The sequence below is a fragment of the Calypte anna genome, chromosome Z (assembly GCF_003957555.1).
Source record: "Calypte anna isolate BGI_N300 chromosome Z, bCalAnn1_v1.p, whole genome shotgun sequence".
In the NCBI taxonomy this organism is placed as follows: Eukaryota; Metazoa; Chordata; class Aves; order Apodiformes; family Trochilidae; genus Calypte; species Calypte anna.
The window spans coordinates 22,891,358-23,013,253 of record NC_044274.1 but is presented as its reverse complement, the minus strand read 5'-3'; the positions used below and the strand labels follow the sequence as shown (position 1 = coordinate 23,013,253).

At 38.5% G+C, this 121,896-nt stretch overlaps 2 protein-coding genes across 3 annotated transcripts in view; one reads left to right on the top strand and one right to left on the bottom strand.

Moving 5' to 3' along the window:
• Nucleotides 1–706: 706 nt before the first annotated feature.
• On the bottom strand, nt 707–96,012 carry MEGF10 (multiple EGF like domains 10). Its single transcript, XM_030467215.1, has 25 exons — nt 95,931–96,012; nt 73,365–73,495; nt 69,742–69,843; nt 68,329–68,429; nt 61,356–61,448; nt 47,005–47,251; nt 46,273–46,393; nt 44,291–44,427; nt 40,611–40,823; nt 34,938–35,112; nt 33,956–34,076; nt 31,245–31,408; nt 28,019–28,121; nt 18,764–18,910; nt 16,203–16,337; nt 15,726–15,854; nt 12,774–12,902; nt 11,015–11,143; nt 8,427–8,555; nt 7,753–7,989; nt 6,453–6,580; nt 6,179–6,302; nt 4,245–4,289; nt 2,454–2,660; nt 707–1,088 (listed from the first exon to the last, which is right to left on the bottom strand). Exons 2-25 carry the CDS (start codon nt 73,478–73,480, stop codon nt 928–930), a joined length of 3,393 nt encoding a protein of 1,130 aa, XP_030323075.1. The 5' UTR covers nt 73,481–73,495; nt 95,931–96,012; the 3' UTR covers nt 707–927.
• A 17,424-nt stretch (nt 96,013–113,436) lies between these two features.
• Nucleotides 113,437–121,896, top strand: part of CZH5orf63 (chromosome Z C5orf63 homolog) — a 10,015-nt gene continuing 1,555 nt past the window's right edge. The window contains exons 1-3 of one of the 2 annotated variants that reach the window (XM_030467927.1): nt 113,437–113,570; nt 117,037–117,151; nt 121,303–121,359. In XM_030467927.1, the coding sequence (XP_030323787.1) occupies nt 117,038–117,151; nt 121,303–121,359 (171 nt within the window). In that variant the 5' untranslated portion in view covers nt 113,437–113,570; nt 117,037. Of the gene's footprint in view, nt 113,571–113,852; nt 113,978–117,036; nt 117,152–121,302; nt 121,360–121,896 lie in introns of those variants that run through there. The other variant, XM_030467928.1, reaches the window with a different exon arrangement.

Below are 121,896 nucleotides of genomic sequence, written 5' to 3'. Positions count from 1 at the left end.
TTTTTATTCTATATTACAGTCATTATTACTACCTGATTATAAAATGTAAACCTTTCCTTGCAGTTAAGATTTACAGCAGTCATCGCCTTTGTCCACTCCTTATACATAATCAGTCCATGGTGACAAAAATAAACTGATTTCATTTATATACTTTATGAAATTGATATGTTATGGATTATTAATTGTGAATGACAGAAATAGTGGTAGGAACTGCAACATACGCAGCTGAATCATAGCAAAAGATTTGTTGAAGATCGGTGCTGGGACTGGAGTACCAAGAGATCTTGACACATCAAATAAAATTGATGTATCCAATGCTTTTATCTCCAAAATTATTCAAGGAAGATATGTCCGCCACCATTAGTGGGCAATAAAGCCTGATGATGGATTTCCTAAACAATTGCAGTATTTTGCTTACTTATCCCCATCAGATCTTGTTTCTTAATATTTTGTCTAAAAATCAGAATACAAGGTAAAATTTGGCAAGGCAGTTTTCCTTCTATGTATCTAGTGAATCAGACCACCTGTATTGGTGGTATTTGGTGAATTGCACTGTCCTGGGAGTACTTCTAGTCTGAAACATGACAAACATGGAGTCTATATTTAAAGTTGCTGAAATGGTATGTCATCAAAACTGATCTGCAAGCTACTATTTTTAAGCCAGTATATTAGAGTATAAATGTATTGTATACATGTTTCTATAAAATTTGCTGCCATGAAAAAATGAATGATCAGGATCCCCAGAGTGTGGCATTTGTCCATCTGTCACTTGCATACACAATACAAACCTCATGTAGAGATTCTGCAGTCCAGCAATTCTCTGCTGGACAGATTAGAAGCCAAATATAAAGGTAAACTAGAGGAAGGAGCACAACAATGCCACTTTGCCCCTTTGGAGTCCCACTGTGCACACATCAGCTTTTGGTGTCATTCACTGCTGACCTCCTTTGTAGAGGTTGTGGGGCTATCTCGAACTGGTAGCAGGTCATAATGACATGGAATATGGCTGTTTTTTGGAAGATCATAAGGATCCTGGCTGAAACGTCCACTGCTGCTGAATGCTCCCTGGACAACACTCACTGTAGGTTCTGTGATAAAAGAAAGCACATACATCCAACACCAGAAGCAGCAAACTGAAGGAAAAAATTGTTATCTCATTATGAATGCATTTGTAAAATGTACAAGTTTGTGTTACAAAACATCCTCTCTTTTCTGCCTCTAATATGAAGATTTATCATCATGCTAAGTCCTGAAATGCATCTGTAGAAATAAATATTGATGTTAAGCTGTTTTTGCTTTATACTATTAAACCTGTGGGCTTGCAGCAGCTCCCTGCCAAGAGTTTATCCACTGACAGAAGCAAGTGGTCTAACATCAGCTCTTTGTGTGAAGAAAAAAGAAAAAAGAAAAAGAGAAAGAAAAAGAGAAAGAGAAAGAGAAAGAGAAAGAAAAAGAGAAAGAGAAAGAAAAGAGAAAGAAAAAGAGAAAGAAAAAGAGAAAGAAAAGAGAAAGAAAAGAGAAAGAAAAGAAAAGAAAAAGAGAAAGAAAAAGAAAAAGAAAAAGAGAAAAAGAGAAAGAAAAAGAGAAAGAAAAAGAGAAAGAGAAAGAGAAAGAAAAAGAAAAAGAAAAGAAAAGAAAAAGAAAAAGAAAAAGAAAAAGAAAAAGAAAAAGAAAAAGAAAAAGAAAAAGAGAAAGAGAAAGAAAGAAAAAGAGAAAGAGAAAGAAAGAAAAAGAAAAAGAAAAGAAAAAGAAAAAGAAGAAAAAAGCCTACATTTTGTGTGTTGAATAAAGACTATAAAAATCCTTAGACAAACAATGATATTGATGGATTTCTGAGGAATCTCTAATTTGGGAGAGAAAAGGAAAATGGTATCCTATGGTATGACATACACTTTCCTCTAGTCCAGAGACCATTAGGATGACTACCATTACACATGACCCCAAAGTTTTCTGTAACCACAGTAAACTACAGTAATGTAGCAACTCAAGTAATGCAGTAGCCACATAGCACCAATATCAGTCAAATATATGTGGCTTAGTGAAGCTGCTGTTTTCTCTGATCAAGAGGAGGAAACAGATCTTTTTTACCCTTCAATACACTTGTTCCACCTGTGCTAAGTATTTAGCAGCATAATCTAGGGTTAAACGGTTTTGCAATCAAAGGCTAAACTTACTTTATGCTGGTTCTTAGAAAAAGGTTTGCAAGCCAGGGAAACTCAGAAATACCTCTAGATTACAGAACTGACCTGTAAGTATTTTGAACTCTTTTCTTGTAAATTAGACCACTTATCTCAAAAGAATGAGATTGTTGATACAGCTTTTGAGAAGAAATGGGAGGTGAACCCATCAAAATTTTTTCAGTAGTTTTTCAAATATTTTGAGTAAGCTGATTCAAAGAAAAGTCCTGTCTTTGTTCTTAACTTTGAACATCCAGAAGCAGATTTTGTACTCACCAACTTCATAAACGTTCTTATTGGCTGAAGCAGAGCTGGCAATCTCTGCATATGGGGAGTCCCTGCGTGCTGGTGACTTCATTTCAACATATCCGCATTCTGAATTTTTTGGTACAAGAGCTGGTGGGTCTTTTATGGTAGCATATGGGTTCTCAGAACTACTTAAAGAGCAATTACTTAAATTGTATTCTGAGTTCTTCATTAGATCTGCAAAAAGAAAAACATACTACTTTCTCAAGCATCCTGTATACTAGAGGTATTGCTACTAAAGAGACCAATCTTTAACTTTTGAGTTCTAAAAAGTCACTCATAAATAGAAATTTAAATGGAAACTAGTCATAACACTTTAAAGTTGTTATACAGCAGTTAATGAAAACACCTGCTATGTTCTTTTCTGGGCCTGATCTTGCCACCAGGAAATTTCTGTTGCACAGTCTGAGCACCTTCAATTCTGGTTAAAATAGCAGCTAGCATTAAAAACGGATACTGTATAGAATCAGTTTTTAATAGGCACTTCAGAATAGTTTTTGCTTTTCCAAGTGTTGAACCCAGTATACCATTAAAATAAGTGATCTAAGACTGCTCCCAATAGCAATGTCTGGTGAGATGATAATGCGACTTCTTGGGATGGCCTGTCCAGTGCAAAGTTCGAGAATGGAGCCACTCTTAAAAGTTACCAGCTCCTTGAAAGCTTATGTAAGGTGCACATAGGAAAACTGAAAAGAAAATACCAAGTGGCTTGTGATTTCAAGATTTAAAAGGAGGACAGATAACTGAAGTTTAAGAGAAGATAGATTGTCTTATGCTGGGAAGAGGTTTTGTGTTCTCTGTATAATTTTTTTCTCTGTGTTATTTTGTGATATGCTGTGTTATTTATGTTTTAGAGCTGAGACACTCTCAGCTTCTTCCTAACTCTGAGTATCAAGCATGAGAATGATGTTGGTGAACCTGTGAGAGGGCAGATGCTCATAATTGTGTCAATTCTTTAAGATATTTTGAATTGTCTTCCCTTAATCCTATAAAACCAGACATGTATGGTCTAATAAATCACTCACTTTGTTCAGATCATTTGTCCTGTATTATAGATAATGTGGAAAAAAAAGCTGTTTTTGTCTAGGTATTTAACTCATTATTCATATGGACTTAGCTACACTTTTTTCATTGTTTGGATATCTAAACACACTAGTCATCCTTGACATACCTTAATCATATCACAAAAATCAGTGGTCACACAGCAGTATGGTCGAGTATAAAGTCTTATAAAAAAAAATGGATAATTTAAAAGATAAAAATATCATCAGACTCTGAATTTCTGAAGCTTTTCATCACTCTCTATGCATGTTAATTTTGACATCCTTTCCAAAGTCCTGCAGGTGTGTAGTCATGCAGTTCTACATTTAACAAGCCAGTTATAAGACGAATTTGCTCTCTTTTAAAACTTTTCATCAGAAGCAGGGTTTTGGGGGTTTTTTTAGGTTTTGGTGTTGTTGTGGTTTTTGTTTTAAACCCTTCCCTCAGAAAAAAGAAACAATCAAACTTCATGCATTGATTCAGCATCTAAGATTAGGTTAGCCCAAAATTATTTTATAATTATCTTCACATATAATTATCATATATATAATATATGATAATATATATATACCATATATATGATATATATATATCATATATATCATATATCATATCATATATTCATTTATAATTATCTTCATAAAGAAACTAAAGATAATTTAGAAGAGTAAATCAAATATCTATGTCATTTCATCTAAGCACATCAGAAAATAACCTCACCTTTCAGGGACTTTCCCAAATATCCCCTATCAAGTCCAAAAGCACCTAAGAAAATTATATTTTAAAAAAAAAAAAAAGTCTTTTTAAAAATGAAGAAAAGTAATTAGATAACAGTTTCTAAACCTTTAAAACTTACTTCGGGAGTAATTTCTACCTTAGCGATATAATTCTCTTATAAGCACTGTGAAACTGCATGGCATAGGATTACAGAAGCATTGTTTGCTTGTATACACTTAAACAAGAGCTTTCTGAACACTAAGATCATAGTGGACCATTAAACTATCTAGTTTGACCTCACATACATCATAGGCCATTATATTTCCCCTTGTTACTCTTGATTGAGCCTAAAACTCTTTGATTAAAGCAATGGCATCCCATCTTGACATGAAAATCTCAGTGTATGGAAAGTTCACTCCAGTTCCTGGTACTTTTCTTCCCAAGTTCATCATTCCCATTTTGTTGCCCAAGGTCCCTCTGTTCCAGTCCCAAGACCGACAGAAATGGTCTAAAACACTTAGTGCCTAAGTCTATAGCTTTGCAATCATCTGTTAGTAACAGATTTCTCTCAAAATAAATCCCAATATAAACAAGCAATGCCTGACAACTGTCTTCAGAGACATGAAACTTAACTAGATACTAATCCACCTAAACAGCTTTGATTGGTATCATGGAGTACTAATTTTTAAATGCTTTTAAATTTTTAAATTTTTAAATTTTTAAATTTTTTATATGCTAGAAGCCTTATAAAAGCCTAAAATAATTTTGTCTATACAATATGTCTATAAACAATTCACAGTTTTCAAGAATGAAATTATATTTTGAGGAGACCTAAACCAATTAATTTTATTCTTTGCCTGTCTTTATTTATTAGATCCCACACCAACTATTCTGTTGTTTTTACAAAGATTAACACTCAGGTCATCATCTTAGATTTACTTCAGTAATCCCATGTGACAGTATCAGCTCTCATCCAGTCTTCTAGAATCACTCTTGCTTAAGATATACTGCTGTGGGTTAACCTCAGACAGTATCTCTTAGAAGTCTTACGTGTTAGTACAAATGCTCTAGGAAAGTGTAAATTTGACCACTGAACATTATGACTGAAACCCTTTAAAAAAAAAAAATTAAAAAAAATCAGCGCCTGAGCTGTGGTTAGAAGAAGATTGGGGATGAGCTTGGGAAAAAAGAGAGCTGCTTTCTGTTGTTCTGTTTTCTAGAATATGATAGTGATATGTGCCAGAAATTAAGGTAATTAAATTATCTAAATTATACTGACACTGGAATCCCCCTAATAGGCTTTAACTGGTCAGAGCTACAGTCAGTGCAATCCAGCCTTTTTGGAATGCATGAGACTGAGAAGGGATGAACAGAGAGCAAGGGAGGGCATAAGGCAGGATACAAGAATTCTCACCACTTCTGAAGAATTTTTCTAGTTACAAACAATGCTTGGTGTTTTAGCAAACAGGAGGCTTAGCTGGCAAGATGTTCCTAGAATTTTTATCTGAAGCAGCTCACATGATGAGAAAAAAGCATTTATTCCATTTTGTGGGCATTTTAAAAAAGGCTATATATGATCTCTCAATAATAAGAACACGTAATTTTCCCAAGCATACCCTTATTGTACAATACCCACTGTTTTATGTAACTAATTAGTATGTAAATATTTTTATAAAAAAGGTATGAGATATTTTACATATTGTCAGGTCAGCACTGGGCATCAGTCTTATTCACCACTCCTTACCAGAAGTCACTTTTTTATCTCTCAGGGTAGAGATCTGCCTTAAAGGGAGGTGAAACCCCTAATCCTGAACTTCACACACCATCTGACAAGCCTGGCATTATCCTGAGTGGAGAACCAGGAAAACATCCCTGCTTACGAGTAGATCCCAAACACACTGAGTAACGTTCAGATTCGTCTTTTTTTTCTTTCTTACCAAGCTCATTGAGGTAGCCACCATGTTTCCAGTCTGCAGGCAGAGTTCCTGTATAGTCCAAGACAGTGCGTCGCTTTCCAGGTTCCACATTTTTAAGATTCACAAATAGATGATTGGTTTTTGCCTATTTCAAAGAAAGATAGGTAATAAAAACTGACAGAAAGTTGCTGAATTTCCAGATGATAAGAAAAGCAAAAATAAGAAATATTAGGGAACAGAGGAAAATAAATCAGTGGCTTTTTTACACAGAAGTACCCAGACTTTTATGCTTTACCTTTGCCAGACTCAGTCTGTCCATGTTGTTGACATGAGGTGGGGTAGTGCATTGGGTTAGAGTATGATAACTAGGGTTAGAGAAGTAGTGACTGTTAGCATTTCCACCATTACTATGAGGAATGGTTTCTGAAAAGAAGAGAGAAAGAAAGAAAATGAACAAATAAAAATAACATGGCATCTCTTTCTTAGTAGATGTTTTTGACAGTGCTACACTGATTTCAGAATCTGACTTACAAGTTTCTAAATCTAAAAACCTTGCTTTTAACTTAAAGAATTGAGAGATACAGACTAGCTGGTCATATCCACACTTCCACCAAGGAACACTTACAAGTTACTTACTAACTTCTCGTTCTGCTGTGATCTTTCTTTTTCCTCTATACTCATAGCATTGTCCTAATTATAAACACTTTTACCGTCAAGTCCACAGCACTGTTTTATGGTACTTCAAGGCATCACCTCCTTTGTTGACACGTCTTGAATCTGATAACTCTTTCTGCTGCCTTACACTGCTGCCTTTCCTAACAGCTGTGTACAAAAGACAACTTTGTCTGCCTGTCTACTAGAATCTGTGCAATTCTACAGCTGTAGCAGGTTTCTGTATTCAAGCTGTTGATATTGAATTTCAAGTCTCTGTAGAAAAAGTACTTTTTTGAACTTTCTAATTCTGTTTAGAAATAGGCACAGAGGAACAGAAGTGTCCATACTTCCACTGTTTTAATGCGAAAAACATTAGAGGCTGCAAAAGGTTGCAGCAAGCAACCTTGGTAAAGCTTGGTAAAGCAAGGTGTATATTCACTTATTTCTCACAATTAATACAATTTACCAGGGTAAGCCACCTTCATAGTATCAAAAGCAGAGATTAAAAGGCTATGATGAACAGCTAACTAAGAAGCTACAGATCCTTCTGAACTTGGGTGAGCTGTCTCTGATAGCTGGAAGGTATGCACACAAATCTACCACTGATACCCCTGGTTTTCTGAGCCAGTTCACTAGCACCACTGTCACTGGGGTCTCAGGAGCTGCTCTTCTAAGAAAGGATTGTTGAGAGCAGTATGTCCTCTTCCTAAAGAGGAAAACCTTCCTCTACTTCCCTTTCCAGGAACGCTTCCATCACAGAACTGTAGACACGCTTTTAGAAATCAAATGTGTTCCTGATCACAGCAGCCCCCACTAACGCAAAAAGGTGAAATGTGCACATTCAAGTCCTGTTAGGGGCAGATCTGCAACCCTTCAGAGTTCAGCTAAAAAAGCCCATAGTCAAAAGATGGTGAAACAAATCTGTTCTAAATGTCACTTACCTGAAATGGTGTAATCTGCACTGATGACTCTCATTGCTGGGGTATAGGTCACTGCAGGCATGTTCGTTTCTTTGCCTTTCTGCTTTTGTCTGTAAATTATGAAGAGCACTAGCAGGAAAAGAACAACCAGGACAAGAATGATGATGCCTGCTATAGCCCCTATGTGGTAAGAATCAGCAAGGATGGCAGAACTGGTACGACTTAAACTGTTCAAGTTTCCCACTATAATTACACCAGCTGAAATAAAAGAAGAAATTAAAATATGTAGCATTAATTCAGAGGCTCATGCATTAGGAACAGAAAACAGTATTTCACTCCTAAACATGCCTGCTAATTTAAATGTATTTAATAACATCAAATAGAATTATGTCAGAAACCAATGTGAAGACAATCCTAGCCATAAGGAAAAGCATTTGCCTTTTTTACAGAAAGAGATATTTTCATGGAATTGCACAAAACCCTTGCTTTTCTCCAATCAAATATCATGGATGCATCTAATACTTAAAAAATCTACAGAACATACATAATTTAACATATTATTTAATAGAATGGACTATTTAAACACACATACCTTATCAGATAAATTTAATGAATGCTAAAGAGATGGCATTTCATACATTGACCTAATTTGTACATAAAACAATCACAATAATTTTATTGCCTCTAGGCTTTACCTTGATCACACCTGGCACCTTTCCAGCCTGGACTGCAGTAACATGTTCCTGTAATGTGGTCACAGGTTGAGTTGTTCAGACAGTCACATATCTGCCGGCACCCATACCCATAGGTACCTTGAGGACATTCTGTACAAAGTAAGCACAAATGAAAACCAGACAGTACTTTTAAAATAATGGTATTACAGATTACAGAACCGCACATGCTACCATTTGTTAATTCCCCCATCCAGTTTTGTGAACGGCCAGCAGATGGCAATGTGTTATTAGTTATAGACCTCTATGGAAAGGACTTTCTTAAGAGGCCATCTCCGTGTTTATGTGTGTGTATGTCTACGTGCAGGAAAAGAGAATGCAAAGGAGAGGAAAATTGTATTCAGAAGTGGTTTTCCTTTACATAAAAGGCAGTGAGGACATGGACAAAATGTGAACAAAATGCCAGTTCTCAGACATAAATTCAGGTCTTCAAGGTTACACAGATTCCGCTGGTTGAAAAATCACATAATCATGTAAGTGGTGCCAGACATCTGGCTAGTGTCATAACATATGACATGTGCCAAAAGAGCAAGAGATAAGAGCTGTGAGTCTAACAAACACCACATATTTATTAAAAAATGAAACTGGTCTTACAGTGGTTATAGCATACTTTGATAGTGTAATGTATACATTGAGAAACTATCTACAAGGGAATAAAAAAAAGCTAAATTATGAAGAATAAGCTCATGGGAAGAGCACTACATGATTTTTATTTTTTTTTTCCTCCCAAAATGATTTGAACACAGTACTTAATTATTGATCAAAGTGTCACATACATCATACAATTAAGATGGTTGAGAACTACCCTCCACTGATAAAAATTATTTATTTATAAAACTACCTCTATTACTATGTGGCTTAGTGGATTATTGTAGGTCTTGTGGTTTGAGGAACTGGGATATTTCTTCACTTTCTGAAACTTAATTTTCTGGAATCACTCAGGATTTTTATAACTATATTAATTTGGTTTTGTCTTTTAAAAATAATCTAACTCATCTTTTATCTATTACTAATTTAGAAGCCTTTACAAGATAATGTAACCCAGTAGCTATCAAATAAACATTCTTGCACTCTTGATAAATTCAGACCGAAGTGGAGTTTCTTGTTTATGTACCTTCTCCTTCTCTTGGTTACATTCAACAAAACAAGATTGTAACTACTGAAGTCAGTGACTGGGGAACAATGAGCACACCATGTTTTGGCATTTTGAAATCTGAACTGGAATGAGAAGTAATTTTTTTAAACTGATGTTCAATTTCATAAATTACAAAACATTCAGTTTAATATATTAAAATCATTACTATCAAGTTATAGAATAAAATACCAAATATGTGAAACTTAATAAATGTGGATTTCCAAGTGTATTAAAATTTTCTTGATATCATGACATCAAGAGATGATCTTAAGAAATTTATCTTTTCCTAAAGTTTCTCTTTTGAAATGAAACACTGAAATAACTAGAGTAGAATACAAAAATTTAAATAACTAGGAGTTATATGTTGCAAACTATTATTTAACTGAAATTAACATAGTCCCCTAAACATTCCGATTTTATTGCAACTGCATTTTTCTTAGGAAAACAAACCACACTTCAAACTTTTTAATGGTTCTACCATAGATGTTGATTAGTATTAAAAATATAACGCCCATAGTATCTAGGGCTAGTCCCATTGCTGAGGGAATAAAGTGTGTCTATAGGGATGGTAAACTCCCCTCTCTTCTGTCACAGTACTTCCAGGTGTGGTACATTCCATCATAGCCCTTCAGATTCAGATGCAGCTAATTCACACCAGGCTGTAAGTAATATATAGTATCTTTTACAACAAAAGCAAAGCTCTGTGCATGGCGCTGATGCCAAAGACAACTTTGCTATAGTAGGTTGAATGAATTGCTTTGCACTGCAGCATAATGCATGAAGTGTGGTAGCATCACTCTGCAACATTAGCAAAAGCTGGACTAGCAGTCTGAGCCTGATCATTCTTTTAATATTGTAGAGCATTACACAACCATTGATGTTAGTGGTGTTATTCTTGATTTTCCTGGGCAAAGAACATACGAAAACAAAATGCCATCTATTACACTTTTAATCCAACTGTATTGTAATACCACATTGCAAAGATTAATTTTATCCTCTAGGATTGATGTGATTCTTCTTTAGTTTTTAACTATTAGTTTTCATTGTGGTTTATACTGATGACACTTATTTGGATTCATTTGTTACTTTTACACGAGAGAGTTATTGGAGTATTTTTAGCATTCAGTTCAAAGCAACTACAGTGAAGTACAATTGCCTCCTAAATGTAGCTACAACTGAAAGAAACAGGCATCACAATAATAATCAGTCTTAATAACTAATTCTGAGAGCTTCTACCTGTTTGAAAAAAGCCAGGGTTTAATTTTTTTTTCTTGGAAACCCTCCTGAAGCTCCCTCCCAACCAAAATTCCCACTGAAGCTGTATCACAACCCTGGCCAAACACAGAGAGTTTCAATATTCAAGTGCTCAAGGTTCAATATTTGCTACCAGGCAGGAACAATTCCTAGCCCTACTCACTCTGCTCGCAGTGCTTCCCCATGAACCCGGTGCGGCAAGTGCACTGCCCACTGATGTGGTCACAGTCAGCTCCGTTCTGACACTGGCATACCAATGCACAGTCCTTCCCATAAAATCCTAGGGGGCATCCTGCAAGACATGGAGAGGGAAGAGAAAAGGAGTGAAGCAACCACACTAGAAAACAACTGCAAATGTTCTGGTTAAGTGTGGTGTCGAGGAGTCATTTAGGAAGCCCCACTATTTGAAGTGGCATTCTGTAAATGCAGTAGAATGAGAGCTACCCTAATTTAAGTGTACTACAATACAAATTAGTCAAAAAGTACATAAAAATTATGTTTGGAAATTGTACAGATGGCAGATGCTCAGAAGAAGGCACCAGGAAGGCTCCTCAGGGAAACAGGTTTAAGAAGTATTTGAAGGAGGAGACTGAGGACAGTTTGTGAACATGAGCTGGGGGGCTGTTCAGTGATGAATGAACCTTTGAGTATATTTTTGGCACAGTTGATATTGAAGCATAAATATAAAAATAAAAACAGTAACATATGTGTCTCAGCTCCTCACAAAGATACCATTTCAGTATGAAGAAGACACATTACCGCAAAGAGATCATTATTCACCAGCAGGAAGCAAAATAACCATGACAGCTGACAGCTGAAGCAGCATAGTGAATGTCTTCTTGACCTGTGTCCATATGGCCATATAATATATTTGTTACTTCCTGCCACTATGACAGTTGAAAAAGAAGAGCTCTGATTTTATGAAAAATGTGTATTTAAAGACTGAATGCAAAACACCATTAGCATTACTATTTTTCTTCAGTTCAAATATAACATTTGTGTCCATGGACAGTAGGGGTGCCTGGACTGAAGACAAACCAATATGAAGCTGTAAAACAATAAAGGTAAGAAGCCAACTTTATCTGTCTCTAACAAATGTTTTGTTCTCAAACTTTGTATGGACTCTCACCAAGCATGTAACAAGTGTCATATACCCCCACACAGTCACTTCACTGCCTGAATTTTTATATTAATGAAAAGCTCTTGAGAAAATAAAATCAGTATTAATGTATTAATTACATTAAGAAAATCCAAAACCGATTATTACATTACAGTCTAGTGAAGTTAAGTTTCTAAGTCCCAAATAAAATAGCTTCTATACCACTATTTGAATTACAGGTGCTGAGCTAGAGCTGTTGCTGCAGATGCCCCCAGGATGTAGCAAATGTACAGTATAATCACTTTGAAGTGACAACAGGAACTGTGCCTCTGCAGACCACAATCACAGCTAAGCTAGAAGACACTCTCATGGCTTCAGACAGCTCTCTGTTATCTCACAGTCTTGGTTGTTGGGTATGTGCTAGAGTATGTCTTAAGGAGGTTTCAAAGAGGGATGGAATTAGTACTTCCATCCCACCCAGTGGGATGACACCATCCATGCTGTGAACAGCAGCCATTACCACACAGCTGCAGAGGTAGCATCTGAGAGTCAGAGTCATTTCTGCACATACACATGACAGACTCTCCCACAGAGATGCCCAGCTGTAGCCAAAAGTTGTCTTCCTCAGAAAAAAGGCTTAAGAGGAGCATGAACATAGTGGCCACTACTCTGCCAATGATTATAGACGGGCCACCCCTACAGCCACGGAGGGAGACATGTTGCACCTTCTGGAATAAAAAAAGTTCAGCAGAATGGGAAGAAATAGAAATCCATTAATGAAGTGCAAAAATACAGAAGAAAAAATCTGTCATCAATCACTTACTTTGTGTACAGTAAAGGCCAGTCCAACCTGGGGTACATTTGCACTCCCCATCATAGGCACTGCAGTAAGCTCCATTATGGCAGTTGCACGTGTGGATGCAGTTGGGTCCCCAGTGGGAAGGTGGGCAAGCTAAAACAACCCAGAGCAATTAATTAATTTCAAATGACAAAAGATACTCATGAACAGAGTTGCTTACATTCATACAGGAGAACTGCTTCTTTTGGGGTATCTGGTTTTTCTTTTTAAACACATTTTTTTGGCTGCTCCATTCTGAGCATTTAGCCATGGATTTTTATTTTGTACATTGACTAAGGCATCGTTTAATTCTAGATAAAAAGAGGTGGAAAACATTAAATAGTATGAAAGAAACCAGTGATACATACTTGATTCTCAGTAAGTAGGACAGTCATAACAGCTTTCTCATAGAGAAAGTCATGTGATGACATGCAGAAAGTCATGTAAATTTCTTTCTTAATTTATTTCTTTGCCTGAAAACTGTTTGATTGAGACCAGTCAAGGGGATATGCTTTTAAGCCTCAACAGTGAAGGAGAAATAAGAGAGAAGGTTGAAACACAGCTTACGGCCTATAGCTTTAAATCCAATATTAAGCTTACTTGTATTTCCATGGTTAGAGTCTATACAAGTGCTTAAATTTGATGTATATATTCAGGATTGTACCTTAACCAAGTTAACTCAGTTGCTTCTGTGCATCCATTAATTTATATAATACTTCAAAAAAATAAGTAATTATCTAGAGATTTTTTTCCACTTACAATTAATCATATCAACACATTATGAGACAGAATTCTGTTGACTACTTTGAAAATGTCTTGGTGAATAAATTTCATAATATATGCTGCTATTAGAACAGTGATTTGGTTCCAAAATGTTAATTACTATTCAGAGAGAGCAAAAGATAATTTTTTCATATCAGAATATCACTAAGTGCAGAGAGTAATCTAAGAATAGCCCCTTTCTGTTTAATTACCATCTTTGGGCTTCTTTTTTTTTTTTTTTAATAGTAAATAGGTGCATAATTTAATGATAGTTGTATGGAAGTACAACATGAGTATTTCGTAGGAGAAGAAAGATAGGAAGCCTTAGCTTTATTCCCTTCTAAGTTTAAAAATGAAGGTAACTCCTTATTGTTTTGTACTGATTTGGTTGTCAGGGACCTGTCTGAGAGCAGTAAGACCTCCTGAATCCTTTTAAATGTATACATAAGGATGCATCTATGTGTGGGCTGTATTTTTGAAAAGTATTTTCTTTCTTCAAATTTCAATTCACTAATAAATATACTGCACTGTATTGGAAAAAAAAGCATTGAGTTTTGTTTTTTCCACTTTATTTTGCATTATAATGAGTTTATTAGTTTTTTGTTTGAAATCAGTGGTCAACAAAGATAGAATGTAAATCACATGCAGATGAGAGCTCATAAGTTTCAAAAAGGTCACTAGTTCCAAAAGAATTTCATTAAATTATTTTCCATGTGAATAACTGTCCTTTATACAAAGCAAATAAACTTCCTGTTACATGAGCACAGCGTCAATAGACACTTCCATTCATATTGCTGGCACTATTTTCTTGTTGTTGATTCAATGAGAAAGTCCCTCCTCCTCCTTAAAACCCCCATTCTGGTACAATCCTAGCTACCTACTTATTCTACTCTAACACCAGGAACTTTTGTTGTTTCTGGCTTACACAGGAACAGACCAAAGATTTATTTTGGTATCATACTGAGTTTTGCATATTAATCATTTCACAGAATTCACCCAGCAAAGTTTTTTTTCCAAACTGACCAACTGTTACATTGCACGGGTACAGAGCCAGTTAGCCTGGACCTGTCAAATTATAAATGATTCAAACCAATGAAGCATGTTACTAGGAAATGCACCTCTCTGGAAATCCCAGCATAATATCTTCTGAAATTTTACATATTAGTGTCTGGTACTGCTTCTTTTATACATAAAAATAGGTAGACTGTAATTTTAACATGCTTCTGTTTCAGACTCCCTGGATTTTGGTCCTTATGGAGCTGGATATGCTCCTTGTGAGAATTTTGCTTCAGATTTTTTCTCTCCTGTCATTCTTTAACTTGCAGAGACCAAGCAAGGCATCTAGAGGATGACTAATTAGTTAATAAAAGAACTCTCTGAAACATAATAAAACTAGGACCTACTCCTTCTCCTGTTTAAATCAGTAACAAAGTCTTGACCCAGTTCAGCATACCAAGAGGTACAATGACACTAGAAATGTGTATCTGTGAAACTTTCATAAAAGGACAAAAGAGAAAAATACAACCAAAAAGCACTTGAAAACACTCATAGTGAAAAATTCCTAAGCAAAATGTCAGTACCTCTGCTATCCATATGACTGTCCTGAGGGTCTGACTGTGGTGAGACTAAGTAATTACTGGCAAGGAAACAACAGGACAAAAACCCTGTCTGCAATGCAAATCTCATCAAGCCACTGGCTTCTGTCATGCTGGAAGAGAGCTGTAGCATCACCTAGTTCAACATCATACTCAAAGGATCTTTAATAATGATAATTTCACAACCTTTTCCATGCTGGAGACTTCAGAGCCTCTGGACAGTTGCTGTGCTGACACAGTAAGGATTTTTTATTTCTATCTAGAGGAAGTGACCATTGCTGCAACTTGTCTTTCACAATGCACTTCTGCAACAAGTCTGACTCAGCTTCTCTACAACCTTTCTTTTGGCAGTTGAAGACTGAAAATTTATCCCTGCTGCTGTGTGTTCCAGCACACTTATTAGAAAAGTTATTGTTCAAATGTGGTTTTGATAGTGCAAATGAAGTGCAGAAAAGTTTAGGATCGGCTCAATGTATATCTCATTTCTGCCTTAGACATTGCGTCTTTACCAAAAATTGAAAATTTTGAATAGCCTAACGCTGATTGTTTTAAAAATAAAGGAAAAAAAGTTGATACTTACGCTGAGAGCAGTCGCTACCAATCCAGCCAGGGTAACACTGACAAGATCTATCAATAGGATTACAAGTTCCATTATTGGTGCAGGTGCATATTCCAATGCAGTTCTTGCCAAATCTGCCACTGGGACATACTGAGAACAAGTTGTCAGAATTAGAACTCCATAGTAATCAGAATGAGATTGTGTTTTATTTACTCCAAGAAAAAGCAACTAGTATTTCGATCAAGAAACTTACTGCTCAACAGAATGCTAAGTAAGGCATTATAAATTTTAGTAAGCTTATTATGCATGCATATACATTACACAAATAACACAAAAAAGAATACAGTAAATTTCATACTTATGGATCAAACAGCTTAAGAACACTTAAGATTCCTAATATATAAACTGCACATACTGCAACAGAAACTAGTGATAGAATAAAAATTATTACAGCATTTGGCCTCTACATCTCATTAGAGTCTTTAATACAACTGATACCTTCATTACAGAGGGCTCCTGTAAATCCAGGTAAGCAGTCACATAAACCAGTAATATGGTGGCAAGGACCACTGCTGTGCACACACTGAGGGCATGTCTGGCTGCAGCGGTGTCCATAAAACCCAGGGGAACAAACTGGAATCACAAAGAACAAACTGTTGTTGTTTCCTGCACTTTCCCTAGAGCCTCGAACAGTCTGTTTTAGAAATACATAGGAGTGGCAAAGGTGGTTGTTAGAATTCATACAGTTCAATGCTTTATTTCACAAAAGATTAGCTTCTCTTCCTCAAGGATGTTCTACCTAGTAATGACTTAGCAGACATTCTATTGTCAAGCCTCACTGTAGCTGGGTTAAGTTTGAAATGCATATATACTTTAAGTATTATATATACGTGGTTATACATCATATTTCCTCAACAACACAAGTATCTTCTAAGTAGTGTTCAAGGAAAAGTAATTTATTTAAAAAAAAGAGTGTATAGTTTATCTGTGGATGAGTAGCATGATCTTAGACCTTGACTCCTTACATGTTTCCTAACTTGGAACACAAATACCCACTACTTAACTGAGAAAAACAAAAATGTTTTACAGTCATTCTTCCATTTAGGTACTCACTGTACTCATTATGTGGTGCAGGCAGCTATGCATCACCTAACTAGAGAACCTGATATAAAAAATACAGAATAATTAATTTAATTCATATGCTAAGGGCAATAATGGGGGTGGAGGGTAGGGAAAACTGTTGCATAAATTTTCCTTCTTTGTTGCACTAATACTTTTTGGCATTTACTTTCTGATAAATTAGAATATTATTAGAATGTAGTATTTCATCAAGAGAAATACTTGTTGCACAGCAGCAATTAGCACTGATGAAAACTAGCTAGGAATCTTTTCAATATTTTAATTTCATTCAAGATTCAGTCTTTTAATTATATATTTGATACAAGTTATGTGGCCAGATCTCTACAGAGAGATTAACTTCTCCAAGTAAGACAGTGCCAAAAAGTTTTCCTGTTTACTGAAAAGGGCCTTTCTGACTGGGATCCAAATTATTAATATGACCTTTGTCTTCCTGGCCTACAGACCACGCATCAGAAAAGTACTCTGCAAGCTACCGGACTGGAAGTCTCTTGTCCAGGTTATAGGCACAGTTCCAAAATACAAGGAACATTTTTATATGCAGAGTTGCACTTAGTCTTCATCTGGATTATCTGATTAAGTGCAAGGCCTTCAGAGATTAGATAGTGAGAATAATTACTGTACTTAGTTAGAAATGCTGAAGGATTACTAATGCCACGCTAATGTGGGATTTAGTCGTGTCATTGACAATCACATTCTTCAGCTTGAAATCTTGCCATTGTTGGACTGCTAGGGCTTCATCTTCCTCCCATTCTCCATTCTGCCTTCTAGTAACCATTTGTCTTCTGCCTTTTAAGCCTTTTATGGAGGACCTACCAACATACTTGCTAGGCCTCCACCTTCCTTCCACCTGCTTCTTGACTCTGTTTCTGGGAGACCTGCTTTGAAAAGAGGATGACCCTCCAAGTGCAGAGGACTCACATTTCTCTTTGCTGAGCACCTTTCCTTCACAGCTCCAACAACTGACACTGAAGACAGCTAGACTGCTGGCAAACTGTCACACATCTTCTTGAGAGGTTAGATACTTTGCACATCATCTTGTTTTTGCCTCCCTGTTTTTGGTATGGTTTGATCTGCTATCATTTAATTTATATCTCTCTTCTTGTAACATTTCAGTTTTAAAGAGACAAATCTTTCAAGTGCAAATATGACTACTATGATATCCCCTATATTCTGCTGAAACCTGATCCCACTGGCCATTCTTTGCTGCTTCAAGATAAGAGTTAGAAAAAAACCCAAGAATTAAGCATATGATTCCTACCAGAGGCCCTACCATGGTTTTTTTGTCTATAAAAGTATGTATCACAAGATTAATGTCATGGACGGAAAAGACCTCTTAGAGCACTGAGTCTAACCATCAACCCAGAAAAAACCCACAATGCCTTCATGTCCTGAAGTGCCTTATCTACACAGCATTTTAATATCCCCAGGGATGGTCACTCCACCACCTCCCTGGACAGCCCATTCCAGCATCTGGCTACTCTTTCAGTAAACAAATTCTTCCAAGTATCTAGTCTAACCCCTCAGTGGCACAATTTCAGTCTATTTCATCTAATCTTATTATTATTCACTTAGGAGAAGATGCTAACACCCACCTCACTACAATCACTAGTTGTAGAGAGCAAATCACATTTGGAAACGCTTGCCTGTAGAATGAAATGTCCTCCTAAATTTCTTTCTTAGAAAGCCATGTGTCACAGGCAATGAATAAAAATAGTAAGAGGAGCACTACCAGGTGGAAACATTTATTGATTTCAGATAACCCTAATTTGTGTATATTCATACATTTTTACAAAATGTCCAATTAAAGAGTGTTTCATAGCACTTCATGCAAGAATGAACAAAGCAATATAGTATTATATCATATGTATTCCAAACAAAGGAGGGAGAAACAGATTTTAAAGCATTTATTTTGTCCTTACTTCTCTGACAAGTGGTGCCTCTGTATCCTGGTGCACACTCACAGATTCCATCATCCGGAGAGCAGGATGCTCCATTTTTGCAGTAACAAGGCAATGAACAATTTGGACCCCACTGTCCCTCCACACATACGCTGTCACAATGAATGCCTGCAACCATAAACAAAAAAACCTGTCAGCCTTTGTAAAGAACTTTCATGGGTGGTTAGGTTAAATCTTCGGTCCTCAGAGGATTAATTTCTAAAACACAGTTCACAAAACCTCTTTATGAAAATATGACTACAACCCAGAAAATAGAACAAGGTAAATCTCTGCTCCTGCCTCCCTACAGAACATTTCTTGTGTATTCCAAATTTGATGAAATGTGCATCAAGGCTGATCCTGAATTCTGCAAAAGGAGAGCCCTTCTGCAGATTTTTTTTGAAATGTAAGAGCTCCATGGTATGCTGCTTCCAGGCTTCCAGTTCGGGCCCACAGATACTTTAAGATCTACAAAGATGAATGCAAAACTTTCAACTGAATAAAGAATTCCATAATTTTCCAAGACTTTTATACATACAAAAGTTTAAAAACATGTTTTATTTCTCTCACTTTTACCACTGGTATCAATAAAGAGAATCAAAAGTAGAAAGTAACTGACATGCAGCAAAATAGTGGCTTTTGCTTCCTCCAAATGGCTTTTTCAAAACAGCAAAAGCCTATTTTCAAATTTTATGCCAGGAAAATGCATGACAAAAGGTAATGCAGAAAGTTTTCCTTCTGAATGTAAAATTTCTTAAGGTCTGACATAATTTTGTGCAATAATGGGGTGCAGGACACAGAATGATTTCTAACTAGTGGTGAGCTGATTACTGCTAAGCCTCATACCAAATGGAAAAAATATAGTGCAAAAAAAGAGTTTCCAAACGTATCCCATGTGAACATTCCAAAATGCTTAGCTGCAATGGTCTTAAAGAGGCTGGTCAGTCAGTGCTTTGTCTAGCCATTTTTGCATAGAACTGATTATAAAATGCCCACAACCTGAGCCCCTAGCCACAAATCATAATATGAACTACTAATTACAATTACTTAGTTATGGGATATTTTTTCCTGTGCAATGCAGCAACACTAAATATAACTTTCCTGTTTGTTTTTTCCACTATCTGCTCTTAAAAAACATGCTGCATGTTAAATGCCAGCAGGCACCACTGTGGAACTCAGACCGTATTGTGTCTACAGTACTTTGCATTAACAATTAAGTATTATTGTGGAGACTCTACTGAATGAAGCCCTTTGCTAAAGGAAAAGTGGATTGAATCCAACCACAAGACTGTCTTGCTTTGTAAGTATTTCCAGCAAAATATGCCACAGGTTCATTGGTTGCCAGAGTCTTAAAAAAGCAAGACAGTTTTGCATGACACAAGAAAAAATCTTTTTCACTTTGCAATGCAAAATCTACTGCTCATAACAATACTGAAAAATAATTACACCTTCTGCTGATAGAGCAGACTCAGAAGTGATTCCTCAGCCCCCACAGCATATGCCCTTTAGAGCTGCCTACATCCAAATTCTAATTCTCTAGTTAAAGATGAAACTCCTGGCTTTCAAATTCTTTATCTTTAAGACAATCAACAGACCGAATAATCAAAATATGGTTAACACATTGCACCAACAAATGTCAGCAAGGGAGAAAACACTTGGATTTTACCATCCAGATGGTAACCAGAAGCTGACAGTACATGGGCCACCTAAAAGCCCTAATCATACAATGACCATTGTTTAATATTGACCAAAACCGAATTTATTTACAAAAATTGAAAGGCATGTTATATCATTACTTCCTCATTTTTACCTTCATAGGCAATGCCATTCTCCTTTCTTCATCTACACTACAGAGGCAGTGTAGGCTTGCTTCTCAGTCTGGGGCAACTTTTTTCATTAACTTACTATTTGGGGATAAATAGGTAAAAACTACTGATTTGATTCTGAGAGATGCCGAGGCACATGAGCAGGATGAGATCATACCATTTTTTAAATAAACATGACTACTTGTTTTAATTGCATAAGATTCCTCTGCTTGAGGTTACCAAATTTGGGAACTTGAATTTTTAAGTCTGGGAAAGCACAAGCAAACACATGCATTTCAGAAATGAGTCCAGCATTTTGTTCACGTGCTATCTGTCATATCACACATATCTTCACTCAGTGAATCCTGATGGAGAAACGACATTTTTCAGAGTCTTAATGGGTTTCAGTGGTGTTCAGTATACAATGGTCATTAATAACAAGTCAGTGGTTGCCGAGAGTTACCATAGTGCATTATCTGAAATTATGTAGACCAGTAACATACAATAACACCAAGCTCAATTATATCGCATTGATCTGTGCACAGTGGATGCTTTATGACAGCATGGTGTCAAAGGGTGATACTGGGCACAGTGGGTTAGAAAAAGACAATGGGTCCCATGCTGCATAAAGCCACGATACTTAAAAGAGCCGATAACTACCATTAAAAAGGAAGAAATACACAATGGAAAAATTTTCAACTATGAAAACTGAAAAAATCGCATTTCTTTTCCACTTTCAGCCCTTTCAAGGAGGTAGTCCAATGAAGAATGGTATCTTTCTACTTAGTGTATACTAAAAACTATTGAATAATAATGATGACAATATAACATATTGAAAGAGGGATGAATATTGCTTCTGTTTCTCTATAAAAGGAATTTTATTATCTTCACTTCTGATCATTAGCAAAATCAATTTCACTCCTGCGTAGGTCTAGAATGGTAGAAGCAAAGCAGAAATACTAATTCATCTAGTGATTAATTTCATCCCTACTTATAAGAAGTTTTAAATCTCATTCACTTGCTGTTATTTAGATAAAGTTCCCGAGACACTTATAAATGTGAAACTAAGTTTCTCATAGCTGCAAAAAAATGTGTATTTTTGAGAAAAAAATCGTTTACAAATATTAAAAGTATTATGTTACCAAAAAATAGTTTTCAAGACTTTGATGCTTTATATGAAATGTCAGCAAAGAAAGGTATGTCTTTGTAGAAAAGCTAGAAATTAATGAGGAAAAAGAAACATTGTTACTAGAACTTACAAAGCAAGATAAAACTCAGGTTTTACAAAAACGGTATCAGCGGTGTATAGGGCTATGATTACCACAATTTCAAGCAAGTATTAATCTCTTAGACAATAAAATTGCTTTTTATAGGTTTTCATGTTGATTTTTATACTGATAAGGATATCTGTAAGGAAATGTTTTTGCCAGAGCTATGGACAAAGAGCTCTTTGATGGCCTCCACAAGTTGCTAGGCAATAGCTGAATGGTCATGATAAATTTCAGCTAAGCTGCTCTGAAGAAAAACTCATGCATTTAATGCCCAGTGCTTTATGCTGGGGGCCTCACATCTAGATCAGCATCCCCCCAGCATTTGTAACTGCATAAATTCAGTATTCTTTAGGGATACCAATGTTTCCGCCTGTGCTAGCAGAGTGTTTACATACTCCCTATGCTACACTTTTAAGTTGAAACTCGATGCATCCAAGTCAGATCAACAGAGAACTAACCTCTTATCTCTCAAAGGGGGAAAAAATCTACCAATTATTTCTTATGATGAACCCAGGCAAGATTATTATTGGACAAAATGCTATTTTTCAGCTTCTTAGGCTTCCATTAGTCTGATAAAAGGTTCTCTATGCTTTAAAGATAATTATTATTTTGATATAGAACATGTATTTGCTATATAATTTCATTTTCACAACATATAGAACTTTACAGTATAGTCTCTCAGAATTAAAACCTATTTCTATATTGATGTGCTTCTCATATGTCAGAGCATAAACAACAACAGCCTAAACAAGAGAATACTTAGGGAAATATCAATGTCATTAAAGCTAATTTCCATACTTTTCCATCATGGTCTATCATCTCACCCTTCATATCTGAGAGAAACGAACACTAGCTCACTTCTGTCTGCAGAAGCTGAGACTTCTGATAGCTAGAATTCCTCTCCTCCTTCTGTCAAATGATGGATGGGCACCCCAAGAAAGGGGAGAAACAGCACAGAAAAGTGATGAAAAACTTCATGCATGTTATTTACAAGTACCTCATTACTTTAAAGGGAAGAGAAGTACCCTGCTCTACAGCTGAGGATGGCTGGAAGACTAAATAAGAGTGGCTCAAATTAAGGACCCAATGAAAGGACCAAGGATTTTTCTCTAGAAGTTCAAACTGCTGCTTCTTCCCTGTGGCACCAGAAGAGCTTGTGGCTGGTAGAAAGCCAGCTGCAAAAGCTTGACAACAGAACTAGTGCTGTACCAGAGTTTGAAGGAAAACATCAATATTTGCAAATTTTAGTGGAAGAATAACTTTTGAAATATCCTTGGTATCTTTCTGGAGGCCAGGTGTAGACCAAACCTCTTACTGAAGAATTTGTCTCCCTGTGTATGAAAAGTAAATATACCATTTATCATGATACATTGCCCACATATTATTTCATTTTGTGGCACAATGAATATTCCTCATACTGAGACTTTGGGCTCAAGGAGTCCAGGGGAAACTGATCAAGGTGGAAGGAAACCCACATTCTTGCACGGGGTTCTTGGCTTGTGCACCTCAATAAGGCACATTTGGCTTGGTTTTTTGCAGGGAAAAAACCCCACACACAAGCTAAAGAACAGGGTGAGTTCTAGTACATACTTGCTAGGCGACCTCATTATTTGCATCAGTGGAGTGGCTGTCAGATGACAGTCCCTCCCTATTAAAATCCAGCAACAAACGTGCCTCAGAAATAATGTCAGGAGCACATGAAAAGACACTGTACTTCTTCAGAAACGCAGCACGTCTGGTAATGGGCAATCTGACTAGCATCAACAGGTGTCCAGCACAGCAAAAAGTCACCAACACCCTATTTGCTGTTGCATATACATGAACATTATGCACACTGGTAAAATATAGGCTGGAATGACTGCATCTGTCTTTTCCATAAAGCAATGCTATTGTTTTGGTACAGATTGCAGACTAGTGGTATTTCATAATCCCTGGCATTGCATAATCTTCAAATTGATTTTTAATATACCAAATGGTATATCAGCATGACACGACATTTCTCCATAAACAGAGAGGTCCAGGAGAACTGCACCCAAGAAAGCACAATGGTAATGTGTTATGAGTAAGACCCACACTAATGTAACACACTAACAAACACACTAATAAACAAACACCCAAGAAAGCACAATGGTAATGTGTTATGAGTAAGACCCACACTAATGTAACACACTAATAAACAAACAGGAGAAAATCCTATGTCCTTTTTGCAATACTTCAATGTGAAATCTCAGTTTGCAAAAAATATGAATTCTCTGCTCTTTTAGGCAATTTGGAAAAACTGCATTCCGACAGCTGCTTGCAGAACAGATAAGATTAAGGGATGAAATTAACAGTTACTGTGGTGCTTGCTGGATTGTGGTCAGTGAGAAAAGTGCTAGAAGTGGCTCTTTAATGGAAATTAGTGTTTGGTTGAAATTATTAGAAGAGTGAAATATAATTGCCTATTGGCACAGTACATTTTCTGGGTCTTCTACTTTGTTTTAATGGTTCTTAGACTTTTTACTGTCTAGCTATTGCACTCCCTCCAAATATTAAATAATAATAACAACAACAATAACAACAATAACAACAACAAAAACAACAGCAACAGCAGCAACAACAGAAGTTATTTGTAAGACACAGAGGAAATGTTAAGGGATGAGAGCATTTGGGCAGACATCATCCCCTGTGTGGGCAGGTGTTTCTTGTTTGTGCCATTTTGTCATGTGGCTCCTGGAAGGTGATGGAATGGAAAGACTGTCAGAAAAAAAACATCACTCTTAACTCTTGCTTTTCTGAGCAGAATTAAGTTGCTGCATAGGGAGTACATGGTGTAAACCACAGAGAACGTAAGATTTCTAATAGGAAGAATTTAACTGAAAAACACAAACCCTAATTTAAAACTAATTTTAATAATTTCTTGATCTTGTTAACAGCTCCTGACAATGCAATCATCATTAAATGAACTTATGCTTCACTCATAACTAAGACCTTAAGAAGAAAAAGCTAATACATTAAGCATGTTAAAAAACAAAAGGAAAAAACTACTTAAAAACCCTAAGCCATATAGCCTAGGCTGCATCTATAACTTGAGACTAAAGAAATATGTTAGGTAGGACACTTTTTGGTACATGGCAATAGCTCTTGTGCCCACTTCAGTAGTTCAGAGCCCCCTCACTACTGGAGGGAGCATGCATCCTACCAAACCAGTGACTCTCTCACCCCATGCAAGGTGTTTCCTTCTCCCCAGCATTATGGTACAACTATGTCATTCAGAAAGGGAAAAAAACACCCTTCATTCTTCCACCCTTTGTTTATTTCTGCAAAATTATATAAGCTATTTCCTCTGATGAAATTCCCTGGGGAAAGTGTAGACAACTGTTCTATTCACAGGGTTGAGAAAAATGTCATGTTTGAAATTTCTTTTTGGACACTATATATACTTCGGTGGCATCAAAACACTGGGCTTCACAAGTTCATATTATTAAGCTTCTTCAAAGATATTTATTTTTAACACTACTCTCCCAGTGATTTTTATACAACTTAATCCTTTATTTGATTTAGATAAGCATTACACTGACCCAGATCAGTCTCTACCTCTCCTTGTTCTTTTAGGTAGGTAATACCACCAAAATACTACCAATAGCCACCAAAACTAGTAAGTCTGCTTGTTACCATAACAATTCTAGCAGAAAAAAATCTAAGCAAAAATAATTTTTGCATATTAGTGTCTTCCTTTTTTCCCACAAATCCTCCGTCTGCTTCTCAACTGATTATGGATACAAATATGGATACAACCTCTCTTCTTAATCCTACAATCTATGTAGGACTGCAATGTAATGCTGCAGCACAGCTACTTGTGAACCTCTTCCTAAACTCTCTCCTTTTTTAAATTATTCTAAATATAAGTATCTACACAAAGACCAGATTCCTCATGCATATTATTCTGACATGTGAAGTGTGGGAGGAGGATTCTAATAGACACTGAGTATAAAGCAAACTATGCCATTTATATCATATTGTGTCTAGATATCACCAGCATGTTGAAACTAGCCCTTTACACACCCTGCTGTCATGACATCATCTGGGGACAGATACTCAATTTACTCCATAATCATGCACGGAGTCTCTTTCCAATGAAATCTTTTTCCGTTCAAAAGGTGAAAAAAAAAAATCGCCAAAGGCAGAAATATTGTCTCCTTTTCAATACCTGAGTTCAAGCATAGTCCAGGTGTGTGCTGTGCTTGAAGCCTTTGACAAATCCCTGGTTATTTATCATAGAATCATAGAATCATAGAATCAACTGGGTTGGAAGGGACCTCAGAGATTATCAAGTCCAACCCTTGATCCACTACCGTTGCAGTTACCAGACTATGGCACTGAGTGCCACATCCAGTCTCTTTTTAAAAATCTCCAGGGACGGAGAATTCACTACTTCCCTGGGCAGCCCATTCCAATGCCTGTCACACTGTAATGTGTCCTTGTGTCACACTGGCTGCATAATTTCTGTAACTTGTCACAAGAAGCTGCTGGATTTTTAGTATGGCCTACCGACTTTGTTCATTAATAAACTTGTGGTCTCTGATGATTTGTCTCAGTTTCAGGAAACACCTAAGATGTATTTTGAGCAGTACATCTGTAACTTGTGAACAGCTCAAGCTGTCTACACCACAGTTGCTCAAGGTCTGCAGCCATTTACATGTCTTTAATGTGGGTATTCTTCCTATTTCTATTTCTATTCATTCAAGAAATCATATTTTGAGCAGATCCAAATATAAGCTTGATAAAGTATATCCAAATACACAATATTACCTGAAACTACCTGAAAGTAAGAACACTTATCAAAAGCCACTAACGTAACAAAATTAACACAAAGCAGTGTCTCAGAAAATAGTAATGGATGGCATAACATTAGCAGTATTTTTTACAGTTTACTCAAAAAGCTTTTATTATTTCTGCAATCTTGTGGTAGCCATTACCCACAGGCATCTGGGTGGCTAATGGTGAGTCACACTGCATCTTGTGGAAAGAGTAAAAACAACAAACTTTTGTCTCAGTAAGTTAAGTGCTGGCTCTCCAACACTTTCTATTTCATGGTGAAAGGGGAAACAATGGGAAGACCCAGCAGTGAGACAGACCTTCTCAAAGAACTTGGCAGGACCTTAATCAGCCTGAACTTAAGACACAGTGCACTATGTACTTTAAACAGAACACCTGTGATCCATCTACAGAGTTGAAAAAAAACACCAAGCATATAAATATCAAAGTTGGGGGGAAAAAATTCAGTAAAGATTTTATCTGAGGAATACATCCCACAGCAAAAACATGCTTTGCTCATTTAAGGTGTGTTTTTCATGCCGAATTCTCATTATTACACGGAAGAAATCAATAATCACCCAGGTAACATGAAATCTGTCCCTTGAAACACTACATTATTATAGTGAGACATGAAGTCCAGAACAGTCTAAGAGTGGTAAATTTACTCAATTAATCCTTAATGAAGTTTGAAGAGTTTTCCCACAACTTTGAGCTTAGAAATCTGAGTAAGAACTAAAAATACCCCTAATAAAGGGAACATTTCATGACAGCTTGCTTTTGTGCACAGATCTTCTTCTTCATCATGTTATTAAAGAATCTTGCTTTCCACTAACAAAAGAATGCAACAATAGTGTAAAACACAAATTTTGATGAATAAGTAAATAATATAGTTCTTAAACCCACAAGAAAAAAGCTGGAGAAATGGAGAAAAAAAAATGCAACAATTTTCATACAGAACAAAATATGTTCAGAGAAACTTGGGTTTTTTTTTCAAAATTTCAAGATACTGAAATGGCAGCACAGGTCCTGCAGTTTGCCCTCCTTTTGGTTGCCTAAGCAAGGCTTTCAGAATTCTTGGATATGATGTTTTACATATCAGGCTGCCAGCGCAATCTCGAGTATTTAGAGCTTTTCAGCACTTTCATGCAGAATCATACTGCAGAGGTGCCCAAGTTTCAAGATTTCCCCTTCTCCTCCAAGTTTTTTGCACTCAGCATATTTTCCATTTTCACAGCCGCCACAGAACTGGCACTTTTCTTCTTCCATCTCCACATACTCCTCCTCTGCCCACAAAATCAAAAGGCAAGATCAAGTCCCACCACAGTGGAAACCCCCAGTGTCCTTCATGACCATCTCTTTTGTACCTGACCATCCTGGTAGGCAGCGACAGTAACCCGTGGCTGGATGACAACCATCTGCATGACTGCAGTCACAGCGTTCAGCACAGTCCAGACCATATGTGCCGTCCTATGGCAAAAAAGAAAAACAAAGAATGATAACACGGAGTTACTGGAGAAAAAATTCTGGTCACTCTGCCTCAAAAAGAAGCCACAGATCTTTCCTGAATCTGTAATCTTCTTTTTTAATATAAAACACTTCTGGATTTTGGAACATTTCAGTGTCCTACATTTTCACTCTTTCATTTAAGAGGGCAAGAATTAATTATGTTCTCTTGAGACTTACAGGCCTAGCAACAGTGATACAGAACACAGTAACTTACACTCCAAGAGGCTGCAAGGAAAGCTTTTTTGTACTGTGCCTTTAATTTCCCTTAGAGCTGAGTTTCTGCTCCAGAACCTGAGGCTCCCTTGATGGGAACGTGATTCAGTCTCCTTTCTGCCTCAGAGCTTGAGCTCTCTATGCACTGGTCAACAAAGATGCCGCATAAAGCCACATTTTTTAAAAAAGAGTAAAAAAAATATCATACTAAAATATATCTTTAGTGTGAAGTTTATTGCATAAATAATGCAAACAGTATCACATACCTTTGATTAAGAATTCTTCATAGAATTTTTTATTACTAGAGTATGCACAATGTTGCAAAGAAAAACTCTTTGGCTGTGAGACATTACATAAAATAAATTCATTTTTTGGCTACACGACACGTTTCTTACCAGCAAGAGAATACCCCTCTTGGTGTATTCAGCTGTTCTAAAAAAGCACAGCTGATTTTTATGAAAGTACATCTAAACATATGAATCTGCCTTTTCAGTTTCTCCCACAGAAGGTGGCCTATACATTTTGCTGTAATTGCAAAGTACATCAGTAAGTGGACCTTAAAGGAAAAGTGACAAAACCAAATCACAAAAACATGGAAAAAAAAGTCAGGATAGATTACAGTAATATTTCTGGTCTTGCCCACAACAAACAAAAAAGGAAAAAGTGTCAGGCTTAAAACGAAATATTTTAAATTCAAGGCTAAAAATTGGGCTCAGTCACACTAAAAATCAGAATGCGACCTATACAAAAATCTGCTCTTCTATGATGTTTATGTCTCTATTTCTACTGATTTCCACAGGATTTAGCTATTCAGTTCCCAGTCTTTCAAGTCTCACATACAACTAATTCTTACATTACTTGAGTATAACAAGTAACTTTTTCTCACCACAATTATATATTTTTATATAGACAAAATGAAAGATTAGGCATTTTCTTTGCATATGATCAGATTTAGAAAGCAAATCTTCAAATATGTTCTTGAAAAGTGGTAGTTTTAGTTTGTTATGTGTTTGGACTGAGGTCCAAACTTCAGTCACACCTTGAGTAACAGTCTGGGCATTGGTATTAATTCTCTGTAGTTACTGAAACAAATCAAAGTTCACTGATTTAATAAACTCTCTGCTCAAAAAAGGGAAAAAAAAATCAGACAACACTGGACACATTTGATTTGATTTAATTTTCTGTTTATCCTGCTGAATAGAAATAGGAATTTCTGAATAGGCAGAGTAGAAATTTGAAGAATATAAATGATCATGGACATCATTTGACACAGACAAAGAAAGCAAGACATTGAACGCAGGCATGCTAGATTATCTGATAAAGAAATTATTTTAAGCATTATTTTGCTAAATTCGGAACAGCAAAAGACATGCCATGAACCAATACCTATCTTTTTTTATAAGTCAGCTTTGGAAGAGCTAATGGAGCTTGGGAGATCTCATCATCCTTCAGAATCAAACACTAAGTGATAAACAAAGCTGCTTTAGAAAAAAAGAAAAATTGAAGTCTTCTAATGAAGAGTCATCATTGGAAAAACTGCATAAATGTGCACATATGGGACTCTAATATTATTTTTGCAGAATATTCTAGAATTTGTTTGCCACTTTACTTACTGTATCGGTGTATGCTGTATCTCAACTTAAAGCCAGAAAAAAATCCAAAAAATAACTTCTGAGTAGTCTGAGGGCAGTTCAACAGAACAAATTTTCATTCAAAATAAATGTGATTTCCAGCTTTATGCTGTAGTTCAGCTACTCCTACTGTATTACAGTTCAGAAGAGTTAGTCCAAAGTGACACAAGCTTGAATGTGATATGGGAGGGAATTTACAAGGTTTATGTTCAGTTCAGGTGCCTCCTTTATAATTTTACTAAGCCAACAACCTACGATGCAGACAGTATTCCAAAAGAGAATGGAGTCTCTCCATGGAGATTGACAAGGAGAGCAAAGAGAAGACTATTTAAAAAGTGAAGTTTGTTAAGTGGTTCCTAGAAGATTGAAGTCCATAACTGAAAGAGATGGGAAACCCCATTTTTCAGAAATATTTCACATTATGTATATGAAATCCAGCTTAAAGGAACAGTTACATGACAAACTAAATCACTTTGGGATTTTACCATTTTTACCATTTAAAATTTACCAATTTGAAAATTATACCTTTTAGGGCTTCCCCAAACTATAGATTACAAGGTGGAACAGAACAGATGAGGAGCATGCCTTTGTCAACACAATTCTTTCTGATTTTTCAAGTTATATTCCTAATGTTCAGTTTTTTAATGTTCAGTTTTCAAAGCCCTGGACATAATGGCAGTTGGAGCCCAAACAGGAAGGCAAAGATGTGTCATTGGGCTGGGTAGTAAGTGCCTTCTCAGACTTGAGAAGTCCAAGCAAGATCATTTATACTGTACCACAGATATAATCAAACGTAATATAAATTATGTCTTTTGATGTGGCTTTTTTTTTTTCTGTACATTTTTTCCCTCACCATTTTTACTTAAAATAGTTTAACAGATGCAGTTTGGATAGCATTTCATGCTGATACAGTGAAAATTTTGGTTCTGTGTTTTCCAACATATTTAAAGGAGCCAGTGAAATGTCTGAGGTCCAACTTTACACTGCAAAAGTAGAAAAAGTGTCCACCTCCACATCTTCATTTTGTGTAGTAATTTCTGCATGCTTTGGGGTGCTATACAGCAGAGTTCTTACAGAAGAACTGTTGGTGAATGTCCCTGATCTTGAACCAAGCTGTACATGGGCTACCACGTGCAGTGCTCCTTAGGGACTTACCATCACAGGGTCAAAAGAATGATGGGAGTGTCTGCCTGCTCAGTGTTATTCTACAGTTCAAAAGTCAGTGGAATTATTAAGCTACCTGGCAAGGGAGTTCACATTTTTCTCCTCTCCAGCCTGGGGCACAGGTACAGGTTCCATCCAGAGCATTGCAAGCCCCTCCATTCAGACACTGGCAAGTTAAGTTACATCCAAGTCCCCAGGTACCGCTGGGACAGTTTATTGAGCAGTCTACACCATGCCAACCTGCCAAAAGTAAGAAAGTGACAAATGAATCAGGTCTTCCATCATTCCTCTCCCATGACAGGTTTCTCTCCATTTATCATGTGGCCTCTCTTGGACGTGTGCAACACCAGGGTAGTATTAACTGCAGGCTAGTATCAGCAGTTCCAGCTGAGGGCTTGTCCGGGTTTGAACAGAGGTGCTCAAGGGCACCTTTTAACATCTGTGCACAGCATATATTTGCAGATGGGTGCCAAGATAGAAAAGCAATTGATGGGAGATCTGAAATGAAAACAGAGACACCTTGAAATTTCACTGAGAAGAACTAAACCACACTCAAAGTTTTAAGGCGTAACCAGAAAAAAATTGAGAATCTTTTCCCTAGGCTTAAGCTGCTGCTTTCATAGTTCTTCCACCACTGTTCAATAGAGACATTTCTGCAATATGGTTTTACCAGAAATTTCAAGGACACAGAAGAAGAAAACAAAAAAGTAGTGTGTAAGCCGTATTTTTCCAAGGATACATAGAAGACCTTTCAGATGATTTCTGTACTTCTCTACAAATGCAAAATTAATATAATGAAAAATGGTTCTAAAATGCAGCATTCAGTACTGATTATGCCTGACAGCAATAATTTGTGGACTGTGCAGTGGATAGACAGAAATGTAAATAGGTATTTTTAAATGTGATCATCTATTGGATAAAAGAGAAATGGTATGAACCAGTCATATGTTATCATCAGCAATGATTCAAGCCAAGCTGCCAAGCTTCTAATTTTGTACCTTGTTTACAGTAAGCAAAGGGAAAATTAATTCTGCACTGAGCCTAATCAATAGACTGCGCAAAACACGTGTATTGAAATCAAGCTGCCTTGTGCCCTGGATTGATAACTTTGATTTTAGGGTTCATTTGAGGAAAAAACAAAAAGTCATACACTAGCTAGTAAATTGAAACACTCTCTCTCAATGTTCTTTTCAGGATTCCTAAATTTCCTTAATTTACATGACAAATATCTGGATTTAGTTTAACTTAGTTTTTATTTCCTTTTTCATCATAGGATGACTAAAACTGAATGATGAACAAGAACACAGTACTATGCACAGCTCAAGTGATATTTTTTTCTCCATACAATTTAGCAGTAGCTAAATTGTGCCCTGGATTGATAACTTTGATTTTAGGGTTCATTTGAGGAAAAAACAAAAAGTCATACACTAGCTAGTAAATTGAAACACTCTCTCTCAATGTTCTTTTCAGGATTCCTAAATTTCCTTAATTTACATGACAAATATCTGGATTTAGTTTAACTTAGTTTTTATTTCCTTTTTCATCATAGGATGACTAAAACTGAATGATGAACAAGAACACAGTACTATGCACAGCTCAAGTGATATTTTTTTCTCCATACAATTTAGCAGTAGCTACTTAGCTATTTATCAGAGTTGAATCTACTCTGTGACTCTGGCAAGAGTAGAAGCTGGAAATTCTCCATATTTGCTACGTGACTGATTAAATTTTACCGGTCCCTGATAAATTCAGTAGCTATTTCTCTAGATAACTTTTGACACTTCTCCCTGAGTCTCAACCTTCATGTATTTTCAGAAAAACATCTTTAGACAGGGGGTCTTCAATATGTCACGGGATTTGCATGGGAGTGTTGAACAGCTTGTCCATCTTTTCTCAGCAATCCAGCATCACAGCTGAGGGACACTGAACTTTAAATCCTTCCTCACAGCAGAAGTAAAAAAAGTGATCAGGTGGATCACAAAAGCAGATCTTTAAATGGAGTTTAGGAGCATATTTTCAATTAAACAGAAACACCATGTGGATGTACAGGCCTTTATGTGGAAAAAGATCTACGCAGAACCACCACTGGAGGACATCTTGAAATACTCTTGCTCCAGACAAAGGAATGTGCTGCTGGGGCAGGCACATACTGTTTGCAGTGCAGGTACACTGGCCATCAGAATCACTTCTGGGAGGAGAGGGCCAGGCACAGAGGTCAAGGAGCATGATTCTGGTTGCTTGAATACTGGGAGGCTCAGAAACTTCCTCACAGAAGCAGAGAACAGTAGAGGGCACAAGCTGGGAAGGGATTTAGGCAAGGTTTTTTCAGATAATCACTGCAGAAAAGAGTATTTGAATATCAAAAATTGCGAGCAGATATCAGTATCTGTGCCAGACTGGCAGGAAGAAGTCTGTGCCTCTGTGATGCTGAGAGGGGAGCAGGTGGCAGCCAGAGGTGGTGCTCATCCAGGCTGAGGGGACACAGGGCTAGGTTATTTTGACTAGGAAGGCTAAGGTCAGATAGACAGCAAAACTAGTCCTTGCAGCAGACCATAGCACTGTCACAAGAGAAAAGTGGTGGCCTTCATGAAGGGGTCTCGAGAGAAAACGAATATGAGGTACAGATACATCTAGTTGCTCCCTCACAGAACAGCAGAAGCATAAAGTATCTAGTGATGAGGCCTTCAAGGTGGTCTACGTCTATTCTATTTATTCTTTTCTACTTCTAAAAATTCAATTTCATTTTATGATTATGGCAAAAGAAACTTAATCAGAGGAGATGCTTACCTGCTTTGCATTCACAAGAACCATCTACTGGTGAACAGATGGCTTCATTCTTGCAGTTGCACACAGATGAACAGTTTACTCCGTATGTCCCCGGAAGACAAGGAGTACCACAAGCAGCCCCCTGAATTATAAACAAATATAGTCTAAATTTCCATTTCAGGAGGTTCAGACAATACAACTAATGAATTGATCTTAGATTGGCTCAGGTGCTATGAAAGCCAGAAAACATACAACCCATGACTGTCCTAGGCTGTCATTAAGTCATCCTGATTTTAAGGGAGAGTGAGGTCTACATGCTTTTTAAATCTATAGTGCACATTAGTTTTCTATTAGCTACTGTGAGAGCTCAGGTCACATAGCTAACAGTACTTGTTAAGGTCAACAGACACTAAGTTCAGTAATAAAGAAGCTCTTCATGAAAATAAAACACTGGAAGACAAGTGGTAAATGGATAATAATGTGATATATAACATTTTTATGCATTAATTTTAAATTTAGGTTTTCACAGTTATTATTCCTAGAAGAACAGCCATATTGAAAAATGTTTTCTATGTTAGATTAGCATCCCATGTGCAGCAAACCTGTGTAAAAGCTGCAGAATCATCTGTCCTCATTTATAAAAACACATGCTTTTGCCTAGAGTTTCTCTGGATGGAGCACAAGAAGTTAGTACAACAATATAATTACTGAAATCTATTTTTCTTCTCTATATATACCTCAGCAGCATTCTGAGGTATATATTCATTCTTAACATTGTCTTATAAAACAATTAACTTTTCTTTCTTAAAATGGCTTCACTTTAGTACTGAGAACAAACCAGAAATTTTTCCTTTTCAGGGTTGTATAACACACCCTAAGGTATATAAATTTCCTTCCCTCTCTTTCACTGTGGTGGAGAAAGGACACTGGCATTTTTAATAATTTGGCACGTAGCTAAAGACAGTGGAGTCAGAAACAGACAGTGAAAGTGAGACCTACTTACCTTAAATCCAGGGGCACAGGTGCATTTTCCAGTCACACTATCGCAGTCAGCACCATTTTGGCAGCTGCAGATCTGCTGACATGACTCACCATGGAATCCTGGGGAACATGTCTCATTGCAGTAGAGTCCAGACCAGCCAGGCTTGCAGGAGCACTCCCCAGACATAGGGTGACAGCTGCCAGGAGGGAATGAAAGGATAAATAATTCAGGACTATATGTGATAGCGATATTTTTTTTCCCAGAGGAAAAAAAGCTATTACAGCTAGGTTGCATAAAGGGTCTTGCATGCTATGCATAGAGGTGGTTTTACTCCCCAAACTATAAAGCAAAGGGGTTTGCATATGTATACATCAAAGCATGTAAAACTAAGTTAAGAAACACAACATCATTACTCATACAACATACAAACATTCTGGAAGGACATGGAAAGAAAAGAAAGGTTATAATTTTTCTATAGCTAGTAGGAAAAAAACCCACCTGAAACACAGGTTTTACTATAAAACAGATATTCATGGTTACAAATATTAAGGTTATAATATCATTAAATTCCCTAAAATGTACTGTTATGTTCCCACTTCAAATATAAGAGGATCATTTTTAATAAAACTGGCCGAACACAGCAGCCTATTGTCTGAGAAATAGGATGCTTTGATAAAACAATATAGCACCCAATAAGCAGCCAGCTATTATAGACAAGCTATAATAATATAGTACCCAATAAGTAGCCAGCACAGTCTACTCTTTACATTGTTGGCTGAAAAGAGGAAAACTGGCATCTATCCAGGAACTGTACAAGATCATTTGCATGGGGCAGAAGCCAGCTATACCATCAGAGCAGTAGCTTTTGGGAGATTATCTCCTCTGTGTTAGCCATACCTGGTGGCAGACCAGCTGTCTCTACCTGGAACAGCAGTTTCATTGAAGGGACAGTCAGACAGCTGTTGCCTCAAAAAAAATGGACATCATCAGCTGTGCAAAGATGTATGTGCTGGAAAAGTGGACACAATGGGGTACTCTGTAGCACTCTGGCAGACAACGCACTTGCTTAACTCTCACCAAAGGAAAGCCTTAATATCCAAATCTGATATACTTACAATGGGAAGACTGTTTAAAGATATTTGCCCACCACTGATTTAAGTGAAGTTCTTTTAAGTGTGCTGGAAAAAAAAAACATGTGTCGTCGTCCAGAAACATTAAACGACCCATGACGAGAGACGGATTTTGCAATATTTGCTGACTCCTTGTGTGGGTGTGTTTTTGAAACTGGTTTTCTGACCATTTGGAAGTTTGGAAAAATATCTCCTGGACTTTTAGGTGCTATAACATATGTAGCAATATTACTTGAAACAGCTGCAATATAACAGGGGAATGCAGTACTACTTTCAATTGATCTTGAACTTTGAGGACTACTCTTACCACAAATGAGCTTCCTATTGCCAGATGCAACCAACTTACAACATACTACTGATCAAGGAAAGTATGAATTATAAGAGCTGAAATGCCATTACGTAGTATCCTGCTTTCTATATATTATTGCAGACACATAAATTTTTGGGTGTCTTGAAAGTAGTAAAATATCTTCAATAGTATTAAGATGTTTTACATAAAGTGGGAGGAAAGGTCTGCAGAAGTAGTTCATTCATGGTGAATGGTCCTGGTTACTTGTTCAGCTATAAGTATACTTGCCATAAAATAAGTTGAAATGGATCTCATATAAAATACATGCAAAATTACATAAACACATGATGCACCAAGATAATAATTTTTCCCCTATTCCTAATTTTGTGTAGAAATCTAGTGATATTTTTAATACATTTCTCATGTATCTTATCAGTGGAAAAATACACAGCATGGAATGTGGAAGATTTTTTGGTTCACAAATGAATAGTCATTAGGAAATTAATTAGAATATATTTACAAGAAAAAAAATGGTTACAATGTCATCTTAAGACACAAATTTAAGACAGAATTTTTTTGGTGGTTTTTTTTCCTTTCAGGAGAAGGGAAGACTACACACATGAATAAGCATCGGGTATGAAGCAGAGGCACTGACATTCTGTGCCCCCCAGTGAGTGTTAACTAAGGTATACTTGCACAGATATTGATTGACACCAAAATTAGTATTCTGTAATTTATAATTAGATGTAGGAAACTGTAACACTTCACAAGCTTTTTGATGGGTTCTCATGCAGTAAGCTTAATTGGCAGTAAGGTTTATATATTAAGATGTGGAAATAAAGATGTTGAGAGATACTGCCAGTACATTTGCTTTTATTTCTGGTCTTTGTTCACACTCTCCTGAAATACAACCCTACTGTGTACAGTAACAAAAAATAATTATAGGTAGTTGATATTATATATTTGAAAGACTTGGGTGAACTTAGTGATTCTCCTGTGGGTTATATAGGCTTTTTTACTATTACAATACCCAACGAAATTCTGTAGCATCCTATGCAATACAAAATTTCCATGAAAAGATCTTCTACATGTACATACAAGCTCATTTTAAAAATACAACAGCTACCCTAACTGTAACTTTAAAAACACACCAAGATTAATGAAATAAGCACAAATGAAACAAAAGAGACACCACTAAAGCTCATGTCCTTCATAAACCCTAATTCCAGCCTGAACTTTACCAAAATAGTTGGTGATACGAAGGATCCCAGCTGATCTTACCAAGGGTGTGAAGCAGTAGACAAAAATGATCAGAAAGAGCTTACCAGAAAAAAACAGACAGGGACATCTCAAATTTAGCTTTGAGATCAGCCTGCAGCCAGTGCATATGTTGTAACACAGGTAGGAAAAACATTTTTTGTAAACCTTGATAAATACACAGCTACAGTCTGCCATTTTTACATTCTTTGAGTGATTAACAGGTGTAACGAAACCCAGTCTAAAAGTGATTTAAGCTAGAATTCTCCTGAACAAAAATTACGTTGATGAAGGCAGACTAAGGTCTTTTTTGTGCATTCCTGCAAACTTTCAGAATGGCAAGTTTCTGTAAGCCTCACAAGCTGTGGATGGATATCGCAGGGACATATGGGTCTGCTTACACCAGCTCCCAGCACTGCTATGATACCACACTGTGGAAGTGGCTTAAGGGGTCTTAGTCTCAGCTAGCTAGTGCTCACTCAAGTTTTTTCTTGACTATCAAGTAAAAAGGGAAAATTCAATTGTGTCACCTAGTCATGAAGAACAGAGGTCTACCTCTGATTTGCCCTGTAGCTCAAATCCTTTCATATATATCAAAAGATGCAATAGAGAAGCATCACTTGTGAAAAAACACTTGACACAAATCGGTTGTTACCTGCCGCTGTCCTCTACGCCCCACAAAAATAAAATCTCTCAAATGCTTCAGCTCTCTATGAAGCATTTAATAAAGACTGCTGATACAACTAGGAACAGGGATGGGCTTGCCTTTCATCCCCAGCAGCTGCCAACAAGAAACACAGCAGTGACATCCATATAGCTTAGCCTACCCAAAATCCCTTTGAGGATATCTGAACAAGTGATCATACCCAGATGAAAAAATGTTTTTATGATATCCAGGCCCTTAGGAGTATTAACAGTATGCTGTTAGGATACAGACCAATACAGAAACACAAAGTGTATTTGAAGAGGAATTGAACCTTCTTTTTAATCCCCTGGGATTACAGGTTGTTAGATTGCTTCTGAGTTGTTTAGTGACATGAAGAAGATTCGGCATCTACAGCCAGCCCAAATAGTACCTGTGGTAGGCAAGTAAGGAGTGAGGCTGACTGATATGAAGTGAGAGAACCAGACACAACTGGCTTCTCAAAATATAGCATGAAGTGTCTGATGGGAGCTTTGTCTATGCCATTTCTGTTATCTGTTGGTCTAATCACTTCTTGATCAGGGAGAAGGAACCTATATATGAAATACACACTTGTGAAGTTATGAAAACCTTTGTTTTCCTCAGAGATCATCATGCCCTTGCAAATATGCTCCCACACCTACAGGGCTGTTGAATGCTTTCTGATGGGGAAAATGTTCAAAAAAAGACCAGCCATATGCTGCTGTTTACATGTGAACATTTGTGATCAAATTTGACCACAAGCTGTCTTCCAGCAATATAAATGAAGGAACAGCTGTGTTGAACGTGAATCAGAAGTAATCCCTGTAATATCAGAAATAGTATGCAGTGTAGTGCACCCCTGTCAAAGAAGGCCGTTAACTACTGTCTGCAGACAAATTTTCAGGAAAGCAGTAAACCATAATTCGTAATACAATAGTATTTGGTCTACTAGCATAATCTGAGAGCCAGATAGGTCAGCATTATGGTGCCATTTATTCTTGGATGCACTGCACAAAGAATGAATTACTTAATCTTATGTCATAAAATCTGTATTTTTTCAAAAGATATTTCGAGTAAATGGGATAAACAGAAGTGCAAGCACATGAATTTTAAAGAATATGGAAGGAGAAAGCAGTTCAGTTTTCTGTCCTATGGTTTATCAACAAAAGTTATGTTTGAACAATTCAGATGATCCACAAAGTAATTTTTCAAAGAGGCCTAAAAGAATAGGTATTCAGATCTATATGCTTGAATGCTTTAACATCACTGCTAAATTCTGACTAATGGCTTTTGGTTTATGTACATGAAAAACTAGTGCATCTTAGATAAAACACACAGCAGCATTCTATATGACAGCCAATAGTTTCTGCAGATTTCTTTCACAGCTATTTTCAACAGCAAAAATTTAGAATATATTCACAAATCTGATCTAAGGCATTGTGATTTGTGATACTATCAGGTGTAAGTGAATGTGTAAGTGAATGCACAATGACCAAAGTATTTTATAAGAGGAACTATGTTTTGTAACAAAAGAAAGCTATCCAGAAATGTTCCATAAATACTTTGGCTTGCCTTGAATGACATCTGACATTCCTCCCTCAATGGAATTTGAAAATTTGTCTCCAAATAGCTAGTTTTCAGATTTTTTATAACAATGTGGTGCAATACTGCAAAATCCTCAATGACACATAAAACTCAGGTCTCATTACCACCTGAACAAGGAAAGACAGTAAAAGGTAAGCCAGCTGGAAAACTATTTTCATTCAATTTCCAGAGATCAGATTTCACCTTCTTTCTAGAATAATATGACAAAAAAAAATGTATTTCTGAAACCTGCATTTGCTATCAGTAAGGCCTTGGGAATTTTGTATTAAAACAGTCACCTACAGCAATTCTTTTATATGTTTAGAGAAAATGCATTCTTTTCCCATTCCTAGCTCGTAAGACTAGACATCCATTCATTTCAATTCAGTTTTTTCTCATCTGCAGTATACCAGAATATGTGAGTGATGTATGATGTATACTGACTTTATACAGTGAACAATATATTGATTTATTCATGTGATAAATACAGACTAAGGTCACACTTTGTCTTTACTTTTATTTCATGGGTCAGAGACCAAATTCAGTGGTGAGTATTAAGATCAAATATAATTATAAGCACTAAAATTCAGAAGGTTTTCTGGGTTGATATTTTCTTGATACAGTTAAACAATACCAAATACTCTTAACATTATATGTTCAGTTTGCATGAAAGTACTAGAAAAATGAGCAGATATTTATTTTCAGATTATATTCTTATTTTTATGTTCTCTATAGAAAAAGAAAACAGGCTAGAGGGTTGCAAAGCCTACCTCCAGGTATTCGGCATGTGACAGGGACACTTTTTATCACACTTGAGACCATAAATTCCCTCAGGGCAAAGCCTTATATCACAGTGCTCTCCGGTGAATCCCAGCTCACAGACACAGGCACCACTAATATGGTAACATTTCCCACCATTCATACACTTGCAGGTCTCAGCACACTGCACTCCATAAGTCCCCACTGGACACTCATCCTGGCATCTGTGAGAAAAACAAATAAAGAAAAAGTAATTTCATTTCCCATAAACTACAACTTTCGGAGACTGAAGGGAAGTGCAGTTTATAAGGCATCTCTTACGCTGGTCTAAAATGACTCATAAGAAGAGTAGGAATTTATAGAACCTCCCATTTAATAGCGCTTGTCTCTGGTTTCTTTTGCTGCTCAGCTAAACAGGATTAAAATACTAGCTCTGCAAATTCCTTTGGAAAACAGCCCTTCTCTCCAACAAAGGAGACAATGTGCATATGCAGACCACTGCACTTCATATTCAGGAATCAAAACAAAACCAAACCCTCTTAAATCAGACCTGAAGTACGAAGGAATAAATTTTCAAGCATTCTGTTTAAAATCAATCATGCATCTGTAAGTTTTTTAAGTGAATTATCTTCTCCCCTTAGCAATATTGTGAACAGCCAGCATAGACCCGCTCCCCTGCAGATACTCAGGACAGAAAGTTCCTAGGCAATCACACTCAACAGTCTCTGATTTTCTAATTGTTTTTCCAAAACACGAGGTTTCCTGAACCTTTCTTTTCAGAATTTCATTCTAAAACCTTATTTTTGTTGCTGTTGACTCTGCCCTGGTAAAATTCATTGGTTGACATGGAAAAATCTTCAGGAACTCAATCCCCTTCTTTTCATCTGAGTTTTCTCATAGTTGAAAGTGAAAATTAGTAAAGATTTGAGTTTAACAACCAAGAGTGGGGAGAGTAGCTATGATCTGGGGCTCCTTAAAGAAAATATTTCCTAATAAAGACACTTCTTCCCCAAACTTTTCAATTTTCATTTGGAGCTTTTAGAAGACAGCTACTTCAGTTAATAGTCTTACTTTTTTTAGGTTCCACATATGAAAGACATTATTTAACCTGAAGATCAGGCTGTATATTTACCTGTCCAGCCTGACTAAACAGACAATTTTAAGTGTCCTGCTTCTAAAACTTGCAACGGATTTACTATTGAGGTTTTGGATAGTAATTTCATTTGGCAATATATTTAAGAAATACAATATGAGTTTGATGGTTTCAGATTTAACTTCTTTGTGTTTAATAAGTGAATTATTAAAATTCAGAATGTCAGTACTACTACAGCATTACTGAACACTCCATTACCAAGTGCACTTAAAATACTTCATTATGTTATGAAAGCAGACCTCTCAGCTGCACAGGCTCACCCCTCAAAGCCAAGGATGACAAAGCTTATGTGTCAGAAAAAAAACCCCATATTTTTTAATATGAGCATACTATTTACTCTGCATTATGTTGACATAGACAAAAAGACAAAACAGCTAAATCCCAAAGCTGTAAGGTGAGAAGACACTGCCATTATCATCCTGATGTGTGCTGTGAACTCAACAGGTTATATTAGGCATGTAACATCTTCTGTAACTTGGCTACCTGTGAGTTTTCCCAAGTTACAGGTTGTACAAAAATGTTGCTTGATAATACAGCACATTATTAATGGTTTTGTCATCTTATAGCCTGTTCATTTCTCCAGTCCTATCAAAGAATTTAAGAATTTCCTTAATTTTTTCTTTTTTCTTATATACTTGTTTTTCTTTTTTTGTTGTTGTTTGGGGTTGTTTGGGGTTTTTGTGGGTTTTTTGTGGCATGGCTACTGGTTTATTACAGGACAATTTCAAAGACATGTGATACATACATGTGATTACTGCAAAATGTAACTGAATTTAGCAGAGATTAGCAGAGACCTCCAACAGAAGTAAAATGGGATATATATTCTCTTTGTGCATCTGCAGTATTTGCCTTACTGTTATCCAGAAGTTTCACAGTATTTGTAACTCTGCCCTGAAGTCAGCCATGAAGTCCCCTTTCCTTCAGAGATGTAGCATAATAACAGAGCTAATAAACCTGTTTAAATTTTTCCTAAATTACACAAATAAAGCTGAGAATCAATTTTTCTCCAAATGATAATTTGGAATCCCATGTAAATTACACAAAATTTAACCTTCTTGTTTTTCTTTTTTAATTACATCTTCATTATCTTTGTAAAGACCCTTTTCCACTTCACGGTGAGGACACTTACCAATCCAAAACTATTAGGTGGAACACTTTAAATGGTAGTTTAAACAAGATTCCCTTATGCTAACTCAGATCACCTAGAAACTACTGCATGGTCTAGGAGTCCTACTTTGTCCTGCTCCATCACCAAGTTCCAGGAGTCACCATCAGCCTGGAATCTGATGAATATTGTTGAAGTTACATACAGAGGTGGAGAATAGCTGAGTCTAAAAGCAGCCCTTTTGGCTGCTACTATGTATCTGCTACATTAGTCAATGCCCATCCATTTTTTGTAATGCTTCCCTGGCTTGCCAAGTCCATTGACATGAAGAACCAGGCCTATATATACCCTTGTTCATACCCATTCTTGCCCTGAAGTATCTTGTAAAACAAAAGAATAGAAAATAGAGCCTGTTTTGCAGAAAAAGAGGTAGCACATATTTTCAAAAGTTATCACAATGCTGCAAGCACTTCAGATCAGTCAGATTTAAATTCCAAGACAAAAATACTGATTGCTTTTAGAAAGCCCAGTGTAGTGAAGTCCACAGACACTAATATGGATATTCCTTTGATTTCCCTGCAAACTTGTTTGTCTCTTTAAATGCTCTACTACCTTCTGCGATGTTTCTTCACAGATGCAAATTAAATTTTGGCATCCAAGTGACTCTTAACTAACTGTTTCTCATCTTCATGAGGTTTGTTTTTTTTTCCCCTTATGTCTGGCACAGCCTCTCCCCATGTCCTGTGAATACTTGCGTGGGAAGTGCATATGGTTATAATACCTACTATTATTGGCAGAGATCCCCTGGACTGACCCCAGTGATTAAGCTGCTGCTGACTTCAGCAAATGAGTTTTGTGCTGTTTAAAACATGCAGAAAACTACTTCTTTCATCACTTTCCATTGCTTTAAAAAATGATGTCGCTATATTATCTTCCCAACCTACCAAAGATGATTTTTAACAGTCAAGTTAGAAAGCAAAGAAGCTCCACTTCTTCATCTGAGCTGAATGCTTTAGAAGACAATTCTCCAGCTTGCTCAGTTTGAAAAGGAACAGAATGTACCTCCTTTGTTATTATTACTGTTCACTATCCACACAACACCAAGAGCCTTCCTCCTCACCCCTTCACCATAGCCCAAACTGCGTCACCCTGTGACCCACTCAACCAAAGACCCACAAGACGCTGCCAGCACGCAGGCCACAGCAGGAAAACCCTGAAACCAGACAGTTCCTGATAGAAGGATAATCACACAGGCACTTCCAATCTTGTGACTCAGCATAAGCTAAGAGGCATAGCAAAAGTGATCTTTCATAAAACCCTTTATCAGCATATCACTGATATTTTCATTCTGCTTTCTACCAGCTTCTGAATTTTCTCTGCCATACCAGCCCCCTTGCAGGGTCAGCAAGCAGGCAAAAGTGAGGTTTCCTTACCGTTCCCCTGTGTAACCCGGGCTGCAGTGGCATTGCCCTATGGCTGAGTCACAGGTCCCTCCGTTGTGGCACTGGCACTCCTGGGAACAGTTTCTCCCATAATGACCCTCAGGACAAGGCTGACCACAGACCATGCCCTGTGTGTGTATAAAAAAAAATAAATAATTTTTTTTTTAAAGTTAGATTTGGTATTACATGTTGAACAGACAAAGAAAAAAGGTCTGTAATGAAGGAAGATCAAGGAGATCTTGTATTACTTGTCTAGTGCTGATCTTGGAAATAACAGTCTTCTCCAGCTTTAAACACAGGGTATGTTTCAGCACTAAAGGAATAATCTTCTAGTATTCCTGTTTTGGAAGCCAAAGCTAATGAAAAAACTATCTCTAAGCAACAGTGAAAACAGGTAGACATTTCAGACTAATTGATGTCAAGCTCTTTCCAATATACTTATCAGGAGTATGTATCAAGACATCTGTAAATGCCCTTTATTTAATAGTGGTGTAGAAATCAGTAATTACTTTATGATAAGTTTTTTTTTTTTCTGATGAAAGGAAAAGCTTTTTTAAATTTCATTGAAAGCAGCATATATTAAAACTTAGGTCGGATGTTTGCCTCCCTTCAACAGCAATTGCACTGCTGTTTAGATTCCTGGAATTAATCACACCTCTGTAGTGGGGGAAGCATCAAATCTCAAGACCTTAAAGAAGCCATTTCAAGAAAAATATATTTACACACATTTCATCAGGAAAAAGACTTGCAGGTATTTCAGCTAATGTAAGACACTGCAGAATTTATACCTGTCTACTTTAAACTTTCTTTACCTGAGAAGCAAAAAAAGGCTATATCAACAAAACTTTGTTTCATAGAACTGAAAACTCTAACAGTAACAAAGAGCTTAAATAACTACTTGGAATGGAAAATCAGTCCAAGGGCTAAATAATTTAATTGCAGTAATTTATTCGTTAATTCTTATAGTAATATAAATTTCACATCACTACTTCACATGCTATCTCAATTCAAGCAGATAAAGGGAGTCAAGAATTTATGCGGACATTTTTGTCTTATGACCAAAAAGTTTGTTCTTCTACCCTAGGTGGAATACAAAATAAAAAAAGGCTGTAATACAAGTTAGGCAGTCAGGTGAGTGCTGCTACTCAAGCACACTGAGTTGATAATTTCTATCTATGTTCTCTAGTTGGTGAAAAGCAGACCTCTGCCACAAGTTAGCTCAATATAATACCACAATTATCATGAAATAAATAGAAGTTCAGTAAATGTGGATTTTTACCCAAAATGGACATTTAAACAGAAAACATTATTATTAAATACTAATGATAAGCATTATCTACAAATTTATTTAAATAAATTATTCGGGCTTTGATCACTTTCCTGCCTTTTGATCACCTTCCAACTTAATATTTTGTCAGCTCAGAGTTGGCAGTCTGGTAGTAGAGGAGGCTACTTGCAACTCCAAGGTCAATTCTTCTTTCTCTGCCCACTGACAAAAATTTATAAAGTCCTAAGTGTCCCAGTTCTGATGTCAGTGCCTTTAGCAGAGTATCTAAAGGTCTGGAGATTATGCCATGCTATACATATGAAAACAGGCAGAAAACCCACTGCTAAAACACAGAATGGTGTCACCTCCCCATAATATCTGTTTTTATCCAGAAATTAATTACTTCCAGGAAAGTTCTAAAGGATATAGCTTCATCACAGTACAACTTACATCTTCTGCTTCCCAGAACCTGATATGGTAAAAAACAGCAGCACCAAAGGTTTTCCAGTAATTGGTGGTTTTGCAAGTATTTTATTCCAGCCCTTTATGCTAAAATACATTTCTCATTACTCCTGGCTACAGACAGACTGCATTTGCTATTGTCCTTTGCCACCCTTTTCTGATGCTGCTCAAAATTTACAAAATAATGGACATTTTAATTTCAGAAATTAAATTTAACTTTGGAAATTTCAGAAAGCATTTTTACCATCCATCCTGGCGGGCAGGCACACTCCCCGGTGACGTGGTGACAGACCCCTCCATTCTGGCACGGGCACCTCTCCTCGCACTGTGGCCCATGCTTGCCAGGGGGACAGAGGTCCTCACAGCTGGGGAGGTGGTGGTGTACAACAGAGACAAGAGTTACTTCTGCACATACCCTATTTCCCAGCCTCCTCTTTCTTTTTAACACAGTTGTTAACCTTTATGGCCAAAAGTATGAAACAGAAAGCAGTCCAACACAAAGGGAAACACACTGAATAATTGTAGAGCACCCGTGCAACGAATCTAAAGAAAAAGACCTGGCAATCAAGGCATTATTGCTTCTTAAAAATATTTATCTCTACACTGATTGCTGCTCATCCATGACAAAACTCAAAGTCTGTTCTGGAATGACAAAACCAAATAACTCCACATTTCAATGTGATTTTCAAACTTGTAGCCAAACTACTTTTAAGGTGGTCCGAAAGAAGCTCCTGCTGCTACATTTTGTGGACTTTCCTTAGCAGTTCAGATCAAGAGGAATTTCTGTCAGGTAGACATCTTAAAGTCTAGCAACATGGTTTGCCCAGCTGATCCTGAGCCACCATCCCTGCTTCTCTGCATTATACAGTAGCCAGACCAACGGCACAGTGTTGAAAGTTAACCTAAACTTAATCAGCCCGTTAGCAATATATAAAACTTACGTCTCTGCCTCATAAATAATATACTTGCTGCTTACAAGGCACCGGTGTATCCAGGAGGACACCTGCACTCTCCAGTCACATGGTCACAGGTGGCTCCGTTTTGGCACTGGCATTTTTGGTGGCAATCATTTCCATATGTCCCTTGATTGCAGCGTTCCTCACAGCGCCAGCCTTTGAAGCCTGATGCACAGTGGCAGGCTCCAGTGATGGGGTTGCACAAGGCTCCGTTTTTGCACTGGCAACGGCTGCTGCAGTGAGGTCCCCAGTGGTCACTGTCACATGCTAAAAGGGTAGAAGGAAAAATTTACAGCGATTTTAAAATAACTCTGGGCAGTTACAGCACTGAAGATAGAGTGAGTCAACTATGAAAAAAAAACCCCACGCAAATAGTTATGTGGTACATCACATCCTCAGTTCTGCTTGGTCCTGAAGGATCTTGGCAGGCAGGCACACAGAACTTAATTTATGCACTCAAATTAATTTCTCATGCATAAAGGCAAACACTTCAAAATGTGAAGCTGTGAAGCTTGTTTAGAGGCAAGTTCTAGCCTCTGCCTCGTAAAACGCTTTCAGTACGACTTTCCACCATTAAATAACAGATGTGGTTGCAGTGAGCTTCAATTTACTCAGAGTAGTCTTGCTAACTTAAAGAATTTTAAAAATATAGCATTAATCCATAAATAGTTTGAATTCCAGAAAGAAGTTGCAAAGCTTTCTCAATACAAGATTATGATTTGTTTTCATATCCAGAAGGTCCTACTCATTTCCAAATTGCAAGTATTTCCTTTTTAATCTCAGAATATACTTGTAGGGCAAAAGAAAACACAGGAAGTGTATCAACAAGCAATATTAATTAACAATTATGTGGTTAAAGTTCATCTAGATGTTACAAATTTGGTTATCCAATGTGTCTTCACAATCATGCAAATGCATCTTTTCTTGACTGTACCAGTACAGCCCATTAAAACCTTAGAAGCAAACCACTCAGGTCAAAATAAAAATATCAAATCAAATGATCAAATCAAAATAAAAGCCTTAATATTAAGGAAGAAATTTTAAGTTAGAAGCATGGCAGTTCTGTAAAAAGACAGAAGATTAAGGTCACCTAGAGTTCAACATGAATGTGTGAATCATACGGTCAAGTGATCTGACTTTATTTTTATGTTCTGTTGATAACAGCAGTACAAGATGAAAGCTTTCCTTGCAGTGACTGGAAGCCTGGGCTCTTCTCTTGGAGACTGACAACTATTGTTCTCCTAGTCTTCTCCCAGGGCAAAAAAGCCAGGGAGAGAACAGGCCCACTTTCCTAGACTAATACAAAGTAATTCAAGAATCCTCCTCAGGGTACAAATTATTCATGTACAGGAGCTGTTCACCGAGGCTACACAAATAAAAAGGGATTAGAGTCTTTTAAAGATCTGCTCCTTAAGATTTTTTTCTTCCAAGACAGGTCACTAGAACATGCATCCATAATAGAGACATTGTGAGTGCCTACTGACAATAAAATACAGAGCAATAGAAAGTATTTTGTGTATTGTAAACACCCAGCTATACTGTCAAACCAACAGAGCAACTGCCTATCTTATTATGGACCCTTCTCTATGAAAATGTGTGGGTTTTGTTCTGGACTGTACTATAACACTCTGGTGTCTACAGTACACAGTACCTCCCAAGTTGCCTCTCCCCATGGTAATTCACATGCATATGTTTGCATGGAACAGAAAGAGGAGTCTTCATTCATAATTAGTCCTCTGATTGTTGTCATAAAACTAGATATTTTGGGATATACCTAAATATATGTATGAGTGGTGATGCATCTGAGACAGTTGCATGTTCTGATCAGACACTCCTACTCCTACTCATGCTCCTACTCCCCCATAATAAAAAACAGCTTCAATTTCTACCATTCATCATGTCTGATTAATAGGGAATTATAGTAAATTTTAAAAATTTTAAAACTTCTCCTGCCATGTCTGATAAATAGAGGAATTCAGACTGACCACCAGGCCATGTCTATTCCATTGCACTCCATAGTCAGGGATGAATGTGGCCTGAACATGCCCTAGATTTAAAGACATGGCAGAGAAGAGAATACTGTTTCTTGGTTGATAGCACAGTCCTGTGTTCTTTTGCCAGTAGCTGGAAAAGGTATATTTGGTGCAGCACTACCACATTCACATAGTTTCTGGAAGATCTAGTGTATTGAGTTTCAAAACCTCACATACCAGAAACCTCTACTACCATGTGTCTGCCATTGCATCCAACACCAAGGCACCAACCAAGACTGTCTTGCTATAAACTGCTTCACTCGCAAAGCAGCAGAGGCCTTGTATTCACTCTGCTCTTTTTACATGCTCATTCACAGTCCACGTCCCTAGGATGAACCCCACTGTCTCTTGGAGATTTACTGACATCCAAGGTGAACATGCACATGCTGCATCGGTGAACTTGAGCCTTCCTTGACTGCTTCACTGAAAGATCAGGTACCGCATGGCACATAATAATTTATTAGTCTCTTGGCATGATCTTCTTATTAAGTTTACAAAAAAGTATTAAAATAAAAGGCATCATAAGGCTGCAAATAAAATTTCCAGTCTCACAACCATTGCCCTGACAATGGCCAGGTGGGTAATGAATACTGACTATACAATCTTTCACTACAGCACAATGGTAAAGTATTACAGAATGATAATGGTGGCCCCACCACAAGACAACTGCACAATATTCCTTTATGCAAGGTCTGTCAACACCCAGCATCCTTCTCTGAGTTTTTGAGAAACTGTGGAGAAATTTGCAGAAGCAATGGAAATAAATAATAATTTTGAATGGTATTGATATATCACATCTTTACCTCTGTGTTTCCTGACTGATAATCAAAAATCTTTCCCACAGGAAATTAAGATGATTTGCCAGAAACTAATGCCCAGTTTACTATCAAAAAAGATAAGGGTTAAGGATGGAAACATTTGCTGTGGTGAGTTTGGTTTATTTTTAATTAGTTTAATTTACCTACTACTACACCAGACTATTTCTGCTGCTTCCTAGTATTCAGATACTAAGAATGCCAGGCTGAAGGTTGCACAGCTGCTGATCTGGTGGACTGGCGTAGTCTTTGAGTTAATTAGTATTGTCAGGTTACACACTGTCAGCTGGAGTTCAATCAGAAAAGCTTCTCTAAGTGTCCTGACTGCACCAAGGTCACAGGCACACATGCCTACGTAAAGGTTACATGCACTCACACTCAAAAGCATCAGCTTCTGACTTCTCAACACATTCAGAGCCATAAGTCATCTGTCTCCACACAGGGTGTATGCAAAAGTGAAGCAAAGTATGGAGACAAAAGCACCATCTTCAAAATGGTTTCAACACAAGGCTGATGCATCTCAGCCTCAATAATTCCTAAAAACAAAATGAATCTTGAAGAAGTGCAAAACTCAGTAATGCAAAATCAGTAAACTGTGGTTAATTTTCTGTATTGATCATACAGAATGGGCTTAATGCAGCTGTTTCATGCAGTGCACATTCTTCGTGCAAGTCGTTCTGCTTTCCCTTTTCATGTATCTTGCATTCACTATCAGGTTTTTCTGTTTTAAACAGAAAAAAAGTTTTTTCTTTTTAAAAGTTGTACTGCTCCCTGTAAGCTTTCACAGTAGACTCAAGAGGTATTTTCTGCCTTCTCCTTATGCTGTAGGGGCATAAAGGAAAAATAAAAATATCAGTGTTTAACAAACACTGTGGTGTTAATGCCACTTCTTGTCATTTTTCTTTGTATACATTCTGTTCATCTGGGAATATCTTTTTTTTTTGTCACCACAGCAAGTGCTGTGCACAGCACACAATGCTACAAATACAGGACAGATAACGTTTTTCCCAAGAAAAAAATGTTTGCCTTGCAGAATAGGCTATGGCCTTATATAAATCCTCATTTAAAATGAGTAAGTGAGGCATGAAACCTTAAGATAATACAAATCTACCACAACAAAGAAGTGCTCTCTGAAACCGAGTGCCAAAGAACGACTTTAGGAATAGAGGAGAAGATCAAGGATTCAAAGGTCAAAATACCTCCAAGAAGAAAATAGTATCTGTGATGAAAATTGCTATAATTTTGGGGCCTTTGTAGCATCTTCAAAGATTTGAAGTTCCTTATTTTCTAGTATAAGAATTTTAATGCGCATTGCTATTATGCTGGGCTAGATGTGTTTTTTAGCTTCTGTGAGTGGCTGGTGATTTGCGAAATGGGATGGAGAAAGCACTCATATTTTAAAGCACAAGGTAAGAATTTCCATAATCAATATGAAGCAGGTGTGAAGAATTTGGTAACTCCTCTAGTGTTCCTTATAAATAAAGATGATTAAACTAAATCTGGTCACACGTTTTTAAGGAGGGTTTTTTGATTGTTGCTTTGGTTTGGGGGTATTTTCATTTATTCTTGACATACCCTTATCACATCCTGTTCTGTACTTTTCTAAAGAATGACCTATAATGAGAAAAAAATAAGGCTATCAAATAAAGTCAAAGATAATTTCAGAAGTAAAATCTCCTGTGAAACTCTAGGTTCAAATTTTTTCAAGTGTGCTATAGCTGCATTTATGACATGATATTTAACCCAGACAATGTTTATTCTTATGCTTTTTTGAAACTCTTATCCTTTTGGCTTTCTTTTTTGTTATTGAGAAGGTGAGAATCAAATCAAAAGTAAGATTTACTGTTCTTGCTAGCATTTTTTCTTAGCTGTCTTATGTAGCACCAAAACAACAGAATGAGATTTCATTTTGGGTTACACATCTTTCTGTTTACACATATTTGCTGTTTCCTTCTGGAAACACACACCATTGTCACCAAAACAAAAAAGATTCTTACCACAGAATTAATTTTGTGTATTTTTATTATTGTAAAACAACTGAACACAAAATTCACTGACACAAAGATCAGAAACAGAGTTAACACTCCCTCACTTATAATGTAATATTGTGAAGTACAGATTTAAAATAAGCAAACTGTGGCAAATACGCAGAATTCCTATCTCTCTGTCTCCTCAAAACACCACCATTTCTTCAGATAGGTTCAAGGAGCCACAGCGTTCAGTAAGTGAAAGGTGATTTTCTTGCTACAGTCTATAAATCAAATTGAAGTTGCCCGTAACTTCAGCATCTTCTTTGACTGACATTCTTCCTCCTTTCTAGGCTGTCACATCAAGGAAAAATCTAAATATTTGTGCCTTCCTTTACACCCGTCCCTTGACTCTCAGACCTCTACAGCCTTGTCCTTACTTCCACAGTACTTTATAGTCCAGCCATTAACTATCATTTCTCATTCAGTATCCAAACATGGACTCCTACATTTAAATCACTCATGACATTAGTCCCTTAGTTGCATTTTCAGACTATTGTCTTCTCTATTTCTCTCTAACTTGCCTGTACCACTTGCACAGGTCTCCATACCTCAAGCCATAACACTTCCATGGTGTGTTTGTTCCTCCATGTCCCTGACTCCTCCTTCCTGAGAAGTCCACTAAAAGTTGTTGCAGTCGCTGTGTCAAAACCAGTAACTGCCACAGTCCAGTCATTTATCAGTGTCTGCTTTCCTCCTCATTTCCTGAGTGCTTTGGGCTTTAATTATCTCCTTTATTCTTCAGTCAGAGTCTCTGAGACAGAGGCAACGTTCTGTTGTGTATTTTTAGTTGCAGGAGGAGTCCACAAAACCCATCAGGGAGAGCCATGAGGTACATCACTAAGGATCAAGAATGACCATCATCTACAAATAAAAGTAGATCAACTATAGCAGGCCATTCAAAAACTATCCTGGTCTTTTGGAGCAGAAACTATCAATAAGAAAACAGTAACATTTCTAGGAGGGCTCATAAGTTACTTGCATTATCAGGGAATAACAAACACAAATATCCAGGCATAGCCAGAGAAAGAAAAATAAGCCAATATTTAGATTTTTTTTATTTACTCGGAGGAGTAGTCCACACAAATTGCCCTAACGTCGTCCATAGTTCAGCATGTGGAAGACTAATTCTTCCCATTGTTCTGGAAATAACAATATACATTAGCAGAACCAATACTTCACCTATCTAACTGGCAGTAAGAATTGGAACAATCTCAGCAGAACTTCACAACAAAACACAGTAGCATTTATGAAAGTGGCATTTAAATTCACAGATAAGAGGCGCCACTTGTCTCAATTCTTTTTCTCATGACCTCATCAAGGAAACACACCCGGGACAAGTCTTCCCTTTCCATCATCAATGGATGCCCATCTAACTTTCAAGGGTTAACAGAAGGGAAATTTAATTCCAATTCATATGTTAGTCTTGTATTTTGAATACCTGAAAATGCTTTTATTGTTTTTCCCAAAGAGAGTGCCATAACAGCATGAAGGCTTGAAAAGATATGGTGTATACAACACTCCAGATTAAAATTTTGTCAGAAAACAGGATTGATGTTCTTTTTGATATGAAAGAAGGTATTTTGCACAACACGACAAAAGTCAATATGTCACACATTACATTATGGTATAACGTAGCTTCAGTCTATGTAACACTAAACTTGAATACAATGATATATGAGGACACAGAAAGTCATAGGCATGCAGATGCTACACTCAGTGACATTAATTTCTAAATTTGTGTTTGGAACAACATTCAGTGACCTCTCAAGAAAAAAAAAGCAAATGTTGTCACTGATCTAAAACCACATAATCCTTATTGAAAAGTTTACAGAGTATTCTTGAAATTACTCCTGCTATTATGAACTGCTTGATTACAGATCTGATACTGATAGTATTCCTTTCCTGCAGGATAGGAACTGGATAATTACTCTCCCAACTGGAATTTAAACAAAATAAAATTCCCACTAATTCTGAAAGCAATAAATACTCAAGTGTGCTCAAAATTCAATGAGATGCATTATGCCACCAGAGTCATCAACCTGCATGTCAGTCTCAATTGAAAATCAGTAAATACGAAACACGGCAAACAGAAATTCCAGATATGAGTAAAAAACTCAGAAAACAAAGCCAGCTATTGTGAAAAGTTGCATAAATATCCCTTAAAAAAAAACAAAAAACCAAAAAGAGAAACAAACAAATCCAAAATTAAAAAAAAACAAAACACAAAACTTCAAAGTAAATATAATAATAATATAATATAATATATATAATATATATAACATAATAATAATAATAAAAAATATGAGATTGTTCCCTATATATTTTATATGCTGTTCTGGTCATCTCAAGATGCTATTAAAATATATGCAAATGCATAACAGAAAATAAATCTTATTTCCCTTACAGGATCCCTCATATTTCTAAAATAGCAATACTTTCCAGTAAAGGACTTATTTTACCTACGCTGCAGATGCAGAAGTGTGTAGTAGTGGTTTTATCAGAACACACTTTCTATTAAATATGGATTTCCTTTTGATTCTTTTGTTTCTATCTGATTTAACTTGTTGCACTATAGGCTTTTTACCCTGGGCATATTTTTCATTCTTACTTTTTGTTTTGTGTATAAGAAAGGATCTTATTCAAAATGCTAAGCTTTAATTTAATTAAGGATTTTCCTTTTTCACTTTGTAAAAGCCTTTTGATCCATGAAGTGCAAGAACAATGAAAGTGTGTTTGTCAGATCCTATAAAATACAGGAAACATATGCCTTTCATACGCCATAAATTTCAGAAGATCCTCTAAAGTGCTTCAGACATCACAGCACAAGCCGAGATAATTGCTAAAGAAAATATACACAGATTATTCTTGGTGTTCATTTTATCTTGCTACTGAGATAAAAACTGCTAAAATATTACAGAAGTTTAAAAATATAAGAATTTGATTGTACTGTATAAAATGAACAGTTGATGATCCTGATTTTGCATGTCTCCATGGGACTATAAATTAGCCCTTTTCCTTTTCTTCATTGACTTGAAGCATGTCTTAATTTGCAAATTAGAAAAAAAATGTGCTATCCTTCACATCCTTGAAAACCTGTTTAGTGAGCCACTGGCAATACGTAAGTCTGCCAGTATATAAGGCAGGCTGAAATTAAACCAATACTAAAAATACCCTTGCATTGCTACAAGAAAATAATTACATGGATATTACTCAAGAAAACAGCTTAGGTAAATACCACAAATACGCTGACTTTACAAAATGGTGAAAAGAAGAAATGAAAAGCATCTCTGATCCAGAAAATATTTAAGTATCAATAAAACTATCACCATTTATCTCATTTACTTCCTTCAGTAAACCTCAGCATAAAGTTATCCTAATTTTGTAGAAAATGTTTTCTTCAAAACATTGTAAAACATTTTCTACAAAAACATCTGGTTTTGTTTCTACTTTGCTCAAACACTGGAACTGTGTCCAAGAAATCTATCAATTTCCCTAGAATTTCAAAACCAAGATGTTTTATAGGATATTAATTATATGAAACATAAGAATAATCTCATTTCAAATACATTGTTGTACTGAACTCCAGAAAAGCACAGCTACAGTTTAGTCCTAGGAATTTTCACACTACTTACCACAGTGACACTGTAATGACTCTGTCAGCAATGAAGGTGATGGCAACCAAGCAAGTTGCCATCTGTTTTTCCTATTTGTATTTAATCTAACTTTCTGGTGGCTTGATTTCCCAACCCATATACATTCAGCCTTGTTAGAAGAGAAAATAAGGGAGCCAAATTGGCAAAACTAAGAAGAGATCACTTAGGGAAATTACAGAAGTAGTAATTACACAAGAATTAAGAGCAGAAAAAGGGTATGGGGAAGACATATTTTATAAGAAAAGGTTAAATTAAAGACTGTTAATGACCTGATGTCACTTTTGCTAATACGATATATTTGCACATGTGGCCAACTGAAAGCAGGGGGCAGTTCTGCATTACTTGAATGAACTATTTCTCTAAATTTCTCATAAAAGCAAGTAGCTCTCTGCAACTTCACTTTTGTATTTAGCAGTTTCTCCATTTTGGAAATCACAACTTTCTAGTTGTGGCTAAAGACACAACCTGTTTCTACACCCTGTTGAATGGCTTGAAAAACTTAAGGATGAGCTAGCTCCTTTATAGTATCTTGCAAGCTCTTTTAGTCATTATGCTTGTGACAAACAAAAAGGAAAGGAATAATTTAGTAAAAGAAGCTCAATTCAAGAGTCATAAGCTGTGCCATGAGATGCTCCCAGGCACCTGCCAATAGGTGCCCACACTAACAGTGCTGTTTCATTTGGGGTGCAAGTGTGTCTGTGGAAAACAGTTACACATCCACCCCTGCAGGGTTAATGGAAATTAAAAGCTTCACTGAGAAATTGGCAGTGCTTCTAACTCATGTGAATGTCTCACACAAGCTATGCCAAGGAATCCAGTTTCTGCCATATTCTGTGTCTGCCAAGTCCCACAAAGAAAACAGTGAGATTTTCATGTAATTTGTGAACTTTACAAACAGCCATTACAGTAAAGCATATCTTTCAGCAGCAGAGCTACTGTACCTTAAAGGTTTCCTTAGCAAGTGCATTTCAAGGTAAGATTATTCTCTGAGATGCCTGCTATAAGTGCTCAACTTAGCATATTAAGAAAAAAGCCAGTTCTCTTCTCACACTTTATAAAAGGCTGGAGCCAAATTACGCCTCAGTGCCACTCATTCTACCCCCATGCCCTCAGACTATAGACCCAATGAAACACTGTTAATCACCATTAGAATCAAATTAAAATACAGTGATTCAAATACATTTCATATTATTTAAATACAATAAAAATAGAAAAATTCCTGTTCACATTTCCACCAACAATCCTATCATACTTGTCATAAACCAAAAACAGGTCATTCCCTTTTTGCTTTACTACTCAGGCCAGCTGGGGGATCTCGAAGGCTATAGCCTTTGCAGATGATTTAGTGCCATATTGATTTTTGCCTCTTGACTCTGCTCTGGCTTATTTAGAAAGTGTCCTATTGATTTTGAAAGAATTATTTGTGGACTACTAGTCATGAGAAGGAAAACAAAGAGAATGTCCTGATTGCTCACTGGGGCTCTATATTAGCCTGCTTGGGTATCTGTCTTGCACACCCATTCAAATTTGACCATCAGGTGCATATATTATGTTACAGAAAACACCATTGCAAGAGCATGAGCAGAAAACATCGATACACAAACGTAGAACATGGTTTGATGATCTCCAGGTATCCAGACAGCCCTACACGTAGCAAATTGTTACAGAAGACTGCTTTATACTCTATCTGTAGCAAAAAAATGCTCTTATAACTTGTAACAATCCAATCTGACATATGCAAGTTAAAACTGATATAAACGACCACCTGGTTTGGAGGGAAAGGATGAGTTTGTTTCTTTCTTTCTTAAAAAAATCTAATTGTTTATATATTAATCTAGAAACATTCCTGTCTTTACCACTGTGTTCTGTTTTCTCATTTTTATCCTTGTGCCCAGCCCAAAACTGATGAATTTATACTTCTGATGTTCACAAACACTTCTTCAAAGGGGTGCTGACAGCACACTGGTTGTGCTGATTTGCTTACTCCACGAGAGAAGTTCAACACATCTTCTGTCCACTCATTCATCATTGATCAGACTACTGTGTTCAGTCAATAAATCTTTATTAGAATAACTTGGTTCGTGTGACTATTATTCCACTAGAATGGAAGCATTCTGCAAACGAGTGATCTCTCAATCCAAGTAGTATTTCTTTCTAGTTACACATTTGTTACCATCATCTCCTTCATCAACTGCCATTGAAATGCACTGTAAACAAACAGTCCCTAACACATTTCCTTTAGCTAAAAAAGAAAACGCCTGAATTAAGAAAAAGGTCTCACATGGAAAATGTCTCACAAAACAATACTGAGTCAGCTAAATTCTGAGACCACCACTCAGGTTTTCCTCACAGAGAAATACACTCAACCCTATCTTCCTCTCAGGTGAGATGTAATGTTTTTAAAAAGGTAGTGTAGGTTGGGCTAGAATTCAGCACTGAAAGATTACAGCCTTTGTAGCTGTCAAATAATCACAAAAAGGAGGTAATGGTTGCTACAGAAGGAAACAGTAGTCTTCCAGAAAGTTTAGTCCCTAGGAAGGTTATTAGGCCATAGCACACAGTGGTATTCAAAGACAGGAGAGGAAGCTTGCTGATTCAGCTTTTGCCACACAATGAACGACTTTAGTTCATGCAATCACTCTGTCATTTTTTTGAGAGAACACTACAGCATTCAGGAGGCACTTGTCTGCAATTACCACACAGAAAGCCACTGTCACATAGAAGCCATGGCTTATAGTTTAAAAACTAATTTAAAGACACTGGTGAAAGACAACTGAGAAAAGACAAAGTCAAGCTGGGGATTGGCAGATGGACATATGCTGCAACAGGATATTTTCAGATACCTAAAGATAAAACTCCTTTGTGTGGTGAGTGATACGAAAGGAGAGTACTTGGGAAGAAAAGGTTTAGTTCTGCAATTTTACAAAAAATTTAGTGCTTAGGTAGAACAGCTGCCTCCAGCATGCTTCCATCCATGAAAATGAACAAATTGCTAAATCTGGAAGTTTGCCTACAATCTCACACTTTGAGAATAATCTCTCTCTTTCAGTCACAGTATTTTTTTGGCACCCAGTAATCATTAAACCCCTGAGTGTCTGCCCTACAAAAATACTGGTTTGCCTGTAATCATTGCTCCTTCCTCATTATTTAGTTAAATAGTTACAGAGGTTTAACATTTACATGATAGAAATTACTACAGTATATAGTCCAGCAATTTGCATTGTTTTTTTTAAAGTAAATAATTTGGTATGTCAACAAAATTATTTTTTTTTTTTTAAAGCATCTCTCATTGTACCTTTCTGTTACTAAAACTGATCAAGATGGAGGAAATACAGCCAAAAGCAAAATATTAGAATCTCCTAAGTAGATCAAGCAACAATAAAACTTAGTGCCAGAGAGCCAAACCCCTATTCCTTAGTGTCTTCTCAACACTACCCACTGCTCCTCTATTCAACTTGCTCTGTGCTGGAGTACTCAGACACAGGAATAAGGAAATAATACAGAGCTAGCAACAAACAGCAGCATTGAAACTCAGAAGGACAGCCTGGTGAAAGCAACATCTTTTTCTAATTTGACCACAGGAAATGGGATAAATGCCAAAAAGAAATGTCCCTGTAGCACATTCATAAAAATATCCCCTTCTCTCAGGACTACAGTAGCAATCTGTAACAAAGTCTGGCAGATCCAATTTGCTCTAACACCACACAGAAGCCATTACAGGATCACCAGCCTCTCTAAAGACTGCACTGTCCAAAGATACATGAACAAAGGTTCTTTCAGCCTTGACCTGTTGTGTACAGACACCTGATGTTTTGAAAATATCATGGCTGCTGTGCCAAGCAATCAAAGCATCTAACTGAGGAAGAAACAGAAGAAAAGAGCAACACATGTATTCAAAATTAATTATACCAGACAGGTAAGGTAAATGGATTCTGTAAAATCCTGTGAGAGGAGGATTATTTCAGAAGACAGACTTAGAGGTTTCTGTCTCATCTAAAGTGCCTTCACAATGGGTTTCAGACTTCAAAATCTCACTCCCCACTCTACATTGCCTAGTGATACATGTGATTAGTTACAGAAGAGCTTGATACATAAGGCTTTCAGAAAAAAAAGCAACATTTTTTATGATATCTTCAGACAATTCAGCACAGAAAAATAAGACCAATCTTACAGTGATGATGCATTTCTAACTTTTCAGTTTTGGGCCTACACAAAGCTTGGTGTTTCTTTAGAGTTGTCTATTAAAAGAATCACATCTAAGTATATACAAAGACTGTTCAACAAATGTAAAAAAAATTAAATCAAGATCTTCCTTGTGAAATTAATTATTCATTGTTGTTGTTCACTTTCTCTCTCAAATTTGAAAAAATAGCTGGCTGAACAATGAACTATAGATCAGCTCCAGATGAAGAGTCACCATAGCACCTTGCTTGCAAAAAACCCAAAACCAAACAAACAACAACAAAAAAAACCCAACCCCAAACAATTGCCCATTATTATTGTTAAGCAGAAAAAAATAAGGATAAAAATACAGTCATGTTATTTGTTATTTTTGTACTGCTCATGATACAAGTTTTTCCCAGTTGTTATTTCTATAGGAATACCATATTAGGTAAGCTAGCAGTGTAATATCTTTACAAGACATTAAAAGCTCATTTATGAATTAGAATTTCATATGGTGTGTAGAATTTACTTTGTAAACATTTTTTTTATTATTGACTAAAATATGTTCAAGTAGAGAGTCACTAGCAGTGGCCCACTTTGAACTTGACTGTAACAAAATATATGGCTGTAATGCTGCATTTCCAAAGACCTTACACACAATAAGGAATAGGCTACAAATTATAATTATTAAAACAATTAAGAATTACTCTAAGAAACACTATTTCATCCAAAGGGAAGATAACATAACAATTCATGGTCTGCATGGACATTTACCTCTGAAAAAGGGGGGGATAGTGCACAAACATACGAACTCTGCCACTGAGAGTTTTATGCCCTCTGTCTAGAACTTACTGTGTTATTGCAGCCTGAAGTGTCTTGAATTAGACTCTACAAGAGTCTAGAATAAAGAGCAGTAGAACTATTATTTTGTTACTATTTTGCTTTGCATTTTTGACATTTCATTATGTTCTTGTATCAAGTCTTGATCTTCATCATTCCTTTACTAAGCAACTGACTCACTGGTTCCATGTGGCTGCACCTCCATGACAAGCAGAAAAGGTGCCAACCTTCCTCTGACTCCTGCCACGTGTTCTCCATACTCCTTTCTAGCTTTGCTCATCTCCTGCATGCATTCTTGTGGCAAAGGGTAAGCAGAAGATAGCTGAAGAAATGTGACTAGTAAGTGAGTGCAAAATGAAAAGAGGCTGAGCAGATGCTGGTGACTAATAATGCAAGGGGGGAACACAGGCAGTGAAAAAAGGGGCAAGTTCCTGTAAGAATGAAAAAGGAGGATAAAGTTTTGAGAAAGGCTTTCCTCACAGCTTGTAAACTTAACCTGGCACCATCATTCTTTGAGCATTAAGAAAATTTTAAAAATACAGAATTTCTTATAGTTAACATGTAATTTTATCTACTTTATTCCAGATACTAAGTTCTTTATTATCTGGCATGTTTCTGATCACAAAATAGCTTATGACATTTAATACTGCTACACAGTAACACTGCTTGTAAGTACATGAAGAAAAATCAGGTCAAGCACAGTATCCTGGTAACTCAGAATGACTCCTGACCAGAAAGCAGGGGAGATCAAGCATAGGATCAATGATAATCTGCCCAAAAGAGAGGACAACACCATGGAAAGGGCACAAGAAAGGCAGAAGCAGATGAGAACTCACCACTGGAGCAGTTAGGTCCTCCCCAGCCAGGCTCACACTGACAGGTGTTTGGAGCAATACAACGACCGTGAACACATTTATCAGCACAATGAGCTGTCAAGAGAAGGAAATAAAAAAAAAGAATTAAACAAACAAAACAAAACAAAACAATGTAAAAAAATTTAAAAATTAAAAGAAAAATTAAAAAAGAGAAATTAAAAAGAACTGTTAGCACTAGGAAAAATGCTCTAAACTTACTCCTGATCTTTCAGGACTCAAATACAAGATAAAACCAAAGTAAACATGGCTTCTCTTCAAACTACATTTTCTTACTTTGCTCTCTCCTATTTTTCTAAGCTGGAAGGCTCCAACTACAAGCAAGTCGATGCCACTCAAATACTTTTGTATATAACAAAGTAAAAATTGTCCACATTTAATGAAAAAGGAGCCACCATATGACATAGGTTGGAAACCCATCTGAAAATGGTCCTGGGCAAGGGGTCTTAGATGGCACAGGTCCCTTCCTACCTCAACCATTGTGTGATTTATGGAAACAAATTCTCACACCAAGAAAAAGAGGGGAATTTCTGCATGCATAAAAAGAGGGTTGTCTTGCAACAGTATGGATAAAAAATGATCCGCAACAGTTGCACAGTTCAAAAAAAGCACAACTATACAATGATGATGACTGAGGTAAGGCACAAGGATATAAATCACTGCAAACTTTATTCTAAGTGCTAAGCAGAGCAACCTGCAGTATATGATTTGCAAGCATGTGTTTCTACAGATAAGGTTTATTTTGAAATACAGCTTTCATTTGAAACTTGTAAGAAAACCTTGAAGTAGCAGTGATACCCTGCACATTGATGTAACTGACTCAGAACAGAAGACAGAGAAGAGGAAGAATTTGCAACCAGTGATTGTTTGCTGACATCATATTCATCATGAAATACCCTTAACTTTCCAAAATATATATACAGTAATATTTTCATACTAGTTTTAACAACAATAAAAACCTCTAAAAATGTGCACAGGACGGAAATATTCTTTGTATTAACATTCTCTAAGAAACCATGACTGTAATCTGATTGGTATACCAATAAATACAAATTGAAATATGGAAAAAATAATAAGTTGGTGTTTAAAATAAGTGTATTGAGACTATATGTGAATCGTTTCATTTCTGAATGCACTGAAAACGTGCTAGAGTAATTAGGAATAATACTTGCAAAATGACCTGGGTTTTTTCCTAATTAAACATGATGAAGCACACTAGCTATCTTCATACTTTGTATAGCCAAGAAAAAGGAATGCCATACAGAGTTCATTCACATATATCATTAAAATATTTAATTACCTTGAATCTCAAAAATTAATGACATATTTTTACAGCTTTTAATTTTTACTCTCACCTTTTATTTCTAATAAGCTACTTTTCAGATTGCATTAAAATGATCTTAATAGAAACCAAGTGGAAAAATATGAATTTTTAAGTGTTAGATGATACAAATATTAATACAAACCTATTTCATTGTTCTCTATTATTTTAAATATTCTTTAAATGATACATTACAATTTTCCATTAATCTTATAATCATACATGAATTGCTTGTATCTTTGAAGATTCTTGCCTAACAGTGCTTCCTCCGTAAACCAAATGTGTTAAGTATCCTAGTAGTAAACCCTAAAGTAGTAGAAAACAGAAGATAGCTGTACACATACACACCTCCTCATGTGCATATGCATGAATAACTTAGCAAATACCAACATTCTCAGCCCAAATTCCTGAGCAGTAAGGCTAAATACAGTGAAGTGACATTCCATCAAATACTCTGTATAACAGATGAAAAAAAACCAAACCTACAAAGATCAAGATGTTGTAAGAAACTGGACCAGTGATAGGTACAGAAGGAGCATTTTGAGCATGCCCCCACACTACTCCTCAGGCCATACTGAGCACATAGCTTCTTCAATCACTCTGTAACAACACACACTGTGGCACTGCACAAATAACCATCAGCTGGTTCCACTAACAACATACAGTTGTCTCAGAACAAATTCACACCAATGAAACTCTGGATTACAGTGTTTACAGTGCAGAGGGTCTCTTGAATGAAGAGTTCTTTTCTTAGCAACAGTAGAATAAATCAGCAGCAGTTTCTCTTCTGCCACTGAACTAGTGTTCCAGTTTTCCATTAGCAGAATGTAAATCAAACGAAACTCTTCAAAACAGGCTACCACTACTAAGTCTCCACATAAGTTATCTGTAAGTAACAACAGCCAAAACAGTTCGGACTGTAAAAATGAAGACGTATGAGACAAGGACTACTGATGGAAACTGTATTATATAAGTATTGTTTCTTCCAATTAAATTGAATAGAGATAAATTAAACACAAAACAAATATATGGTATACAAATACACAAATTTCTTGCTCAAAGAAGAGGCATATGTAATTATTTACTTTGGAGAAGGTAAACAAAAGCAAAGAGTGTTTGAAAAAATGTTCAAGATATTAAAAAATTAGATACCCAGTATTTCCCTTTTTTTTTTTTTTTAAGTTTCCTCATGCCCCCAAATATACCTGAACAAAAAAAACAGTTTTTCTCTACACTCTTTATATGTGTAAAAAACTATTTTGTAACCAAAAGAAATTATTTTTTAGACATGTTATTAACTGATTTGTGGCAACTAAATTGTAAATTGTAGTATACATCCCTAAGAGGCAGCATTTGTAAAAAAGTTATTACACTGAACATGGTGATAAGCGCATCAAAACTTACTGCTTCACCTACTATGAAGTGTAAGGTTAGGAAAACATGAATAGCACTAGAATTAAGTGGAAAATACATGAATGACATCAGGGTCAGAGAAAGTATTTTATCTTGGTTTTCTGTGGAATTGCTGGACATGATGTAAGAAAATGCTTGCACTCAAAATCATGTGAAAAACTTCACATGAAGCCTTTTTGAAATGCAGTAGTGTAAATAAGCTCCAAAAATTCAATGGCAGCAGGAAACTGCATCAGTCATGTGTTCGTCTTTTGTAAGGAATACATCGATTATTGTATGAAAAGCAACCTCAGCTTGTTCTTGAACATTTTCTTTGACATTTTCATTTTCTTTCTTACCCCTTTTGTTTTGTGTGTGATTGTTTCCTTCAAAATCTTGTCTAAAATCTTCCTTGTCCAACTCAAAGATCTATTTTATTGGATCATAACCTTTCATTTTCTTGCTTTTATGCCTGTATTTTAGGATGTTAGTTTTTCACTTTTCACGAGAGGCAATATTGGCCCACTAAGGAATGAGCTGGGAGCCCTGGTGACAGAGGATATAAAGAAGGCAGAGGTGCTGAATGCCTTCTTTGCCTCTGTCTTTACTCCTGCGGGGTTTCCGCATGAGCTCCAGATTCATTTAGCCCCAGAAGTAGTCGAGATAGATGAGGAGTTAGACATAGTAGATGAGGATTGGGTTAGGGATCAGCTGAGTAATCTGGACATCCGTAAGTCAATGGGTCCAGACGGAATGCATCCAAGGGTGCTGAGGGAGCTGGCGGAGGTCATTGCTAGGCCACTCTCCATCATCTTCAGTAAGTCATGGGTAATAGGAGAGGTGCCTGAGGACTGGAGGATAGCAGATGTCACTCCAGTCTACAAGAAGGGCAAGAAGGAGGACCCAGGTAACTATAGACCGGTCAGCCTCACCTCCATCCCTGGAAAGGTGATGGAACAACTTGTTCTTGTCACTATCTCCAGGCATATCAAGGACATGGGAGTCATCAAGAGCAGTCAGCATGGTTTTATCAAGGGTAAATCATGTTTGACTAACCTCATAGCCTTCTATGAGGAAATTACTAGGTGGATAGATGATGGAAGAGCAGTAGATGTGGTTTATCTTGATTTGAGTAAAGCATTTGACACCGTCTCTCACAGCATCCTTGTAGATAAGTTGATCAAATATGGGTTTGGTGATCAGATAGTGAGGTGGATCAGGAACTGGTTGAAAGGAAGGAATCAGAGAGTTGTAGTCAATGGGGCAGAATCTGGTTGGAGGTGTGTGACCAGTGGAGTCCCTCAGGGGTCGGTGCTGGGACCGGTGTTGTTTAATATCTTCATCAGCGACTTGGATGAGGGTATAGAATGTACCCTCAGCAAGTTTGCTGATGACACTAAGCTGGGAAGAGTGGCTGACACACCAGAGGGCTGTGCTGCCATTCAGAGAGACTTGGACAGGTTGGAGAGTTGGGCAGGGAGAAACATGATGAAATTCAACAAGGGGAAGTGTAGAGTCTTGCATTTGGGGAAGAACAACAAGATGTCCCAGTATAGGTTGGGGGCTGACCTGCTGGGGAGCAGTGTAGGTGAAAGAGACCTGGGGGTCCTGGTTGACAAGAAGATGACCATGAGCCAGCAATGTGCCCTTGTGGCCAAGAAGGCCAATGGCATCCTGGGGTGCATTAGAAAGGGTGTGGTTAGTAGGTCAAGAGAGGTTCTCCTCCCCCTCTATTCTGCATTGGTGAGGCCGCACCTGGAGTATTGTGTCCAGTTCTGGGCCCCTCAGTTCAAGAAGGACAGGGAAGTGCTTGAAAGAGTCCAGCGCAGAGCTACTAAGATGATTAAGGGAGTGGAACATCTCCCTTATGAGGAAAGGCTGAGGGAGCTGGGTCTCTTTAGTTTGGAGAAAAGGAGACTGAGGGGTGACCTCATCAATGTTTTCAAATATGTAAGGGGTGAGTGTCAGGGAGATGGAGTTAGGCTCTTCTCAGTGGTGACCAGTGATAGGACAAGTGGTAATGGGTGTAAATTGGAGCATAGGAGGTTCAAGTTGAATATTCGAAAAAATTTTTTTACTGTAAGGGTGACAGAGCCCTGGAACAGGCTGCCCAGGGGGGTCGTGAAGTCTCCTTCACTGGAGACATTCAAAACCCGCCTGGACACGTTCCTATGTGATGTACTCTAGGTGGCCCTGCTCTGGCAGGGGGTGTTGGACTAGATGATCTTTCGAGGTCCCTTCCAACCCCTAGGATTCTGTGATTCTGTGAAATGCCAGACATAAAATAATTTACATAAATAAATCTTGTAATATTTTGGCTGCAAATATGCACATAAATAAGTGACCAGGCAAATCAAGTGCAGTTTCACAATTAGACTCACACCTTTTAAACAAATAAATCACATCGTCAAATGAGCAGATATGTGAAATCATACCTAATTTCATGAGATTTCAAACCAGAAATCTATTGGAAAAATAGCTGAATTTATCCTGCTTTTGTACTGTAATGAGATACCCAAATTACTTCTTTCAGACAAATTACTTCCAAGACAAGAAGTTATACTATATGCCTGAGTGTACTTTGTTTTGCCTTTTTGCTAGTACAATTCTATCCTAATTTGGATACCTAGTCTTTGAAAAGAACAAACAAATAAACAAAACAAAAAACAAACAAACAAACAAAAAAACCCCCCACAAACCAGCCACCAAACAGTTTTGTCAGTTAAGTTTAGATACAGAAACCATCCTAGACTGGAAACAAAAAAAATCTATCTATTCTACATATTCCACAAGGTTTGACCTTCCTCAAAATTAGAGTCCCTCAGCACTTATGGTGCAAAATAAAACTCAAAGATCTTTTAAGCTACATTATAAACATATTTTTTCAAATAATTCAAAGATCTTTTAAGCTACATTATAAACATATTTTTTCAAATAACTCTTCATTTCCATACTGTATGTTATAACATATCCTTTGATTAAACTCTTTTTCTTACACTTGATGACTAATTTCTATTAAAGTGAGTGATATCTAGTAATTTATAAGACATTTTATTTTATATTTCATGTGTAGAAGATATTCAACTGGTAGAATTCTCCTTTAATGTTCTTTGAAATGTGCTACACTACCAGAAACTGCAACAGCATAAAAGACAATATCAAAAAAGGTCAAATGATTTTGATTCTGTTCTATCTTTGCATACAGAAAAGGGGAGAGGTGCATGTGTTTTCCAACTAGTCACCTTTTTTTGTAGAGAAAAATTCTGTTGTCTTTCTGCCAATGATATTTCTGCTATCATGACACAGGAGAATAGTCTTCCCTTTAACACTGTCTCTTACCATCCCATCTTAGGTGAGAGCATCTCACTTGCTTTCTAAGTTAAACTGGATGACTACCATTATCAGAGTTTAAGCAGTCATCATCTGTTCTATGATATACAGCTTTCCTACAAGGAAGGCTGGGTGAACCAATGAAAAGCATGAAATATTTGCCTTCTGTTAACTACTGAGCTCCTTCTTTGCCCTAAATTCTCAGCTCTATTTGAAGGTCATGACAACTGAAGGTCTCTCAATGCCTTCTAGGGTAAACCACTACAAAATCAAAGAAATGCAAAGTTAGCTCCAACAAAGGGTATTTATTTTTACATTATTTGAATTCTGAGGCACTCAAAAACTGCTTCAAAAGTCAGACCATGATATGATTACTAGATCTTCCTAGGTCTGTACAAGGTTGTACAAGAGACAAAAGGAGAGCCTAAACAAGGCCACCACCAGACTTGGGACACAGCAATTCCCTTTTTAGACTTCGGAAGATATGGAAACAAGCATGTGCTACAAGAAAAGCTGGTGCTGCCATTACAGATCTCTGTATCTGCAAGAGAGGCAAAGGGATTAACTGGGGCTATGGAGAAGAACATTTACTTCCTTTCTGGTTTTGAACCTTGTATATATTTACTGTGATGGAGAATGCACTGATAGTTGTGCTGTGCACTTTGCATATGATCATTAACTAGAATGAGGGCTCGCTACTTAGACATCTGAGATCCAATTATCCTGTAGCTTGCATATGCGCAACACCATGACTTCACCAAGAGTTGCACGTGCATCACTGATGAACAACTGAGCCCCCATAACTCAGCTTTCCCAGGTCACCCATCAGAGTGGAGTTAAACCAGCATTGTACTAAACGTATGGCATTTCAAAGTAAGAAGAAGCTTTACTTACGGACACACATTTCCCTGCTTTCATAAAATCCAGGGCAGCACTGGGATTTACGCCTATACATTGTTTTTTCACCGTGTCTGTAGGCAGTACGGTAACTGATCCTAAAGAAAAGAATGTATGGTTGCTACACACAATTCCTGGTTCAGAAACAAAATAATATATATTCTTACACATTTCATAAAAATATTCACTAAGAGGAGAGAAAATAAGCTCAAAGAGACAGTGATTTATCTGTTGCTGAGTTCCCTACCCTACCTTATGTCCATGGGTGGCCGGACAGGAGATAAAAAAACTTGGCCACTTAACCAATATGCAAACCAGATCACCACTGCCTTTGCCATTAGCATCCCCTATGGAACCTAAGGTCTGGCAGTACAAATCAGTTTGCTGGATCATTACAGCTATCAGTTTCCAGGGGAAAGACTTCTGTGGATCATCCTCCCAATGGCAAATCAATTTTCTAGGAGCAGTCAAGAAAAGAGGACATTTGGTGAAGGCAAGAGATGGGAGGGCTTGAAGGAGAACTGAGACTTCATGGGCACCCAGGCAGCACTGCACAGCTCTCGTCATGGGCAGTAGTGAGAAGTGCACAGAAGGATCAGCACATAAACTTGATGGAAACAACAGAAATATAGCTTCCTTATGACACGAACAAATAGTATTTATCAGAAGAAAGATCTCTCACCACTCTCTCCTTTCTCCTTTATAGACATCACCATGTCTATAAATCTCCCCCTCTGGTTCCCCTGGCTGCTGAACAGGTACTCTGCCATGCAGTAAGCACATTCCCACAACACCTGTGAAAGTCTGAACTCCCAGCAAAGAACAGATCATGTATAAATGATGTCACAAGTAAACAAAGTGAAATCTCTCTCCAAGCTCAGTATCTGCTTTCCAGATACTATTTGTACTGATCTGTCTCCTCCAGCTGCTGTGCCCCAGGAAGTTTTTCCTTCTGATGGTCAATACTTATGGGTATATTCCTTTGAGGCAAATGCTTTTTACAGCTGTCACCAGTTTCTGATCATTCACCCTTTCTGCAAGCACAAGGAAATTCCTTTAAAAAATGTTTTTATTTTCCTTTCAAGTAGTGTTCACTTTTCCCAGAACATTAGGTTTGGAGCAGCAAGGGGTCTCTCATGAGATTTCTGAGCAAATATATCTTGCAGGGTCTAGGAAATTTAAGTCTGTGTATTCCACATTTTTTCGTAACCTGTTCATTTTCTGTTGGCACAGAATGGGACAATGCACCCTGACCTGCTAATAGAACATATTTGACATTACTTGGATCACTAAACAGACAGTCACTATAGCTAAAATATTCTGCATGTCATGTATGATTTTGACAGACACAAAATCTTTACAAGTATCTACAATATCAGCAGTTTGACAATATTAATGACTGTACATCACCTGTGTCGTGTGCACTTAAACCAGTTTAGGATGTCAGTACAACTGGTATAATAAATTTGGTCAAAAGGATGCGGATATGACTCTTGCACTGTAACTGAGTAACTGTGGGGAGAGAGAAAACAAATGGATTAACAATCAAGTCCTTTACAGTACAGTCTGATTTAAGTAAGACTTCTATTGAGTCCTGGTATAGAAAGGAATAAATACAACAAAATACTCATGCATGATGAAAATTCACAAAAATTCAAGTTTAAGGAAAACACGAGCCACCTAACTTTATATAAAAAAAGCTATTAATTGAAATGTCTTTCTTCTACCAAGAAAATAAAAATATATATGTGGAGGGCCATTATGTCTCTACAGTGTCTACCTTTCATTAGAATAAGTAGTTGACTTGAATAGTATTACTAGATATTTGAAGAACAGGAATATAAGCCTAAATTTAAAAAAAAAAACTATATTAAAAAAAAAACACAATAAAGCAGCAAATTGAAGTAGTGAGTTGTATGTGCTCTCTTGTGACAATACACCTTTACTAGTATCACTAGATAGCTGGAAAACTAATTAGGAGCCAGAAAACAAGGTATCTTTTGTTACCATACAAACAGAAACATCTCACTAGATTTTGTGAAAAACTTCTGTTTAAAACTGTAGCTGTATCCATAGCAAAACATATTTGGTACTGGAAAGGTCTGCCAGTGCATTTACATACTATGTGGGTGTTAGCAGAGAACTATACCTAATAATAACGGAAAAACAATTTAGCAATTATGCCATCACATACTCAATCGCCAGCCAGAAATTATAAAATACTAAAGTTCATCCTTGTGACATGTATACATTGAATATAGAAAAAAATGCCTCTTGAATCTGCAAAACCCTGGCTCCACTATTTCTGTTTACACTGTTTAAAATGTGCCAAACTTATTTCCATTAGCAAAACCCCTTCCACATAGCTAACTCTTTTTCCCTGTTTAAAATTTTTAAATCTATCTAGACTAATCTCATCGAAATTCTCTTCAGAATGTCTCCTAATAAGCCAACAGACATGTAATGCAAATTGGTAGCAGATAAAGAAATTAGTAGCAGAAGAAAAGAATTCTGTGAAAACCCAAATACAGAGGGAAGACCTGCAGCTACCAGTTTGCAACCTCTGGAAATAATTGATGGGAAGAAGGAACTTTTTACTATAAAAATTCAGAGGAAAAATGCAAAAAATAGAAGTGAACAGAAGCCAACAGAGAAGAAGCAGCACCAAGGAGCAGCAGGCAGCACCCCTACCAGTGACTTCAAAGTGACAGCAATCCCAGCGCTGAGGCGGCGATTTTCTTCGGAGGGTGAAAAGAATTAATTGCCCTCCTTATTTTCATAACAGCCCTTTCCCTAGGGTGATTAATTTGTTAAAAACCTGTTGTCCCTGCTTTTCTCTCCCACTATTACTTCCTTCCTAAGACTCCTTTCAGCGTGGTGTCATTTTACCTGAAATAAATCACTGTGATTCATTCAAACCTGAAAGCTGGTGACTTTTGCAATTTGTAGTATGTACATGAGCACTGGCTAGTTTCTCCTCTAAAAGCTAAATACAAAATATTAATAGTTATAAACCGTGACAATCCCTTATTTTGTTTATGAGCTAATTTTTAAGAGGGTTTTTTTTCAGAAACACTATAGTGAAGTCCTATTATTATTTCCCGCCTAACTATAAGCACAGTGCCTTAGAAGTAAACCTGTGCTCTGAAGTACAGAGCCTCCAGAGCTGTCAGTGGGGCAAGAGGAACACAGCTCTACCAATTCTTCAAGCAAACTATTCAGCAGGCTGCCTGCGCTGGCAGTCACTGAGTCCTTGATTGCACAAGGGGGTTAGAAAACATGGGAATGCAGGGCAAGTTCCTGGAGTAGAACTAATTCCCAGGACCAGTCAAAACTCTTGGCAAGCATGTGGCCAGGAAGGCTTTCAGTCACTTTCACTCACATCTTCTTTGATCTCTTAGCACCTACTGTAGGCTAACAGCCACAGTCTCTCTTCCTCCTGCCATCACGCATAGTGAGGGAAAACACATCCAGATTCCCTTACTGCTCAGAACTTACTCCCTGTTTTTCCTACATCTATACGAAGGCAAGCAACTCTACTCCTTCCAGTTGTCTGACCCTAGCCCAACAAAACACTGGTGGGGTGGCAATGCTTGCCTGAGGCTCTGTGCTCTTCCTTCAAGGCAGAGCACCCTCTATCTCTTCCTGCTGTGACAACAGATAATTTGTAAAGACCATTTTACTACTGGTTGGGGTAGATTTATTTAAAGCATATAGCACTGTTGACTGCCCTGAGCAGCATTATAAATGTTCCAGTAAGTCTCCCTGCAGTTGTTCCCCATTTCTAAGACTCAGCAGCAAAAGAAAAAAGTTCACAAAACAAAATGGACACGTTTGCTAGATATATTTCTCTTTCTGCAGACTTTGACTTGTTTGTTTAAAAATGCATTCCACAAAATAAATAGTAATACTTTGAGTTTTTCCTTTTTTCTTTTGATATGTTGTAGCTTCCCTGAAAACAACTTTCATCTATAAAAGTAACAAACAAAGCACATGGAATATATATAATTTTCCAGTAACATCACAGATACATGCTTGAATGCTTTAGATATGTATTTAATATGATATCTACTTCATTTACACACTGTTGTATAAAACATATCATACAAAACAGAAGGGGAAGAGACTCCAAATGTTTCACATGAAGCTCAGGTAAATTCCTGGGGAAAGTCCTTAAGTGATTATTTTTAGAGAGACCTTATAAAAAAAGTTTTTAAAAGTTTTAATTTTTGTAATTTCTTTGTAAGGATTCAGCAACAACAATTACAAATGGGCAGTGGCTGAGCAGCACTCCCAGTAACTAAGGATAAAACACAGTTTACCTTAAATGCAGCAAATGCTGAAATTCTCAAGTGAATAGTTGAGACTGTCTCAGGAACCATCTGATCAATTGCGGGCATTATAATAACAATGAAACTGTAAGGATTGGTTTCACTAAGATAGCCTTTACACCAGGAAAGAAGTACAACAAATGCTTGCAGCTCAGCCTCTCCTGCTTGTATGTAAGGTGAAAGTAGGTGAACAAAGGGATCAACTAAATGGATTAATTTAAGGAAAAAAAAAACCACAAAAAAACCCAACAACAACAACAACAAATTAAACAACAAATCTTAACTTTTGTGTGTGTTTTGTGAGTGTTGGAATTCTGAATAAGAAGGACTCAGAATAATGAAATTTGGCCAAGCTCCAATATGGTGCATTATTTTTTGCATATGTAAAAGCTTATTTTCAGTTAAACTGAGAAAAGCAATTTTTATTCACTTCTTGTACGCCTATGGTTCTGTAACAGTGGCTCATGATACTGCAGGGTTTTTTCTTTAATCTGAGCCTCTACTCCAAAGATCACTGCATTTCAGCCCAGTGTGAAAGTTATTTGCTTATGAACTTACTTTACCCATACATGTAATACAAAATTTTTACCCAGTTCACTACTCAACTAAAGGTTTTAAACAATTTAAATTGTGCCCAGTAAAACAAAACAGAATTATTACAATAAGAATTAATGGCATGTATTTTCAAGAGAAAAATATTACCTTTCCCAGTGGCTACACACATTGGGATCTTCTAGATTCAAAGGCAAAGATGTTCCCATCCAATGGTACAGAAGTAAGACAGGGAAGCCAAAGAGGGAGTTCAAATGAAGAACCATCTTTCCAGAAGGTGGCTGTAATAGAAAAATATTTATAATATATTAACAACATTATACAAACAACAAAGAAGCAGAAACTATTGACTCATAGATAATCAACATATATGATATAAAGCAACAGGTATTTCAAGAAACACACTTAGAACCCAAAGAGAAATATTTCCCATGAATGGCAAGACAGCTCGTGAACAAAATACAGTTTAGAGCTACCACTGTTCTGTCAAATAGCAGGCAGCCAGGCTCAGTCTGTTAAGTGATGGTTTGTCCACATCAAATGACAAGAGCTTTAAACAAAGGCTGGCATTTGCTCAAGACTGCAATAGTAGAAAGGTTCAGCTGATGACACACTGCCAGAAGCCCTGAACACTTACTCAGGAGGGATTTGTGCTACTCTGTCCATTGCAGTAGCACCCCAAATTCCTGCAGCCTGCACTGACCCTTTAAAAAGGTCAGATGTCACCCCAGCTCAAGTGACCACCTTCATTAGAAGCTATTCCCCAAAAATACGCAATGACTTCATTATGTGGTCACCCTGAGCATCCAGTGCCTGGGCCAGCAAAGGGTGTCATGACAAAGACCTGGCTGGGAAAAGCTGCACTTTACCACCTGGGCACTGCCTCAACCTGAGTAACTCCAGGAGCTGCCCAGGTAACAGCACCCCGTGGAGAGACGCAAGTCAGAGGAACAAAAAGCAATACAGAGAAGTTCTGCATGGCTCAGAGGGTGCTTTTTATTTCTTAAGGCACATATATAAAATAAATCACATATATTCGTTAATGCCTCTTACCATTTCTTTGAGATGCTAAATGGTGAAAGGCACAATGTGAGCTCAGGACTTGCAGAAAATGGCACAGACTAACCAGCCTATAACTCTCAGGCAACCAAATTAATTAATCAGGGGAGGCATTTAAATGACTATTCATTTACATTCTTAAGAGACAGCTTCAAGAGACATCCTGCATTGTTACTGCTCTTTAAAAGTTGAATTCCCAATACAGTTTGCAAAAATACCCCCACCTCTGACAGCTGTACAATTCCCAAATAGAGCAAAAATTCTGCTTATAAAAATTTATTATAGCAACATAAAAATCTAAAAAGTTATACTAACATTTTGACTAGGTCTATCTTTGTTTTCAAGTAAATTATTTTAATTTGCATACTGAAACACACTTAACCCAACCTGCCATAAATCCATAAATGACAGAATGAATGCTGGTAAGATGTTATTTGTAATGACATTAGCTACTGTATTTCTCTTTCAGTGAATATTTGACCTTTCATTCTCATTTTCACACGAATTTTTGCACTATGTAGCCACAGAGATCACCCAAAAAATGAGATTATTGAGTCTAAGCTGTAGTATAATAAGAAAATAATCTCTAATAAATATTTGTTTTGAAATAATACAATTTTTTATATAAAGTAAATTAATCAGAAGTAAAAATGTCTTGCTTTAAGTATCATGTAAAGTGAAAAAGCAAACCACAATTTTAACTTTATTTTATGAAAACAAAGTCCACTGCGTCATGAAACAAATTTGGGATAGTCTTACTTTACAATACCTTAATGAGAAATGACCATAAAAAAAGCTCACAAACTGAAATTATTATATTTAGGAGATCTGAGGATACAGAGATGATGCTATTTTGCTAAATCTCCCTTGAAAAAACAGTTCTGCTGAAAGACATTTCATGGTCCCTAACTGTTTCTCTGCATAAACTCGCTCACAGTAGTAAAAGTGGAGTTGCTTAACAAGCAGTAAAAGCAGTAAAAGCAGCTGTATTTTCAGCTAATAATTTCAATGAAGTGATGACTCACTCATTAAAAATAGTTATTTTGATTATGTAGACCATAAACTGTATTTTCTGTTTTTTCTTCTATTTCAAACTTCAGTAACTTTCCTTTTGGATCCATTTAACAAAATTTAAAATGAAAAAGAATAATTTGCATGAACCCCCTAGGGTAAAACTTGATTGCATTCCAGATCTTTTGCTTAATTAATAAGGAAAATCAAAACAGAAAATCAGTACAACTGATTAGCATTGCTAAAGTGGTTATATTAGCAATAAAAAATGTAGATGACTCCTTTAACCCATGATGTTTACAGTTTGTACTGAGATACCCGGTTCACTTTTCTTATTATATGTTGCTTAAAGTATTTCACCCAATAATACATCAGTGTCTTCACTATCTACATGTACATAGTACCTGTAGTTTAAGTACTGAAAACTCTCATATTGGAGAACTCCTCCTCTACACAGAATAGCGAACAGTAGATGTTTGAGATAGCAAATACTTATGCTAAACCAGAAAGCTCCTCTGGCCCCCTACAGCACATTGCATAATTCATGTTCCCGAGTTGTAAGTGGGAATGTTGCTACCAGGCCCCAAGCTTTCTACTGGAAGTAGCACTACTGGTCCCCATGAAAAAGAACTTCAGAGGCAAATGGTTGTTTCCAAAATACTTTCTGTTATCTAGCAACACATATGCATATCCAAGGGAAAAAAGATATTTTTCAAAATTTAAATGGAAGTTTGCAAAATACCTTTTCCAATAATTTTGACTGGTAACCAGCATGTACAGCTCTGTCAGTGCAGGCAAAGTCTTTGACTTAACAACCCAACAAATTTAACATAGCCCCTCGCATTTTAACCACCAAGTCTTTCTTGTAATAAAGTACATGGCAGAACACAAGTGTCTCAACAGTACATTAAAATGTTGTTGCCCCTTGCCACTTTTATAATATTTGAAGCAATAACTAAAATTGGCAAATCTGCACCTTTACACTGATTTGGGCAGGAGCTTTAAGGCAGGTCGTGTGCAGTATGATGCCTGTTTAGCTTTGAGACTTCTTTGGTTCCCTGTACTTTAATACAGGCCCATGGTTTAAAAATATTAGCAGAAAAGCAATACAGCCACATGAAACAGCTATAGACTATTCCCCTAAATTTCTGTAATCTAATTAAGGAAATTTAGTTCACTAAACATCAAAGGAAGATATTAATAGTCATCGCTAATAGTCATAGTAATCTTATCATCCCAAGACATACTACAATTGCTCACAAGCTTATTTTAAAATTGTGCTCCAGGTGTACAGGTATCCCAAGAGTATGGCTCCACAAGTTACAAGAACTTCCAATTTTAATGTAAGCAACTAAGTGAACTACATTTATCTCACTAGTAAGCAGAGAAAAAAGCCCGTATACATGCCATATAACCACAGACAGTTAACCATCACCACCCACTGTCTGGGATTTCTAGGCATTTCCTCTGCCACTATCAACTTTGTTGATAGTTTTGCACACATTTTACTTTGTTTTAGGTTTCTTTCCTATAAAATTCATGATCCAAACCAGAGAAAGAATACATAACTAAGAAAGGCAAATAGACACTTCTCCGCTGTTTAGTGAAAACGGACACATGATTACAAATTAATCTCTCCAATCACACAGAGCAGAGCCACAAGCAACTCAGGGCATACAGCTCTCCTACAGATTTGTCATAAGAAAATGTAAATAAATATGCATGGAGCTGGAGGAGCAGAGGAACGTAAAACAATGCGAAACATAAAAGTGACAATTGCTTAAGGCTATGAACTAGAATTTTTTGGTCAGAAAAATGAATGGCTGCTAGTGAATTAAGCAGGATTTGAACTGCATGAGGAACAGAGAACAATACAATACGGATGCTAACATGACATAATGGAGCCAAGACCAAGGGAAATGCTGATGTAGCTCTCTCATTACTGTAGCAAAAGCATTTTGACCACTGCAACACAAAAAATGCAGCAGGAACATTTAGAAGATGAACTTCAGAACTGTAGGAGATTCTCATACTAAGAGATGATATCTCTAAGGTTTTAGAGCATTCGTTTCTGCCTTTCTGCATTGATACGGGTATGCATACACAGGTATGTTGAAATATTTTCTGTGCTGTAATCCCATGAGCTGTTCTTAGTTACATTTACATTGTATTAAACTGCATGTACAATAAATGCTATTTGTAAAAAATCTTTATTCTGCCCATCAGAGTTAAACTTCCAGAGTGAATTGTAAACCATACACTGAAGATCTCCTTGTTGGTGCCCATGGCTTCAAACTCTTCAGAGCATGACAAAGCCAGCAGACCATAGCAGACCTGATCACTGCTACCTGCAACTGGAAATTACAGCTCCAGACAAGATAGACTTTTTCTCAAGATTTTTGGGTGAAGAATTTTTCAGTCTGTGACTTCCTATATTGGGGTTTTCATACTATTATACCCTCCTCAGTCCCAAGGTTAAGCTCCTCTACCAGTGGCACAATTTGTTTATAAAATTATCTTGTACGCTTGTTTTGTCAGGCAAAACAAAATTTGAACCTGACCTAATCTTGTCAATGACGATTAGTCCTGTGTTAGTGTCTGTGAAAAAAACTGATTGCTTTTATTGATTACATTAGAGAATCAATAGGTGAAGAGCAGAAAACATTTTTCCTTTGGAAATCAGTACATCACTTTAGTGCTGTGTCACATGAAACCTCGCTCATAAACCAAATACAAGTTAACCTGAAGAGAAGTATTATCACATAGGATGACTAAAGAAGTACAATCACAGGAGTGGTAAACTGACTGTATTTTCTCAAATGCTGAAATTGTCACCTCAAAGGCATCACTGCCAGTTAGGGGAGATCAGAAAAGACTAACATGTAAACCTGCCAGAGCATCAGACTTTGCTTGACAGATACTGTGTCAGATCTGGACAGCAATGATGACAGTAGATGATTCCACAGAATCCCAGAATGGTACGTGTTTGAAAACACACAGAATCACAGAATTGTCATTGTTGGAAAAGACCTCTAAGATCACCACATTCAACATTCCCCTCTCAATAAAATAAATATATATTTACCTATATCTGTATCCCCATGCCAACTAGAGCATGGCCTGAAGTGCCTCACCTACACATTTTTAAAATTATTCCACCACCTCCCTAGGCAGCCCATTACAACACCTAACTATTCTTCCTAATATCTAGTCTAAAACTCCTCTGGTGCAACTTCAGGATGTTTCATCCAGTTCTATCATTATTCTCTTGAAAAAAGAGGTCAGCACCCACCTCCCTACAGCCTCCTTTCAGGTATTTGTAGAGAGCAATTTGTAGAGGGTGTAGAGAGCACCCACCTCCTCTCAGCCTCCTCTTCTCCAAACAAACATTCCCAATTCTTTCGGCCTCTCCTCACAGGACTTGTTCTCCAGACCCACCACTGGCTTAGTTGCCCTTCTCTGAACTCACTCCAGCAGCTCCGTGTTGCTGCAGTGAGGGGCCCAGAACTGAACACAGTCCTCAAAATGCAGCTTCTCCAGTCCTGAGTAATAGGGGCATGATCATGTCTCTTCCGGCCACACGGTTCCTGGTACAGGCCCAGACACTGCTGGCCTTTATGGCCACCTGGGCACACTGTTGGCTCATATTCAGTGGGGTACCAACCAGTCCCAGTCCTTTTCTGCCTGGCAGCTTTCCAGACACTCCTCCCCCAGTCTGTAGCATTGCATGGGGTTGTGACCAAAGTGCAGGACCTGGCACTTGGCCTCGTATTAGTGGCCATGAGCCACCAGCTTTACTAGAATACTGTGACAGTGTCAAAGGCTTTACTAAAGTTCAGGTAGACAATGTCCACAGCCTTTCCCCCATGATCATAGACATGTGGGACACATGATCATAGAATGAGACCAGGCTGGTCAAGCAGGACCTGCCTTTCCTGAATCCATGCTGACTGGGCCTGATCCCCTGGCTGTCCTGCACTTCCCTGAACCATCCACACGATGAACCTTTTCACAGTTTTTTTCCAGGCACTGAGGTCAACCTGACTGGCCTGAAGTTCCCTGGATCCTCCTACCAGACCTTCTTGTAGATGGATGTAACTCTGGCAAGCCTCCAGTCATTTCGGACCTTCCTTGTTAAACAAGACTATTGATAAATGACAGAGGGAGGCTTGGTGAGCTCCTCTGACAGTTACCGCTATACTCTCAGGCTGGATCTCATCCAACTTGTTAAGTGTCCTGGTGCTGTATCAGGCCATTATCTGCTTCCTCCTGGATTATGGGGGGTTGTGTTGCTCTCTGTCATCTTCCAGCTCAGGGGGCTGAATACCCTGGTTGTGGCTGGTCTGACTAATGAAGATGGAGGCAAAAAAGGCAGTAAGTAGAGGTAGACAGCCCAGGGTACGATTGCCTTTCTGAGATGCCAGTATGCATTGTCAGATTCTGTTGAGGTTCTATCAACCAGCACCCTCAAGTCCTTTTTCTCAGGGTTGCTCTCTTTCATAAAAAAGAGGGTACCCTTAAATCACTCAAAAACAGTTAAGCTGCAAAGTCTCAATTTTGGGTTAGCATCTAAGATTCAAAGTGAAGCAAACTGTATGTGAAGAGTCTGAAGGTGTTCAATAGAAAGCCGGTTAATTTAGACTGGAACCTGAAGAACAACCGAATCAGATGCTGAGCATGCAGGAACAAGTCTCCTTTGGACAGGATGCTGCTACTGGGGACAGATGTACTGCTTCTTTCTTTAAGTACTATCTTACTATGAAAAATAAATCATAAATGAACTGAATAGCCATTTTTCTTCAGTTAATAGATGAGGTTTGTTTTTTTCTTTCCCTCTCTTTAATTATCAGAAGTTTCCATGAAAATGACCTTTATGTAATCACAATGTCTGTGTATGTGCACTGGCCTCATGCTCAATAATTTCCAAATCCATTGGTCATTTAAAATTAAGTTAACTGAAGTGAAGAAGTCTTGAACTATCAAGTTCCAGAAAATCCACTGATAAACTGCAAGTATGGAGGAGACCAGGTTTTTTTTGGCCAAAGGCCACTGAAGTACCTGTTTTGAAAGCTATGACATCCTTCAAGTAAAGTTACCATTTCACAGGCTGCGTATCTGTACCCTTTCATCTAAATATAAATGCAACAATACATTACATAATCTCAAACAATAGAAATTACAGTGTTAAATTGCATTTTGGAGTAGGCATCTTCTACTCAAATATGACAACACTCAGATGAAAGCCTGGAGAGGTTGGGAGCTGTCACATTTCATCCTGTTTTGTAAGTGTCAAACAATCTTTTAAACTGCAATTGTAAGTACAGCTCCATTTCCAGACTGAAATAAGGTAATTATGAACATTCCAGGAATGTTCCAGGGACACTATTAATTCTCAGCAAACTCTAGCAATGCCACCCAGTATCACTGCACAGTCCCAGATGTCTGCCCCCTCTATAGCACTGCATGCCCCAGCATCATGCTGTAGTACATACCCACAAGCACAGCACTATTCCCAGCATAAATAGGATCCTTTGGGCTCCCTGCAAGTCATTCCATAGTACCTTTTAAAAGATTTGTTCTTACTGTAAAAGATCAGACAAGAGTTTCCCTAGGATCTTCTGGCCTCTTGAAAAGCAAGAGTCTTTTTGACACACCAACTTCACTGACTGCCGTACAACACTGTCACCATACAGCGAGAGTTTCCATAGTTGATAAGCTGGCAGGGATGATATATCCACTTATTGTCCCTTTTCTCCCTCAATTCAGTATTAAAGGGAGAGGGAAAGAAAGTTCAGCGGAAGTCAAGTCTGCATGAGGCAAAGAGGCATGGTAAAGACAAATGCCAGCATGCTAGACCCTTTGCAGATGGACTCATTACTATTCCTCTGTGGCCTGCTGCCAAACATCACAAGCATGGGGTCACTTCTCTGTAGCTGTCATTGTCAACTAAATCAGAGCACTGTGCACATTACAAGACACTTTTTTATTCCAGCAGATAACAAGTATAAGTCTTGAACATGCAAACCTGTGATTGTTAATGTTACCTATAGCACACAATACTGCATTTTATAATATTATTCACATAGGAAGCTTACAAGATGCACTGTTAACAAAAATCTTTTGGCTAAATGTGCTGTCTGGTTATTTTTGACCTAGATGAATTTACCAAATAAAGACAGTTAAAACTGTCTAGAATCCAAACGAAAGTATCTGAATAGCACACTTTCAGAATATGAAACAGCAGCTAGAATGTACACTCTGATATACTTCTTTTACACAAGGCATGTTATGTGAAGTATAACTTGTTTCAGCCCTCTTCAAAGACCACCTCTGTTACTTTCCTTTCCCCCTCCCCCTTAGTTGTATGTTCACTTTTACTACACACATATCCATCATACATTAGATTCTTCCCTTTCCCAGACACAGCTTCTGTTATCACTCACAGAATTCTTCAGTCTGAAGCTCCCCTCACTTGTTACAGCTTTTCACTGGATATTTTCATTACAAAAATCAGAAATATGAACACCTTACTTACTTTATAACTTCTAGTTGCTAATAAATTGGTATACTATGTGAACAAATTTGCTTGTAACGCTGTTCTGGTTAATTTATCTTTGTAAATCATAAAAGGAAACGCCACTTTGCACATAATGTTCTACAGAAAATAACGTCGTCATTCCAGTTAGCTCCTGTTTTCATGTTTGAGAGTGAGCATTTCAGTCCCGTAAATCCTTATCACAGCACTTGGTTACATACTTTTCAAACTATCTGCTTTAAAAAAAAATTTAAGAAGTTAATCAACTCTGATCCTATATAATTTAAACAGCTTCTGAGCATTCCAGTAAATTACTTAACAGTTTTTATTTTTCACCTCCAGCAATCTAGTTCAAGGCATCTATGATTCATTGCATTCTTTTCTTAAAGGGGAAAATGGAAGACCATAATACAAAAACAAAAGAGACTGGTTAATTCTAGCTTTTAACAAGACCACAACCCAAAAGACAAATCCTGTTTCCTAGTAAAGGCAAAGGGAATTCTGTCCTGAACTGCTCTCTCAGTAAAACTACATATGACCTCATAAGGAAATCCTATAGAGTGAGCAACATGTAAGACTAGTTTTCACAGTAAGCTGGATCAAAAGCATTGTGAGATCATTTCAGAACATCTTTCATAGTTGATACTAGATGGAATGAATGGAAGGAGCTCTTCAGACCAACAAGTGCAAAACCAAAGCCATTCTCCCACCTATCCATTTAATTTCTCTGCCATCTCCCTGTCTCCATCACAGCTACTTTACTGCTCCTGAAGGTCCTAACAAGATTCCAACAAGTGATTGTATTGTGTTCATTTATACTGGTGGCAGCTGAGTATCATTGCTACTGCCCTAGGAGAGCCGGTACAAGACTTAAATTTTATTCTAACTGTATTACCTTTCATAGTGCTTGTAAACATAAGCAGTTTTGGAAACGAGGTTTATATCTGTGAGACATCCCTGATCAAGTCTACTAACTTGTTTGATTTGCAGTGGTCCTTGAAATGACATGGTGACAATTTGGTCTTACTATCCCATCTGTGGCCTGTAATATCTACGCATGTAATCCAAACAAGTTAAGGAGTAGCTGAACATCTGAGACACCTAAAGTTAACATTACATTCTTTTTTAAAAAATATTGCAAACTTAAAATTATGATGGCAGTTGTATAATTTTAGTAATCTTCCTATGTGTCAGCAAAATAAAATCAGAGAGAAATGAAGCTTGTCAGGTGCCAATGGTGTCTGTTCACTCTTTCAAGTATCTGTGTGTATCTATACACGCACACCTGCACACTGTTGCATATACACATACATATGCAGATAATAAACACAGACACACAAATCTGCTATGCTCACTCCTAGATAAATAGTAGAAGCCATAAAACAAAAAAACTGTGCTTTAGTGAAGAAATAATAGCTGTAAGAAGCAAAACTGCTACTTGTGATGGGCAAAAAAAAAATCATGTACATTCCAACAGTGACTAAAATAATGATTTCATATAAAAGTCTACAGTTCTGGTTTCTATCAATTGTGGGTTTTTTCTTACCATCATTTTAAAGACATCTCAAATAATTAAATTCCAAAATTTATTTATTTTAATGATGAATCAGATTCTCTCTTAAAAAGAGGACTCAGTATATCATTTAAAGAAACTAAAAAAGGCAAATGCCTTAGAAGCCCTAACAATCAAAAAGAAGACTTCTCTGGTTGTTCTTAATATCCTTTTTCAAGATAATTTATCATATTAAAATATGTTAAATTTACTTTGGTTGCAGGTTATCTGAAAACTTCCTCAATGTCTGATGTTAATTCCAGCTGATGGTTGTGTTATTTGAACCCAGAAGAATCAAGACCACAGTTTTATTAACTTAAGCACAGTCCCCTAAATCCCTCAAAATATCTTTCTGGACACGTTGCCTTCTTTAAACTTGTATGTCTTTGTATTGGTTGTAAAAGGACAGCAGTAGTATAGACACATATCTGTCATTACAAAAATCATCTATTCACAGCATTGTCTGACAAAGCACTTTCGTAACAAGGCACCCCCCTACTCAGAGTACCAAGTTTTGCAGGTATTTGTATGCCAAATTAAAAAAAATAAAATCTCTATGACAGTGGGTTTAATGAGGTACTTTGTTATTCACGGTAATAAAAATTAAAAGAGAGAGACAGAATTATCCAGCTTCATTGCCACATCTGTTATTAGGCACTTAACTGTGATTGACTGGAGTGTATGTGTCAGAGATGGTGCCAGAGAGCAGGAAAACTTCGTAAGTAGATTTATAACTTATAGCCCAATTGGCATTAGCAGCATCTCTGTTACAACTTTTACTGCTGCTCAGTTAAAACTACAGGAAAGTTGGCCTTGATTCAGTCATTCATTAAAAATAAAAGCAATTATTGCAAATTGTACATAGTGGGGATTTTTAAAACGAAATTAAAAGCATTCACTATTTTCAGACGGAAATGCAGTGATAATCTGAAATATCATCTCGTTAACAGATAAGAGACATAAACAATCCAGAAACTGCAGATGATACTTCACATTCAGTAGTGTATCTGCTGTTTTATTTTGCTAGCAGACAAGCAACTAGCTGAGAGGACAGTGAAAAAAGAGCAGCACATGGAGAGGAACTAGACAGTCTTGGTGAGTGAGCTTCTGGGTAGAGTGAAAACAGAATGGATGCCCTTCTCTGATCTGCATGGAAATTTAGGAGGGTACATGAACTCACTCATGAAACTGCTTGTTCTTTCTGAAATCCAGAGTCTAGCAACTCAATGCTGCCAGTGTTTGCCTGATCACCTTGCTGGCCACAGCAGGGACACTGCAGGAAGCTTAGCAGGGCACTTCATGCAGAGATAGCAAAGCTGACTCCAGCACCATGGCAGCAGACAGCGCATATAAGTAAGGGAAAGTAAGGACCCACCCTGGAGAATTGTGTAATGCCAGTAGGAACCGTATCCCTCTTGCTACCCATGCTTGAATTCTGGGTGGTACTGTCAGTTGACATCTGATGACTTCAGATTCACAGTCATGACACCTCCATGCGTGGGCTGGCCGGTGGCTGCTATTACACTATTTTTACCATAATCCCACCTTCTTTTGGCTCTAAAAACCAAGTTGTTAGAATCTACCAGTCCACACATCATAAAGTGACTGAGCTTACACACACTTTCTCCTTCAACAAACTGCTTCTTACCAATTTCACACAGGCTTTCTACTAAGAGCACTGAAATGTATGTTGCTATTGTCAGAAAAGAAGACGGACAAGCCAGCTGCCCTATTGCTTAAAATTACTTATTTATGTTCACTTCACCGATAAGAAGCAAGGGATTATTTGACCTTCCTTACTGATTTTCTCCGCTACTCTAGAGAGTGCAGAGAAAGTAGGAATGTGTAACATAGCAACAAAAACTGTACCAATATCAATTGTATACACTTCTGAAAGGTATAAGGATACCCTTGCATTAAAAGCTAAAGCAGAGCTGCCTACCATAAGCCAGGGCAAGTGACGGGTACTTCATCTGACCCAACCTATCAGCTGCCCAGTGAAGGAATCCATGAATAAATCATTCTTCTCTCTGGAGGACAGACAGGGACAGTCTTAATTCCTTGCTTCCAGGAGACCAAATGACTGGTTTTTTGGAAATAGTCTCCCCAGCGGGTGAGATGAGCCAAGGCAGATGCTCTCTGTCACTGCCTGAAGGTCTCTGTTGTGCTCACAGGAGACCAAGGCTGCTTCACATTGCAAGGGGTTTCAGCAATACTTCATGTGGCTTGCTGTCTCTGGTGTCTTTTTGCTCTCATGTGCCTTTCTGAAAATACCTGATCTCTCTCAACCTCCTTAATTTAGCAAAAGATAGGATTTACTTACTCAAGCACACTTACATTAAGTGCATGTTATATAGTAATATCACATGCAGTATTTTTTTTCAATGTAACATTCTGTAAGATCTGCAACACTTTTTCTAACATTTTAAGGTTTTTCATTCTTAAGACTCCTCTTAGTAATCATAGTGTATATGGAAATATTGTATATGTATCATATTGTATATGGAAATTTAGATTTCTGTCTAGATGTTTTTATCTCATTGCATAAAACAAAATAACAGCAGAGCTGAAAACAAAATTTAGGTCTGCTAGACTCCACTTGCAGGCTACCCTGAGGACTCAAGCCTCCAGTTTGATGTTTTGCCACAGTGGCAGTAACATATACATCTTGCTTACAGTGCTTACTGTGGCTTAGCATCAGAATCATGAAATACAGAGGTTTTGGTCTTAGACGTTTACAAAGTAATCACCACACACAATATCACACCTGAGATAATTTTTAACCTTTGTGCAGAAGTCAAAAATGCCAACACATCTGTGTGCTTTTTCATGTCTTTATTTTTCCTGTTGGTAGGCTTGTTGTAAACTACAATGAAGAAACACACACATAAGCACTTAAGAGAAAAACTTGATGTGCTAGAACTTTGGTATTTCCTTGAAGCTGGGCAATACAACAGAAAGCAGGGTGATTTGGGAAGTGTAGTGAAAGACTCCCATGGTAGAAGAGGAAACTCAAAGTACAGCCTAGGACACAACCTGCAGAGATATTTCTGAATACCACTAAACATTTTTTGAGCAACTGCAATGTATTTCTACATAATTAAAAAAAATCTCCCACTGAGGACCAAGAGGCAGCAACTTCAGACTTTTTTTACAACTTCTCTCTTTGGTAGATGGGGAAGTGCATTTTCTTCCTGTACCTCAGCACTACTTTAGCAAACAAACCAAACATCTGTTTCCTGGAGTTGGTCCACTGTCAAAATAAAGACCAACTTGTAATAGGGTTTGGTACACACTGAAAGGTTGACAGTATGTGAAGAGAAAAAAATTCTTTTCTATTTTAGTGGTACAGACCAGAACCCCTAATCACTGCATCCTATGAGGGGAGGGTCACTTACCATGAAGTCGTGGCTGTTGTTATTCATACATAATGCAAATTGGCATGAACTGATGTTCAGCAAGAAAGAAAAGACCAAATCTTTAAAAGTGCATTAAAGATGCAGAAGAACAACAATGTTCCAGAGAAAAGATCGACTCCCAGCTCTCTGAAATGGGTTATGGAGACGGAAAAATCTTCTGACGGTGGAGGGGATACTTAAAGTAACGAAACATCTTGCTGTGTTTTTGTTTCAAACTAGAAACACACTCTTTCATGTGTTCAGAGTTTAAACAACTTCCCCAAAACTAGTGAAATGCACTTCTGTCGAGTCCAATCTTCTGTCTTAGAGTGATGAAGCCCCATGGCATACCTTCATAGCAATACTGGGAACAAGTAATGCCTTTGATCCAGAACAGCCCTATGGGGTAAAAAGCACCAATGTTGCTATCCATTCGCAGCATGGTCCACTGCAGATCTGGTAATCCAGCCTTTTTCTAAAAGAAAACTTAATCATCTATTAAAAGAGGCCAGTTGTTCTGGCTTTGGTGGAGGCAGCTTTGGCATACCTGGATGACACAGGCATGTGAGTGTGTTCACAGATCCTCCAATGCATTACCCAGGCGATGCATAAGGGATTTATGTTCAGGCACTTTACCTCAGTTATTTTGAAAGGTCATTGATTTAACATGTTATTTCTGATTCACTAAATGCGAGTGAGAAAATGAGACCCTGAGCCTCTTTCCTTTCACGTTTTTGTTTTTTTTTTTAATACAAGTAGATAAAATTAATTTAATTTTAAACAATAAAGCATATTCTTTACCTAGCTGAAATCTTCACAATATCTACTGCTCAATTTAAAAACCGTATCTCAGCCTCACTGGCAGGTATCCTGCAGAAACAGTTGTTATTTACAATATCAGTCTGAAGAGAATAAGAAAAAAAAATTAGGAGATCAAATTACTCTTCACTGCCAAACAAGCCTGGCCACAGCTGTACATCAGCTTCCGAGCAACTGCTCCGCAAACACACAACAGGGCTTCTATCTTCCCTCAGGGTTTGCTCGGGTCAGCCGCATGTGGCGCGGATTAAAGCAGCACCAAAGCTCCGTCACAGCGCGGGCGCAGCTGCGACACCAGGCACAAACTGCGGTGCCGCTGCCGAATGCCCCTGCCCGGACCTCTGCCCCGTGGGGTACCACCCAGCACTGGGAGGAGCCCATGCACAGCTCTCGCAGGGAAAAAAAGGACCCAAATTATTTTTCTGGTTTTGTGTTTTCACTGTCTAAGCAGAAGGAAGTCTGAGGGAAGGATACAAGTGTGTTAGAGGGGGCAAAGAGAGGACAGGCAAAAGGCAACCCGTCATTGCAGTAGTGACAGCACAACAGAATCAGGCTGCCTGTGCAAATGGTGAAATTTTCTTTTGAAAACCTTTGTCAAAATTGAAAACCAGGGGAAGATGCAGTCCACAGGTCAAATACCTCAGCACACTGCAGAGGCTTTCTGGGTGGGGATGGCTTCTCAATCACTGGAAAGGCAAAATTTGTTTCTCAGTGCTTGGGCAGGTTACAGCAGAAGTGCCAAGCCTACACAAGGCCTAAACCCTGGGCCAAGGTTTAAGACCTCAGACCCATTCTGGGAAATGAAGAAGACTCTTTCACCAGGGCTGTTACTCTTGGTAGGCCACCAACCTTCCTGCACCTTAGCAGGCAAGCAAAATGACCATCAGGTCAAAGGAGGTGGTTTTTTAGTTCCTGGACTTGCACTTCCTCTCTTTATACACATGATAGTGAGAAACTGCAGTGGTATATGTATTTTCCTTTCCTATATGTCATGCCAAGATGTCAACACCAATGCAGTGCAGCAACAGTACTCATCTGTTCAGAGGTGCCAAGATCTCCATCATGGAAGGGAAAAAAAAATCTGTCTTATGCAGAGAAATCAGCCATGTGGCTAATCAGAATCCACTTAATACGTAATGATATTAGTGAGACTAGTACACGGCAGCCAGTGAAAAACTCCTCAGCTACAATAACCAGAAACTCCCACCAAAGACCAAAGAAAGCAAAACCACCCTGTGGGAATAAAGTCAGTAAGCATCTTATTCTGCCTATTTTCCATGCTTTCCAACCAACATACAGCCAATGTGGACTCTCTTTGAAGAGGAAGGACGAACAAGAAAGAAAAGAAGAAAAGAGAATGAAAGAAAACAAGGGGGAAAGTTAAAAACAACAACAACAACAACAAAAATCCAGTAGCATGCAGTAGTATCTAGGTAATGAAGACAAAAGGCCTTTGCTGGGTATGATCACCAGTGAATAGGGTCACCATTGGGAGGCACCTCCAGAGCACTACAGAAGACAATCCAATCCTCAGGGGTGCAAAGGTAAAACAGTTTTAAACAAATACATTTCTAAGTGAAGAGCTTCCAGTCCAGCTGCTGTATCCTATATTTAAAGTAGATTTACAATGACTGACAAAAGTATGCTGACTCTAGGGCCAAGATTGCCGCAGCTCTCAAGTTGTCACGGACACTTCTTCATTTATGAAGTGGTTCGACTTTTGCCAGTGGTCTTGAACCCTTTGAAGAGGGTTTTTTAGTTACCAAACAAATGCTTCCCACAAACACACAAAGGAATTATCTGTGCCTAAGTTCCAGTAGTCATAACGTATGTTGACAGTCCAGAATCTTGTAAACACTTTACAGGAAACTAAAATTCTGTTCCACAAGCTCAAAAGAACAATGTAGGAAGCAATCCTCTAGCACAGAGCAAAAGAACCAGAACATCTGCTTTGTCTTCTGAAATTCTCACTTCCTACCATGTCTGTTCTAATTGCTACCTTACATGCTTTTTGCCGATTCCTGACAGCAACATCCGAAAAAAAAAACCTAACAAATCATTAATGTAATTTTGTACTTGCAACTTCAATGGACACTGGAGTGCACACATATGCACGTGCACACACACACACACGTCTTTTCTTCTTTTTTAACATGCAAGTGCTCATAGCATATTCACATTCTCGGCGCAACCAAGCTCTGTCTGACTAGGGGCTTTGGGAGGATCAGATGCCAGCCAGCCGTGCATAATGGCCTCTTTGTCCAGTTGTCACATGAACAGCGCTTTGTTACAATCATTGTCACTCCAGGCTTAAACTGCAAGGCATGCTTTCATGCAAAACTTTCACTCTGGGGGCTCTTTCTGACAGAGCCTGTGATCAAAACTCTTTTTCTCCTCTTTAGCTACTCTGTTCAGCAATGCCAAAACTTTCACAGTTAAGATTCAAAGCCCTCATCCAAATCAACTGATTCTTAAAATTCTCTAATGGTCACTTGAAGAAAGGGACAAGAAAAAAAAAAAAGCCATCATCTAAATCACTATATAGAAATCAACACCAGCTCAAGTGCTGAGAAAAATGGTTAATAAAAGATAGACTACCATAGAACAAAAGATCTGAATGAAGGCAATAATAGCAAAAACACAGAAATAAGTCTGATTTATTTCACCTTTGCATTAGGAAGGATACCACCATGGAAGCGGGGTCTCCTTAAAACCCAGTTTAGCAGAGGACAAGCACAGCATCACAGCTACAAATTCCTCCTCTTTGTTCCAGCAGCTAACAACCTTGCAGTTCACACCTGCATCTACAATGCAGGGCAGATGCAACCTGCAACCCTGATCTTGAGATATGCAGATCTAGGGAGGTTCACCTCTCCCTCTACTCTGCCCTGGTGAGACCACACCTAGAATACTGCATCCAGTTTTGGCCTCTCCAGTTCAAGACACAGGGATCTACTGGAGTGAATCCAATGGAGAGCTATGAGGACAATCAAGGGAATTGAGCATCTCTCCTGTGACTGAGAGAACTGGGGCTGTTTAGCCTTGAGAAATGGCTGAGAGGGGATCTTACTAATGTCTATAAATATCTGAGAGGTGTGTGTCAAGATAATGAGGTCAATCTTCTTTTCAGTGGTGCCCAGTAACAGACTAGGAATAATGAGTTTATCTAGAAAAGACAAAGTTCCACCTCAACATGAGGACAAACTTCTTTACTGTGAGGGTGGCAGAGCACTAGAACAGGCTGCCCAAAGAGGTTGTGGAATCTCCTTCTCAGGCAATTTTCAAAAGCTGCCTGGATGCATTCCTGTGTGGCTTGCCCCAAGTGATCCTGCTCCGGCAGATGGGTTGGACTAGATGACCTCTAAGTGGTCCCTTCCAACCCCTCACATTCTATGATTCCGTGATTATGGTGTTCAGAACTGCATGTCCAAACAAGGACCTCATCCTCCCACACCTGGTGGCTTCCCATGGGAAGCGACAACACACAAGCAGAGATGGGGAATTCTGAGGCAGCTCCTGCTCTGGGCTGGCATTGCTGCAGAGGTGTGGCATGACTGCAGCGGATAGGTGGTGTGCAGCACTGCAAGACCCACTAACAGCCATGGATGAGGATCACATAGTGACTTTTGCTAAGCCCTTTGATAGGAGAGTATTTTGTTCCAAATAGCAGAAGGGGATGGAAAAAATCCCAAGTTAAAGTTATCTCTGAGTACTTTCCTGCTGTACTTACGAAAAAAAGTCTGTAAAACCAAGTCAAAACATTTCCACAAGACAAAGATGAATAACTTACCAAGTGACAATATTACTACTTGCTGTGTAAATCCTTTTAATTCACCAAGTACTTAAAAAAAATGCTGAAAAGTAGATAAACAATACTTCTGTATAGGACAAACTTCAAAAGATGCCGTAAACATGCTGAACTCATTGAGACCCTGCACAGATGTCTTTGTTTTCATTAATGAAAAATATTCTCACAGGGCTAAGACAAAAATATGTTAGGAATGACAACCTCCTGCTCTTGCTTTCTCTCTCTATCAATTTTTTACTGCACATAATTGTCTCATACAGCACTCCTCACTTTGAAGAGGGATTACAGGATCTTTCCCTGAAGGACATAAGCACAATGTGGTAGGAACTCACAGTATAATACTTGCTATGTACAGAAAATGTTTCAAAGCAATGGCTTATTTCCTGTTGAGTTAATTTTCCTTTCATTTGCAGTCCATCAAAGTAACATTATCTACTGCTAGACTCTGGCTTGGTATGCAACCCCACTACTTGTCATAGAGGCATCTGTCATCCTAAACATACAGTATTCGTCTCTTGATCACTTACATTTCACTTCTCTTTCTTTCTCTGTCTTCTGTGCACTCTCTGCCACTGTTTAGAGCACACCCTCCCAGACTATCACTGTATATGAGATACGCAACCAGGCAAGAATTAACATGCACGTCTATGTGCTCAACAAATATAATCTGGTAGGCTTAGAAGAGTGTTCTTTTACAGCAGCAGAAAAAAAGATTGAATTTCTCTCCTGAGGTCACACAGCAAGTCAGTGTCAAAGTTAAAAATATGCTTTCTGCTTCCCTGTCTACATTCTCTCATTGTCTTGCACACCAAAAGGGATCAGAATTAGTATCTCATTACTGACTATGGGCTAATTTCTCTGACCACTAGATACAAAACACAGAACATGAAGAGCTGGTTATCTACATTTTAATATAAAGGTAACATGTACACTCAAAGTCATGAACCACAAATCCTTACACAAGTAAAACATCAATTAAATACCAGGCAGTTTGGATGGGTTAATTAACAAGAATGCTGACACAATCAATAATGCTATTCCAGTAAAGCAAATCCCACCTCAGAATACTCCTACTTTTCTGACACATGGCTTTGGATGATATATATACTTTTCATAAGAAAAACATCTGGAATATCAAGACCCAGATTCTTTAATGGAATAAGGATGTATAAACTTTGTAATCCTACTACAACATTCCACTGTATATCTAAGTGGATTTTACTGCTCTACACTATGTTCCATTTCAAAAATTAATCAGCATATCTTTGTTTTTCACTAAAATTGTAGCACATTTGCAAAGAACCCATTTAATTTTTTCCTTCTTCAAAAGCCACTTCCCCTAATGAGAAGTGAAAAAGCCTAGATAAGAAAAAAAAAAAAAGTGTGTTAGGCACAAGGCAGAAAACTCCTGCCAAGTAATCTGAATATAAATTCAAGAGATCCTTCCCAGCTGCAGTCAAAAGCCCACTCCAAACTGTTAGCTCTTAATCAAATTCCAATATGTTAATAGACAGTCACAGTGTTCTTTCCATAGAAGAATTAATTTCTTTTGTTGAACTTCATTTCCTTCCCTAGGTGTCTGCCCCCATACAGAATACATCCCTTTGTGAAGGATGAGGTTATGAGAGTCACCAAAAGGACTGTTCACTTGGTCAAACTGTTGTTCACTTACAGGGTAGAACAGCTCAACTAACACTGTAAGTCCTGGACAGTGCTCCACATACCTCTAATTTCCAATGTTGGCACCAGCTATGCAAATGGTAAATGGTAAAATTTGTGCTAGACAGAGGTCTAAAGCATCATGCTCTTGGGCCAAATGCAGTACAATTTCTGCCTACTGCAGCTGTCTGTGGGGACATCAAAGTGACCTACATAGCCTTGCCCCTGGAAAACATTGTAGGCTCTGGACCATTTCTCCACTTAATACTCAAAACGGGGGAATGCTGGTAAGTAATTTCCTGAGAAATTAAAGATACAACCAGCTGACTTCATACAGGTCACTGCAGAGACAGCAGCTGAGAATTTTTTTGCAAGATATGGATTGTAATCAGTGAGCGAGACACAGAGTATTTCCTGTGAACTGTTCATTTTCTAGGAGATTTGTAACAGTGCAGACTTCCAACTGAACCAACTTAAGAAGCCAAACAAAGCCATGCCATCTTCATAGCATATTAACAATCAATACAGGATGCAACAGATCTGCCTCTTGTGGGAGCAATATGCATTTATACATTTGATTGCATGACAAGGTCACATGGTGAAGACAGTTGTCTCTGGAAGGAAAATAAATTTTACTATATAAGGTTCCATGTTTTGATGCTGTGCAGATACATGAGTTATATGAGCAAACAACTGGAAACTTGGGCATAAATTATGTTGTTTGTCCATCTTATGAAAAATCTGGCATATGCCTGCCCAGCTAGCCTTTCTGACTTGAGATGGAAAATAAAAATACGCTTCTTAATACCATCTAAGTTGTAGGGCCATGCAAACAATACATTTAATTCAGCCACTCAGTCTGACATTTTCCTAAATTCTATCTCTAGCTTGCTTTCTTTCTTTCTTTCTTTCTTTCTTTCTTTCTTTCTTTCTTTCTTTCTTTTCTTTCTTTCTTTCTTTCTTTCTTTCTTTCTTTCTTTCTTTCTTTCTTTCTTCTTTCTTTCTTTCTTCTTTCTTTCTTTCTTTCTTTCTTTCTTTCTTTTCTTTCTTTCTTTCTTTCTTTCTTTCTTTCTTTCTTTCTTTCTTTCTTCTTTCTTTCTTTCTTTCTTTCTTTCTTTCTTTCTTCTTTTCTTTCTTTCTTTCTTTCTTTCTTCTTTCTTTCTTTCCTTCTCCTTTCTTTCTTTCTTTCTTCTTTCTTTCTTTCTTTCTTTCTTTCTTTCTTTCTTTCTTTCTTTCTTTTCTTTCTTTCTTCTTCTTTCTTTCTTTCTTCTTTCTTTCTTTCTTTCTTTCTTTCTTTCTTTCTTTCTTTCTTTCTTTCTTTCTTCTTTCTTTTTCTTCTTTCTTTCTTCCTTCCTTCCTTCCCTCTTCCTTCCCTCCTTCCTCCTCCTTCCTTCCTCCTTCCTTCCTTCCCTCCTTCCTCCCCTTCCTTCCTTCCTTCCTTCCTTCCTTCCTTCCTTCCTTCCTTCCTTCCTTCCTTCCTTCCTTCCTTCCTTCCTTCCCTTCCTTCCTTCCTTCCTTCCTTCCTTCCTTCCTTCCTTCCTTCCTTCCTTCCTTCCTTCCTTCCTTCTTTCCTTCCTTCCTTCCTCCTTCCTTCCTTCCTTCCTTCCTTCCTTCCTCCTTCCTTCCTTCCTTCCTTCCTCTTTCCTTCCTTCCTTCCTTTCCTTCCTCCTTCCTTCCTTCCTTCCTTCCTTCCTTCCTTCCTTCCTTCCTTCCTTCCTTCCTTCCTTCTTCCTTCCTTCCTTCCTTCCTTCCTTCCTTCCTTCCTTCCTTCCTTCCTTCCTTCCTTCCTTTACTTTCTTTCTTTACTTTCTTTCTTACTTTCTTTTTTTGGTTCTTCCAGGTTGCTGGATAAAAACCATTTTCCTACATACAGTCATTATGTTAATCCACTTTCCAACTGCTGCTGCCAAACTTTAATAATGTATGCCATGAAACATCCTCAGTACTGACAGCATGTTCCAAACGGACGTTTTAAACTTGCTCTATCATCAAAAGTTGGTACTTGGGAAAAACTTCAGAGCAGTACACGATTTTGGGAAACATACGACTGCTTTGACTACGCTTAAGTTCTCAGTGACTAGAAGCAGAATTTGTAAGATTACCAAAAGCCCCCAGACTCCTTCTAGGAAAAGCAGTTGCTTATTTTTCCTACTCAATTTGAGCCTACATTTCCAGATAGAGCATACTTCTTGGCAGAAACACAAAACAGTAAACATTCTCAGTACTGTCCACTGAGAGAAAATCTGTAGAGAATACTGCACAACTGAGATTTGCTCTAAGCAGCTTCTGCTGAAATACATATGCTGGAATGAAGTCAAGTTATTAAACAGATGATCATTTTCACGTACATAAACATCCCTCTGTCTCAGTACGTACCCTCGTTCTAGTCTCTGTTTAGGACTGCCAAAAACTTTCCGTGAAAAAGAATGGTTAGAACGGTGACCTTTTAAAAAAGATCTTCCCCGCATATCCCCTGGTGTACGGAGAGCCTGCACAGACTCTTTCCTCCCGGTTCCGGGCCGGGAGCGCCGGAGGCGATGCGAGCTGGGGAGAATGAAATGCGGTTCCAGATCCGCAGAGCCGCCCCACCTCCCGGTCACCCCACCGCCAAGCGGAAACAAACGCTGGCGCCGGGATGCTCTGCAAAGGCGGCGGTCCCGACCGGCACCCACCGCTACCCGGAGGACAACTTCGACAAAGGCAACTCCAGCTCGACCCCTCTGGGACACTGCTCAACCCGGGATGCCACTGCAAGACCCGGGATGCCCCCACGCCGCTCTGCCGCACCCGCTCTCGATACCGCGGCTTCCTGGTACCGCGGCTTCCCGGTGCCACATCTGCGGGGCGGGATGGGACAGGATGGGACCCTGCCTACCTGTCCCGCGAGCTCCCTCCCCGTCCCACCAGGTGCCGGGAGCCGCCGTCTGAAGCCGCCACCCGCAGCCGCCTCCGCTGCACCGAGCGAGGGTAGGTGTGTGCGGCGGGGCCGAAGGAGCACAACCCCTCCTCCGCCAGGCTGTCCCGGCCCCGCCTCGACCCTGGCCACAGCCCCCGGCCCCGCCGCCGGGGCGGGCGGGTGGGCGGTGGCGAACAGGCAGCTTCAGGCGGCGGGGGCGGAGGGGCGCCCCACGGACGACAGGAGGTCGGAAAGCGTGTAAGCTGGTTCTCTGACCGCCCTGGCTCCACGCCGACGATGCTGATATCCCCTCCTTCCCCGGCCCCAAAATACCCTCCCTTCTTCCAGACACATGCAGGCAAAGTGAAAGGGGCCTGGGAGGTAATTTTAAAGCTGAAAGGTGGGTATCAATGCAGCAACTGACCGATCAAACTGCAAAAGACGGTAGACTGAAATTAGATATTAGGAAAAGAATTTTTATTGTGAGGATGGTGAGACACTGGGACAGGTTGCGAAGGGAAGTTGTGGCTTCCCCCTCTGTGGAAGTGTTCAAGGCCAAGTTGGATGGGACTTTGAGTAACCTGGTCTACTGGGAGATGTCCCTGCCCATGCCGGGGCGTTGGAACTGCATGATCCTTCAAAGTGCGTTCGAGCCCAAATCATTCTGTGATTGTATGATTCTGTGAAAGCTTAAGAAGCTTTTTTAAGAACCTAAGAGGTCCCACACGCAGGAGCTGGTCTCCAGATCTGTCAGGAGACCCAGATTCACAAAGAAATTACATGTACGCTCCTGGTTCTGCCTGAGAGAGGAAGGACAATTTTACTTTTACACTGCTGTAAGTTTTTTGCATACTTAAGTAGAGCTACTTGCTATTCCCAGTTTTTTTTTTTCAGGTAAATCTGACTGCTGAGCCTGCTTTTTGGGTATAGTTGCACCGTGAGCATGGGAAAGAAAATGTTTTCTGAAAGTAAGGAACCACTACTTTTGTCTTTATACAAAAGAGCCCAAAAGAGACTGAAAAATGTTGTGCCACTCCTCCACAGTCCTTTTGACACAGCCGCCGCATGATGAGTATTAATATAATTTAAATATGAAAACCAACTATAAATAATGACAGTAAATAATCTACAAATTCGTTTTTGCCAGGGAAAATCTGCCCTGCATAAGTTTTATTTTTTCTCTTATAGATGGAATTTTACCCAATACATTTAACGTGCTAGTTAATTATGCCACTAGAGTTGGTTGTTGGTTTTGTTTTTGGTTTTTTTTTCCCCTCGTTATGGAAGGGTGGGTAGCTTTTAGTGCTGCTGGTGGCTCAAGCCAGGGTGAGGAGGCAGAGCCGCTGGGCGCAGGCCAGGCAGGGCAGGAGCGGAGCCGCATCTGGGAGGATCTGCCGGGAGTGGAGATGTGCTGGGGAGCAGAGACACCTGCTGTCGCTGCAGGCCTAAGGGATGGAGAGTGTCCTGTAAGCACAGAATGGCAGCTAGGCAGCTGTCATGGCTGTAATGCTATCTGTAGATAATATCTTCCATATCTAAAAAAAAGAAAAAAAAAAAAAGAAAAAAGAAAAAAAAAGCAATAACTACAATGACATTTTACCTCTGATACCAAGTCTAATCTAGCTGATCAATTGCTGTTATACATTTAAGTGCACGTACCAAGCAAAGTAAATGGAAACCACAAGTCTTAGGGGCAAAGGAGACTCTTTCTGTAGGTTTTTTGAGGGAAAAGGAGTCAACACTCTTATGCAGTTTTAGTTTTCCTCTGGAAATGCCACTTCATACCCAACACTGCAATCAAAAGCATCTAACAGAGATGATAATGTCAATGTGAATATCTGTGTGTTGATATTTAGGTTTTGGTGGCCTGCACAGAAAGACAAACTTTGAACTGAAATTGCTCTCCTCTGTATTTGCAGTGCACAGTTACAAATACACTAGCTGAAAGCCAGAAATAGTCAAGCAACAGGCACAGTTCCTATGCTTTCTCCAGGCCAGACTCTCCATGACTCAGGGTATGCCCAAATGACATTTTTAAGTGTTGTGTATGCACATCAGCGCCCATGGGCACTATCTGCAGTGTGATATATTTGTTTAAACAGAGCATCAGATGAAAATGAAATCTTAGTAGCAAGAACATGCCCAAAGCTACCTCTGCATGGGCCTGAGCTGACAATGGAAAATGTCTCTTGATCCCTGTCTCTTGACTTGGGACAGGTAAGGCAAAAAGCATGAACTGAGCCCAGGGTCAAGTGCTTGCAACAGGTCTTGCCTGGTAAGGACATCAGGAGTGCTCATATACTCCAAGAGTCGTTTTGTCACAGCCTTTCCTGTAATGTTGCCAGAAGGAATACCAAAAAAATTAATTTAAAAATCTACCTTTTGTCCTGGTTCTTTGGGCTGTGTAGCTTCCAACATACACTTTGAAGCAGATATTCTTGTCTCATGTGGAAGTCTAGGTGAAAAAAAAGAGTACTTGGGAACATTTTTTTTTTTTGAAGGACATTTCTTTAGTGTTTTTATACCTACAGCAAAAGTATACTTGTACAGCTTTCATCTCTGTTCTCTGCAGAATATTACTGCTGATAAATATATCAATGGCTATGAAATTACTATTCAGGAGAAGCAGGAAAGAGTCTATAGATAAAATTAACTGTATAATTACTCTATTAAGCAGCTATGGGTTTTTTTACTTTTACAAATTTTTTCTCTTGAAATTTCTGAGGTACAGTCTTTTATGGAGTCAAGTTCTCATGGAGAGACTTTTTAAAATAAAGCAAGACTTTTCCAAGCTAGTTGAGTTTAAGAAAGTTAATTTTTCTTCAGAAGTTTTCTGGGCCATACAGTATTTAAAAAGAAAAACTGCTGCTGCCTAAAAAATTCTGTGCTCTACATGAACTGAGTTTCTGATGAAACATCTGTCTTTTTCATTCAGTTCATTTTTAGCTTTTCTAAAACTGGACAGTAGGATTTGAATGATGATCTACTCTAGATAAATTAGCATTTGCAAATATGTAGGCTTCTTCCAGTTACAAGGCATGCAACCCATTACAGTAGTATATATTTTTACATCCAAACTGGTGAAATGGTGGTACTTAACATAGGTCAATACTGTTTTCCATAAACATGTTAAAAAAGTAGCTGAGATTATCATGAAAGGGAAAATCTTCTGCTGTTTTACTGCGAATCAGAAAATTATCAGAGAGAATATGTAAGAGCTTGTAAGTATTCTTTCAATTATGAAAAAGTATTTAAGGATAGAAAGCAGCTGTTAGGTTTATGGAATGGAGATATATGTTATACAGTTTAAAATTCTTCACTTAAATTTCAAAAACTTTTTGCAATAACCTAGCCACCCTCTCAGCTAGATACACTGGCATGTTGCATATAACAGGAAGCTGTACATACTCGTAAATGATAAAATATCTTCTAATGTGAAACAACACATATTTTGGGAAAAAAAAAACAAAAAATAACCAAACCACACATGTCCTACATACCATATTAAATATTTGGATTATTTTTTAATTTCACTGTCACATTTATAACTTTTAAACAAAATACAAGCAGATTTGTCCTAAAAACCTGTCTATACCATTTACATATTTTTCAGACATTTGTTAATGTTCAAAGCTCCTAATTATAGAAGATCTTGAATTACTAACAAATCCATTCAAAAGTAACTATAGACAGGATGCAGCATAGTTACTGAAATGTCATACTGACAGATTTCAGCCATGTTTTATCTGAATGTGCATTAGAACTTAAATGGATGGATGATTGCAGATGTACTTATGAAACCTTGATGTTTATTTCAGAGGTCAAAATCACACCTTCCTTTCACAAAACTTTTTTAAAAGTCAAGACAATGCAATATTTTCTCAAGAATTCATCATTAAATTTCCTGATACATAGCTGTAACATTCTAATGAAGTTGGTTTCCTTTGACAGAATATCTTAATAGCTCTAAACCTGAGAGACATTTTTGGCATCACTGAGTGTTGATAATATATACCAGTCAGTACTATTGATAAAAATGCTATCAGTAGCATTAGGAGTTATTAGTACATAATGCAAGTTAACTTTTCATTAAGGCAAGATCCCCACTGTGCTCTATAATGATGTAGATAACCTGCTAGCTATTCAGTGCAGTCAGTTTAAAGCTTAGGTATCTCTGCTAAGTTCCTTAAATTTTTCTGCATGAAAAAATAATCTGATAGATAGCTATCAAAAACAAAAAACAAAAGCAAATAGTATTCTCATTCTTTATGCACATACACCAACCCATTTTCTCTGCCCTTTTCCCCTTTCTTTTCTTAGGTTTGCCTGTCAAATTGCTCTGGGATTTCTTGCTTCAGCACTATTTCTTCCATCCCAGCCACAATCAGACTGTCAATTGCTCACTCTGAAAAGGTAGCTCTCGTTTGAATATGTTTGAGAAATAATGTCAGATAGCAGAGGCTGCTTGATGAATTTTTTTTGTATGACAAACCCCTGAAATATGGGTGCAAAATGAGCATGCATGGGATGTAGCATATGAAATAAGCACCTTTGGCATTACCAATATGTAAATGCAACAAGGAAGAGACATTAACAGAAGTGTTTCATAGGCTAGTCTGGTTCTGGGCAGCATGCCTTAGTTAAGCCCTGGTTTCACCTCTATAACCAAAATTCCATCTCAGGTCAGTCCAGCTAACATCCTTGATACTTCCCTAGGTGCTCCAAGTATATTTTACTCATCAGGAAACACTGCTTATTGTTTATATTTCACAATCAAGACTAGGATTTTTTGTTACTGGAATAAAATCTATTAACTGGGATTTCTTCTGTTTGAGCACCAAAAATCTGATGACTGGGAAAGCAGTGCCACATCTATGTTTCCTCTTCTTTCCAAGGTGACCACCAATCTCTGGAGTTGTTTATTAATAGAGACATATACTTACATAGGCTTGGAAAAAAAATTTCGTCATTTTAGTATTGATTTACAAAGAATAAATGAAGCAATAGAGTAAAAGAGCAAACAGTGCTATCCTTTTTGATTATGTCACTACCTCACTTTTATGACAGGTACGGCAGGATTTTTTTTCAAAATGCCATGTGTAACAGTGACACTCAAAGGTGTAATAGAGGATCCACTTCCTTGTTCCTGGTCCCAGAGGCCAGATGCACAGGGACACAGGATGTGTGATAGCAGAATGTGCTATGAATACAGTGTCATTACTTGGAGTTTTTTGCAATAGCAGTAAAAGGAATACACCAGGCTTCCAAAATCACTGGCAGAGGACTGATTTCAGAAGTCTGCTGAAATTATACATATTATATTCTAAATATCCAGGAGACCAGGTTGGCAAAACCCTACCTGAGGCACTACTTGTTCAGGTCAATTTGATTCATTCTAATCTGTATTTTTGTTGGATATATATGTATGTTTTTATATGAGCTCAGAGATCGATTCATAGCATTATGTGAATAATGAAAAAAGTAGACACAAAGTAGTGAAGGTTAACAGCAGATGGTGAAACCTATGAGTTTTAATAACTTTTTGAAGATGGAATCATATTATTTCCTTAAGTGCCCTCTATCTCACATGCAGAAAACAAAGGTTTATAAACCAGTATCAACTGTCTTTCATGTGCATAATAATAATAGTAATAATAATAACAACAAAACAACAACAAAAACAACAACAATAATAATCAGCAGCAGCAGCATGCGTTAGAGGGAGCCAGAGACTTTACTGTACTTTTTTAAATGTTGCACAGTAAAGTCAAGCACAAGCCACTGGGTGCCGCTATTCTGTCAACCAATATTTTCTGCATTATACATATTCCGTAAATTTAGAACAGGAAAAGTCGTTATGGTACCTAGAAACGCAGTTAGGAGAGCCAAAGAATGACTTTGCGTCCTAATGAATTTCCTTGAGGAGTCATGAGTTACATTACTATTCCTTTTCTGCAATGAAACCCATTAAAATAAGGAATTAAATTTAGCATGAACAGAACAACAGAAGGAAGTGTAAGATGGAGATAGAATCAGCCAAACTCTTAACAACAATTTGTTTCTTTCCAGTACATCATCATTCAAAAATTCTGATCAAATGCCTTAGTCTATGGTGTAATTATTTTCTAACATACTTAGAAATGGCTCTTAACCTGGAGTTGACCTCCCAAGATCATGGTTCTCCATCTCTTATGGTATTATGTACTGACTTCTTTCTCCTTGATTTAAAGTCAGTCTCTTTCTTTAGCTGCAAATGCCTTCTGGCATGTTTGTCTTTCTGTACCTGTGAAGTATATGAGATGAAGTAGTTGATGTCTCTTTCCAGTGCTTGCTTCAAGAAAAACTTGTCTGCACTGATTGATTTAAAATCCATCATGAAATGGCCTTGACAGAAATTAGCTTTCCTTGATCAGTAGAAAATACTGATTCATTTGCTTTGTAAGGAAACTTGCAAGTAACTTGTTAAAGAAATTATAATTGCAGATGGTTCTTGCAGTAACCCCAAAGTTCTGAGGTGCTTGCTGAAATGTATGCTGCCTTTGTAATAGCTTGTAGTGAAAATTATCAAGAGTAACAGATTCTGCTGGCTTTTAGTAACTACCATGCAGAGGAGAAATTTTTTCTCTCCCCATCATCTGCTGTAGAAACACAACAAACAGAAGACTGTCTTACTTCAGCTCTCTGTAGGGCCTAAAAGTTTTTTTATTATTAATTTCTGTTGCTCACACTTATCATTTTAGTTCTTTAGTGCTTCTTTTACCTTTTTTCTGAAGTTCTAACATATGAATGGAAAGCCATCATCAGCACCTACTCATGTCCATACAAAAACAACAGCAAAACTAAATAAAAAAACTACATGTCAACTGACTTCACTATTGCTAGAATACAGCAATATTTATTTCCAAAACAGCTGTGGAGAGACAAAGTCATAGAGTACAGCAAAAAGAGATTAGCTGTTAATTAGATTAAGAGATTATAGGTACTCTATATACAAATATACCAATACTACCTATTGGTAGTATTTCTTTAAAAATAGGTTTTCTTTAAAAAAGAAAATAAAGGGATAGTATTGAAACATAAATAGATAAAATTAATCTTGTACTAATTATATAAATATAGAATTATCTTTTTTACAAACTTTCCATCTGTCTGTGCAACTGTACATAAATATTGTTATTTACAGAGATGGAGCTTTGATTGCCTTCAGTATACTGAAGTATACAGTGTTTCCAGAATCATCTTATAAAGTTACCCAGACCTTTTGAGCCTGTCAAGATCTACAAGAAGAAAGCCACAATTTTTCTTGAAGATACAGGCTTCCTGACTGCAGGATCCATTTTTTTTCCTTCTTCTTGAATATGAAACAGCAGTTGAAGAAGTGGAAGAAAAACCACAAAAAGTGAGAATGCATAGACACATATATATCACCATCTGAATATATGTGCCCAGTTAGTTTCTGAAATCTGGAAAATAGCTCTCTTCTGTACGAAAAGACTGCTCTGTATTAAGTTCAATATATGTGTATGTATATGCTCAATGAACTGCATCATAGTCTTTAACAAAGCTGAGAACCTGACTGCTGTTCAAACATGCTGTCAACTGGTGGATATCTCTGTTGGCTGTCTGTACAACAAATAATATTATTCAGATTAACATTACTGTAGCAGTTCTGGAGACCTAATCAAGAGTCAAGGCTTTCTGTATAAACATGGAACAGAGTAAGGATATTTGCTTCAAAGATCTAACCTAAGTGTAAATCCAGAGATAAATATGAATAGTCAGAGAATCTTGGACAAATAGTATCCATAAAACTAGTATCCATTAAAAAATATTAAATCATATTAAAAATAAGAGATGATGGGTAAGCTGGACTATCAGATAATGAAAGTTCATAGGCAAGATGGTCCTTCACTTATGTAGGTTATTTAGGCAAATGAATATGCCCTTGAACAGACATTCATCACTAAAGAGGCACACTGTGGTTTTTAAATACATTTCTAATACATTCCTGTAATATACCATTCTCTCTCCTGGGCAGCCGGTTCCAGTGTTTGACATCCCTTTTGGTGAAGAAATTTGGTGAAGAAATTGCAACAACTAATGTAACTAGCTCTGGTGTAACTTGAGTCCCTCGCCTCTTGTCCTACTACTTGTTAATTGAGAGAAGATACCAACCCCTACCTTGGCCACAACCTTTTTCCAAGGAGTTGTAAAGAGCGGTAAGGTTCCCCTCAGATTTCCTTTCTCCACAGTGAACAACTCCAGTTCTCTCAATAACTCCTCATCAGACTTGTTCTTCAGACCTTTCACTGGACTTGCGCTCCAGACCTGCTCTGGACTTGCTCCAGCACCTCAATGTCTTCCTCGTGGTGAGAGTCTCAAGACAGGATGCAGTACTGGAGGTGTGGCCTCACCGGTAGGAAGTACAGGGGCACTATCATTTCCCTAGTCCTGCTTCCCACAGTATTTCTGATGCAGGTCAGGGTGCTGTTGGCCTTCTTTGCCACCTGGGACACTGCTGGCTGTCAACCGACATCTTCAGGTCCTTTTATGCCAGGCAGGTTTCCAGCCACTTTTGTCCAAGCCTGAAATGTTGCCTATGGTTGTTGTGACCAAAGTGCAGGACCCAGCAGGGCAAATTGATGATTTGGCTGGATTAGGCAACATGACAGTCACATTGGTATCAGGAAAAAAAAGAGTCAGAACACAGCTACACTTCAGCAGTGATTCTTTTTGGATAAATCAGTTTGGGAACTGTGTGCCTGTGTTCTGTAGGTCACTTTAGGAATCTTAGACACAGAACCCAGAGTAAACTAGACTAATTTCTGGCATGAGAGGGATAAAAATGGGATCTGAAATGTCAAGAACACGCTTATCTCACTCCTTACCCCTGCTTTTCAAATACCCTCTGCTGAAATTGTCCTTTCCCTTAGTGTCATCTTTCCACCCCTTCTTGTAAATTAAAAGTCAGATGGGAGGCAGTTCAGCAATTTTCTTATGAAGGCTTGGCAGGTCTAGTATATACAAATGACAAATGCCACAGTCTGATACTGGATGTTCTGATTCTGACAAAAAATTGAGCAGTCAGTGTCAGCTGCCAGTGTTAATCTCTGTGTTCAATAGAAGGAATTAAGATAGTGGTTAAAAATTAGTCACCAGGATCTGGAGCTGAGTTAGTTTTGTCTGCTAGTCAATTAGTTATGTCATATCAGCTGGGTAAGACTGCTCTTCTGGAGGGTCTTCACACTACATGCTGCTGTACAGTGTACAAAGCACTAAGAGAAGCAGGGGAGTCCAGCACGGCACAGCGTCGAGGGTGCAAGTGTTACAGTTTATAGTAGAAATAAAATAATATTGGTTGTAAAATTTTAAAATGGACGAACTAAGAGTTAGAAGGGGCTCGGGTAGACTAAAACTCTGGGAATAAGTAACTAGTTAAGAGTGAGCTGACCCTTACAAGAACAATGATCAAAGGAGAATAAGGAGTGTGTTGACCCCATCAGCAAAAACATTAATCAAAAGGAGAATAGTTAAGCAAACTGATACCATATACCAAAGATCAAGATAAAATATTGTATCCAGGTGGTGGGCCAGGTGGTAATGACAGCTGAAACGGTAAACCGTGGATTTACAGTTTAAGAGATGACTATCTATTGTTATTTGTAAGATCTATGTGACTGTTTGTCTATTGTTATCTGCATGATCTATGTGACTGTTTGTGACTAAAATTTATGTAACTCTGTACGTGGCCTGTAATGAAAAAGAGTATAAAAGCTGAACCAAAAACGAGGGTCTTCGGAACCCTGACTTGGGACGCTAGTCCTCAGGCTTCCCGGGCCCTGAATAAAGCACCGCATAAACTGACTCTGTTGGTTTGTGTTTTGGTTACGGGCAACACAAGGGAGAAAAGAAGAGAGGGGGGGAAAAAAAAAAAAAGAGAGAGAGAAAAAAGTGCCTGGGGGCACTCCGGGCCGGGGAGGATACTCCCACCGGTGAGGCCTGTGAGGAGCTGCACCTTACAGAAAGGAGGCGCCGGTGGGGAAGCTTCGGGAAGAGACCTGGAGGAGCCATCAACCTGTGCCAGACCCCACGCCCAACAGACGACCATGAGGTAAGCCCGAAGGTGCTTTATTCCCTATAGAAAGGTTAGTATTAGGATTGGTTGTTTGGAAGCCTAGGCGCTGGTCGTAAGACACAGCAAGTAGAAAGGTGTGCAGATCCAGCACTTGCCACTCGCGGCGACGAGTATAGGCAAGTTTGGTATTTGGTATTGGTAATCGGCCGTATATTGGTTTTGTATGTGTGTGTGTGTGAGTGCGCGCCAGTCTAAAGTGTCAGCATGCTGCCGTTTAAAACTTTCAGAGCTCTGTCTTGTAATAACAGTGATGTTCTTGAGGATTCACATCTCGGTTGTCTGTTAAAACATTGGAAAGAGGGTAATTTTGGGCAGGAATTGTGGAGAAAAACCTTGGTTGATTACTGTAATCATGTGTGGCCTGAATATGAAACGGGGGGAATGCAGTGGCCACGGAATGGTACAATAACTCCTGAAATAGTAAGCCCTATGATGAGTTTCTTGCGGGAAACTGAGAAATGGTATGAAATTCAGTATTTGGATTTGTTTTAATATCTAAAAGAAAAAAACCTGACTGGAAAAAAAAAAAAAAGAGAAAAAAAAAAAAAAAAAAAAAAAAAAAATGAAAAAGAAACAAAAAAAAACAAGAGAAAAAAAAAAAAAAAAAAAAGAGCATGTGGATTTGTGGATTGTTAGTGTTAAAAACCATGAAAGTAGAATGTGATAAATGCCCTGGTTGTAAAGAGCGTAAGATACGATTCTCGGAGGAAGAGGAGGATGTGTCTTTGTTGGTCTCCCCGAGCAAGCCGACGCTCCCGCCTCCTGAGGCTCCCCCGGTAAATACGGCTAGGGTCCCTCTTCCTTCCTCATCCGAGGAGGGGATAGAGCAGGAAGGATTGGGTTGATCAGCCGAGAACGCCGCTTGCGGAGCGGACTCGGAGAGGGAGGCTGGAGAAAGGAGGCGGTTTTTCGCAGCCTCAGTTGATGGCTCCGCTGCGAGAGGCAGTGGGAGCGGATGGAGGGAAGGCGATGATAAAGGTTCCTTTTTCACCGAATGATTTAATAATATGGAAACAATCGGCGGGGGCGTACAGGGAAAATCCTGAGAAAGTGGCTCGGGTTGTGAAACTGGTAATAAAAACTCAGAATCCTGATTGGAATGATTTGCAGATGTTGCTGGACACTATTATGGATTCTACAGAGAAGGAGAAAGGGCGCCGGCGGCGTCGGGGGGGGGAGGCGCGGGCCTCTCCCCAGGCCACCCCGCACGGGCGGGAGGCTGTCTGCGTCGGGCAGAGCTCTTCCCGCTCGGGTCGCCAGGGTTGACGTCGGGGCCGGTGGGGCCCGGCGCGGCGGCCAGGGAGGTCCCTGAAGGAGAGGTGGCGCTGGATTGGGGAAAGGCTTCGGGGGCTTTGGGAAACAGGGACCCCAGGTAAATCAAAAGCGGCAGTACCAGTGGTGGTGGAATTAAAACAAGGGGCCCAACCGGTGAGGGTACGGCAGTACCCCATTAGTCTGGAAGCTAGGAAAGGAATAGCCCCCATGATAACTCAATTCTTAAATTTCGGAATTTTGCAGGAGTGTGAATCTGAATTCAACACTCCTATCTTCCCGGTCAAAAAGCCTAACGGCAATTACAGGTTAGTACAGGACCTAAGGGCAATCAACTCTAACACCAAAGATATACATCCCGTAGTGGCAAATCCGTACACATTGTTAACATCTGTTTCTGAGAAATTTCAATGGTTTACAGTAATTGATTTAAAGGATGCCTTCTTCTGCATACCCCTGGCGCCTGAAAGCAGAAATATCTTTGCATTCGAGTGGGAAAACCCCGACACGGGATGGAAACGCCAGCTCACATGGACCAGGCTTCCCCAAGGATTTAAATCCTTGCCCACCATATTCGGTAACCAGCTGGCCAAGGAACTTGAGGAATGGAAGACTACCCAGGTAAAAGATTCGCCTTTTTCTTATGTGGTGTTGCAGTATGTGGATGATATTTTCCTGGGTACCACAGAACAGGGTCTCTGCCTCAAATTAACCATTGGACTATTGAATATGCTGGGACAGGCTGGATACCGGGTATCCAGAGAAAAGGCACAGATGGTCAAACAAAAGGTCATCTATTTAGGATGTGAAATTTCGCAGGGAGTTCGTTGTTTGGGAGTAAATCGCATACAAGCCATATGTGCAATTCCAGTACCCCGTAATAATCAGGAACTAAGATCTTTTCTAGGAATGATCGGCTGGTGTCGACTGTGGATCCCCGACTTTGGGCTGACAGCCAAACCACTGTATGAGGTTGTGAAGGAACCGAGATTTAAGTGGGGACCCACAGAAGAAAAAGCATTTCGGGAATTAAAATAGGCCCTTAAGGAAGCACCTGCCCTGGGCCTGCCTGATCTAACCAAGGACTTTCAACTGTATGTACATGAAAGGCAAAAGTTAGCCTTGGGGGTGCTCACTCAGAAACTGGGGTCTTGAAAAAGACCGGTTGGGTACTTTTCTAAACAATTGGACTCAGTAAGTGGAGGATGGCCAGGATACCTAAGAGCAGTGGCAGCCACAGTGATCCTGATCCAAGAGGCACACAAGCTAACATTGGGCAAGCACATGACAGTTTATGTACCTCACATGGTCATAACAGTATTGGAACAAAAGGAGGGCCATTGGCTCTCATCAAGCAGGATGCTCCAGTACCAGGCCCAATTGAGGGAACAGGATGATGTGGAGCTGAAAATAACAAATCACCTTAATCCAGCAGAATTCCTCAGGTCCACCCAGGAAGAAGGAGAGCTGGAACATGACTGCGTGGAGGTAATCGAACAAGTATACGCCAGCCGGAAGGACCTGAAGGATGAGCCACTGCCGGACCCTGATTGGGAACTGTTTATGGACGGGTCCAGTTTTGTGGAAAAAGGTACCGGGTATCCAGGGTATGCAGTAGTTACCTTGCGACAGATAGTGGAAGCAAAAGCATTGCCCCCGGGCACGTCAGCACAGAAAGCAGAGATTTGGGCTCTGGTAAGAGCCCTGGTATTGAGTCAAGGGAAGAAAGTTAACATATGGACTGATTCCAAATATGCATTTGGAGTAGTACATGTGCATGGGGCTCTGTGGAAGGAGCGGGGACTTCTTAATTCGCAGGGGTCATCAATCAAACACAGGGAAGAGATAATCATGTTACTGGAAGCGATTTACAAACCATCGGCAGTTGCGGTGATGCACGTCAAAGGACATCGGAACAATCCAGGAAAAGAGTTCCAGGGAAATCGACAAGTGGACCAGGTGGCAAAGCAGGTTGCCAGAGAGGTATGGACTCAATTAGCTTTGTTACCGGCTCGGGGTAACCCTGCCGCTGCACACATGGAAGACAAACCACATTACTCGCCAGAGGACGAGAAGCTGGCACGGATGTTGCAGGCACGGAAGAACATCAAGGGCTGGTATGTGACCCCAACAGGACAGGTGATCCTGCCAGTGAGAATCATGAAGATAGTACTGGAAACAGAACACAATAAGTGTCACTGGGGTGCGGAGGCAATGGTAAAATTTTTGAAAAATGAAATATTCTCAAACCAGATGTTAACATTGGCAAAAAGAGTAAACGCAATGTGTCCGGTGTGTATCAAAAACAACCCAGTGGTAAGAAGGCAGGTACAAATGGGTAAGTTACAGGTAGGTCCCCAACCAGGAGATTATTGGCAAATAGACTTCTCTGAGTTACCAAAAGCCCAAGCATACAAACATCTGTTGGTGTATGTGTGCACATTCTCGGGATGGCCAGAAGCTTTCCCTTGCAGGACCAATCAGGCAAAGGAAGTGGTAAAAACACTCTTGAAAGAAATCATCCCTAGATTTGGGGTGCCATTGGGGCTATCATCTGATAGGGGTCCTCATTTCACTGCAGGGATCGTGCAGGAGATTTCTATAATACTAGGGAAAACTTGGAATCTGCACACGCCCTGGAGACCCCAATCAAGTGTTAAGGTAGAGCGGATGAATCAAACATTGAAAAACCAAATTAAGAAAATTTGTCAAGAAGCAATCCAAAGAAGCAAAAAAATCCAAGAAGCAAAAATCCAGTGGCCGCTGGCATTGCCTTTAGCTCTGTTAAGAGTTAGGATTAAACCAAGGGAAAGGATAGGGGTAAGTCCGTACGAAATTTTGTACGGCAAACCCTACCATGCTACTACTTATCAGGGGGATCCTCATTTGGTGGGGGATCAGGTGATATTAAATTATGTGTTGTCTTTGAATAAGACCCTTACAGCACTTAGAGGAGCGTTGCAGTGTAACCGACCGTTACCCCTGGAAAATCCGGTCCACGACATCCTTCCAGGAGACCAAGTCTACATCAGGAACTGGTCAGTGGAACCACTGAAGGAGACATGGGACGGTCCTCACCAGGTGATCATGACCACCTACACGGCCGTCAAGGTCGACGGAATCGACAACTGGATTCACTACACCAGGGTCAAGAAGGTCCCCACTCAATGGTCGGTAGAGCCTTTGTCTCCAACAAGGATGGTGTTCAGAAGCAAGTCATGAGGACATTGATCTTTTGTAATCTAATCATGACCGTGGAAACGGTAGTAAAGATCAATGTACCTGAACCTTATCTGACAGTAGAGGAGGGATCCGAAGTTAATTTGACTTGTTGGTTTACTGATGATCAGGGAGCTGGATCCGCTGAAGTAAAAACAGGATGGAAATTGGTGACAGGAGGTAAAGTGATCATAAGAGGAGTACAAACAGTTTGGGATAGGCAACACCAGACAGGAATAACCATTTTGCAGATACCTAGAGTGACCGAGGAAGATGAAGGGGAAAATACCTGTATAGTATTAATTCGAGAAAGCTTTGGATATGGAGATCTGAAAGTGAGAATTAGACCCAAAACAAAACAAGAAGGGAGGATAACTAGGCAAGCAGTTACCAATGAAAGCAAACAACCGGTTAGTGATGAAAATTTAACAAGGAATAAGGGTCAAGAAAATTTAATAATTGGATTGATTAGGGATTTTGGCCTCATGCAAAATGTCACAGAAATTACAGCCTGTTTGCCTTTACCCCAAGCAGCAGGTGAACCGATACCATGGGGAATAATACCAGTGACTGGGATGCCAGAATCTTTGAAAAATGCTTCTTGGACATGCCAATTAATCCCAAAGATGGTGATGGTACAGAAAGATTTGTGTCAGACAATTAAGGCGATGCCAGAAAAGGAATGTAAAGGAAAACCCAACTATTATGGATGGATACAAAACACTAGGAAATGCTTGATCAGTCTCCCCGCAAACGAACCATGCGAAAAACGTACTATAAAAACCAAATCCACACGGAATGAGATGGATTGTCAAAACATTACCCAAAATACTGATACTTGGAAAGATTGGACGACAGTATGGGGACTTAGTATTTTGGAACACTATACATATTTGGGGAAAGTACAATGGTGTATACAGTGGTTAGGGAATAGGGATCATTCTTATCGAGAAACCTTAGTCATGTCTACTTCCACTTCTCTTAGACAATTACGAACCCAAAGAGAAGAATGGAATTGCACAGAAATATTTACATGTGACACCCCAGAAGATCGAATAGGGTTGGTCCCAGTGAAAATGGCATTAAAATGGGGATGTGAATGTAGAGGATACCATCATACCATTAGTGCGGTACAAGGAAACCTTGCTATAAATTGTAAAGTTATGACCGTTCATAGTCCTGGAAATTTAGTATGGGTATTGGGACATGGACAATGGACATCTCATTTACCCTTGGATGGATTGGCCACACAAATTACCTTAGGGGTACCTACTTTATGTCCATATTGGAAACAGGAAAAAAAAAATTGACGCAGAAAGAGAAGGGTAAGAGAGAGAAAAGGGGTATAAATGAAGACTTGGAAATAATAGGGTTAGATGAGAAAGATGAGTGGCACGAACCCTCTTCTGGAGTTAAATTTGGATGGGTATTAGAATCATTATTCGCACCCATCTCAACTTATAGAAATCAGGAAATGCTGTACAAATTATTAGGACAAACTGAACGGTTAGCTGCAGTAACTAAGAAAGGATTTAAACCTGCAACTTCAGGCTACCACAAGAATGACCATACAAAACAGGATGGCCTTAGATATGATGTTGCTAAAAGAGCATGGTGTTTGTGGGTATCTGAATAATAAAAATGAACATTGTTGTGTGCATATCCCAAACGTTACCCAGGAAGTAGAGAAAGATATTAGCCAATTGGAACAAATTGAGGACAAGGTCCACAATGTTCAAAAAGAGGCAGAACACAATTGGGTTGGAGCAGTATTCAGCTCCCTAGGGATCCAGGTCTCTGGTTGGATATCATCAATTACACAATATGGAATTATGATAATTATCATTGTTGTGATTGCTTTAGTAATGTACAAGGGTTTATTGGGAATGATTATTAAAGAAACTCAACATACACAAAGGGTCATGAAGGCTATAACCCGGAAGGAGGTAATATCTCCAGAAGAAGGGACGCCTCCACCTGCTTATCAAGAGGCTTAAAGGTTGAGCATCCTTGCGAAGGAATAATCGAAGGATGCTCAAAAGGGGGGAATTGTTACAGTTTATAGTAGAAATAAAATAATATTGGTTGTAAAATTTTAAAATGGACGAACTAAGAGTTAGAAGGGGCTCGGGTAGACTAAAACTCTGGGAATAAGTAACTAGTTAAGAGTGAGCTGACCCTTACAAGAACAATGATCAAAGGAGAATAAGGAGTGTGTTGACCCCATCAGCAAAAACATTAATCAAAAGGAGAATAGTTAAGCAAACTGATACCATATACCAAAGATCAAGATAAAATATTGTATCCAGGTGGTGGGCCAGGTGGTAATGACAGCTGAAACGGTAAACCGTGGATTTACAGTTTAAGAGATGACTATCTATTGTTATTTGTAAGATCTATGTGACTGTTTGTCTATTGTTACCTGCATGATCTATGTGACTGTTTGTGACTAAAATTTATGTAACTCTGTACGTGGCCTGTAATGAAAAAGAGTATAAAAGCTGAACCAAAAACGAGGGTCTTCGGAACCCTGACTTGGGACGCTAGTCCTCAGGCTTCCCGGGCCCTGAATAAAGCACCGCATAAACTGACTCTGTTGGTTTGTGTTTTGGTTACGGGCAACACAAGGGAGAAAAGAAGAGAGGGGGGGAAAAAAAAAAAAAAGAGAGAGAGAAAAAGTGCCTGGGGGCACTCCGGGCCGGGGAGGATACTCCCACCGGTGAGGCCTGTGAGGAGCTGCACCTTACAGAAAGGAGGCGCCGGTGGGGAAGCTTCGGGAAGAGGCTTCGCGGCGGCCTCCGAGAAGGAGGGTGCGGGCGGTGCGGGCGGTTTCCCGGCAGGGGGCGCAGAAGAGGCCCCTACAGGAGGATCCGCCTGTGACCGCCCCGTCGCGGCCTTAAACCCTTCCCTTCTCGGAGCCGCCATCAGACCGCGCTGCGGGCGGCGGGGTGGAGGAGGAGGTGGAGGCGGAGGCGGAGAGCAGTCGGGGAGAGGTAGGTTTCCGCAACCCCGGCCCTTGGTACGGAGCGAGCACGGCGTGCAGGGCCTCGCAAGTGCCGGTCAACTCTGGCTGGCAGCGAGCACCGGGCTGAGCCGCGATGGGCCGGACCGGGCCGCGCCGCGGGGCCTGGGCGGCGGCCGCAGGGACCTACCCGGCTTTGGCGGTGGAAGCGGAGCTGCCGGGGGCCGGGAACGCGTTGTCCCGGCGGCGCTGGGCCTGAGGAGGCCGCCCTGCAGCAGGCGGTGGGAGAGGAGCGGCCGGAGCTCCTGGGCAGGCGGGCCCGGGCAGTCTCTGTGCTGTCGTGTTTTTTTTGATGGGCTTTAAGTCGTCCTGTCTGTCGAGGGCGTCGCTGATTTAGAAATTATCGTCAAAAGACATCAGTGTTTCTCATCAGAGTAGGTAATGAGAAGACTTCTGGATACACTCCTTGTCCAGTTTGGCTCACCCCTGGCCCGTGGGGAGAGTGGATCATTTAGCTGAAAGGTTTTCAAATGGAGATGTTTAAAACGGGCTTTTATACTTTGACGTTATTTTACTTTATGGTAATGTGTTATTGTATATGCAATATGTATTGTCTATGTCTTCTAGAGTGGTCTCATCCATTACAGCAAGCTACTGAATTTTTTTAAAAATTTCTCTAATTTGGACCTTGAATTAGATTATGGAATGGATATCTTTGGAGGGATCGCTAAACAAGATTTGTTGCATGTTAGATGAAGTAATTAATGATATACTACCTAATACAAATTCTGTTGCTTTTATTTCCTGTCTCATAATACAGGTTTCTAAATGCAATTGATTTTCCCCTATTTCTGCTATTAATACATTTCTTTCTAATTCATACAAAATACAGTTACTCTTGTGCAAAGGCTGATTTTTACTATTATTCCCAGTGATCACTATATAGTAAAGACAAGGAAGTGGCATTAGGTCCCATTGCTAAAAAACTAATTAGAAATGTTAGAAGAGTTAGATTTGGTTAAAGTTGAAATAATTATTATAAATCTAACCACCCGATTAAAAGCTGCAAATACAGCACTCAGGTGCTTCTGTTAACATATTTTTTTTCAGGGATATTTTGTTTCTTAGTACTGTTTACTCCTTCAGTACACAGGAAATAATTTGACTTGGTACCAGCACAAATCTGCATCTTGTAACCTTTTCCCTCTGATGCAGTGTTTTGTGCCATTTCCTAACAGCATCAGCATTGTGTTTTGTGTTGATTTAAAATCAATTAAAAAACTGATCTTGAACTTAAAATTCCAAGATACTTAACTCTCATACATCAAACCATTCACCAATGTGTACTGCATTTTAGTCCTTGGGTAATCCCATTCATTTACAACCCCATTTTGTAATAAAAATATAGAATCACAGAATGGCTTAGATAGGAAGGGACGTTAAAAATAATCTAAAAATACATCCATTCTGGGCATCTCTTTTTTGTGGGTATAAAAAATTTCTAGGTACAACTGAGGCTATTTAGACTTATCCAGATTGGGAGTTTTCCAGAAGTGTGATATTGCACTCAGTGTGTAAAATCCCAGAAAATTAGGTTTTCACCTGTCACCGGTCTTAAGTAAAGACAAGTGCAGTCACCTGCATCTTAGTAAAGACAGCAAGCATACTGCTGATTTTACTGGTATTAAGATGGACTTTTGCATATGAAGAACCCTTTCTGTCCCAAACTAAATAGTAAACCCAAAGCCCCTTCACTGCAGAATACTTCATTTTAGACAACTTTATATGCTGAAAGAAAAAGAATCTGATTCTTTCCTAGCATCTGGAATTTGGTAATTCAGGCAATTATTTTCTTTTTTTTATTTTTTATTTGCTCCCCCAAATCCTCTGGAAACATGACAATTTACCCTTCCCAGAGTCCTCTGGAAAAAAAAAAAAGCCTCACAATCCAGTCAGAAGCTTGTGGAGCACTTTCATCTAACCCATTTGATTTTTCTTGTGATTGTTGCTTAGAAACACGGCAGTTAAGTAGCCTTAAATGTAGAGTCCATTGCAATGTTTTGGTTTTTCTTATTGGTTACACTGCTGAATCATAGAATCATAGAGGGCTTAGGCTGAAAGGGACCTTAGAGCTCATCTGCTCCAACCTCCCTGCTGTGGGCAGGGACCCCTCTCAACCAGGCAAGGTAGCTCAAAGCCTCATCCAGCCTGGCCTTGAACACCTGCAGGGAGGGGGCATCCATAGCTTCTCTGTGTAATCTGTTCCAGAGTCTCACCACACTTGTGATGAAGAGCTTCTTCCTAAGATCTTGTCTAAACCTATTATCCTTCATTTTAAAGCTATATCCCCTTGTCCTGCCACTGGACACTCCTGTGAAAAGTACCTCTCCAGCCTTCCTGTAGGTTCTGTTCAGGTATTAGAAGGCACCTATGAAGACCGTCTGGAGTCTCCTCTTCTTCAGGCTGAGCAATGCCAGCTCCCTCAGCCTCTCCTTGTAGCAGAGATGCTTGAGCCCTAATACCACATTAGTACTGAGAGATTCAGTGACTGCACTTGACTCTTTTACTAAACATCCTAAGCGATACTTACCACTTGAAGTGTAGTCCTGGTCATAGGAGTAAGTTTAAATTTGTCTGCTGACATTGTGTGCTTGTGGTGACTGTAGTTAATAGAAGTACAGATAAGTTGTGACTGAACAGGTACTGAACAGAAGCAGTTTGGCTTTACGTGATTTATATTTGATTTTCCCAGTGTAAATTCTCATGTCAAGCATCACATTTGCCATTAATCTCTGTGCAGACTCCCTTTGGCTGCTGTTTTTTGTCTTGCAGCCCTAAAATACCTTGTGAAAGCATTGGAAGAAGCATTGTTGTTATTATTTTTAAATAGGTGACTTCAAGGCTCCAATATGGCAGTCTTCACAAAAATACTAAATTTACTTATACTCCCCCAAAGAAGTCACAGGCCCATCAACATCTTTCATTAATTAATTTGCAGCCAGGACTCAGAGTGCATGCTTTTAATATTACCAAGTTAAATTATCTTGGCTGCAGCTTTTTATTCACTGCAGAAAGCAATACATTAATATTCTGATTAGGTGCAGATTACTTTTTTGATGTATCAAGCAATGCAGCAAGATTACTAAGGTTCAGAGCACAGCATTTTGCATTTAGTTAATATTCTTACTGGCATATGTGAAGTTGAAACAGCATAATGTATTTATGTGAGCTTTTGTGTTAGGGACTTTAGAAGATGCTTTTCATCAAGAAAACATGGTTATTGTTTTTGTCTAATCAAGCTACACCTTTTGAACTTGCAGTGCTTCTGGCCTGCCACAAAATAAACTATTTTTCTGATTAACGTTTTGCCTCTGTGAACATAGAAATGGATGAAGAGGTGTATGATTGAAGAATCACATTTGTTACCATTTTAATCACATTCAGTTTCATGTAACTTGCCATAAAACAGTGAAACATTTAAATTTTTACTGTAACAGGATGGTGATGCTTTGTTTTCTGAGCAGAACACTGCAACTAGCAAGACATTCATCACTGTGGAGACAGCTCTGTTCAGCCAGTGCAAATAAACCAGTGTTGACTTTATTCACCAAGGTAAGAGTTGGTTACAAAATAAAGCTAGGCAAGGTTGTGTATTTATTAGCTTTGAAATACATTAATTCCACATGAAATGGCTTGGCCATGCTTTTTGTCCCCTTCAAATCTATATAATATTGGAATTTTTGCTTTGGCTGTGTCTTTTCCTCCAGGCATTACAGCTAGCAAATGAGTAGTTACAACCAATAAATGAAGATTTCAAGATAGTTGTATCTCAGTGACACAATGGTCCATTTAGTAGTTGGAAATCGGTGTCTGCCTGCCAGTGCATCATCCTGGAAATGGAGAACAAAGACGTTACTGGCCCACGACAAGCATCAAGAGCCAAAGTAATCTCTCCAAATCACTTGTGTTTAGTTTCAGCACTATCTGTGTGACTGGAAATATACCCAAGTAGTGCTGGTAGCACAGAAGGGAAAAGGAGATAGTGCTTTACCCTCTTTTTGCTTCATTGGCTATGTAATGCTAATGGGAATAAAATGCAGGGAAAGGTTTGTGTCATGAGCTGATAGGATTCTTAGGTGTATGTGGAAAACGTGATGAGCAGAAATGGTCATTTGTGAACTGTCACCTTTCATGAGTTCTCATGAAGTATGTGTTATCTACAGAGGTCTGCACTTTTAGGTAGGATGGCACATGATGGGTTATGCTATGCTTACATGATCTGTTGCCTTCAACAGAGTGACTAGAAATGCAAAGTGCTGAGAATTTTGATGTCAGTATGGCAGTATTTGTTGGAGATGGATGTAACTAAAACATTTCTTCCTACTCCACAATGTTTATTTATTCCATCTCTAGCCATGGCGTTTAGACTGTAATATATGAATATATTAAAAAATAAAAGGTTACCATCTGTTTATTAATCAGAGCAATGCATTCCATAAGAGCTATAGTTTAAAATTACATGTCTTTTTCCCCCAGCCTGATTCAGCATCAATTTATTCATAATCCAAGTGTTATAAGGTAGGGAATAACGGGCTTACTTTTGGATAAAGCTCATTGTATGATTTTTTCTTAAAATTTTTACTAGCAAGGCATTGCATGAAAAGAAATTCTCTAATAGCAGAGTTCAAGCAGTTCTCTGAAGTGGCCTCTCGTTGAGTGTGTTTTTAACTGAATGTTTTTCATGTCTGATAGCACTAGTAATTGCAAAGCAAAATACAGACTACTCTTAAATAACCTTCACCTCACTGTAAGTCTACACTATAACTCATTTTCCCCTCCTTCCTATTGTTAAGGAGAAGGCAGGAGGACACGGACTTCTGCAGCAACTAAAAACTATAGAAACTAGCACTCCATTCACAGTTTTGTTTTATGCCAAAAGATGCATTCATGCAACAACTCTACCGAATTTTTTTGGTTTGTTTTTCCAAGGTTACTATTAGATCTTCTATCTATCCCTGCTGTGCAACTGTTTGAGTGCTTACGCCAGCACAAAAGAAGCAGTCACGGGAAATGGGTCTGCTTCTGCCAGTATCGGTGCCAGTTTAAAATGACCACAAAACTGCAGTCTAAGTATGCAGCATAAATGGCAACTATCTGTAGAAATAAAATTGTGTCTTCCACTTGTATTGTCTAACAGATCTAGTAACTAGCACATAGAATCATAGAATCATAGAATCCTAGGGGTTGGAAGGGACCTCGAAAGATCATCTAGTCCAACCCCCCCTGCCAGAGCAGGGCCACCTAGAGTACATTGCGCAGGAACGTGTCCAAGCGGGTTTTGAATGTCTCCAGTGAAGGAGACTCCACAACCTCCCTGGGCAGCCTGTTCCAGGGCTCTGTCACTCTTACAGTAAAAAAATTTTTTCGAATATTCAACTTGAACCTCCTATGCTCCAATTTACACCCATTACCCCTTGTCCTATCACTGGTAGTCACTGAGAAAAGCCTAACTCCATCTCCCTGACACTCGCTCCTTACATATTTGAAAACATTGATGAGGTCACCCCTCAGTCTCCTTTTCTCCAAACTAAAGAGACCCAGCTCCCTCAGCCTTTCCTCATAAGGGAGATGTTCCACTCCCTTAATCATCTTCGTAGCTCTGCGCTGGACTCTTTCAAGCACTTCCCTGTCCTTCTTGAACTGAGGGGCCCAGAACTGGACACAATATTCCAGGTGCGGCCTCACCAATGCAGAATAGAGGGGGAGGAGAACCTCTCTTGACCTGCTAACCACACCCTTCCTAATGCACCCCAGGATGCCATTGGCCTTCTTGGCCACAAGGGCACATTGCTGGCTCATGGTCATCCTCTTGTCTACCAGGACCCCCAGGTCTCTTTCACCTACACTGCTCTCCAGCAGGTCAGCCCCCAACCTATACTGGGACATCGTGTTGTTCTTCCCCAAATGCAAAACTCTACACTTCCCCTTGTTGAACTTCATCATGTTTCTCTCTGCCCAACTCTCTAGCCTGTCTAAGTCTCTCTGAATGGCAGCACGGCCTTCCGGTGTGTCAGCCACTCCTCCCAGCTTAGTGTCATCAGCAAACTTGCTGAGGGTACACTCTATACCCTCATCCAAGTCGTTGATGAAGATATTGAACAACACCGGTCCCAGTACCGACCCCTGAGGGACTCCACTAGCACAGCATATGTCAGTTTGGAAAAGGATTTTTAGTACCTCAGCAGTAGGAATCCCTTTTGTCACTCCAATACACATCTGAGAGAGAAGGTTGTCTAAGATAGCTTTATCCAGGCAAATTAGTTACAAATTAGGATAAAGCAAGTGATGGCAGAGACTTACTGTTACGCTGTTCTACAGAAAAATACGTACAAATATAATTGTACTGTTCAAACAGATTTCGCTGTTAGTTAAAATAATTCAGTGTCAGAATATAAACCAATTCTAATCTTATTAATACATGCAGTGCTTAAGCTTGCCATCAGGAGTAAAAACATGTTCTGTACTGAGCATCAGCTTAGCTTGTCAAGTGCTTTTATGTGACTGTTAAGCTAGAAAGCTTTCCACAAGCATGGGGAACTGGGTATGTCCTACTTTAACTGTAAGGAGCCTGGCATGTTACAAAACAGATATGCAAGACTTTGGGATGATCCTTTCAGTCACCCATATCAGATCTACCAGTCCCTCCAAAAGCAGCACAAACTAGCAAGAACACAGCACTTCTGGCCTTCATCATCTTGCCTAAGTTCTCAGAGCATAAAAACTTCTCTGTTTTGTAAAGGCAATTTAGATTACATGTGTATTAAAAGTTGAGTATTTAATCCAAATTGATTCGTGTGCTGCAAATAAGAAGTCACTGTTTCAGATCAACTCCATGTTTAAACAAGCTCTATAAAGACCTTAAGTGGGAGAGTGAGGAGAAGGTCTTTTCCAGCTGTGAGAGGTCCTTCATGGCAGAAGGACAGAACTGTTACCTTCACCACTTTATGCTTTGCAATGTGAATTCTAGGCCAAATTTTGCCATTACAAACACTGAAACAACATGCCTTCAGGTGAGTCAGTTCTTCAGGTATGCACTGCTCTAATGATCATGATGCATGATCAGCAGAAGTCAGTTGTACCACTGCAGTGGAAGACAAGGGAGTTTTGAAAGGTTGTATGTTTTCTTTGACCCCATCACAGGTTAAAACACTGCAGCTGTTTGACAGTTCTCCATGCTGAGGTTACTATCCTCCCAGCTCTGTAGGTTAGAGGATTATGCCAGGTTGTCTTTGGTCACCTTCTTTTGCTGTTTTAACTGACCCAAGTGACTGGATCTGAAACAGATAAGCAGTCTTCCTTATTCTCCTTCTATCAAGGGAAGTTGTTTTTTCAAGTGCAGTACCTGCAGTTGTTTTCAGCTGGTGATGCAATGCTTTGAATGTTCATTGCTGCTGACCAAAAGAAGGGGTCTCTCCATGACCTTCCAAATCATGACCTTTCAAACCATGACCTTGCATCAGCCTTTGAAAGAGCTGTTGCAGACTCTACTAAACTTGCACCATGAGCAAATGGGAAATAATTAAATTCTGTGGTTGAATTTTCTTTTCATCCATGTTGCAATGATAAAGATTGAGAAAGCACTAAGACAGGATAGTATGGGGGGAGGAAAACCATGTTCACAGTAATGATCTCTCCTTTCTGTGTATGTTACTTTACAGTACAAATGATTTGTGTGTTTTACTGACTGCTTTACTTTCCTTTAGAAACTATGCCCACTATGTGATGAAGCAAAAGAAGTGCTTGAGCCATATAAGAGAAGGGTAATGTATTGCAGTACTGTATACATTTTCTACATAGAAAGAACAGCTAATAGAATTCTTTGTAAATGAAAATTGCTTGGTTTTATTTGCATCTTTTTACTCTTTCATGGGTGACCTCTTCAAGATCATTTCAACAGTGATTTCCATAAAACTCATTATTCAGAAACATTTTGTGACACTAGTTCTCCACTTAAGTATTGGAAAATTAAACCAATACACACCTTGTCACAATAGTTTTAAAGACCATTGCTTTTGTAAATACTCTTGCCTTGTCTGATAGAGGAGTTTGCAACTTGTATGCATCAGGTAATGATACAATTTGGGAAGGATGTTAGTAAGTGGGTCTTCTAATGTTTGGACTATATATGATAGCAATTTTGTCATTCTTCAGCCAGGTTTTGATCTCTTGAAAGAAGAAACTTAACAGAAGTATTAAGAGGTGTTGCACTCCGCTGCCTAACAGCAGCTGTTGTGTTGCCAGCTGCGTATTTGTTGATGGTGGAGCTCACAGGAGTGTGGTTCTGCACAGAGGATCAA

Bases quoted from the DNA above. Each gene is read 5' to 3' on its own strand.
- MEGF10 (XM_030467215.1), bottom strand. From the start codon at position 73,480: ATGGTTCTTCATTTGAACTCCCTCTTTGGCTTCCCTGTCTTACTTCTG. The intron at 15,855-16,202 runs GTATCAGTTGTA...ACTTGTTCTCAG, and splicing joins AGGAGCCCTCTGTAATGAAG to TATGTCCCAGTGGCAGATTT. The intron at 12,903-15,725 runs GTAAGTATCAAC...GGGTTGTTTTAG, and splicing joins TGGTAGCGACTGCTCTCAGC to CTTGCCCACCTTCCCACTGG.